The sequence below is a fragment of the Populus trichocarpa genome, chromosome 15 (assembly GCF_000002775.5).
Source record: "Populus trichocarpa isolate Nisqually-1 chromosome 15, P.trichocarpa_v4.1, whole genome shotgun sequence".
Taxonomy (NCBI): domain Eukaryota; kingdom Viridiplantae; phylum Streptophyta; class Magnoliopsida; order Malpighiales; family Salicaceae; genus Populus; species Populus trichocarpa.
In genome coordinates, this window is record NC_037299.2 from 3,114,439 (window position 1) to 3,221,341 (window position 106,903).

Here is a 106,903-nt window from a genome sequence, read left to right on the forward strand (position 1 = left end):
TAACAAGTCAGTCAATTTTTACAGGCTCTTCGTCAACCTCATTTAGCTGTTGTCTGAAGAATTCTTCGCTATCTTAAAAGCACATCTGGGCGAGGATTATTTTTTCCTGCTGATAATTCATTACAATTAACAGGTTATAGTGATGCAGATTGGGCAGGGTGCATGGATACACGTCGGTCTGTTACTGGGTGATGTATGTTTCTTGAAAATGCTTTCATTTCATGGAAAAGCAAAAAGCAAGACCAAATCTCAAAATCTTCCACAGAATCTGAGTATCGAGCTATGTCCTCCGCATGTTCTGAAATTGTGTGGTTCCAGGGTTTGCTACGTGAACTTGGTTTTTCTCAGCACACTCCTACACCTCTTCATGCTAATAACACAAGTGCTACTCAAATTGCTACTAATCCTGTGTTTCATGAACGCACCAAACATATTGAAGTTGATTATCACTATATTTGTGAAGCTCTTGATCATAATATTCTTACACTACCTTATATTTCCACCGAGCATCACACAGCTGATGTCTTTACGAAGGCCTTGTCTCGGCTTCGACATCAACTCATGATTGACAAATTGATGCTTCTTGATCGGCCAACATCAATTTGAGGGGGGATGTCAGTGTGTATTATGGCAAGAATATTAACAATATATGGAAACCAAATTGTAACATAATATCTTGTATTTATTGTATTTATTATAGACTACGAATCAGGGATTAGAGACGGTAAATTAGGGATTATTACATGTATTTAAAGGACTGAATTCTTCCTTCAGAGATCAATGAAAACAAAAAACAATTTTACATTGAAATTTGATATTTGTGACAATGAAACACTGCCATGTTACAAGAGATGACACAGACAGCAACAAACAGGATGATGCTATTAACGGGATGATGCTAGCAAACAGGCTGTTTAATTTTACTTTCAGCAGAGCAGAACTAGTGCTTCATGCTACTAACATATCTATTAGGAGAGCTAACAAACATATAGAGACAGAGAGCAGAGAGGAGAAAGCAGCAATAACAGGCAGTTCCTGGTCAAGGTATGGATCATCCTCTGCATTCGTCAGCATCAATTCCTACATCTGGGCCAGGGTCTTCTTCTGCAGGTTCTTCCTTGGCGGGGTGTATGAATTCACGGCCTACCTCCTCCTTGTTGTACCCTTGTAGACCGCCCTCCATGGTTCCTCTCTAGCCATAATGATCACGAACGTCAAGAATAATAGTAGTATTAGTTTCCAAGTTGACAATGAAGAGGTGATTATTCACAAGCATGCAAACCAGCAGAGATAAACATAAAAGCTGGGTGGAGAAAGGGTTACGTTCAGCTAGGAATTCCTGAGCTTCAAGGCACTTACCACCTCTCCTTCCTTTGCCTTGGCATCAAGTTCTGATCTTACTTGCTGTGTGGTCATCCCAAGTTTCATGAAGTAGTATAAAATCTGAGTATCATCCCCTTGCCGCTGATGTTGCCGAATCATCTTGGTTTCATTCTTTGCTTAGTGACTTATCTATTGCACCTCGTCTACGCTGATAATATTTCCACCACGTATCTCGTAGTCAATCCTATTAATCATGCTAGGACTAAGCATTTAAAGGTTGCTTTGCATTTTGTTCATGAACGAGTTGCGTCGAGAGATATCAGAGTCAAGTTTGTTTCCAGTAGTGATCATGTGGCCGATATTCTCACCAATATTTTCACCAAAGGGCTCTCATCTGCTCCATTTGCTTCGCCAATTTGAGCTTTCTCGCATCTCAAGCTCAAATTGGGGGGGGGGGGGGGGGGGGGGTGTAACAGACAATAGTGATTTGATATCCCTAATATCATGCTATCTATATATGATGGTCTTATATTTTAGGACATACAGTGTATTGTAATTAAGACAAGATTATATGTTAATTGTATAATGAGAATATATATACAAATCGCATTGGGATTATCGTACTAAATTTAGTTTGCAGGCAAAGTCACTTTGGTGATTGAAGCAAATGATTCAAAAACATTCTTTACTGTAAGAATGGAAGGGCGAAGAAGCATTGGAGGATTAACTTGCTTAGTCCATTTCCAATGGCCTTGCAATAAATCAAAGAGTAATTTATGAAGAAATGTTTTGAAAAAGTGAAAGGGAAGGGCATGGCGCATTTTATCATCAACAATTTTTGAACATTTTTAAGTCTAGGACTAGCAACAGTTGCTGGAAACAAATGTCCAGGCTAGAACATAAGACGTTTAAAGATATCACCATGTTAATGTTAAAAAGGATTCTTAGCATTGGGGTTGTCCGAGAATCGCTCAATCTGAATCCATTCAAACTTTAAAGTTTTTCCATTCAAAAGGGATGACAGTAATAAGAAGAATTTTTTTTTTTACCAGGATCTCAATCCACTTACTAAGAGCCATTGTCAAGCTTTTGTGATCCTTGCACATTTCAGCCCTTGGAGGAGGCAAGAGGTGAACTGCAACTAGCTAGTTTTGATTCAATATGCCACATTTTTTTTTGAATATAAAAGGAATGACCCAACAGTAACTTTGGACAATGAAGATCACCACTGTAAGATTTTGCAGTTGGAACATCACATTGTGACATATCGGTTGATACAACTGAGGTAAACCTCAGACTTTTAAAAATGGATATAACCTATGAATGTAGAGACCATACTTGATTATTTTACAGCAACTTTGTGGACAAAGGGTTTAGTAGAGGGTAATGGAGCTTTAGTTGATCTTCTCACCACTTGCTTGGCGTCTCTTCTCTTCTTCAACCTGTTCAAGCAACGCTTCTAACTCTGCTTCTGACAAGCCCTCTAACCGCTTCTGCAAAACCAGATTGAGGCCCGATTCCATGTCAGGAGCAAACAAAAGAGGAATTCAAAGTGGTTATTGGGTATTTTCCCAAACTTTTTCCATGTACTAAAAGAATCTAGAGTCCGGTTCTACACAAAAAGGTGTGAAGTGACTGACTATACATGTTGACAGATAAACGAAGATGCAAATAAAAGAGTAGATGCAAGAAAACTTTTGCAGCATATCAAACATCAAATTTTCAGCTTTTACCAAAACTCCTTTTCCACTAAATGAAATGAATGGCTACCCTTCACATTCTTTATGAAAATATATGAGAATTGTATGGAATATTTAAGTACTAATTTGTTAATAAGAGCAATTCAGGACTCAGAAAAAAGAAAGAAAGAAAAGAAATATGTAGTTTTATTTTGTTTTTTCAACCATTTACGAGATACTACAAGATATGCATCTAAGAACAAGCATACAAAATCGATCAAAAAGGAATCACTGTCGCAGTAAATAAAAGAATGTCATATATGCATCATGCATGACTTTTGGCAAATAAATACTTAACTTCTGCAGATTTGAGAAGAAAACTCTACAAAAAACAATACCTCCATGACTTTGTTTTCATAATCACGAAGTTGTTGGGCATATGTCATTTCCTTGTTTGAAACCCTAAAGATGTATGTTGAAATCCATCCAACTGTTAGACCCAAAACTAATACCAATTGAACAACATTCCCTGCTTGTAAAGGATCAACACCAGCATACTGCAGAATCCATCATAAAAGGACCATCAGATAATGCAAGTATACAGCGAACTATCTCAATGCATGATATCTATCCATGATTAAGAAAAACAAATTCCAGAAAACATCTTAATGTAACAAGCGAAACATTGCAGCACAATAAAAACTGCTAATGCATTACATAGCAGTTTACTCCATCGATCAGTGAGGCAGTGCAAATTGGTGTGTAAGTAAAGAGGAAACAGAAAAGAATGGAAATGGAAAAGGTTGGAATGATTTTAAGGATGAGAATGCCACGATACCTCCAATCCACTTTCCAAGCCAATGCCGAGAAGTGTGACTCCAAGTCCAATCAACAAGACATCTTTCCTGTTGTACCCAAAAGGAGTCTGTTCTAGGAACAAGTACAAGAAAGATATGAATACAACATCCAAGTCAACAAAATTAGAACACCAAAATGACTGACATTCATTTAAGAGGCACTGACATTTAGCAGCCAGCCACTTTTACACACACAAGGAAATCCTTTATTTTTTTAAGTTAAAGAAAAAAGGAATAATCATAACACTCAAATTCATCATGAATAGCTGCTCGTACATGCCTTGCCTTGATCGGAGGAACCATCTTCACTGCTACTACGGGTAGTAAAGGTCACTTTCTTTGACATCATGCTGCCAAGTCCTTTTCTTGGAAAACAGAATTTTTCCTTTCTATACAAGCTTTGTGGAATTAATCTTCCTGAATAGTTGATAATATCATAAGTAAGAGTAACACTACAGGCCTTGAAAACAAGAAGTGTCCTTGCAACAGTACTCATCAAGTCTGCTTGATAAATATTGTCAGAACAGGGATCCAAGAATAACTAATACTCAAATCATGAAGTTGCGTTGGGAATTGGTAATTGCATATAATTTATTGGAACTTAAGCTCAAGGTAAACTAATATCAGTGTCAACACAAACAACACATGAAGCAAGAAACATTTTGTGCATGCTGAATTCAGGACAGAATTTAAAATTGGGACAAAAAATTCTAATTTCATGTAATTAATTTGCAGTTAGAACTATAGGTTAACTAGCATCATTGTGAATGAAACACATGAAATCAAGAAACAGTGTACACATGCTGAATCCATAGCAGAAGTTGATGTCGGTGCATCTTGGCTGGGCTACACATTTTAATTGCTAAATTATAATAAAGAATCACATGCCTCATTAAGGACCAAAAGAAAATCTTGGGAGGAAATGAGGCAATCATAGTATCCAATCAGCTGCAAAAGGAAAGGGATAAAAGGGCATTTCCGTAGGGATCAACAACCTAAAGATACTCAACAAGTATTCATAGCTACCCTCATAGATTGGGAACAATTTAGATTATTAATTGCAGTTTCAAAAATCGGCTCAAATCTCAGGGCATTCTTCAATAGTGCAAAAACATGCCTAGATTTTATCTACTTTTATACCCAAAAGAGAACTTCTAGAGCTAATCTCACTAAGACCAATCAATCTTCCATCAGATAAGGAAACCCCAACTACAGTTACTCCTTGAGAATACATTTGAAGCAATTCAAAGTAAATGAGTCCAAAAAAGACTAAGAAAAACAACCACTTTTAGATTCAAAGAATTTTGAAACGAATTATATCATCTAAATAGCTTTCATCACATATGAGTAGTACAGAAACAAGACAAAATTCAAAATAATAAGAAAAAAAGAACCTGCTAACAGACCTCTCATGAAAGCTCCAGCTCGCAATTGCATGAATGGAAGAGCTGAGAACCCCACAAAGGAGGTAGCTCCATTATTTCGTAAGATGCTGCAGTTTGGGTTTCCATGCAGTAGAGAAGACATCCCTGTACTCATCTCTGAAGTCAAACACAACAAAACTTTAGTAAACTCATCCACCACTTCGTTTCTTGCTTTTAGATTAACTCATTGATCAAGAAAGGTCCTTTAAACTTGTTCTCTCTTTTCCTCTCAATATGTTCCATAAAAGAGGCAAAATCAGAAGAGAGAAAGGAAGAGAAATATGGTACTGTACCAGGATGAGGAAGCACTGGGTGGCTAGTGCTGCTCGGTGCAGTAAGGCCTCTTGATGAGGGAAATAAATATGGCCCACTCAAGGCTATATCTTTTTCAAGAAAAATTGAGATGACGAGTGTCAGGGACTTGCAAATAACTTAGAAGCTGTAGATTAGTAAAACTAATTAATTAATACAAAGCTGGTAGCCGTACTTCACTACGGTTAGTTTTTCAAGTTAATTTTTTTAATATACTGGTATTATTAATGTATTTTCAAGTATTATAATATTTTTTAATAGAAAAATAATATTTTTTATTTATATTTAATAATAAAAAAATACATTAGCCAATAAAAAAAAATTAACACTAATTAAAAATTAAACTCGAAAATAAAAAACAAATACTCATGCAAATATTTAACATAATTATTCTTTTTATTTCATATATTTTATTTTTTTAGAGGTTCATTTTAGTTGTTAAGGACAAACGATTTTTAATTTTATAAAAGCATTATACCAATAAAATTTATTTATATGAAATATCAAAAGAAAAAAAATTAAAGACAAAATACAACAATCTCTTTCTTTGAAGTGTTATAAAATTAAAAAAATAATTACTATTTTTGAAAAAGTGAACTAAACAATTTAAAAAAACATAAGAGAGGGTACTAATTAAATTTTAAATAAAAAGTGAAAAAATAAATAAAAAATAAAGGAGTATTAATTAAAATTTAAATAAAAAGTTTAATAAAAAAAAATAGAAGCCAAACATTGTTGGGTTTGATAGGTCAAACCCACGTGTCACGGTTTAAATTGTTGTATCAGAACACCACTTTTATTCTAGTATTACTGGTTAATAAAGAAAGATATTTTCGAGGGAAATGGAGTCCACACAGCAGGTAAGATCACAACTTGATGCCAAGGCAAAGAAGGAGAGGTGGTGAGAGCCTTGAAGCTCAGGAATTCCTAGCTGAACGTAACCCTTTCTCCACCCAGCTTTTACGTTTATCTCTGCTGGTTTAAATTTGCATGCTTGTGAATAATCACCTCTTCATTGTCCACTTGGAAACTAATACTACTATTTATGATTCTTGACGTTCGTGATCATTATGGCTAGAGAGGAGCCATGGAGGGCGGTCTACAAGGGACGTACGAGCTAGAAACTGAAGGGTACAACAAGGAGGAGGCAGGCCGTGAATTCATACACCCCGCCAAGGAAGAACCTGTAGAAGAAGACCCTGGCCCAGATGTAGGAATTGATGCTGACAAATGCAGAGGATGATCCATACCTTGACCAGGAACTGCCTGTTATGGCTGCTTTCTCCTTTGTTTCTATATGTTTGTCAGGTCTCCTAATAGATATGTTAGTAGCATGAAGCACCAGTTCTGCTCTGCTGCATGTAAAAATAAACAGCCTGTTTGCTAGCATCATCCCGTTGAAACTTGTTGCCGTCTGTGTCATCTCTTGTAACATGGCAGTGTTTCATTCTGTGTCATCTCTTGTAACATGGCAGTGTTTCATTCTGTGTCATCTCTTGTAACATGGCAGTGTTTCATGAGCTTCCACTAGGGTTGGAGAAATAGCACATGCAACAACTTTCTTGAAATTACAAGACAGAATCTATTTTTCTGAAACTTTAGAAGGAACAGTCAATGGCAAGGAAAATTAGTTGCCTTGGAACAACAGATCATACCTGCAGGAAACCACCTTTCACAAACAGGAAGAAAACTTGGAGCAAAACTTTCATTTCATTGATATAACATGTTGAAAAAGATCGATAACAACCTCAGCATAACTGCCTCCACACTTGAAGTTTAAACTCTTTGACTTTGGGTATCCTTAGCCCGTTCTTTCCCAGGTCTAAATGAGAGTTTATTCCTTCCTTTCTTCGGATGAACAGAGATAGGATCAGAATGATTCTTGCTGGGTATTCCTGAAACTATTAACGCGGAGTATGATGCCAGATGAATGATGAGTTGCAAGAAGAAACTGGCCAGAAGAAATTGGAAGGATATTTTTGGAAATCTTACAAATCCTTGAGATGTTACCTCTTTCCTTTTCTGAGAGAATTAAAGTCACCTAGAAAAAGAGCTGACAGAGATGCTTTAATTGTTATGTAAAAGATTTGGGAGAAAAAAAGAGAAAGTTAAGGATTTGTATTATGAACATAGTCCTTATGTTTTTTTTTATCAACCAAAAAAAGTGTTTTCCTTAGAATAAGAAAATAAAAACACTTTCCTACCATAAAGCATTACTTTTTTCTTTAACCGGAATTCAGTTTCCTTAACCAACTTTCTTTATGTTTACCGAACATAGAAAAGTGAAAAAAATGGTTTCTAGAAAAATAAATTTATAGAAACAAACAAGGCATAAGATAAATAAGACATTTGAGGAAAAAAAATCACATGGAAAAAGAGCTGAAAAAGAGCTGATAAAGATGCTTCAATTGTTCAGTAAGAGATTTGAGAGAGAGAGAGGAGCTGATAAAGATGCTTCAATTGTTCTGTAAGAGATTTGAGAGAGAGAGAGTTAGGAATTTGTATTCTGAACACAGTCGTTATGTTTTTTTATCAACAAAGAAAAGTGTTTTTCTTAGAATAAGAAAAAGAAAACACTTTCCTGCCATAAAGCATTACTTTTTTCTTTGACCAGAATTCAGTTTTTTTGACCAACTTTCTTTATGTTTACCAAACATAGAAAAGTAAGTAAAATGATTTCCAGGAAAATGAATTCTTAAAAATAAACAAGGCATTCCAGAACTTTTCTATGTTTGTTTCTAGGAAAATTAAATTCTTAACTCTCTCTCTCTCTCTCTCAAATCTCTTACAGAACAATTGAAGTATATTTATCAACTCTTTTTCTAGTGATTTTTTTCCTCAAATGTCTTATTTATCTTGAAGTTTTATTTGTTCAGTCTGTCTACAAATACTCTCAGAAATAAAATTGCATAATGATTGAATGATAAGCAAGCCAATTCTGAACCACTGCGCAGCTCCCCTTGATACTGGAGAAAACATGGGCAATCTAAAATGCAGAACGGAGGCATAGGCCGAGTACAATTTCTTAGCTGAGCTTTGTCATTACCTATTGATGAAAGACATGTTGGAGAGAGAGCCCTTTCTTTGCAAGATCCTCACCCCCATTTTTGGGTAATTGCATGTAGAACGTGTCGAGTTCCATTCTTAATTGCCTCTGCCATCTTCCATCACAACAAAAAGTCTGAAACCATCTAGATAGTGGTCCAGTGGTAAGAACTTGGGATCAAGAGGTTTGCTTCTTCTGTGGTCTCAGGTTCGAGCCTCGTGGTTGCTCATATGATAGCCACTGGAGGCTTACATGGTCGTTAACTTCAAGACCCGTAGAATTAGTCGAGGTGCGCGCAAGCTGGTCCGGACACCCAAGTTAAACTAAAAAAAAAAATTTCATTGTGAGCTTAAGCTTCAGAGCAATAACCATCCCCCGTCAAAGTACTCCTTTTATTCTACTCATCAACTGCTCATTCCAGAAATATCAAAATCTTTTAACCACGCAAAAGTCATATAACTATTTACCACCAATCGTGTCTCCATGGATCTACACCTCTACAATCATTAAGCTGACCTTTGGAAATAGAAACCCATCAGTTTGAAGGTAATATCAGATTGCAAGGGGATAACAAAAGATGACAGCAAACCACATGAGCAAATAATTATTCACAAAAAACTCATTTTTCTTGGTAGAACTGCCGCGTGGGTTGATTAACGCTTTTTTTAAGTTTAAACTCATAGCTTCCCGGCGATCACCATCAAGCTTCGAAAGAGAGTAATGCCATGGTAATTGATTGAGTATGCGAGGCAGTTCTCAAAAGAAAAACAATCTAAATTTGCTTTTTAATGGCAACCACTACATGATCGTCTTGACCACTACATGATTGGCATTGAGGATGCCGGATTTACAGTGAAAGTCTCTGTGTTGTTGTTTTGGATGGTAACCTTTATATTTCTGATTGTCTTACTGCTAATAATAAACCCAGAATGACTCTGTTTGCTCCCTCATTACCAAACAATGAAGAAGATAATGGTCACGTGATGACAAGAGGGTTTATAATGCTAGTTTTTCATTTGAAAATATATTTAAATATTTTTTTTATTTTTTAAAATTTATTTTTAATATAACACATTAAAACAAATTAAAAACATTAAAATAAATTAATTTTATATAAAAATAAATAAATAAATTTAAAATTTTAAAAAACTCTTATAAAATATAAAAACAAAGGAACTCAATACTATTTAGCTTTCAAAAATTAATAGCAATGAACAATTCTCAATCAAGTCCTTCTAATTAATTTTCATTAACTTCTCCATCAAATTGTCTTCAAAACCATAAAATATAATTAGACGAAATACATTAATAGAAATTTACAAAATGACCCAATTGAGAAATATGGGAAATCTTGGGATCTAATTTATAAACTTTACAAGTTTGGGATGTGATTAAGAATAGGTATATTGATTAAGGACTAAATTAAGAACAAAATAAAACATCAGTACTTTCTTTTATTAATAAAACCACGACCGAGTCTGTACGGTGCCGGTGATTAATAATCTGCTACGGCCTCAAAAACCCACCGAGTGTTTAGCACCGGAGATTTACCACTCTGCCACCAATTAGCAGACCATGAAGTTCCGGTACGCCATGGTATGTTCGTCCAATCAGAACAGAAGCATGGAGGCTCATTCTCTGCTTAAGAGGCACGGATTTGATGTCTCCTCTTATGGAACTGGAGCTCACGTTAAGCTGCCTGGACCTTCCCTCAGAGAACCAAACGTTTACGACTTTGGCACCCCTTATAAGCAAATGTTCGATGATCTCAGGCGCAAAGACCCTGAACTGTATCCTCCTCTCTCTCTCTCTCTCTCTCTACTCTTCTTTTTCTATAACCTTTGGTTGCTGAGAGAATCTCCTTTCCTTTCCTTTTTTTTTTGTTTTGGGTTGTTTAATTGGGCTTATGGTATCGTATTAATTGGTGCGAAGTTGGGTTTTTGTTATTTTGGGAATTACTTCAAAACCCAGAAAAGGGTTTGAAGAAAATAGCTAGATATGGTTGCATTTGTGATGGAACTGGCGTTTGTTTTATTGAAAAATTGTAAGGAATTTGAATTTTGATCATGGGGTTTCTTTTTTTATTTTATTGATTTAGCTTCTTAAATGTGAAAGGAAAAGCTTATGGTAACTACGTATGTGATTTTAAAGAAAAAAGTTGAAACCTTGACAAGAGTTTCAGTTACAAGCGAAATGGGATATTGCCCATGCTTAAAAGAAATTCAGGTGTGAAACTGGCACCTCAACGCTGGCAAGACAATGCTGCTGATGGTTCCTTTAGTGTGGTGTTCACTTTTGAAGAAAAGGTCTTTGATATGGTTCTTGAAGGTAAAGATGTATCTTTCGTTTTGCATTTTTTGTTCCTTTGGATATTTTGATAATAATGAGTTTTGCAGTTACTCTGTTCATATGCTTGTATAAAAAACTCACTTTTAGCCATTGATGAAAAGAGCCTTTAGACTGGGATTCTCCATTATTTAGTAATTAATGTCTGAATCTTTTTGTCCCCCAAAAAAAACGAAAAGAAAAGAAAGTAATGTCTGAATACTAATCTTGATGGTGAATGGTAGAGGTAACTTCTTTAGCTAAATCAAAAAAAGGTTGGCATCCTAAAAGTGATACTCTTTGAGGTTTTTAGCTCAGTCTTGTTACTTATAATGCTCAACAACTCTTGATAGAAAGTCTTTAGGGAATTATTTAATGCGGTCAAGAACAGTGAAGATGAGATTGAGCCTGTTCTTTATGGTGCACTGCTCCTTGCTGCTTTGTTTAAGAAGCTCCTCGTTAGTGGAAGTTCGATCTAAAGATTTCAATATAACTAAATGAATCTAATATGTGATGCGTTGTGTGTTGTATGTAGAAGAACATGGGAAGAATGGGTGGACAAAACTGTTTGCTATTGACAAGTTAATCAACTTGAAGGTGTTCTTCCTATCTATGTAGAGATGTTGGAACAAATACTGCTTTAAGTTTGGGGGTTTTAAGGTATCTAGGTTGTTTTGTTAATTTAAATTGAGATTACCTCTATGGCTAACATTAGATGAAACCAATCTGCGGCCTGATTACAATTAGGTTTTTGGGGGTCTAGTTGTCCTTTTGGATTTAAGATATCAGATTCTTACTAATTAAAACCTTTTCCCTTTTAAGTTTCTTTTAGAATTTTTAGGATTGCATGTTTTTGCATGATTAATATTTTAGTGCCTCTGTTCCCTTTATAAAGCACAAGGGAGAAATAGAATATAGCCAGCGTTTTCATGTTGTTTAGCTGTCATTTCTTACTTTCTATCTAGAAGTCATGCCATGGGGAACCTTTCAGGCTTTCTTATTTTTTGCACTGGCCTGTATGTTTTGAGCTACCAGAAAGGTAATGTTGGATTTTTCTGTGGGTACTTGGGAAGAACGATGGAAATAGGATGGCATTCGCTGTTCTTGGCATGTCTTCCCACACCCCTTGGTCCATAATGTAAAATATCTCTTTACATGGATGGTCTCTAAGCTATGTCAACTGTGAATGGCTGAGATTTCATAGAACTTTGTAGAAGGATGTTATGTTTATGGGTTTTATGGAAATCTCAATACGAGGCTAAAGGATAAAGAACGAATGATGATCACTCCCGAAGCTACAATAAAAGGGAAATAGTTCAAGCAAGCTCACCAGACTAGTTTAAAGAAATAGCTTATACTGTTAAAAATACCTGAATGAAGGTCCAGGGTGCTATAGCTCACTCACAAATGTTCAGCTTTCCCTTTTTCTTGTACTATAAGATTTATGAACTATTGCAATTGTTGTCCCAGTCCCGTTGTTTCAAAGTCTTGATAACATTTGTGTTAATTTGATCCATCTCATAACCATGTCTTTGATGTGAGTCTGAATACAAAATTATGAAGCTCTGCAATCAACTTAAAAAGCCAAATCTACATTTGTTCGCCTGGTTGTAAACTGATTTGGTGATTGGAATGCAATGCATTTATCATAAGTTCAAAGTGTATCCATTTAAATAAGTATGTTGATATGTATTACATATGGTATGGAAAGAGAAAACATATAGGAACTAATTGGGTGGGTGCTAGGCTGCTAGCTAGCTTAGCAGAAGGGTCTCTTGGTGTCATAACAAATAACCCGGGATCAAATCATGCTGACAATTGAGATGGGGAGATTAAGGGAAAAGGAAGGCCTACCCCTGTTATAAAGCCCAAGCTCCAATGGGTCTTCTGATAAACAAAGAAAGGAATTAGTTGGTGCAATGGAGTTTGGATGGATATATATATTGACGAGCTATCTAACACATGCTCAAATAGATACAATAGACTAGTTTGTGAGGGAATGAAGAGTCTCTTGAATATACAAGAACACTTGATCAGAAATGTTAAGGAAACTGAAACTGAAAAAGGAAAGTTTAGTCCATAAAGTTTCCAAGTAACTCCTAGATTGCCTTGTAGAATAGTCAAGTGTTTACAAGTACTTTCTATTGACTTGATTTGTTCAACATTTGAATTTACTTGAAGTGTGTGTTTATTCATGGAGTTAAGCTTCCATAAAAATCATTCACCTAAGTTGTGGAGTGCTGAATTATATTATAATCTGGTTTAATATCTGCACCCCCACCCAATAATGATGTAAGAAACCATGTGCCGTTCACTTCTCGAGTCTGAACATTTAGTTAAACATGTGATGAAAAGTTTGATGACCATGATGCCCTGAAGATCTCCCTGATGCACAACGTATGCAGATGCATTTGGTTTGTAATGCTGCGCATATAGATAGTGTTTTTCCTTATCAAAATCCCTTAATACAATTATTTGATCACTGCTTTGAAAATGTGCAGATCTCCATAACCGTGATCATGTTCTTTTGAAAAGTGTGCTGGTGATTAACTTAGAAGTAAAAGATAATCACGAGGAGGCAGCTGTAGGAGGTCAGCTCACTTTGGAACTCTGCCAAAAGGTAGAAATTCTATTTTGCATTGAATATACCATCTATTGTTCAGTTCTCTATGTGAATAGATTTTGAATGGATGATTGTTCTATATAGATTGAGGCAGTTGAATCATGGGAGGACTCCATTGATGAGATTATCACTGCATTTGAGGCAAAGCACCGGAGAAAGCTGGTGTATAGCATTTCCTTCTACTGACGATGCATCACCGACACTAACAAAATGATTCATCCTTTTTTTTTCCAGACGTGGAGGCTAGCAATGCTTGTGATTAACTACCTTTTTTGCTGTTTAATATGTAAATTTATTGTCCCAATTCCTGGGAATAAAACTGTCTCAGTTCACAAACAGAATTCATGGGATTTTAAGCTCAATGCATCTGCTCAACCATGGAGACTCGTTTTAAGTTCCAAAATTTAAATTATCTCAGCGAAAGAGATTAGTTCAAGAAATCGCTAGTAATGCCTGGCAGGATTCAAAACTAAGAGTTTGAATGAGTAAATTTTATTTATTTATTTATTTATTTTATCAAAGAAACAATCTCTTAAGACAATAAATGGCATTATTTTTTGGCAAAATACAACAAATCACACACACGCAGTGTATTAAATCAACTCCTTGTTTATTATATATAAAAAGTTGAATTTTTTTTACTTATTTGGATGAAACCCGACTAGAAAACAATATTGACAATGTTACAAATCCTGACTAGAAGACAATGTTGGCAATGTTATTATTATATATAAAAAAATTCCCTAGAGGAGCCCAGTCTTTCACAGTACATCTATATACAAAACAATGTGGATTAGGATAGCATAATGATGAATTTTTCCTTCATAACAATATTAATGGCCTGATTTGAGGTAATAAGATCTTGATTGATTAGGGATACGTCAGTTTTTTTTACATTTTGAATCATAGTAAAACAATAAAATTCTCTTAATTTTTTTTATTTAACTGGGAGCTAGGGTTTTTTCGAGTTTTTACTTTTTAAAGCAAAGTAGAATGACTAAATTATCTCTAGAAGCAATATTTTTTTAAATTGGTGTTCATGAGTGTTTTTGTATTTTTTTCATGGTTTTTTTAGTTATAATCACGTTGATCAATGAACAATTTGGTTTTTTAATAAATATAAAACATTATTTAAAAACCAATAGTGGTTGGCACATTCAACGCACACGTCAATGAGTAGTAGACACCACTTTCTTTGAACAGTTTTGGAAATGACCCGAAATCCTCTTCCAGGTGGTTAGACACGTGTACATGGTGGCGCAACAACCGAGCTCTGATGAGATTTTTTTTTTCTTCTCCTCCCTCTTTTCCCTCTCTTTGCCTTAAGTTTCACACCTGCCTTTCCAAAAATTAAATGTGTTTTATCAGTTTGCACTTGTATCAATTTTGGTCCTTATTTTGTATTGCTATTTGTTTTACTTTTAATGTTTTTTAAATTAATTTTGTTTTTTAATTTCTCCCTTAAAATTAGATTTCATTTAATTTTTTTATCCAATTTGGTCATCCTTCTTTTGATTTCTATTATTTTTTTTTTTATCATTTTCTTGATTTATTTTATTTTTCAATTTCATCCATATTTATTTTATTTTATTTAATATTTACGCCAGATTTGGTCCTCATTCTTTTGATTGCTATTTTTTTTGTTTTTTAATTATTTTTCTTGATTGATTTTATTTTTAATTGCATCCCTTGATATTTGAATGATTGAGAATTTTGCTTCATGAATTTTTGTGTTTGCTTTTGATAAGGTAATCCTGGTTTTATAACTCAGGTCATGGATTTTGAAAATTAGCCTGATTTAACTTCGGTTGTTTTTTTTTAAATTAATTTTTTTTATTTCATCATTCAACATTAGGTTATTGGACTTTGAGCTTCGTGATCTTTTCTGCTTTCCTTTCTATGAAGTTATTATGATCTCATGTCTCGGGTTGTAAGTTAGTCGAATTAACCCGGGTTGAATTGAGTTGTTTTAATATTTTTTTAATTGATTTTTTTTTTTCAGTTTCCGCGTTTCATCATTTAGTTTACTTTATGTCTGGCCTCCATTGTTCTATTCAATTTTTTTTTTTTAAACCCCGACCTAGAAATTTAAACCTCATGGTTAATAATGTATTTTTCCCAACCGAAAAATATTAAAAAATTAGTGAAAATTTAATTATGGGAGGTAGAAACCAGGAAGAATTAGTGAGCAATCTTAGACGAAACAATATACATTTGTACGTGAAAAGTACTGACAATCAAAGATTTGATGGAAACAACATGTGGGGCAATTTAAATGAGTGGTAATTTTGTAAATACAAGCAAAACTTTCTCCCCTCTTCTCCATTAAAGTCATCGGCCAAGAGAGTAAGGAGGATAGAAAAATTGCAAAGAATTTTTTCCTTCTCTTTTTCCAAGCTAAATGTATGAATTAATGTGGAAATCCATGTGATTCCCACCAAAGGAAGCCATCTTGAAAACCTAGAGAGAAATTGGTGATTTTTGTATTGTTAGAGAGAGAAAGCTTGTTAGGTGAAGGAATGAGAGATTTTGGGTCGTTTTCATCAACAACTTATTAGCTATTGTCGAATTAGCAAAAATAATGAGTTTAATTTTAATTGATTGCAATTCTTTTTTGAAATTGTGTGAGGGAATAGAACTATCCAAATTTTATAGGGTTTATGTTTTGATAATGAAATTGATAGTTTGACTAAACTTTGAGTTTATTGGTGTAGAGAATTATGTAATAGGATGTATTTTGAGGAAAATTAAAAACTAATTATGGTAATGGAAACATTTAAGTGGTCTACTGCTAGAGCTCTAAGCACGAGGATGCGCCAACGAATGCACACTACTTAGAATTCGAAAGTGATGGACAGCGGCAGCCTTGAATAGGCAACAATGAATTTGGCAAACAACGTGTAATGATTCGTGTGAGTCATTGAGCTTTTGACATGGATGTGGATCTTGGATCATTGACCTTCTAAGCTGGCAACAAACACAACAAAAACTGATAGTTGGGACTACCAAATAGGAAGTCCACAAGTCAAAAGGAAGTAAATAACAAAATTCATACAGCTTGTTCTAACCTATATCACAAGTCCTTTCTGAACTCCGATTCACCTGAAAATTTACCCCAACATAGACAAATACATCTGGAATCGTTTGGTAAATTTTCAACTCCAGCCAACGGTTGGATTTAGAGTTATGCTTAATAGTGTAAAACTGAACGGTAAAAAATTTTACGCCAAAATCCGAATCTGACCTTGTTTGGGTCGTATTATAAGGCTGAATCGTATCAGGTCTACTATGACAGCAATAAATACAAGTATTTATGGAAAATGCATATGGAAATAATGTATTTAAGTACTTAGGTTAAATTAATTTCTAAATGAATAAATATATGTGTTTGGTCAAACAAAAATGTTGATTTGTTATCATTGGAATTGTAAGAGGAACGTCTAGTATGGGACCCGACTTGTTAGGATCATATACAATAGGGCTCCAGATAGGGGTGAGCAAAAAAACCGGAAAACCGATTAAACCGAGAAAACCGAAAAAAAAAAACCGAAAAAAAATCGATTAAACCGATTAAACCGATTATATTTTTGAAAAAACTGGCCGGTTCGGTTCGTTTTCGGTTTTATAAGCAAAAAACCGAAAAAACCGAACCGAACCGAACCAAAACCGACAAAAAACCAGAAAAAAAACCGAGCCAAACCGAAAAAACCGAGCCAAAACCGGAAAAAACCGAGCCAAACCGGTTTGAACCGGTTTTTGCCCTAAAAAACCGAACCGAAACCGGTCGGTTTGACCCGGTTTCGGTTCGGTTTCGGTTTTTTTTTCAAAAAAAATAATTTCGGTTTGGTTTCTTTTTTTGATAAAAACCGAACCGAACCGAAAATGATCACCCCTAGCTCCAGATTAAGGTCACTCTCTTGCCTCTTTAATTATTTGAATTGTTCTTGTAATGTTCGAATGCAAGAAAAAAAATAAATTTATATGTGTTGTATACAATTGATATCATGAGAAATTATGCCTTTAAGTCGGAGAAAAATGATATCAAAGAATTGATATCTTTGGCAAAACAATGACATTAAGAAAGAATGTGCCTATAAGGTAGATAAATAACATAAAAAAGAGTGGGCCTTGTTGATGAGGGCTAAAAATGTTAACTTGAGTCAGCCGCATGGTTGGAGATTAGTTATGCGATGATAAACTATTAATAATGATAATATTAAAAAAATAAAAATAAAAAGAGAGAGGAGAAAAGATGGAATAGAATGGAAGATAATAGAGTTGTATTGTAATTATAGGATAGTAAAGCACATATGTATATGATATAATTTTATGCTTATTTATTGTTTATATTATTATGTTTTCAGATCCATCTCAGCCATGACCGCAACAATGATTTTCCTTTTAGGAGTTGTATAGTTTTATTTAGGTAAGACTTTTATATATGTTATATGTATTATGTAGATAAACTTTATATATTTACATTTAATTAAAATTAAATCTTTTAAGATGTATAAGGAAGAGAAGATTGATTATTAATTATCTTGTTTTTACTTTATAACGTGCCCATGTATTTCCTGAAATAATATACGCATGTCTACATATATATTATGATATACGAGTTATATTGGTAGAAATTGTTGGAGTGGTAGGCCTAAGACCACATGGTTGTGTTTATAATGATTATGAATGGATATTGATGACAGGTATGCCTGAGGCTACCAGTGTGTATCTGCGCATATTTGAAAATTTAGGGAAGGCTTATGGACAGAGGGAATTCTATTAAATTTTCATTAAATTGGATAAACTCATTAACTTGAACGGAAAATGCTTTGCATGTTAATATACATGTATAATGTACTTAAGTAATACAAGTTATGCTAATAAAAAAAAATAACCTAGTTTTTACTTATAAGTACATATCAAAAATCATGAAATTGTATTAAAATTATGGGATAGTAATCTAGTTTGATTTTTTTAAAAGAGAAAAATAGCAAAACCTATTGGTTTTTTAGTGAGCCTTTTTTTAGGCTTTTATGGGCCAGTTATTTAGCATTACGAGCTGCTTCTAATAACTCATGAACAATGCAAGTAACAACAGCACATCCACTAGATGAAAAAATATATTCAAAGATCATTAGGTAGAGTAACTATAACGTCCCATACTTTTATATGCATTTATAGTTATTTTCCTACAATTTCGTACGTAAAAATACAGGTAATTTTTTTTTATACAGTCTCATATAAAAGTCTACCGAAATTTCCACCAACATTTCGGCAAAGTCTCCCCTATACCAGGAGATCCCAAGTTATCGACATATACCCTATTTACACTTCTAGTATCTCATATCTCATAACTTAATCACGATCCAATCATCATGGGTTTCAATCCCACAAACATCATCATCATCACAACTATAATATTTATAACATACATTGTCAAATTGTATGTTAAAGAGGTTGTAAGGTTGCATGGGGTGCCAATATCTATTATATTTGACCGTGACCCAAGGTTCATATCTAGATTATGGCCAAGAATTCAAAATGCTATGGGGATGGAATTGAAGTTAAGCATTGCATTTCACCCACAAACAGACGGGCAGACTGAGAGGACCATTCAGACTTTAGAGGATTTGGTGACGACATGTATACTAGACGTCGGAGGGAGGTAGGAAGAATACTTATCTCTGGTTGAAGTCACGTATAACAATAGTTATTAGGCCACCATATGAATGACTCCTTTGGAAGCATTGTATGGAAATTTCCAGAAACATAGGTTTAACCGAACTGACCCAAAACTTGTAGACTTACTGTGCAACAAGTATAACTTCTGTTCGGAGTGGTTGGTTATGATCTCCACCATTCAAACTAGACAGCATCAGGACGAACAACATATCCAAATTATAGTCCAATCCAACAGTGGACGGTGGAGAAAATGGTTGGCGACTGAAACTATCCAGAAGTGTATTTTCCCAGAAACTTTTCTCATGTGATATCTCTCAAACAGGGACTTATATAGACGATCCCTCCTGTGACAATGTACATGATATGGAGGAGAACAACATATCCAAATATCATTCCAATCCAACTGTGGAAGGTGGAGTTACAGTAAAAGATATGAATTAAAGTCTTTTCGTTTATTTCCTTGTGTTACTAGATAATCATAGTAAACAATGATGAGTTCTTATATAGGTAAGGTAATGTTGGTATCATTGATCATCTTTAAAACTCAGAATCTAGCTAAGAAAATAGGATATAAAAAAAGGCAAGTCATGTAAACTGCAATGTAAATCAAATTTGAAAGAAATACTAGAAGATATATGTTGAGTGAAACACTTTAAACTAGCGAAAGTGTAGCTTTATACCAATTCGTAAATAATAGATCACTAAATCATTGATTTCATGTCGTTAGTTACTGATGGATAGAAAAGCTAGCCAATTGAGCTATATTTTACCAAAAAGATATTAAATTGAACAAACAACCATAGTTTTGTTTTTTTTTTTTTTTTTTGCCAAGAAATGGAAATTAACAAACAGTTCTCGATCAACACTTAATAATAAAGAAAGAGAAGGAGTTCTTCTCAATCAGATCCCAAGCAGATGGTTTTCATTTTCATATATGTTATAGACTTCATGATTGTAATTTATGACTGAAATAGGTTGAGTCACGGCAATGCTTTATATTTTCTTGAGAGTATATACTACTTTATTTATCTACAAAGGAAAAGTAGAGTTAAAACAAGGAAACATGAATAAAAAGAGTTAAATTACAAAAAAATCAAGCAACTCACAGTAAAAGATCTCTTTATATGATTAAGATATGTTATTTTCTTTTTTTATCCCAAGCAGTTTATCCCAAGATAGACAAGAGATGATAGAGAGACAAAAATCAGCAATAAAGGATGGTGAGTATGGGAACAACAAAAGACAAACGATAGATGATAGAGAGACAAATATCAATGATGGATGATGGTGAGTATGGGGACAATAAGAGACAAACAAGAGATAAAGAGAGCATGAGGATGGGGTGGCTAATTTGCTTTATGATTATTGATCTAAGGTTAGAAGAAAATTTCCTATTTATACTTGTATTAATACCTTCTTCTTGTTTCAAGTGTTGGTTGAACTAGTTCGATTCAATCGATTTCAAAGTTTTGAACTGAAATCGAACTGAATTCGAATATTTAAGTTTTCTAATTATTTAATTCAATTTTTTTCTCAGTTATTTTTTTTCTTGGTTTTTTTGCTCACCTTTACTTTTAAGAATTTTTAGAGAGTATCTTTAATAATGTAAATCCTCGGTCAAAACAAAAACAAATTTGGTGAATCAATGATAAATAGGGTATTGTTTAATTTAATAATGATAAATTAAGAGGAAGATTTCATAATGATTTAAGTAAGTAAAATAGTATGAGAAAAAATTCAAATATTTTGCATAAATTACCAACTGTCTAGTTTTACAGTATTAGACATATCTCTAAATTCAATTGTTGGATCGGGATAAATATTTATGAGGGGTTTCCTAACATATTATTTTATCTTATATTAAATTTTCATGGCAATCTGAGCTCGGGATGGTCTCTAAATAAAATTGCAATAAATAAACTTCTTTTTTTTTTTTAGGGGGGAGAACTAAACAAGTGTAAAATGGTAACAAACCAATATAATAACCCTCCGTTACAATACATTACTATTCACTCAAAATAATATCAAGAGAGAGAAGGTATGTTCCATTTTAAGTTTTCTTCAAACTTCCATGAAGAACTCTTTCTAAAAGTATGAGTTAGTTGCATGCAAAAGAATTTTAGTGGAGAAAAACACATAAAGGCTGAAAATGTGGAGAGAAACCTTAGTGGAGGAGTAGAGCTTGAGAGAGAAAGTGTAAAAAGATAAAAGGGTGATGAAAGAAGAAGAAAATAATTGTGAATTTGATTAGTTTTCCAAGGTAATTTCGAAGCTAATGATATCAATGTAATATCGACATTTACTTGAATTGATTAGCTATTCCAAGTTATAGAGGCTAATGATGTCAAGGGGTACATTGGCATCGACATTAGTAAACAGGACAATCTACAATATTAAGGAACTTGATTAGTCGTTTCCAGTTCGAGAGACTAATGATATCAATGAGTTTATTAATATTGGCATTTCTTAAATTTGATTAGTTGTTTCAGGTTTGAGAGACTAATAATACTAATAAGTTGTATTGGGATCAACACTCCTTAAACATGATTAGTCATTCTCGATTTAGAAAACTAATGATACTGATAAGGTTTATATAAAAGATATAAGTGGAAAATAAATTTGATTAACCATTTCCAGAAAATAAAAAGACTAGTGATATCAATAAGTTTATTGACATCAACATGTATTAGAAAATTAAATTGCAAGTCATTGGGATAAAAGCTAATGATACGAAATTGACATCGATATTGATTAATGACTCGAGTTACGTATCAATATTAATAACATGAAGTTTAGCTTGCAAAAGAAAAGAATATAACCTAATTACCTGTAGCTAAAGTATTAGTGTCATTTAAATTGTCATTTATTTATATTAGTTTATGGTAATTTTGTTTTCATAACCATCTTATACTTACTTGTCAGGAGTAAATCCTTCTTATCACTTTTGACCTCATAGGCAAGGTATATTATCGGACATTTTGACTTGTATTATAATCTCGTTTACGCATGTAAAATATATTAGCTTAACTTGTAAATATATAATTAGCGTGTCATATAAAATATTGCATGTGATGCTGTGTCGTTTAGATTGAATTGAAAAGTAAAATTGATAAGTCAATAACTTAAGATATTCAATTTTACAGAGAAAAACTCTGTTAAAATTTTGGTATAACATATTATAAAAAATAAAAATCCTAATAATTCAAAAATTTAAGTGTTTTATCTCTGATATTTGGGCTGTTACAAATAATATTAGCAAATATTTATTTTTTTTTGAATTCATTATTGTTATTTTTTTAATTATCGTTAGCTTTTTTTATATATAATTACATTATTAAATTAGTTAAGTTCATTAAACCTATTTAAATCAATAATCCGGTCCAAAAGTTTTCTTGCTCTTTAAACACTATCTTTGGCATTTTGTATATAACCCTAACAAAGGGTAGCAATGCAATTTATTTTTTTCTTGTGGTAAAATGGATAAAGCACGAGGCCTAACCCCTCAAGAAAACAACACCAGAAGCATCTCCTATCAAAGGGATCATTCACCCCAAGCTCCAATCTATAAAGGATTAGCCAAAGAAGCAAACCATCTTGGTTACATGACAGAACGCATCATAAGCCACAACCCATTCTACTGCACCAATAAATCTACAATAAGAGACGAGGTCCATTTCTGTCCTGATTTCGACTTATTTTATTACTGGACAAGCAGCAGAGAGGAAAAATAAGAAAAGGATGACAGCTGCAACTAAATTTGCACTACTTGATAGATCAATCGGTTGGAATATCGTCTCTTATGCATGCTGCTCTCTGATTGCATTAAATTTTAGTATCAACTTTGATATAATCCAAAAGCACAAAAGAGCAAGAAACCAAAAAACAATGTTCCATGCACCCTCATTAGCCAAGTGGTGTGTACCTAGACATTTCAGTGATTCTGAGTATCTTGGCATCAAAGAGCTGACACTCACACCAGATTAGTATCTTCAATCCTTAGAAGGGGTTTTCAAGACCGTGGACACTCACAGATTTACATGCTCTGTATTCCTGGTTGGCCGATTACAAGCAACTATTTTCCTGCAATAAACAAGCTCGGTTATGCATATTTCCAAATTCCAAAGGAATGGAGATGATAGGCCCAGCATGATAACACAACTAGAACTAGAACATGGCACCAAACTAATGACTCAAAGCAGTTCATGTCTATGTGCAACAAATTAAACGTGGGATATTCATAGTCCTTTAGTTATTAGCAGGTCAACTTCAGCTAAAAAAAGAAAACATTTTACAGTGTGCCATATTAAAAGCTAAAATAGTCAGGTTAAACCCCAAACAAAACAATTGATCATACAAGTCAGGTGAACCCATCGAGTTGATCATACATTTTCTCATCAAGAATTGCAGGAAAGTTAAAGACCAAGAATGTTCTATGACAGTTTTTTACGTGGACACTAGATATTTCTTAATGCTAAGCAAGAAGATGAAACCAGCAACTCCAAGATACACATACTGATGCAAAGATGCTACAACAAAGATATCCATAGTCCTTTAGTTATTAGCAGGTCATCTTCAGCTAAAAAAAGAAAAAAATTTACAGTGTACCATATTAAAAGCTAAAATGGTCAGGTTAAACCCAAAACAAAACAATCGATCATACAAGTCGGGTTAAACCCATCGAGTTGATCATACATTTTCTCATCAAGAATTGCAGGAGAGTTGAGGACCAAGAATGCTGGCAATCCATTCTATGACTGTTTTTTACGTGGACAATAGATGATATTTCTTAATGTTAAGCAAGATGATGAAACCAGCAACTCCAAGATGCACGTTCTGATGCAAAGATGCTACAACAAAAGAAAGGCACGCCATATAATAGCATATCCATATTACTTGAAATGAGGTTTCACTTTTCACTTTGTGAAAAGATATGCATACAAATTCACTTTGTAGAAAGACTTGAATACAAATGGTGTACAAGAACATAAATTTTTGATAAAGCAAGATTCTAATCCAAATCTTTTCATGATAAAAAAAAGAAAAAGTCAAGTTTCGACCAGCTAGTTGCAAATCAAACCTGATCCTCTCCCATGAAGAGACTATCTTTTCTTCTTCCCACCCTTCCCAGACTTGGATGTTGCAGCATTTGATGTGGATGCTGGCTCCTGCTTCTTGGTCCTCCCAGGATGTCTAGGTACCAATTCTGCAACATGGAGCATAAGCTGTTTTCCTGCAATAAAGTTGAAGTTTTTCAAATTTATCACATATGAAAAATTGGGCAGATACTCGTATACAAGTGACATCAGCCCATCCAACTTTGAGCTGATTTTTATTAGTTCTTTCCCCTGGTGCTTTACTTTCATGATAGATGCAACAAAAAAGCACCCTTTTTTTATTTTTCTTCTATGTTCCCCTTTCATTCCTCCAGGTCAAAGAAGTACAGTGCCATGGCATATCAGGCATGATGAGAAACAGCTCTCAAATTTCTCAACTAAACTAAAAGGCAACAATTATCAAACAATCCAGATCACCAAGTGAACCGCTGGTATTTCATGAAAATGCTGGTAACTACTGGTTAACATGCAAAAGGTATTCACCAAATCATCAATTAAGACAACACATATGAAAAGGCTGGTTCAGCTTACAAAGTAGTGGATCCCTAGTAGAAACTAGTCTTGTGCAATACTAAATGCTAATGACACCATACACACTAAACATACTAGCTTCGAACAGGTTATTTCCGTGTGTCAATATCCCTGCTTGAAAGGTTTATATGCAGACTAACAGGAACCAACACTCACGTCAATGATTACCGCCCCTTGGAAATTAGGGCCACTGAAATGATACCACCAAGTCACCTACATGTTATCCGCAATTGAATTAAATGCAAATATTTCACTTTAAGGATTATCAGGGAACAAAATAAACATGTGTCTGCAGGACAGGTGGAGGGGCCAATCAATGTCAAGTGGGAAGTATAAAAATAAACTGTCATACAGGAAACATTTTTTTAAAAAAAAAAAAAAAACCTCTTACAAGTGTTGTGGAATTCACCAGTATGTATGGGTTGAAGGAAGTGGAAGGAAAGTAGCAGAGTTAAAAGGTTAAAAGAAGCAAGTTTGAGTTCTTTTGGATGTTAAAATGAGAGAAGACAAGAAGGGGATTGAAGGAAAAAGGAAGTCAGTTAGATTTCCAAGTTCATCTCACTTACAGGAGGAAATCAGCTAAAAGATTTTCAAATATATATTATCATTTCAAAGATGCTTGATTCTTCTATATATTTTTGCAGGAGTTTAGCATTTGATAACTTGATAGAAGATTTCACACATTCCTTGTCAGAGTTTCCAACCAGAAGGCTGCTTCACTTAATAATAACTTGGGAGATGGACCTAGAATAGGAGCCATAAAAGAAAATACATATTAAACCGATTACAGGAATACTAGTTACAGTACCTAACTACCTCTTATCCTAAGAGGAGTCAACACAATACCAATCAAAGAGATAAAAGAAATAGGTTGTTGGATCATGTAATGTTCAGCATGACAAGGAATTATCGACAAGATAAAATATCCAACCAAACAGCTGCTTCACTTAATCATAACTATGGAAACGGTCCTAGCTTGTGAATCAATAGGAACAAAACACAAAACCGTGATGGCTCAGTTCCATAACAATTACGTTTGACCAATACCAATACAATTAAAATTTAAGCATAGAAAAAACTATATGTGTACATATCCATCAGTTTACGCATATTTAAGAAAGAATAAAAAGATAAAAGTAACTAATGAAAAGGAAATAAATAAAAAAAAAAAAGCAGGATCATATCATACAATAGACAGAAAAGAGGGTAAAGGATGCTTACTGGAAGGAATAGCAGGATTAGATAAACTCCCATCTTCTCTTTTCAGTAATACCCTCACTCTACCTACTTGCATGAAATCTCGAGGATATGCCTTATCAATCTATGATATCCAAAAACCATCATAAAACATAACAAAACAGCAATCACAAGCTCTAACTAAAAAAAAAATTGTGGATTCAAACAAACCTCAATTGCAAAAGGAAGTTTGAGATGGCTACAACAATCACCTATCTCAACACAAGTGGGATTCTCACACGCCTTTTCCACGCTAATCCGCCTTCCTTCAGCTATTGTTTTCTTTGAGTTAATGTAAACAGGATATAAGACTACCCATTTCTTTATATTTGGCACTCCTCCATCCATCATTAACTATCTCTCCCTACTAAAAAAACCCACTCTCCTTAAAAATAAATCATACAATTCAAGCAAGTAGCAATGCTGATCTCAATAATAATAATAATAAGCAATGATTTTATATACCCAGAAGTTAAAAATCAAAACTTCAACAAACTAAACATGGAGTTAATGAAAATTGTGAAATGGGGTTTCTAATGTTAAGGAACTGATTCATTATTTTCATTCAGATTCTACAATTGACACAAAAAATAAAAAAAATATCTTGACAAGGGGTGGAATTTCAATGATTGACAGCTAAAAAATAAAAACATCATGTGAATTCTAAAAGGGAAATCAGTGTTAGAAGAAAAGGAAACTGGATTTCGTAATTGCAAATGAAAGAGAAAGGAAGGGCTCACCAATTGAAACCCTGGCTTCGCGTCTTGTTGTGTGAGATCCCTGGTGCTGAGGAAAGAGGATGAGAAAAGTTAACTAGGATTTGGTTTCTACAGTTTTTTGTTTTATACTACTTATAAAATATTATTTTATCTCACAACATATAATAACCTACTAAATATGCCTGCGCGATATTGTGAGCTTATAACATAATTATACGTTGTCATGAATTTATAAAAAAATATATATATATAAAAAAAAACTGATCCAATTCATAATAATTTCAAAAAAAAAACTATAAAGTTATTAACCAGCTTAATATTAAAAAAATAAAATCAACGAAGAAAATTTTAGAAAAAATCATAAAAAAACAACAGGAAAACACTATAGCAATCTATAGTGTTTAATGAGGGAACCTACAGTTATAATTCTCAACCAACTTAATATTAAAAAAAAAAAATCAATAAAGATAATTTTGAAAAAAATCATAACAAAAAAAAATCATGTGTGGGAACACTGTAGCAATCCACAGTGTTTTAAAGACAAAAACTACAAAACTAAATTCTCAACCAGCTCAATATGAAAAAAATAAAATCAACAAAGACAATTCTGGAAAAAAACAAAAAAAATCATAAAAAAAGAAAAAAAATCATGTGGGGAACACTGTAGCAATCCACGGTATTTTAAAAAAATATATATAAAACTAAATTCTCAATCAACTACATATTAAAAAAATAAAATCAACAAAAACAATTCTAAAAAAAAGCAATTTTGAAAAAAAAAGCAAAAAAATAGAGAAAACAGAGAGAAAAAAACAAGTGGGGAAAGTTAAAGCTAAATTCTCAATCAGCTCAATATTAAAAAGAAATTCGACAAAGATAATTTTAAAAAAAAAACATGTGGAGAAACACTGTAGAAAAACAAAAATTATATGAAGAAACATTGTAACAATCCGTAGTGTTTTTTAAAAAAAACTACGAAGCAAAATTCTCAACCAACTCAATATGAAAAAAATAAAATAAAAAAAGATCATTTTGGGAAAAAAAAAAAAAGAAGAAACAAATTCATAAAAAAAACCATGTAGGGAAATATTGTAGTAATCCATAATGTTTTAAAGAAAAAAAACTACATAACTAAATTCTCAACCATTTCAATATTAAAACAAATCAACAAAGATAATTTTAAAAAAAAAATTCAAAAACAAAAAAGAATAAAAAATCAAAAAAAGAAGAAGAAGACCGTCCTGGGATAAAAAGAAAAAAAACATGCAAAATCCAAAAACAAAGGGAAAAAAAATGAAAAAAAAATATGAGGAAAAAATAAAGAAAGGGCAAAAAAGAAAGAAAAACAAAACATAAAAAACATGTAAGAAAAGCTACAGTGTTTTTTTTTTTTTATTCTATTGGAATATTTTTCTTCATTTATATTTAAGAGTAAAGTAGTAGATATTTTTTAAAATATTTTTTATTTAAAAATATATTAAAAAAAGTAGTAGTTATCTCATTAATTTAGGGTTGAGGAAGGAAGGGGAAATAAACACTTAATTGGCCAAGAATGTGTTTGGGAGTATAGGTGCGGTTGTTTTTCAAAGTGTTTTTCACTCGAAAATGCATTAAAATAATATTTTTTATTTTTTAAAAAATTATTTTTGATATTAGCGCATTAAAATGATCTGAAAATATTTTTAAAACATTTAAATTTAAATTTAAAATAAAAATTTAAATTTTTTAAAAATATTTTTAAAACATAAAAAACATATTAATTTAAAGTAAAAAAATAAAATAAAATAAAAATTTTAATTTTTAAAAAATATTTTTAAAACATAAAAATAAATCAGGACTAAAGCATAAAATGCATGGCAATAATTAAAGGTGGAATGAAAGCCCAAGGCACATGTATGCTTTGTTTATATATATATATATATATATATATATATATATATATATATATATATATATATATATATATATATCAGTCCCGCAGCGTCTAGAAATAGTTTGCTAGCTAAGCATATATATATCCTTTGTTGTATATAATAATAATCTACGAGGAATATATATATATATATATCAGTCCCGCAGCGTCTAGAAATAGTTTGCTAGCTAAGCATATATATCTCCTTTGTTGTATATAATAATAATCTACATCTTCCTCGTTGAATGTTTTTTACTTGATGAAAGATCCACAAGTAGTTCAGATAAATCACTAATTAATATATTGAAACAGGAGATGATCATTAATTTGCTCTTTTAATTCCCTCCATCTTTATGTCCAAGCTAGCATTATTTAGTACCCAAAATGGATGCTTTTCTTCTTCTTCTTCTTCTTCTTCTATCAATGAACTTATCCTTGGCTTATTTTACTTTTTAGTGAAACTCAAAAATGAGAAATAATAATATAAAAAAAACCCATTAATTCACTGCCTCAACCGGTTGTGATAATTTAAGTTCACTAACCACTCATTTGAACAGTTATAACAAGGGCGGTTGCATGTAAAAAACAAACTTGTTTTTTTTTTAATCTAAACCCTGATATCTAGAAGTTCATTGGACCCCAACTAATCCGGTCGAGCCAGATCAGCTCACTAAAAGGTAAAACTTTTCTGGTTATAGTATACTTCGTTCACAAGACTCGAATTCAAAACTTTATTTTAAAAAATAAGTGTTGAAGTACTTGAACCAACCACCATTGGGGTTAACATGTCATTTGCTAGTTAATAAACAAGTTTAGGTTATTGGGTTATGAGATCAACTCGTGGATCACCGAGTCATCTTGACTCAATCATTTTAGTATGAAATATATCATTTTATTTTTTAAAAATAAAAATTCTTTTCAATTGACATATTTTGAATTTAATACAAGTCGAGTCCTATAAATAACTTTTCTAATCCAACTTAAAAACCACCTGATTTACATTTTAAATCATAGCTTTTAACATAATCGAGCCAGGTTTGATAAGTGTATCAAAACACACTCATAAAACTCAACTTTGTGCTCGATTTTGGAGTTGAAATTGAAGAGTTGCCGGGCCAGGAAGTGGTCGTAAAAAATGAAAACGTACCTAAAGAGTCCCAATCTTGCCAGCTACGGCGATGATCATTAAATTGAACCATCTCCAGCTCTTAATTTGTTGCCGTCAAGCAATATCATTCTAAGTACCGACGCCCTAGCTAGCTAGCTAACAACCAAAGTTTAATTCTTCTTCAATGTTGTTTCAATTCTACAAAAAACTCACCGAACTATTTCATCATTAGTTGTTCTAATTAAGATTTCATCGATCTAATTAGGAATTAAATTATTATATCTTTCTTATTAATTAAACGCGTTTTCATGATCATTATGTAAAAAAGGTAAACAAATATTATAATTCAATATATTTTGGCATGAATTTGTATATTTGGACACACCAATTAATTATGTGAAAAGATGGGAACAAGTTTTTCTTTTTAAAAAAAAAAATCAAATTCGATATGATTATGCTCATCCAATATGCACTCCCATTGGACAGCTAATTTAGAACAAATATTCCATAATCTAACAACTAATTATTGTTAGATTATGGAATATTTTGCTACCTAACATATAGAGACCATATATATATATACAATATCGTGCAAAGATTTCTGAGATTGGAATTATTTCCTGTACATATATTCTTTCAAATCTGCCTGTATATATAATGATTCCTTCATACCTTGCCTTATATTGCAGTATACGTAATTAAATACATGTATATACTCTTTATAATATATGGGTTTTGTATTTATTAATTTGATATCTTCTCTTCCAGGCAGAATTGTAACCATGCATGTAGGTGGATGAAAAGCTAGAACAACTACAAATAAATAAGTATTTATATATCTATATGTTTATTTAAGGAGTTAGGTGGCCCGTAGGATGGAATCGTAACAAAGACTTTAAGCTTCTTACCATGCCCAATCATTAGTTTGGTGCTGTCCGTAAGTGAGCTCTGCTCCATTTGCCCCGCCTCCTTCTCCATGCCTAGCCATGTGCTCTCCTTCATAAACAAAAATGGAAACATTTCTTTAAACCCTAACAAAAGCAAATGGAAAAGGGAATCCATTACTGTGACTTTTCTGTGCTTTACAGGTTTGTCCATATTCATATTTTTCCATTTTCTAGCTGGAACGTGTCTCCTCTTCACGCCCTAACTCCTTCTGCTGCACAAATAACCCATGCACCTTCCTGCCTACCCTATGAGTGAAGTGTGTGATCTTGAATTGAATATTGAGACATCTTAACCAACAATGGACAGGGACCCTTCCTCTCTTCTCTTCAACCACCATTATGCATGATAAATTGGATCATTTTGAGAGACCCCATCAACCTCAAATCAACTTATTTCCATCTGTTTATATAACCTTTACAAATTTGATCTCTTCGTGTTAAAGAAATAGCTAGCCACTGATCTGATCTCTTTTTCTCTCCCTCTATCTTAGTTTGTGTCTAATGGGGAATGCAACATCGTGTGCTCCGTCAATCATCTCAAATGGGGTAGTGAAGGTCTTAACTAATGGTGGCAACTTGCAGATCTACACAAAGCCAGTTAAAGCAGCAGAATTAATGCTAGAGAACCCTGGACAGTTTGTTTGTGATTCTACAAGCCTAAAAGTTGGTCATCGAGTTCATGGTCTATTAGCTGATGATCAGCTAGAGAGGCGCCAATTCTACTTTGTTTTGCCCATGGAACTTCTCTACTCTGTGCTAACGCATGAGGAAATGAGCTCTCTCACTTACAAAGCTACCAAAGCATTGAAGTATAACAATTTTGGCAAGATTTTTCCAGTCCTTAGTGAGTTTTGCATTTTCCCTTCAGAAGGAAAAACAATGGACAGCATGGCCACAGAACCACAGCCTATGGAGAGGTATTCCAAGCAAAGATCATGGAAGCCCGCCTTGGAAACCATTGTTGAAACTCCTAATTGTAGGCGGCCTTGATGGTCAGCATATATGGTTTTTCTTTTTCTTTTTTCAATTTCCTTCTTTTGTTCTTTCTTTCTTTCTTTTTCTTCTTCTTTTTTCTTTTTTGGGGAGTTTTTGGCTGACATTTTGAGTAGATTATTAGCAATATGCGCCTGTCAAGTTCATTATAGTATAAGTTCTCCAGCTATTTATATTCAAAAATAGAGAAGTTTGTATTAGAATTACGACATTTCCTATGAAATTTAAATGATACTGTTGCTATACCTCAACCTCATTAATTGAGCTAGATACTTTTTAAGATATGATCACTTAATTTCTAAATTAATACTAAATTTCATTTAGAACTATATATGAAACAATTATAAATAGGAATATCATGTATTTTCCTACCAGAATTTTTAGATTTAACAAAAGAAATTTTTATCAATATTTATACTCGCAGTCTGTCAACATAAATTTTCCCAACGGGCTCACAGACAACAATAATTCATTGAAAAAACTCTCGTCGGTGATTTGTGATCTGTTGATGAGTCTATCGGTAATAATTTTATTGATGGATTTACTAACGGCAAAAATACGCTAAAAATAAAAATTTATCCGCTTCATTCCGTCATTATTTTCATAAATGAATATAACATATCACCGATAGAAAAACCGTATGTCAACCCATCAATGATTTCTTTTGTCCGTCAGTATTTTCCTTGGTGAATTTAACATATAACTGTCAAACAGGTCGTCTGTAATTTCATTAGTAAGTAAATAGTGACAATGATATTTGCAGTAATTATTTTTCAACTATCTGAAATATACCGACGGAATCCTTCAGTAATAATTTAAAAATATTTATAAAAAATCCATTAAACATAAATAGAAAATAAATTAAATTAAATTAATATCATTTTGATAATTAACTAGTGGGAGTGGTTAGGTCGGTATAGTGCTTATGTATCACAATGGAATGCACGAAGGAATGAAATATTTACAAAGATGCATCTTTTAATTACTGACAAGGAGTATATGATTTGGTACATGAGTATAGCACGACAAATCATTACTTCGGATCCCGAGCAGGTTCCTCCATCTGGATATATGCAGTGCGAGCAACATGCTTAGCGGATTCAACATCATATAAGTAATAAAGTCTTTTTATGATTAATATATGTTAACCATTGAGTTTTATGTAGTTATCTTTTAATTTAACATTAATGTTTTATTAATATTAGGTTTGCTTCTTGTTACGGGACAGTCGAGATGCCACGTTTTATTTTTGTAGTAATAATGAAGAAAACAAAGTTTACACCGTAGTATCCAAGTGGTTAAATTTTTGATGCTCTGGATTTGAAATCCTTGGAAAGAGATTAACTCTTGATGATGTGATGACAGAGAATAAGGTCACTCAAGTAGGAGTAGGAGCTGGATCCAGTCGTGCAATTGATAAGCCCGGATCATCTAATAGACGACATAGACGTAGATAGATAGATGAGTTATGCTTGTATATTTTGGGATTACTTGAATATTGTATTATTGTATTATTTTATATTCATTTTGCATGTACATGTTTTTTTTTAATATTTTTTAGGGCTATTTGTGATTATAGAATACGAGAATATATTGAGTTTAATTAAAATTTATTAAATACTGTTACTGTGATTTCTTACATATTTTTTAAGTAAAATAAAATTTTGAATTTAACTTCTATACCAAAAAAATTCTAACCAGATTTTGAGGTGTCACGATTTTAAAACACAATATTATTAAAATATTTTAAATCGCAATATTTTCAAAATATATTACTTCGTCAAAATATTTTTGTCATATATTATTTTAACATTTAATTATATTTTAGATGCTAATAGACAAATTTATCCTTTCAAAATTGCTTACAGCCAAAGGGGCCTGGGTAGAATTGACAGAAACCGTCAGCCGTATATTGTTGTTGAATACATTGGGGCCTGGATCAGAATACAATCATGTCATGATTGTTTGACGAACTGTCAATGTTAGTGGGTCATTTGTCATACTTAACAGCACATTCAGAAAGGCCAGTTCTTTCCACATTGACAGCTAGCCAATTAGCCATACCACGCTGCGGATGGAATTCTAATTTATTTTTTAATATAAGAATGTGTTGGTAATATGAATATATTTTTTAAAAATAGATATTTAAATCTATATTTAAAAAAATATTTATTTTAAGTTCATATAAAACTATTTGGAAAACAATAGAAAGGCGCTAAAATAATTTAAAAATAGTTGAATAATTATTTAAACATCATTTAAATAAATTTATTTATTTATGAACTGAATATGCGTGTTTAGTCTACATGAAATTTAGGTGTTTTTAAATCTAAAAACCTAGACCGGCACACTTAGTTTTTTTTAATGAAATAAATGATAAATCATTTATTTTATTTAAAAATAATAATAATTGGTGGGTGATCGTCATCTTTTCTAGTACTAAAAGTGTTTTTTATGATTGGAAAATCAAGGTCAAATCCTAGATTTTAACAATTATTTTACTTAAAAACATGAAAAAGAAAAACATAACAATAAACCTCCATAACTCCATTTCTAACAATAAAACATATTCTAATGAACTTAAAAATTTAAAATTAAATCAAATAAAAAATTACGAGTTTAATCTTTTTTTTTTTTGGCATTGATGAAGATAAAAACTACCTTCATTAAGTTTTTTTAATGCAAAATTACCATGTAATTAAATCTCTAAAACAATTATGGACACCTTGGACACACGCAGAAATGAAATATAAAGAGAAGGATAAAATCTTGAACAAAAACAAAAGAACTTTTAAAAACTAAATTGAAAGAATCTCCAGCTTGGAGATAAAAAAAAAAAAAAAAACTTGGAAGGATCGAGGAGTCTCATTAGGCAATGATGCAATGCTTATGAATAGTTAGTGGTAAATGTTAATCTTCTTTTTGCCCGTTTCGGTCGGAGACAACGTTGTAAGCTTTTAATAGAATTTGGTCCCATGCTAATGATAATATCATGGACAATGAAGAACAACACTAATGCCATACTATTTTTTTTTATTTATTAATGTGGATGTCTAAGTTAGCTTGTATATATTTTAATTAATACAGATTCTAAAATTAATGATCATGTAAATTTTTAGTAGTTATAAAAAGACTCGAACTTATGACTATTAGAAAATAAACTCAAAACCTAACTAATTATATTACCCTTTAGAATACACTAATGCCAATGACATTGGTTATGTGTGTTGTTTTAAGATAATTGATTGTAGTTCTCATAGAAACCAATCAAAGGAAATGTTTTGATTTTTTACTGTTTGTTCATGAGAACCATGTTTCGAGGATATTTAGAAGTGTGGTGGTCATAGTTTTTAGACCCGGCCTGGTTCAAGGCCCGGGTTCCAGGTTTTGACCGGGTCACCAGGTCGCCCGGGTCAATTCTTTTTTTTTTTAAATCAAAACAACGTCATTTTAGTAAAAAAAAAAAAAAACAAAAATCAACAGGTTGCAACCTGGTTTTTTACCGAATCAGCCAGGTCACACCGGTTTTTTCCTTCCCTTGTTTTTTCTTCAACCCGGCCCGGTTCTAGTACCTGGTCGACCCGCCGGGCTGGGTTGGGTTTTAAAACTATGGTGGTGACAGTTATTTTTCAAAGTTTTTTTATTTAAAAATATATCAAAATAATTTATTTATTTAACAACACATTAAAATGATACGAAAACAAAAAAAAAATATTTAAAATTTAAAAAAATATTTTTAAAATATAAAAGCAAAGCGGTTTTTTATTGGTTGCATTGCTAAATAAAGGCAACTTGTACATGATCCATGCACCTTGGCTGCCTCACATATCACGGAGCCATCATTACTCAGTCGAGGGAATTATGCCATTAGCAGCTCCGAACCATGTGATTCCTGTGAGAATCTGTCGAACTTTATTTTATTTTTTTATCATAAAGTTTATTTTTTTCTTTCTTTTTACCAAACTCAAGGTTTTTTTTAGGGAAAGCAATTCCAATTATGATCCATGATAATTTAAAAAACCCTCCTCTAAATTTTACTCTCTTTATACTTCCTGGATCAGATGAAATATATTGTTGAGGACGTATAAAGAATAGAAACTATAATTTAATCTAAATTTTATTTTCTCTCTATGATTTAAAACAAAATATATTGTTGAGACTGTCTAGGGAATAAATTATTATTGAATATATAAAATACACCATAAAAAATATAAGTTATAAACACATTAAGAATACCGTTGCAGTTATTTTTTAAAGTATTTTTCACTTAAAAATACATCAAAATAATAAAATTCAAGATTTTTATAATTATCCATGATCTCTGTGCAAATGGCAAGACCATCCATTTTAATGAACAGTTATTCAATTAAATAAAATAAATTAAACTGGGATTTTTCTCCAAATAAATAAGACAAATGGAATCCCCAGAAGGCCAAAGCTATGGTTTTTGTTTCTGTACAGAAATCGAATTGGACAAGGAGTTAAGTAAGTAAAATAAAACTAAATAGCATCGATGAAAAGAAAAGGGAAAACCAAGAAACAATTTTTAAGAAGTTATGTGTTATCCAGCACCACCACTACAGATCCCAGTTAGTGAAACCGGAAACCGCCAATGAGCACCGGCCGTTGATGATGACGATGAACTACCATCATCGACAACATCGGCAGGTGGCAAGACCCTTCCATCAGCAAACAACAACCGTCCATTCACTCCTCCGTTCCTCGGGTGCTCTGCCACCATCACGCCTTCAAGTTCCAACGCGGCATCCCCGAACCTCCTTTCCACCTCCAGAAACTCCCTCAAAGAAGCCGGCTTGGCCCCACCTCCATCTCGGCACAGGCTCCACCACCTCCGTCTCCTCCGCTCCGCCACAGCAGAAGCCGCCATGTTCCTTCTCTTCTTGGTGTTCCTCCTGGGGCTTCCGCCGTTCACGACGTTGTCGGTGGCGAAGGACGCGGCGGCGGGGTGGAGGTGCTGGGATGGTGCTCTGAAAGTGATGGCAGGGAACGTGACGCCCATTAGAGTGCCTAATGTTGTGCTTCTATCGTGGAAAAAAGAACCTGTAGACTGTATAACAACAGCACAACGAGAACAAAAACAAGAAGTGGAAACACTTGAACAAGAGCAAGAAAAGCAAAGAAAATCAAGAGATGGTAAATTAAAGAAATTCAAGAAACAAGTAAGTTTAAAGAAAAAAACAAGAAATGGGTCGATTGAAGAAACGAAAAACAAGAGCAAGAACGGTAACAATTAAAGAAAGGTTAAGCCTTGAAGACTGAGTGAATATCAAGAGAAAGTGGGTGCATACCTCAGTGTCAAGATCGGAGGAGGATACGGAGGAGTTGGTAGGGGAAGATGGAGGTGGAAGCATATCGCTTGTTGGATCTAACATCTTTCTTGACCCTCTCTCTGAATTTATTTTTTTTGGGACGTACGAGGAGAGACTAACTGCTGCAAGACAGGGGAGACTGATAGATGGGATTTAGGTTTGTGTTATTTTGAAATCATCTTAGTTATTTTGAAATCATTTAGGCGAGACTGATAATGTATGCCACCCCATGATCACAATTTTTTATATACCAATACTAACGTCTAATGTGGAATATCAGAGGCTGCTATTTTTTTTATATATTTTTTTTATAATCATAAATATCCAGACAGTATATATGTTTTTTAAAATTTTAAAATTAACGATTATAAAAAATTTTAAATTTTAAATTTGTGACACTCAAATTAATTATCTATAGTTACATTTTTAAAATTGAAACTGCTATTATTGTTTCTTTATTTCAATGATATTTTTTTGATTTTTAAAAAAATTATTTTTTATAACAGTTTATCAAACAATAAATAAAAAAAAAATTAATTTTAAATAAGAAAACATTCCAAATTTAAAAAAAAAATACTATTTAGAATGCAATTCAAAACAGTAACGAATATCTAAATCATTGATTATTACACAGATTAGTTGTCATTATTATCTTTAAATATGAGTGGATGATGTTCAATTTCGTAGCCAACTGACCCACCCAGTTTCTCTACGGGGTTGTGTGTCTTATTTGGCAACATTTGTCCAATTTGGAAAGCTACCTGTAATATAAGATCTTAGAGTTCTTAACATTTAGCCCTTTCAAGACACTGACTCCTTTTTTTTTAATGGAGATATTTTCGTATTCTATTCTGATTAATATTATGAACTTGGAAATGTGTTCTCACTTCAAGGGGAAAATAACTGGAAGTAAAAGGTATGATTTCGAGTTAATTTTTAATGTAAAAAAATAATTATGTTATGTGTATATTTTTGTGTATTATTATTTTTAAATTGAGAAACGAAAAGATATTGTTTATATTTTTATAAAAATAAAGTAAGAAATACATGAACTGATAAATTATACAAAAATTGTTATTGTTAATTAAATATTGAAGTTGGAATCTAATCTTCATGGTATAAATAAAAGATAAAAGATAGATGTATATATAAGTTTTATAAATTGACTATTCTTTTTTATTTTAAATATTTTCATTCATTTTAACTTTGTGGCTAAATATTGTTGCTACTATTACAAATGATTTTTTTATTTATAAAAACTCCATACAAATATAGCTAATTCATATAAAATATAAGAGGAAAAAAATTTGATATAAATCAAACTAATCTCTTTAAAGTATCACGCAACTAGAAAATATAAAAAGATCAATCAGTATTTAAAAAATAAAAGTAATTCAATTTATTAAAGAAATAAGAGAGAGAACATACATCAATATTTTAAAAGAAACAACTAATGAAAAAAAGTAAAAAGTAAAAACACATAAAAAATAGAGGTCAAACGCTAATTGGCTACACTCTCGCGCATGACCTTCATTAACAACCCAAGCGTCCTTAAATTTTTCCATTTTAATTTTTTCTCCTCCTCTTTGTCTGCTCCTACATTTTCTTCTTTTTTTTTTTTTTTGTTTAAGGTGGGCGACAAGTTACTTGCCGGTGATCGGGAAATCAGGGTCCATGCCTTTGGACCCTGAAAAATCAATTTTCAACTTGTTTTTGTGTGAAAACACCTCTAAAATACTATATAAACCTTAAAAACTATTTATCAAACCTAAAAAATCTCAAAATCACTCAAAACACACAAAAAAATCAAATTAAACTAAACTAAACAAACCTGATCTACTTTTCTTGCCATATTTAGAGGGAAAAAAACAACTTTCATTGAACTCCTCTCGGAAAGAGGAACTTAATTGACATATATATCCTCCTTTTTGGTGGATAAAATGTTTTTCAGGGCTATCTCCTTCATTGTTTTTCGGTGAATTTCTTTCTCCCCACTCAAACCAGAAATAAATAAATAAAAAATTTAGATAAAAAAAATTTAAAACTTTGAAATTGACCATGTATTCTTCTTTTATATTGTTGTCCTCTTTCTTTTAATTTATAGTTTTACTACAATTTAAAAATTCATCTAATTTAATTAGGTCACAAAAGAATTAAATTTAGAAAGAAAAGTATGAGGATGTAATATATATAAAAACAAAGGAAAAAAAAAACAGCAACTTCACAATCTATATGAGCAGTGATGTCATCTAAAAAAAACCCAGTTTTTTATAATTGATTACACGATATACAAATATAGCTCAGGCAGATTTTATCAAATTTTAGGCGGATTGATGACGAGTATTTTACAATCTTCACTGCACACTCAATCTGTAGATGTCAGAATTCAGGGTGCCAGGCAATACATTTCTAGAGTCTAGATCAATGAGTATCAGTAGGCGAAAGGGATGAGGATTTAATTATCAAAAACACACCATTCGACAGAACACTCTATTAGCTTCAAATAAAAGCAGTGGATTTTATCATTTTAATGCAATTTGATAAAAGTTTTGGGTAAAAAAGCACAAATTAAAAAAAAATTAGAAAAATAACATAGTTTTAACACAACAATTATTGAAAATAGTGGTTGTATATAACCGGAAATAACAATTATTTCAAAATTCATGTCTCATTCAAACTAAATTTTTATAAAGATCTAATGGCCAAGAAAGAGAGGAGATAAATTGGTGAGGAAAGAAAACAAAAATAAAAGAAAGAATGGGTCATCATGACATATTCGATACCGTTTGAAAAATCTTGATGAGACAATTCTAACCACGCCTTAAGAGACTACCAAGCATTGCAAGACTGTAATTGGTTAGAGATTTTGTTCAGTGTTAATTACAACCTCGTTTAAGTCTACGGTACTAGCTGTGTTGAATACGGAGTCCCGATATGTTCTTAATGACCTATTCTTTTTTTTTAAGTTTTTTCCTCATTTTTCTCTCATGCCGCATCATCTTATCTTATTATTATTTTCTTTTTTGTCTTGTCATTGAATTTTGAATATTATTGTAAAGTTAATGAGAATAACAATCATGTATAAGACTGATATTCAAGAACATAATTATATCAAACTGTAATATTGTCCAAATATGTTTTTAACCTATATCATTTTCTTAAAATTTTTACCCAACCGGGTAATTTTTCAAAAAATATTCATAGAAGAATAGGAGGCTGATTGGATTGTGCATTTGATCCGGGTTGCGGACTCCTCCTCGGAAAGCAAACTTTCGTTTTTTTCAAAAAAAATAATGATTCTGCATGGGCCTCCCCGTCATGCAACAAGACAAATGGGATGAAGTTAACACGGGCATTTCCAGATAACAAAATCAATGTTACAGATACATCACCCACAACAACCAAAAAACAAAATAAAACAAAAAAACGTTAAAGAGCAACCAGCCTAGAAAGCTTTCAGGTAAGACTGATTTTACCCCTTCTTTATTGGCACCTTTGTAAATATTATAATCAATCGACTAGAAAACCAACTGAACAGCGTCTGAGCATCAGCAGTTCGAATGCGGCAGGGGGCATGAAGAACCATGCATTGCCATAATTGTTACTCCAATTAACTACTGTATGCAACAAGGACTTGAAATATTTATGATCAACATATATATATATTTCTTTGTTATAAACAAAGCACTAATGTACAGCATCAAGATCAAGACCAAATTTTAAAAATTTACAAGCCAGTGATCTTGAAAAGAATCCAACCCTAGCCTGAAACTAAGAAAACACAATAAATCCATCTACATAGTTGATAAATCACTTATGTAGTCACCCCACATATCACCTGCAATTGAATCACGCAACTGAGAACTAAATTCTTGCTGTTCTGTATCAAAAGCAATGTCCAAAGCTGGGTTCTCAACTTGCATAATTGGCTGTTCCACCTCTAATGGGGGCAATGACTCCTCCATTTGCAGTACAGTATCATGTTCATACATTTTAAAAATCCAATCATCTGGTTTTTCCCTACGAATGTAATTGTGCAGCGCACATGCTGCTACAACCAACTTAACCTGTGTTTGTAAAGGGTATGGAGGAGCGGACAGCAGTATAGGGAAACGTGCCTTTAAAGCCCCAAAAATACGATCAGTGACGTTTCTTAGTAACAAGTGCCTTTGATTGAATAGTTCTCTTGAATCTCGAGATGGGTAACCACCCACAAACTCATTTAAATGACATAAAACCCCGTTGTATGGAGCTATAAATCCTGGCATATTGGCATATTTGCTGTCCACAAGGTAGTACTTGCCTACACCGTCAAAATTTTCAACCAGCAGCAGGAGCAAAAGAGAACTAAATTAGTTGAAGCAATAAGATTGATTACATAAATTGGCACCAGAAATCCTCAAAGGCAGTGTAAAATAAAGAAGGTAAAAGGTAGAAAAGAAAAAAACAATTCCTCAAAAGCTGCATAATTATGGCGTTCCGCTAGGGTGGTCAAATAAACTAATAGTGAGCTACAATGTGAAAGAAGCAAAATACCTTCAGGGACCTGAAACTTGTTCCGCCTTGTGAGTGCTGAGTTCAGAACTCGCAAATCTGATGCTGAGCCTTCCCATCCAGCTAGAACGTAATGGAACCTCAGATCAAAGGAGCATGCTACCAGAACATTTTGTGAAAGTTGTCCATTTTTATTACGGAAAGGTCCTTGCTCATCTATACCAACCATCACTGGAATGTGCATCCTATCTACTGCTCCAACACAATCCTAGCAGTAAATAATTTTTATTTAGATGCAAGTTACACAAAAGAAAGATACTGATTAACTCAAATTACATTAGGATTACCTTAAAATATGGATAAAATCGAGGATCTTCCAAGATTTCAGGTGGAATATCAGATCCAGGAGGCTGGAAAAAATCTAATGAAATTGCCATAATAGCATTCAAAACATTGTTAAAATGGCGACTTATGGTCTCTCCTGAATACCGGAACAATTCTTGGACAGCTCGAGTGCGTAGATTATGGCCAATAATGAACAAGAATATGGCTAATTGCTCCTCGATCTTGATTCTGTTTGTATGGCGTAGCAGGCCCTTGCCTTGCAAAATATCACATAACTTGTAAAATGCCTGCTTATCCATACGAAAATTTTCCAGACAGCGGTCACTTGGACCTCTTAGTACCTCATCTACAAATTTGGTACCATTAGCTAAACTTATACTTAGTTCTTTGGGCATACAGTTCCCAAAAACTCCGTCCTTTTCATCATCAGAGTTCTCCATGGAAAAGTCAACCTCTGCACTCAATAATATGTGCTGGTCAGACTCGCCAAACAAAAAGGACAAAACACACACTTAATTACTGTAAAAATTAGGACAAAACATAGTGAAAACAAGGTTTGACACAGAGCAATAGTGGAAATAGGAAACAGTGAAACCCCAGTTTAACATAGAGAACACTTGGTTGAGAAATAATAATAAAATAACAAAGAACATGGTGCAGGTGAGGCAATCATCTTGAATTATCCATGATAAGTAAAATTGGCAAACCCAGATGGACGGGGAGAGATTCAACAGGCCTGTTTTACCAGAAATTAAATGGAATGAAATAAAAAAAAAAAAATTATAACTGAATACATAAATGCCATGCTCAAATTGTACCATGCAAGTGCATTTTGCTTGTAAAACATCCTACTGTGAAGTTCCTCAGTTATTTGAATAAGTAATCTTACCATGGTTGTCCCATGCAACAAGAGGCATCCTAAGCAACCATTTGTAAGAAAAGAAAATTATTTGTCTCCACATTACAATCAATTCATTTTTCCTTTTTCTAAAAGTGATTACAATGAGGAAGTTTAGTCTTTCCAAAATCCAAAAGGTAACCTTACAGTAACCTTCTCATTCCTTAGCTCATCATGGATCAAATGGAAGCAACAACAGCCAATACAGAGATGACAAATAGAGGACTGGAGCAGACTATGTAGTTCTCACAATGCTAGAAAGGAGAACAAAAGAATTCTTCTTAACTTCGAATAAACTATTAAAAAAGGAATTGTTGTTCACATGTTTACTCACTATACTGCGTTCTTAATTTTTCCCCAGTTTTTGTTTCATTGCTGACAAATATAACCAACTACAACAAAACTCAATATTTTACTATCAAGTATTCTGACATCTCATTTGAGAAAGTCAAATAACAAGAGGATTCTGAAGGACTACAACTCTCAGCAAATGTAGTTGGCTCGGAAAGCAATGCTGACACTTTTTATACTTATCATGATGTATACATTTGGCATGAGGGAAGGAATGCATGGACCATAGAATGGTAGAGCTCCCATCTTCCCGTAACTATACATTAAGTAAGAACTTCTCAATGGCATAGATGGTGCTCATCTCAGATTTGTTAGCAGCTAATACAATAGGAAATAATCCCAGTGTTAGAGAAGTAGAAAAACGTGTTGTTAAGCAAAAGCATTAACAAAAGGTACAATTGAACATCAGGAGACATACCACGAAACATGAGGTGGATTAATGCCAAGCAAAAGGGAAAAGAAATTATATACTGGTGGAAGAAAATAAAATACAATTTTAAAGAGTTATGGAAGCTTTTTAGTGAGAAACAAAAACCTTTTATGAAAGCCAAAAATATTGAATCCGCAAGTTTTATAAACAATAAACAAATGCTTCATAGCTATGTTCATTGGACGTAGTTTAGATGTCCTTGAAGATGCAATGCTGAAGCACATGGTCTCAATACCAGCCTAGATATAGTATCCAATATAAACTATTTTACAGCAAGATGTAAATACAGCATTGTTATATGCTGTTCCAGCAGCTCAAAGCCACATTCCTATGCAACTCACTACTACAAAGTAAAATATATATATATAATTGGCATAAGAACTGCCATTAAATGGACTGGAACGACATGCAATGCATATCTCGATTATATCGATAAAATCAATGAAGAACAAGCATTATTCATGAGATCAATATCTAGCTCACCAGCCCCTTTCATCAGCTCATTCGCATTGGTCGTAAGAACATTACGGTTGATTCTAAATCAACTTTTCCCATTGCCATTAAAGCCTCGAAAACTTTAACAATGCTTCCTAATGAAAGCAGTAAGGAAAAAATGAAAAAAGAAGAAGCAAACAAATCAAAATAAAATGACCCTCATAAAATTAACTAAGATCATTGATATGGATAAAACTCATCAACACTAATTAATCGCCTGCATTATATAGTTAATCACATCAAATTCTTATTCAAACAACATAAAATTAAGAACCCAGATTTGAAAATCAATTTCGCATCTTTTCATTTGATCAGAAATTAAAGCGGCCCAGAAACAGTTTATTTACTCTTCAAACATCAATAAAACCTATGGCACACACCATACCTGGAATCGTACAGTTCAAGCCTTAAAACGACGAGTCGTGCCGTTCCGTTGGAGAATTGGTGAGGAGAGTATCTATGACTGATTGAAAGGGGGTTCGAAAATGACTAGTAACGCCCTCTCTTCTCTAGAGTTGAGGGCGAGAGCGAGATTTTTGAAGGGTTTGAAGGGTTTGTTTTCGGCTGTTACCGGTTGCCAGAGAGAGTTTTGGGCAGTGTGTGTTGGTGGGGTGTGGGAAATGTGACTCAAAAGAGGGTCCACAGTCTCGATTGAAATGCTTACCAATTTTGGATGAACACAAAATCAATACACTCTCGTGAATTATAAAAGGGATAACGAAGCCTCTCAACAATGTTTTTTAAAATAAATATATTAAAATAATATTTTTTATTTTTAAAATTTATTTTTAATATCAATATATTAAAATATCTAAAAACATAAAAAATATAATTAAAAATTAAAAAATTAAAAAAAAATTAAAAATATAATTGGCCCGCACAAACAAATAGTATCTTAGTTCATATTTGAGAACGTGATAGCTATTGAGTTTTCTCTGAACCACAAGACAAAAACATTCGGTTACACAATTAAAACTGTGTTTAGAAAGGTGGACCCCACCAATAACCGAGAATTAAATTCAGTTATGTTGAAGTATCTTTCTAATACTTTCTTTGAGATCTGATTTCAATTGTCTTTTTCACTTTCTCAATACAAATAAAGAGTTTAAACTGTTGTAAATCATCAGACCAAAATATCTTCTTCTCCTCAAATTTGTTTGCTTTGTTAAAAGCTAATTGTGCCTTTTTTTTAAAAACCTCAACGATACTCTGAAAACAAATATATCCTTTTGAACTGAAATTAATTTTTAAATCTTGGTAAGTAAAGTAGATCAAATTATTTGACACTTGACTTTTGATTATTTATGATGTTCAAATTATTTGGCACTTGAGTTTTGATTATCTTGTTTTGATTACTAAAACCATCATCTTATTTTCTTTTCTTATCTTTTCAAACTAAATGCAAAGATCAATTACATATTTTAGTTTCTCTAACATTTGCACTTATAAGGTTTTGTTTTTTATCTTGAAATTGTAGGGTATGTTTCTGGTACAAATGAAAGTAACTTCATTTCATTCGTTGTGATAAAGAAAGAAGAAGAGCATCCTGAAAATTACATTCTCAAAGTGAAGAAAGTGTTGATTAATTGGTAATTTGTTTATTTTATTAAAAAAATCCTTAACTTATAGTAAGAATTTATAAATTATTTTTTTGGATATGAGTACAGCATCAATGTTGAATTATTGTTTTTGGATCTGAGTGGCCTTGGAGTCGATGTCTAGCATAATATTGTTGTATAATTAGGTTTGTAAGGATTATTAATTGATACTTGTATCTGAAAATCAATTTTTTAAATTCATATTAGTTCTCATCAATTATTAAGGGTCTAGGGCTTTGATTAATTCAACTTTAGCTTAAGTTAAAATATCATGGCATATCAAATTCTTTTTAGTGCATGCAATTTTTTATAGGCAAGCATAATTAATGAAGGCTTTATCTTTTATTTCCATCTTCTGAGCCATTTTCATTGATTTTCTTTCTTCTTTTTCCTAGCTAGCGAACTAGTATTCAGTCCTTGAGCTCCAATTATTAACTCGAACACATTTATATAAATAAGAACAAATGTTGTGACATGGTGTATACTAGGTTGGCCATTCCTACAATATATACTACTTTTGGCATATACTCCAATTATTAACTTCAGCACATTTATATATGTTTTCATTAAATCTTAGCATCTACAGTTTTGGACAAAAGAGAGATATCATTGGATTTTCTAAGATGATTTGATTAAGTGAGAGCCAAAATTTGTTTAAATGTCATAATTGAATATAATCCTAATGTTTGTGCTTGTGTATGTTGAACAAGGTTGGCAAACAAAGTAATGAAAGGTCATCAAAGTCAATATAAAGCATATTGGATAAAAAGAAATGTTGCATACTTTTTATGCATATGTATCATAATAGTTGATAATGGTATGACATTAAACACATATTTTGATAAAAATAGATGGAAATATATGATGAATACATTCAAAAAAATGATTGATCCTTCTTTCACCAAATCACAATTAAAGAACAAATATGATGGTATAAAAAAGAATTGGAGATTTTGAAAAAAATTAGTTGTTAAAACCGATGTTGGATTGAAGAATGAAATTGAAACTATTGATGCAAACAATGAGCAAGGGATCTTAAAAACTCAAGTTAGTTTTAGAAACTTTATACTCTTAACTTTTAATTGTTACTATCAATAGCTGAGAAATCTATTATGTGTTATTAATTATATTGATTTTCTTTTATTTAGGAAATTAGATAAGCCAAAAATTTTAGGCATGCTAGTATTAAACCATTCCTTTGTAGCAAAATTGACAAAATATTTAGTATTACTATGGCTTTTGGAAAACTTGTTCGGACTTTATGTATAAGAGTTTTATTTTATGATGACAGTGGAGATGATGATGTAGGGAATGATAACGGTGATGATGAAGTGAATCTAGAAGAAGAAAATAGTGATTCAGAGGAGGATACCACTATTAATTTTGTTGATGATGTTAAAAACATGGTAAGTGATGTGGATATAGCAAATAGTAGCACCCACAATAGTATGGAGAGAAAGAAAATAACATATTTCATAAAGAAAGATGGAAGAAAAAGCAAAAAAGGTGGTTCTAGAGTCGAAGCTCAGTTAGTTGATCGTTTTGATCGACTACTAGATAATATCTTCACCAGGAGTGAATGCACATCTACCAGTAAGGATAAAAAAAGGATGTAAAATTACAGAGGTGATGGTTGAGCTTCATTTTATAGATGAAATTGTCATAGATGATTACTTTCATTGCTATGCTTTAAATTTCTTACTTTCAAAGAGTAAGAGAGAGATGTGGTCAACCATAGAAGACCTTATTACCAAGCTTAAATGAGTACAGAATATGTATCAATGAAGTTTAAGATCTTAATAATAAGAGTTATGTCTGCATCCATCACTCTTATAGATTTCATTCTCTTACTTGATATATGCCATAATATAATTCAAAATTATTGATGTGTCTAGGTTGTTGTAATGTGAAGGTCATTTGGCTATGTGTAATGTACTAAAATTTTTATTTTTAGAATAATTGTGTAATGTTTGGTATTTGAATTACTTAGATTGACATCTGTATTAAGACTATAATGAATTCTAATAATGTTGTAGTGTATTTCCATTAAAAATTTCAATCCTCCTCTTTGTTATCTAGAATGTCAAAGTCTTTTTATCAAGTTCTTTGGCCAATCCATCAACCTTCCTCTTTTGTTTTTGTTCTTCTCTTTGGTGATTCCTATCATGAAAGGTTACTAGCAATTGTGGCCTATTTAATATTTATTCTATAAAGAAGGACTAAATAATTTTCATTGTAACAGAATTTAACTTTTGGCAAAACAAACTTGGATAACCAACAACTAAGAGCTTCAATGCATGCCTTTTGTATAGATACATAAGCAATGAAACAAGAATGCCAATTGATATCGGGTTATCCAGGTTATTTGTTTCAGCACTTGATTTATCTATCAAATGGATTTTCTCTTCAACAATATCTTATCTTGTCAAATAAGAGCATTTTTATACATAGAGATTCTTGGTCTGCTCTCCAACTAGAGCATATTAATTCAGTGACATCAAAGAAACAAGTATATACCTGCAATATTATGGTCTACAATGCCATGCCAAAACCATCTAATCACTATAATGTTACTTTGTGATAATATATACATGAGGACATTTATACCATTGCATTGGACAAACTAATTTTCCTCAATGATAGTGTAAAACATGGAACAATGAGAAATTTTGTCTTTGGTTTTTTTTTTGGTCGGTAACTACCAAACTTTCAAGCCACAAATCTTATCAGTCCTATTCATTTTTATTTTTTTTGAAATAATAAAAAAAATTTCCAACCAACTTTTAAGTCTATAAAATTACTCGAATATTAGCAACAAAGAAGAGAAAACATTTAGCTTTCAATCAATATCCAATTAGCTTTGGTAACCAACAGTTAACTTTCAAGTCATAACCTTAAATAATATTACTAGGGTCCTTTTTAAAACATCTTATACTACAAAGCTTAGCCTAGTGTTAAGTCTAACAGGAGCGGTTCCATTCTCCTTGATCTAACCTTTGAATACATGTCTCACCCGACATAGCGGCGGCCTTAAAAATGATCAATGGAAAGAACATATTTCTGGCATCTTATTTTTTAATAGGGAATGATCTTGTTTAAGGAGTCGTCACCTAGTATTATGGTCACTAGGAACCCTAACTGATCAACAGAAATTTTATGGTTTGAGACTGGTTGCGTTAAAAGGAAGATATTATCACCCCTTAAACGTTCTGCATGAGGTAGACTGCATTGCTGGTTTTGTCTTAAATTGTTAAATGTTTATTAATTTTTGCTATGATGATTTGCTTATAATATTCCTGACTCTGACGCTAGTAAATATTCAACTACGGATACTTCTCACTCTAGCGTTGGTAAATATTACGTAATTATAAAATAAAATAAATTTAAATCCACATTTTTATTCCTGACTCTAGTATCAGTGAATAAAACAAAAATAAAATTTATTTCTATGCATACATATTTTTTTTATTTTTTTATATAGCTAAATAAAATAAAATAAATTTAAATCAGTATTTTTATTCCTGACTTTGGCGTCAGTGAATAAACCAATAAATCTGTATTATTATTTTTATTTATGTATACACATATTTTTTATTTTTTATTTTTTTAGACTGGACCCAGCTCAGCCAATGTGGGCTGGGCTCAACCCAGCCAACCCGAGCCACCCACTGGCCCAAGCCAGTGGCCCGGCTGGGCAAAGCAACACGCGTGCGCTAATTCACGCTGTTGCAATTATTTGGAGAATGAAGCAAAGCGGGAGGAGAAAGATTGCTTACCTGATCTGCTGGAGGCGATGAAGACGACGGTGAAGTTGATGCTGGTCTATGTGTTTTCTGCTTGCGTTTTTCCTTTTGCTTTCCTTGTCTTTCTGTCTGAGTTGATACCGGTTTTCTGTGAATTTGTTTTGACTGATTCTGGGTCTTTCTTTGTCTGCAGGGACGAAGGCAATGGCAGAGCCAATACTCGTCTCTGTGTTGCTCCTCTCCCTTTCTTTCCTTCTTTTCTCTGTATATTTGCTTTTCTTTTGCTCTATTTTTGCTCTGTTTTCTTCTCTTTCGGCTCGTGATCTGCCCCTTACTTCTCCCGCTCGTCCTCCTCCCTTTTTTTTTTTGCGAGGTTGCCTTTACCCGGCTTTTATAGAGCCAAAGATCGATCGGCGCTGGTAACGGCCGGCAGTAATGGCCGTGGGGCGCTGCATTCAATGGAGAAACGTCTCTGCCTTTAATGCTAGAGTCGTTGCCGGGGAAGAAGACGACGAACAGTCGCTTGCCAAAACGACTCCGTTTTCCAATTCCAAAGGCTGCTTTCAATTTGGTCCTTTGAATTCTTGTAATCTTGCAATCAAGCCCCTGGTTAAAATGTAATTGGATACTTGCATTTCGGTGCCTTTTACAAGCTAGTCCTTGGACTTCAATCTGTTGCAATTTTGACCCCAATTAACCTCAAACTTTGATATTTCTTCAATTAAGCCCTTGATTTCATTAATTAAATTAATTCCAAGCTCTTTTAAACCTCAAAACTTATCAATTCTCCAATTAAGCTCTTGATTTGATTAATTAAATTAATTCTCAACTCAATTAAATCTCAAAACTTATCAATTTTTCAATTAAGCTCTTAATTTGATTAATTAAATTAGTCAAGAGTTTAATTAATCTCTAAACTTCCAATCATGTTAACTAAACTTACAGTTTAATTCATTCTTCATTTATTTCACCTTTTATCACTATTTTTATGTATTTTTTTATCATCTTTTCTCAAAACTTTTCTTTTTGTTTTTTTAAATAAAATAAAATAAAATAGTTAAAAATTGGATTATAAACTCACCTTTCCTAAGAAGACTCTCAGGCCTAAAGTTTGTTGTTGCTAATTTAAGGTCATTAAATGTCAAATTTCATAGATGAAAAGCAAGATTCAATTCTTCTTTAAATGTTGGAAGTGAGGATGCAATCTCTGCATTGTTAGTCATTGTAGTAGAAAGATTGCTGGAATAATAGGTTGGTCTTTATTTCTTATATATATATATATATATATACATGGAAACTAAATTCAAAGTAATGAAAATTACATGCTGTTATTCATTTCTATTAAAAGTATTTGTCTTTTAATATTTTTATATAACAACTTACTAACAATGTTTTTTTAAAATAACTAATTGAAAATAATTAAAATTAATGAATTTAGATGCATTAAAGAACTAGTTTTTGTCATGTTATTTTATGCACTAAAAATATTGTAATTTATCATGATAGACGTGTTTATTAAGGAACATAATATGTTAATTTTTAGATTTCCCTATTTAATTTTACATCTATTAAAATTTCTTATTCTCTCTTTAACATTCCTTAGTTTGTTTTTTGTTCATAAAATATTAATTTTTCAATCAAACTAAAAAAAAAAATTATCTTTACTTTCTCATTTGTGATTGTAGATATGAAATTCAGATGGTTTAATGTTTTATTCAAAGAAATATTTTAGAAAGATTATGATAGTGATGATGGTAATAGTGGTAACAATGATGTTAGTAATGATGGGGATACAGATGATGATGAGGACTACAATGACAATCACAATAATGATGATGAGAATGTTGATTTATTTTGGAAGCAAAATTTTAATTATCATAAATTAGTAATATGCACATGCGGAGCTATAATGATGATATATTATGTTAATTATGTGCTTAAAAAACTTTATATGGTTTCATATAGTATAGATGTCATAACCCAAAATTTGAATTTTTTTTTAAAATAAAAAATAAATGAATGAAAAATAATTTAAGAATTGGATCAAGACAACACAAATTGAAAGTTTGAAGACTAATAATAATGATGAAATTATAAATTTTAGAGTCAATTTGATAAAAAATTGAAAGAATTCATAATTTTAGGAATTTAATTAAACTTTGAATTAGTTTTAATTAATGAAATTAGGGTCTTAATTAAAAACAAATCAAGTTCAAGGTTAATTTGGGTCAAAATTGTAAGAAACTAAAGTCCAATGACCCAAGTGGATAGACAGTGATATTATAGGGGATTAATTGATTTTTTCATGCGTAATTTTGAAAGAATTAAAAGTTAAAGAGTTGATTAAAGACTGAATTGATTAATTCGAAACCAATGACTGTTTTGTAAATGGCGTTGAAATGCAGGGGTCTAATTGCAATTGGTCTAGGGGCAAAATTTTAAAATTTTTTTTCCATGAATAAGGGTCCAATTGCTAAATGTTAGAACTTCAAGGGGGCAAATTGAAAATAACCGTTCCAGAGTATAAAATGGCGTCGTTTCTAAAACCACTGTTGATCACCTTCTTCCTCATCCCAGGGAAGACCGATTGATTAAGCGGGAAAATGCACCAAACCTGTTCCAAATCGTGGGTCACGTCTCTACTAGCTACCCAATATCCCTCGCCAACACGATGCATTACCAACAGTCCTGCAAGTCCCCAGTTTTTCCTCAAGCACGGACGAACGTGCCTCATTATCCTAGGGACGAACAGAGGGCATTCTTTGGCTCTATAAAAGCCAGAGAAAGGCCACATACGGAGAGAACAGAGACAAAAAAACACATGACAGAAACAAACAAAGAAATAAGATAGAAAGAAAAACAGAGAAGGCGAAAGAAAACAAAGAGAGATTGGAAGGAGGAAAAACCAGAGAGGAAGAACAAGAACGAAGAGATAGAGAGAACCCCGGAGAGCACAAAATAAACGAGAAAAAAAAAGATTTCTGGGCTTTCTTCCAGGACTCCAGCAAAGGAATGTTTGTTGTCCCCTAAACAACAGACCACCGAACCAACCAAAAACAGAGGAAATAGAGACAGACATAGACAGAGAGAATAAGATAAGCGAAAAGAAATCAATAAAAGAAAAGCAAGACCAGAAGAGAAGCGCACGAAACACATAAGCGGAGGGGAAGAAAGTATCTTTGGCCAGCCACTACACCTTCGCCATCGTCTTCGTCCCCAAGCACTCCGGCACCAGGTAAGCTGTGTTTTCCCTCCCCTTGCATTTTAATTACCCTGTGACTGTAGCAAGCGTTCGCGTTGTTTTTTTTTGTAATTTTCTATAAACCGGGGACATTTTAGTATTTTAATATTATTTTATTATTTTTAAATTCCAAAACATTTACTTGGGTTTAGCAAATTTAATTTATTTAGGTACTAGATCCAAATAATGTGGATCTAGTAAAGAATTAAATAAAGATTTAAAAATTAATGCAGGTTTAACAATATTATTAAAATATCTTTTATATTTTTAATATTATTTTTTTATTTTAAAAAATTAATATTTACCGTTACAAGCGCAGACAATAAACTACTCTAAAATAATTTGTGAATGCATGTTTTTTAATATTACTTTTTAATATTATATTATTTTAATTTGTTTATGTATTTTCTTTAATAAACATCAATCATGAAGAAAATTACAAGCAACTTTAATGGAGGCCCACCTCCACTTAAAGCGTAGTAAAAGGTTGAAAATCAGGTCAGATTGAAAATGAAAGTTATGAAACCTTCTATTTTAAATGGAGATGAAAAAACAATGAAATTTAAACGTGATCCCTATGGTGAGTCATGCTGGTCCCCTTCGGAATGATGAAACTTTAGTGTGTTTTTAGCACTATACTAGTTTCTGTGTTTACGATTTTTTTTTTAAAAAAACTATAAATTATAGCCTTTTATAACTAAGATTTCAAAAGAAATTCTTCAGCAGAATTCATACAAAATTATAATATATATATTAAGGAACCAAACAATTTTAAAATTATTAATAAAACAAAACATAATTCTATCCATAATTCACCATGCTTACAGGTACGAGTGATTATTTTTTGTTCGGTTCGGTTTTTATAAAAAAAAATAACCAAACTAGTTCTTTTTAAAAAACCAAAACTGAACAGTAACCGGTTCAAACCGGTTTGACTCGATTTTTCCGGTTTGACTTGGTTTTTTCCTGATTTTTTTGGTTTAGGTTCGGTTTGGTTCTGTTTTTTGGTTTTCAGGCTTATAAAACCGAAACCAAACTGGTCGGTTTTTTAAAAATTCTAATCGGTCTAATTGGTTTTTTTCATGGTTTGGTTTTTTCAGTTTTTATTTTCTAGTTTTCTCAATTTAATATAAATTAATGAACTTAAAATTATTAATAAAACAAAACATAATTCTATCCATAATTCACCATGCTTACTGGTAGGAGTGATCATTTTCGGTTCGGTTTTTATAAAAAAAGTAACAAAACTGATTTTTAAAAAAAACCAAAACCGAAGAGGAACCGGTTCAAACCGGTTTGGCTTGATTTTTCCAGTTTGGCTCGGTTTTTTCCGGTTTTTTTGGTTTATGTTCGGTTCGGTTCGGTTTTTCGGTTTCAGGCTTATAAAACCGAAACCAAACCGGTCGGTTTTTTTAAAATTCTAATCGGTTTAATTAATTTTTGTTATAGTTCGGTTTTTTCAGTTTTTATTTACTAATTTTCTTGATTTAATTGATTTTTCGGTTTTTTTCTCACCCATGCTTATTGGTGTTTTTCCTTAGGCTACTGTATATGTTTGTTTGTATTTGGTTTTGTGAAGTTTCCTAAGTTGTCCTATTGAACCAACGATTAATAAAACATGTTTCACATCTTTCCCTTTTTCTAGTGGTTGCTGACTTCAAATTTGCAGCATAGTTATCTTTACAATCGCCAAGAAGCTTCCTGTCTTGTTCTCATGTGGTGATAATTATTTTAATTGTTTTACATTAAATTAATTGTATTAAAATGGGAAGGATCCCGTTGCATCCAAGTTATTAGATTTGTTGAGATTCCATGTCAAAGCTGACAGCGTTACTATAATCGTTAATATTGGAGTTTATATAGTTATTAATTTTAAAATTAATAAAATTAATTAAGATATAAGAAAGTGGTTCGAATATCCACGTAAAAAAAAAAAAACCTGACACAGCTTCGGTGATAACGTGTAAAATAACAAGCCTATGGCTATGATGATGACTTGTACAGGATATTTACATGGTTTTTAATTTGGGAATTGAACCACCCTCGTCACTGCCACGGCCGCTGTGACAAGGTCTTATCTCTTCTTATATTACAATTTCCATTTACTTATTAGTTAGAGACGCTCTCTGTCAGACACTGTGGCTGTTAGATGGTGGAGCACGACTCTCGTGTAACAGAGAAGACGTATAATAATAATAATAATAATAATAATAATATTTCATGCTGTACGCTTATTGCGATATATTTATTTTACTAGTTTTTCTCCCTCTCCTCCTATTCTCTCTACTGGCATATGCAAATTATTTGATCTGAAAAAAGAGGATTCGGTGTAAGAGAGACGAATATACTGAGGAAGCGCATGGCGACTGACGGTGCTGCGGTTGTTGGATTCGTCGGATTGGATGATTTGAGCTTAGACATGGCCGCTGCGCTTCTTCGTGCTGGCTACAAAGTTCAAGCTTTCGAGGTGATCACTAGAAAAGTCTTTTCTCTTCCTTGCTTTTGAATTTTGCTTTTGAATTTTTGTTGTTTGGTTGCTGAGAACAACATGGAAGGACATTTCCATTTCGTTTGGGTTTCCTGGAAAAAAAGGGATATGATCGAGAAAATGCGTCTTGGAGAGCCGTGTGGGAATCTCGCAAAAGTTTAGGGAGAATTCAGTTTTTCTATTTTTTTGCCTTGATTTACTTAAGAAATATTTTTGTTTTACATAGAATTATGTAACCGGTATTTTAGAAAACAAATTCAAAAGAAAAAAAAAAGGAAACGAAGTCGTTTCTGAAATTTGTAACTGCCAAGAACGAATGAAGAAAAGTAATCCTTTTGTATTTACATTGCTTACCCTCATATTTACACTAGATATTTTGAATGAACTGATCTGGGATATTATATTAATAAAAAAATATCAAATATATTTTTCTTAAAAAAATAAAAAACCCAACCATACCTACCTAACAAGACAAATTTAGAAGTTATTCGGCATTATCGTCTCTTACAATCATTTTTGCAACTCAATGTATAAATTAACTAATTTTTAATAGGTTATTTGATTGGCAAATTAATTATTTTTTAATTGGAATTTTCTTGTTCTGCAGATAGATGAAACTTTGGTTGATAAATTTTTGAATCTAGGGGGAACGAGAAGTGCCAGCCTTATTGAGGCTGGGAAAGGTAAACAATGCTCGGATATGTGTCTACGTTTTACTGAAATGTTTTCAATAGCTACGCTATTTGGGGTGGGGTGCCACTTCTTTAAATGGCCATGTTTGGTTGGTGGAATGCATAGCATGATAATGCATGGAATGTTTGTGATACATGATGTTTATATTCCACGCAAAATTTCATTTTTAATTGGGTTTCCAGAACTCAGAGGAATGTGTATAGAACATGTTGTTTATATTCCATGTAACGTTTCTTTTTAAATGTGCCACTAGAACTCAAAGTCATGGGTTTTGAAATTTTGGGAGTAATAGCTGTGGAATTGGTGTAGGCATGAGCGGAGAAATTTTATGAAGTTTGTGAGTAATTAGTGATTTTTTATTAATTAATTTTTGGATTAATTTTTTTAAAAAATATAAAAAAATATCAGATAGAGATGTTTTTATTACGATCATAGATTTTATTTCCTCTTTCTTCTGTCTATTTCTATTTTTAACGTGGTTACAAAATAATTAATAAAATGCTAGTACCATAAATGTTTTTTGGCACTAGTGGATGTGTGTTTGAATTGGGACCCATAGAACCTAGTCCATAGACAGAACAGTTGTTTTCGCACCATACATGTTTTTTTGGCACTAGTGGATGTGTGTTTGAATTGGGATCCATTGGACCCTGCAGAACAGTTGATTTCCTGTCAACAGGCAACCAAGATTTAGATGTCATGTTGGTTTACCATCAGATGGTAGAATCCCTTGCCTTTACTCCTTTTGTAACTTAATTCGCATCCAACTATCTGAGAAGCAAAATATTCCTGTGGTTGTGTTGATTTTATCCCTGGTGCTCTATGCAATCAAATAGAGCAGGCCTTTGGTGTCCAACAGAAAGAGCTGAAGAAACGGCTTGGTAGACTGGACTAAATAGGCTTTAAGGGACCTTTCTCCAGGTATAATAGATGAAATGTGGTGCCTACTTGTGAAGGATTAGCAAAAAAATGGAAAATGTAAAAACGCGTGTTGATTAGTAAATCTTTGGAATAAGGTTTGTCAGGCATTCAAGCATAAACTCATACCAAAGTCTTACAATAGCAAGTGCATGTCTTCTGCTGCCGCCAGTAGCACAAAAGTCAAATCCATTCCTAGCTTCCCTTTAGCTGCCATTTAGACTTTGCTTCTTTGCGATCGGATGTTTTCGTGATACCAATGATGGCATGTGCTTTCCTTAGGTTATACTTGTACTCCATGGGATGACGCATATGATAACTCTCTAAGGATACCTGGTATAGCCTGATATCATAGAAACTGATTGATGCATACCTACTCTCTTCCCGCTTCTTGCTTTTGTGTGAGGGGATCCTTGGAAGTATAAACAACTGCCTATTGAATTCATGCTCTGAACTTAAAACTTTCACATTTAATTTCACTTTCGAAGTGTCATGATTGTGTTTTAATTTGATGTCTTGTAGTTTTATACATCATTCTTTCCCCAAAAATTGTCCTGCAGTGTTCTGATTTTGATAGATGCATGGAAACTTTATGTTATTTTCATTTTTAAACGTAAGAGCCTGGAAGTATAAACACTGTTTAAGTCAAATTTCTACATCTTCATCATTACTACTATTGATCCACAAAAGTGGAGCCTGAGCTAAGCGATGATTAATGTGGTGTTGGGCTTCATTCTTATTGATGTCTCGTGTCCTGTGAAATTGTGCCTTAACTCTGTTTTTTGTTTTTTTCTGCTTTTGGCATACAGAAGTTGCAGCTTTGATTGTTCTAATATCTCACGTGGATCAAATCAATGATGTATTTTTTGGCCAACAGGGTGTTTTGAAAGGTCTTTATGGAACTTATCAATTATACCTAAAGTTATCATTACTTTGTAGATATTCAGGATTCTTAACTCATTGGTATGCAGGATTGCAGAAAGGGGCACTTATCATCCTACGTTCAACCATTCTGCCATCATACATCCAGAATCTAGAGAAACGTCTCAGAGGTCATGTGTATTGTGAATTTATAATGTTGTCCTTTCAATTTAGTGGCACATTCTCCGGAAAGCATTTCTATTAGTAATGTGGTGTAAATCTTAACTTCATTGCTTAGATTACTTCTCCATGGCAAGGCAATGGAGGATACATTACCGCCCTTTTTCTTTTCTCCTCCCTCTTTTCTCACCTTTTTATTTTTGCCTGTGGATATGTGCATGGCTAAGTTTTCTCATTATTAGTGACTTGTAACTTAATTTAGGATTATCTTCTTCATTTTCTGTTAGTGATGCATGCATAACACTTGATCTGCCATTAGGAAACCTCATTGATAATCACAAACATATTATCCTGTTTTGGATTTCAAAGTATAAGGGAACAAGGTATTCATAATAGGTAAAAATATCATATTTCGTAAATCAACTGGTTAAATCTCAAACAGCCAACCATTAACATCAAATGCTAATTATGTATTTCTTCCCTGAGACGTTTTTTCTGTCTGTTATTTCACTCAAATGAGTGATATAAATATTAAGATTGGTGGCTAGGACTTGGCAAAATCGGTTGGATAAGTTATGGCGTGCAAGGTTATTTTGCTTTCATATGTAAAGGGAACATATGCATAAAAAAAATAAAATACGGACATGGGACTTGTGCATGTTCTTTTGCTCGTCCAACCTTTGTTGTAAAGCCACATGGCCGCAATCACAAATTGGCTCATCTACTTGAAATTATACTGAAAACCTATTATCAATTGAGCATTCTTCTTTCTTTTTGGCAATCATTCATGATCCTGTTAGTTGCTCTCTTTAGGAAATAACAACCCTCATGCATTGGTACTGAAATCAGTTTATTCTATTGATCTCACAGATGAAGATTCGATGGCTCATCTAATAGAAGCATATGTCTCCAGGGGATTTTCTGAAGTCTTAAAGGGAAGAACCATGGTAACACTGTTTTTTACACGAACAGCTGTGCCTTCTCTATCTGCTTATTATTTGTTGTAGCAGTCCAATTCCACATTGTTATCAGATAATTTGAATAGTGGAGAATGCTGATTACTTTGATTTATCTAGATTACATCCTCGGGAAGGTCTGAAGCTAATGCGAAGGCGCAGCCTATTCTTTCTGGTAAATTCATTTTATAATCTACGATCGTTCTATTGGAGCATATAGGCAATAGAATTGGAGAGGCAATTTGTCTATGTATTCTCTTATACAAATTATCATTATCTTTTACAGCAATGTCCGAAAAGCTTTTCACCTTCGAAGGTGAAGTAGGCACTGGAAGGTGTGATTTCTTCTTGGTCTTGTTTATCTTCCCATAATGTATTATAAACACTGTGTAATTGTATATTCTTGCTTTCATGTTTTAACTTGATTATTCTAGAAATAATGCAAGTATTAGAAAAAGGCAAAATGACATGGTAATTTAGACAAGTGACAAAGCGCTTCTTGGATTTGATTTCAGAATATAGGACTACTCAAATAATGATATGGTCTTTTGATTTTCTAGAATTTGATATTTAGTTCTGTTCTCCTTTGCTTCACAGTAAAATTAAAATGGTGAATGAGCTGCTTGAGGGCATTCATCTTGTTGCTGCACTGGAGGCGATTTCTCTTTGCACTCAAGCTGGAATTCATCCATGGATAGTCTATGATATTATTTCCAATGCTGCTGGAAACTCATGGTGAGTGTTTGTGACTAAATACTTCCTTTCTTTTTATTTATAAAAGAAGAAAGTTTTATTGGATAAAACTGCTTCAAGAAGCAGTTTGAAGATTCTAGCATTCTGCTGTAACCAAATACTCCAAATCGCAGCATGTACAAGATTCAAAAGTTTTTGCAATCCTATTCCTTCCCCATTCCAGTTTCCACCATGCATAGAAAAGAGTGAAAAGCTTAGTTTTACAAAGATAAAAAATTAAAATGTCAACTAGCTCCATCAATTTCTCTGTTAATCAACCTGCCTGCTCCACCATGCGAGCGTGCTCACACACAAAAAAGAGCAAATAAACATACAAGGATTTCTATGTGATTCGGTGATTGATAGAAATAAGTGTACCTGTTGATATTTGAGATGTATAGTTAACATGCAGGCTAGCAATTTTGTCTATTTTTATTTCCCTAACCAGTAAAACACACTTGCATGGATGTGGCAATTATGCATTTCCTGGAACATATACAACATGACTAGGACAAAGTTGCATGTATACAACATGACTAGGACAAAGTGACATGTTTGGGGCACGAATGCAGATCTCATCTGATAAACAGCTTTGAGTCATACTGTCTGTCTCCTCAGAGTCACAGTGATTTGACACTCTTTGTAGCCAACTGTGTTATTCACAAAACATCACACGGTAAATCTCTCATTTCTAAGTCAGGGGATAATTACCAAGATTAAGAATCCATTAGGTGGTGGTATTGGTTTTGCCTCCCATCACTTTTCCACGGTTTTTCACAGCTCATATTCAGACCATGCTCTTTGATATTTTGCGCTGTGTGCTTTGCTACCTTTATAATGATGTCTTTTTTTGCTCTTTCCAATCTGTTTTTTCCATTATTTGTTGGCGATGGGGTGATTCTTTTGTCACTGCAGGGTTTTCAAAAATCATATTCCCCAGTTTTTGAGAGGTGATACCAAGGTGCATTCCTACAGGACCGTGGTCCAAAATTTGGTAAGGGACGCTGTTATTATACATGTTTAAGTTTGGTTGCATTTGGAATAATGTGTACAAGTGTGTTTCTTCCAGCTATGGGCTGAATTGTTTAGTTTATTGGGTTCATCTCGAGTAGGTATAATTAGTTAGTTTTGACTTTTGAATGCTGAATTTCTATTAAATCGAAGGTTGAAACTTGGTTCCTTTGCTGATGGATCACATGCTAGACAAGTTAACTCATACATCCTGATTTATTCATATAATTCTCTGTAAAACTGTTTATAGATGCTAACAATCTAACACAACAAACTGAGGCAGGATGAGAATAACATAAATAAAATGAGATAGTGTTTAACTTATATTTAACAAGTCTTCTACAGGGAGCTGTTTATTGTTGTATGCAATCATGGAAAGCATGTGAAGGCAGGAAAAAAAAAACAAACAGGAGAACCACCTGTTGGCTGAGCAGTATAGCAGATTGGTAGTGATAATGTGAGAAGATATAGTAAATAAAGTTGTTTTCACAAATTAAGCCGCTATGGAGTTAGAGATGATAAAGAATTTGTTTGTTGAAAATAAAATTCACACTGACCTAGAGTTTATAGTTGGGGCCAGAGAGATGTGATTGCTTGTGAAGATGTTGTAGTTGAGGTACAGGCTCCTACTATTTTTGGACTGCTAGGAAACTTGAATTTTGGTGGAATAATAGTGGGGGTCTGGGCATTTGAAAATAGCACCTGTAAAAGTTTTCCATATGAATTTTGAAATATACCATCAGATATTTTTGGATCTTTTCTAAAACCGTTTGAGCATGTATGGATAGATTAGAGAATCCTGGGGAAGTTGTAATTCTAACAACTCAACTAGTTATTTTCAGCTAACTTTAAGTTCCAGATATTTAAATATTTGATAACATATTGTGTTGTACATGGAAGGTAAGTTCCATATGCTGATGCATCATGTAAAAATGCAAACTTAACACTCCTCTTGACTAAATGACTCAAGTTTTTGATGAGTACCTTAACCTTATATTCGCATTTACCAGATGATACTTGAGACTGATGGAATTTTCAAATTTTAGGGTATTGTTTTGGATACGGCCAAATCGCTTATATTTCCTCTTCCACTTTTGTCTGTTGCTCATCAACAACTTATTCTTGGTAAACTCACAATCTGATATACTCATTGCTTAATTTCTCTAATCAACTAGTTTCCTTCTCAAAAATCTCCCTCCTATCAGGATCTTCATATGGTCAGGGTGATGATAGTGATGTCACATTTGTCAAGGTTATTCCCCTGTACTTGTGTTATAAAATTTCATTTGCAGGTCATTATGACTTGCTTTTAGGCTATTATTATTGAAAAGAAATGGCTTGACATAATCTTTTTCCAGGTCTGGGGAAAGTTGCTTGGAGCAAATATTCAAGATGCAGCCAGTGCAGAACTCTACGAACCTGAGCAACTGGCTAGACAAATTGTTGCCAAATCTGTTGTCGTAAAGAGAATTGGTTTCATTGGTCTTGGAGCAATGGGATTTGGCATGGCAACTCACCTGTTGAAATCAAATTTCTGTGTTGTTGGTTATGATGTAAATCCTTACCTTTTTTTCCCATTATATTTTGATTGAAAGAGTCAGTTCCTGCTTGGAGCTGGATAAGGATTGATTGCTGCCATTTCTGGCCTGAGTATCTTTCATGCAGTACACATTAGAATGGAACTTTGATAACTATGCATCACATATCCTGGTGAAATTTGTTTAACAATTGGAAAATTGAATTGAAATGACCCTGGAATTCTTATCTTACCGTTTACTGTCTAATAGTTTATGCTGATTGTCAATGGAAGTAGAATTATTAATTTTTTCAAACCTCCCGGTTATTTAATTTTTTAATGTATGCATATAACTTCTCTTTGTGTACTTGCCTGCTTGTGAATTTGTTTATGCTTTGCATGTATGTATATTTTGCTTGTGGTGCTTCTATAAGACTTTTTCTGGGGGCTTGTCTAGTTCATACATATTTTGTAGATTGATATTATTGTGTTTGAATTACCATTGCAAATTTATATGGTTGCATCTTTTCTTGGGTGGCAGGTGTATAAACCAACTCTCACTCGATTTGCAAATGCTGGTGGTTTGATTGGCAACTCTCCAGCAGAAACATCTAAAGGTTATTTTGAGCCACAAGTATAAGTTTGATTTGCCTTTTCAAATATTCTATACAACATTTATAGTCCTTTTATGGAGCTAAAATTATTGGTTTCTTTAACATTTCTTGTTCAGATGTTGATGTACTAGTAGTTATGGTCACAAATGAAACTCAAGCGGAGAGTGTTTTGTATGGAGATCTAGGAGCAGTTGCAGGTACCTTTCTAAAGCAAAATGTGTACATTAAGGTGAAGATGCTAACTTTATTTTTGTTTTTTTATAGCCTTACCATCAGGAGCATCTATCATCCTATCTTCTACAGTATCCCCTGCATTTGTGAGCCAACTGGAGCGACGCTTACAAGGTATGTCCTATATAAAAGTATAAACATTTATACTTTCAGCTATGCAAACTCCTAATGTGAAGATCTGTTGTGTTCTTATTCAAATACATAGTTGTTTGTGTGTGTGTGTGTATATTTAACTTACAAAAACTGTAGGTTCTAGCATCATTTTGAGTTTTGTAAAATTGACAATTCTCCGATATTAAATCTGTTCTACTATAATTCAAGAATGCTTAAAAATGACAATAAAAAGTTTATGTATCAGTGGGCAATTAAATCCATTAACCAGTTATTGTGAGGAGGAATTTGGAAGCAGTCCCTACCCTTCAACATTTTTTTCACTTTTCAAAAAACATTTCCTTTTTCTTCTTGACATCAGTCATTCCTGCACTACAAATCCATACCAGAGCACTATTAAAGCCTGTAGAAATTATTCTTTCCTCTCTTTAGCCCAAATAATGGGTTTCAGAGAGCCTGACCCAAACAACAACTAGAATCATGAATGGATTCTTACTTGCTCGACCTTTCCTGGTATGGCGTGAACTAAAGAACTGTTCATTCAACTAATGTCTTGTTAGCCAATCTGTTACTATAAATACATAGGAAAGACTTAAAGATATTGAAAACTAATATTCATAGATCTTGGGAATGCAAATAGATATTATAAAAGGGAAATGCATAGTTTAATTTTCATTCTTGCACATCTAAGATCTTGGAGTTGAATAATGCCATTTCTTTTTAATGATGTAAAAGCAAGACATGACAGTTCAATATTGTCTTCTTGGAAAGTTAAAACTTCTTGAATATGGCATTAAGCTAGAATGATGATGGAGAATTGATGTGTGGAAAAAAGCATAAGAAAATGTAACAGAAAATGAGCTAGCTGAGTTTACACATGGATGAAGATTACAAGTCCATTCACTTTTACCATTTTTGATTTTACTTATTGTTTTTTATTTTAAATCTGTTTCACTTTCTTTGCATCTTCTCTTCTTTGTAGGGGGCTTTTTTTCTCTCTTTGTATTTGTCATGTGTAGAGTTTTTGGCCCTGTTTTTTAATGAGTTTGCTTGTCTTGATTCTCAACAGAAGACAGTGGTTATTTTTGGTTTAAATATTGTGTGTAATTCTTTAAATGCATGCAATGAAATAGCAGTGCCACTGCTAATTGAAGGAACAACTTATGGTTTAAGCTTGTTTGGGATGCTCTATTTTGTTTTTTGTGATTATGACCCCTATCATGCCATGTTTCTATGCTTCATTTTTCCCAATATTTTCTTACTCAAAAAAGGCAAATATCATAGGTGAAGGCAAGGGCTTGAAATTGGTGGATGCTCCTGTTTCTGGTGGTGTCAAGAGGGCCTCAGAAGGAACACTTACGGTCTAACAAAAAATTCTAAATTGGTTCATTTTGAAAGCAGCTATGTATATTTTGATAACTGTTTCTCAAAGTAATTTTATTTTGCTGTCAGATAATGGCTTCTGGTACTGATGAAGCTCTTACATGTACCGGCTCAGTTCTCTCAGGTAATTATCTCATTAAATATTCTTAATTTTGAATGGAGGAGTTTCTGATATCTAGATTACAACTTACCCATGGTTGTTAATTATGAGCAGCATTAAGTGAGAAGCTTTATGTGATTAGAGGAGGTTGTGGGGCTGGAAGGTATTTCAGCATTAATTTTTCTCTCACCATGCATTATATCATCATTTTGTAGGTTCATTGATCAATTGAATTATGCATTAGTGTACAGACATGCAAAAATTGTCTTAGATAATCATATCATGCACTGTCATAGAATTTTCCAGGGAACTGAATTCTTACTCTCTGTTCTTTTCAATTATTGCCTTTAGTGGTGTAAAGATGATTAATCAGTTGCTCGCTGGAGTTCATATAGCATCAGGGGCTGAGGCAATGGCGCTTGGAGCTCGATTAGGTCTCAATACAAGGATGCTGTTTGATTTCGTCAAGAACAGTGGAGGAACATCCTGGTTTGTTTCATGGAAAAATGCACTGCTCTTTTAGTTTCTTTTCTTTTACTGAGCTGAATTTGATAATTTTTGTTATTGTCTTAGCCTTTAATACTTAATTTTATTTGAAATTAACATGTGATTTTTACCCATTTAAGCGATTATTTAAAAAAGGATGGTTCTTGCATCCCTTTTCATTAGGATTCAGCTACTTCAATTCTTAAGTTCATAGATTAATCCCGGGAAAAAAAATTGTATCCATTTGCAGGATGTTTGAGAATCGTGTTCCGCACATGTTGGACAACGATTATACACCGTATTCTGCACTCGATATCTTTGTGAAGGATCTGGTCTGACTGACATTTATCCTGCATTATGTTTGAACGAAGCAATTGTTTTGATTCCTGGTTGATAGTTTTTTAAAACTGCTCTATAATCATCTACAGGGAATTGTTTGCCGTGAATCGTCATCCCTTAAAGTTCCACTTCATATTGCAACTGTTGCACACCAACTATTCCTGGCAGGTGTTGTGATCTTCTGATTTCCAGTTGTTATGTTTTCCCTTGTCCTTCTTTTGATATTTGATCTATAAGACAATAATTTTTAATTTAAAAAGTTTTAGCTAGCTAAAGATAAGATTTATCTTATGTTTATGGTGAGATATGTGAGAACGATGTGTTTCAAGGTAAGTTGGATTTAATAAGAAATTCTTAGTTTTTTCTGTTCTGTTTCACAAGATATGACAATGCAGGATGGAAAATTGGGACCTGCTTTGCTTTTTCTTATATGGATCAATCATCCACAGGGAGGTAGGGATTGACTGGATAGTCAAGAAAAGGACAGAAAATGTATGAATTATTACCAGTAGTAGTGTCTTCTTTGGCATAGAAAAGAGCTACTTGCACAGAAGGTCCGAAAGGCAGGACAGGAGATTGAGGCCTGTCATTATTGTTGATTGCTCTATAGTGTGTAGAATGGAGCAAAGGGATTTTTTTCACTGACCTCATGTTGTTGGAGAAAGGTTATCTAAGCTGTCAAAACCTGGACAATCTAGAAGGAGAATGAAGCATTTGAATAATGGCCCCCGATTCAACCTATATATAAGTGGGAACTGAGCTGAAAGTCAAGCAACATTTAGCTTATTAACTTTCGATAGCTTTAGACTTTGAAAGAGACAAAATGGTGACAAAAGACTTCAAATTATTTTTTTCTGTCAAATTCCAAAGATAAGGAAATGAAAACAATTAGACTGGATGCCTTGGACATGCAGGTTGTAGCGAAAATTTTTCTGCAGGATATGTGATGGAAAACTGGCAACATATGCCTTTAATAATCATCTATGTTTTGAAAATGTTTCTCATGCTAGTGCATATACGGATTCTCCTTTACACTTACTTTAGTTACCTTTGCTTATACATACTAGTTGAATTTCATGAATGAGCAGGCTCTATATGTGTACTAGTTGAATTTCAACTTTAATAATAATCTATGTTTTGAAAATGTTTCTCATGATAGTGCATATACGCATTCTCCTTTACACTCACTTAAGTTACCTATGCTTATACATACTAGTTGAATTTCATTATTGAGCAGGCTCTGCTGCTGGCTGGGGTCGGCAAGATGATGCAGGTGTCGTGAAGGTATAGCGATTACTTTTGAAATGTAAAACATTTGGAAGTTATTATATATGAATGAAGTCAGATGGTCACAGGGTTAACTGCATTTTTTTCTTGTATCAGGTTTATGAGACCCTCACAGGTGTTAAAGTTGAAGGAACACTTCCTGTACTTAAGAAAGAAGTTGTCCTGCAGTCTCTTCCACCTGAGTGGCCCCTGGACCCCATTGATGATATTCATAGACTGAACCAGAGCAATTCAAAAACGTTGGTGGTTCTAGATGATGATCCAACTGGAACTCAAACTGTTCATGATATTGAAGTATTAACAGAATGGTGATCTCTTGCCTCTATAATGTATAATGTTTTGCAAACCTGACCATCAGACTAAAATATAAAAAATTTCAATATAAATATATGTTTTCATTTCTTTCTGAAGTTTAGTTGTTTCATCCTTTTGTCTTAAATCCAGTTCTTTCTTCTGTCAATTCCATTATGCAGATAGAAAGCCTTGATACTCTATATCTGTAAAACAAACAGGCCCTTTTGAAGGTGCCTTTGCAAATTTTAAATAACCGTGCCTGCTCTCTTTGCAGGAGTGTTGGGTCAATAGTTGAGCAATTTAGGAAAAAGCCTAAATGCTTTTTTATCTTGACCAACTCCAGGTCATTGAGTTCTGAAAAGGTAAACAACTTTCTTCACATCTGATGTTATTTCTATTCATAAAGCATGTATCTTATTACAAAAGAAAAGAAAAGCAAGTACTTATTCATCTTACAATATCTACTCAAAGGAAAACAATTTACTTGTTTGAGACTTGTATTTCTGATTATCCAATTAACTGTTTACAGGCGAGTGCACTGATTAAAGATATCTGTGGAAACCTAAGCATAGCCGCTAAGTCAGTTGAGAATATTGATTATACAGTAGTTTTGAGAGGCGATTCAACACTACGTGGTCATTTTCCAGAGGCAAGGATGAAGGCCCTTGAGTGTCGTATTATCATATTGTCAACACCTTCATAGCTTACCTTATAAAACCACATTATGATGTACTTGATTTATTTAGGAAGCAGATGCAGCAGTTTCACTACTTGGTGAGATGGACGCATGGATCATTTGCCCATTTTTTCTTCAAGGAGGGCGTTATACAATCAAAGATATACACTATGTTGCAGATTCTGATTGGTACTGGGCTCCTCTTGTTAGATCATAGTGATTCTTCGTTGGCATTTTGCATAAGAAAACTCCTTTGTTTGCAGGCTTGTCCCTGCAGGGGACACAGAGTTCGCCAGAGATGCTTCTTTTGGCTACAAATCTTCAAACCTCCGTGAGGTCTATCTTGTTCATCCTTGTCTTGTACTTAAAAGGATGTTAGATATGGTAGTGACTTTGTGACTGTCTGGATTTTCAGTGGGTTGAGGAGAAAACTAGAGGCCGTATTCCTGCTAGCAGTGTTTCATCTATATCTATCAATCTTTTGAGGAAAGGTGGGCCAGATGCTGTTTGTGATACTCTTTGCAACTTGCAGAAGGTATGGATAATCAGCACTTGGTGCATGTCTGAGTGATGTATCCATGCATTAATTGGATGGGAAATAGTTTTGCCATGCCTTTGTGATTAAAACAAGTCATCTCTCTTCCCATTGAAGTATTGTTTATTGATGGTTTACTTTTTATGAACTGCAATAGGGTTCAACTTGCATAGTTAATGCAGCAAGTGATCGAGACATGGCTGTATTTTCAGCTGGAATGATTCAGGCAAATTTCTTGCTATTATATGTTTTAAATATTCTTTGTTGTGCCTAGCTAAAAACTTATGAAGCTTTTACATGCTTTTGCGTATTGAGCAGGCAGAATTAAGGGGGAAATCCTTTTTATGCCGCACTGCTGCTAGTTTTGTTTCTACCCGAATTGGAATTATTCCAAAAGCTCCAATACTGCCAAAGGATCTAGGAATAACCAAAGAAAGAAAGGGCGGGCTTATAGTTGTGGGATCGTATGTTCCCAAAACAACAAAACAGGTTGAAAAATGGGGGACTTTTGTTTTCTTTTTATTTTATGCCCACGGGGCTGTGATTTTCTGCAATGTTAACATTCATGTTTTTCATTAACTCACAGGTTGAAGAACTTAAATTACAATGTGGCCAGTTTTTAAAGAAACTAGAGGTAATACAGATGCATGTGTTTTTGTATTTTCTCAATCATGGTGTTAATTTTGATTCTCTTCTTTAAGGAATGTGAGATATTATCTATCAGTAACTGGACATCCATAAGTTGTCATTTGTTCATGTACATGCACTCAAATATAACTGCCAATGCAAGGGACTATCAATTATTTTTTCTTTTGTTATGAATAGGTTTCTGTTGATAAAATTGCCATGAAGTCATTAGAAGAGAGGGAGGAGGAAATCAATAGAGTGGCTGAGATGGCAAATTTGCTCCTTGGGGCTTGTAAAGACACTTTAATCATGACCAGTCGAGAACTCATTACTGGAAAAAGTCAGTAATCTTTTCTTTTCTCTCTTGTTGTTAGTGCATATACATCTCATGGTGGTCTATAGAACTGTAAATAATCCAGACCCTTTTCATGCTGGGAATGTATCACCTGAACAACGCAATTTTTACAAGATGAATCTATAAAGATCATACATTCTCAATACAAATAGAGCTTAGTTTTTTTTTTTTTTGAAGAATCTGATATTCTAAAGATAAAGATAAAAATATACAATTCAATGTTTAACAATGACCCAAATAGATGTTCTTATACGTACCGTGAACCGAATTAACATGCCTACTAAGCCTACCCCCCTACATACCCTGATCCCGAATCTTGTACAACAACCTGAACGTTCCTTATTTGTGGTAAATATGAGATCAACTGCTGATTGTCTTCATTTTTTTTTCCTTATTTTTGGATAAGGGTTTTCACTATTGAAAATAGGTGCAAAGATAGTAACAGATGTTCTTGAAAGAAAAGAAAAATTTTCAACTCTGTCAGTTATTCTTGCTATACAAATCAAGAAGGCCTTTTCTTATTATCTACTTTCTTAAATTGCCAGCTGCTTCTGAGAGCTTGGAAATCAACTTTAAGGTGAGCTCTGCTTTGGTGGAAATTGTGAGGCGGATATCAACAAGACCACGATACATTCTTGCAAAGGTATTTCAATTTGTATAAACAAAAAAAGTTCTATTTCTTGCAGCATCAAGTTTTCCTTCTCTATTGTGCTAATAGGCTTTTTAATTGAAAGGTTCTAAGCCTTTCCTGCCCTAGTTTTAACCATACGGATTTGGGATCATTAAGTACAACCCAGAATCTTACCAGAAATCTTATTTATATTTCATTCCAAAAGTTGAATTTTGATTGGAGAGTTCTGCTTGAGACTACTTATACCTACCTAGGTGGATTTTGCCTTTCAGCTTCCTTGAGTTCTGCTTTCCTTCTTTGTAGCACTAAGAGTGCTGGTAATTAGATTTAATTTTAGATATCTGATATTTTCAGCATTGCCTCTCTGTCATTTAACTTGAAATTGCAATAGACATGTATATTTTGTCTAATAATAAGTGATATCTCTCTTTCTCTCCAAATTTTCTCCAAAGCCATGAAATTATAATAATAGTAAGTCCACTTTATTTTGGTAATAAGCAAGTCCACTTTTGTTTTTCACTTGCTTACCCTTCAGCATTGTTTTCATAATCCATACAGTGACTGATCTCAGAACTTTTAACTAATACAATGTAACCATTTAAGAAAATTAACCTTCAAAGGCACATTTCCACTTGGCCAATATACCTTCTCCTTCAGCTGAGATATGATTCTGGATGCAAGTGGGATTTGACCCCAAGCCCCAGCTCCAATGCTAAGAGACTTTGTACCAGCTTACCCACGAATTTAGATGATTCTAATATGTCTTGTTCTAGGGTGGAATCACGTCATCCGACCTAGCTACAAAAGCTCTAGAAGCAAAATGTGCCAAAGTAGTTGGACAAGCCCTAGCTGGCATTCCATTGTGGCAGCTTGGTCCAGAAAGTAGGCATCCAGGAGTTCCATACATTGTTTTCCCAGGTAAAAAAAAATTGTAATTTTATTTAGCTGGTATCTTTCCATAAAATAAAAATTGAACTTTTTTTTTTTTTTCTTTTGCAGGTAATGTTGGTGACAGTAAAGCACTAGCTGATGTTGTGAAATCTTGGGCGCTTCCTTCCCGACTTTCATCAACAAAAGAACTTCTTCTTGTAAGGACTACAAATTTATTGTTTAAATTCTGGATTTATTTGGATATTGAAATGTGTAGATATTGATATTATCCTTATAAAGAACGCAGAGAGAGGTGGATATGCTGTTGGAGCATTTAATGTCTATAATATGGAAGGGGCTGAGGCTGTTGTAGCTGCAGCAGAGGAAGAAAATAGTCCTGCGATTCTACAGGTCAGAATGACATTTTATAAGTTAGACGAGTAATTTAGGAGACAAGATATGGAATTAAGCTTGTCTTTTGGGACATGGATGTGAGCTTCAGCCTTTTTCACAAGTATGGCTCCTTACTAAATAACCAAAAGCTGTGTTCTTTGAACAGATTCATCCTAGTGCACTGAAGCAAGGAGGAATTCCATTGGTTGCTTGTTGTGTCTCTGCTGCTGAACAGGCCAATGTAAGTTTGTTTTTCATATCTTAAAATATATTTTTTTAGGGAATTTGAAAGGGTAAGAGAGGAAGACGAGCGTTATGGTGTGGATTTTGTGGTTTTAGCACCATCATTTTATTTTCTGACAATTTTCCAGATGAACCAAAATATGTGCCAATTTTCAAAATATAATAAGCAAGTTAAAGTTCCCTGGAAAGATCACTAAAAATTTAATCCCCATCGGACCCATTATTTTTCATCTAGGATCAAAATCACTTAAATGATTGGGTACTCTAGATAAAGAAGACAAATGCATCAAATAGATGAAAAATACTTTTTTTGGTCTTTTTTAGACAGGATAATAAATTATAATCTACATGCATGTTTTGCAGGTTCCAATCACTGTTCATTTTGATCATGGAACTTCGAAGCAAGAGCTAGTTGAAGCTCTTGATTTGGTGAGTGCTGCTTGTTGTCCACGAAAATAAAAATAAAAATACATGGTTCAACAAACTATGTAATTTTTTAATATTGGCAACTCCTTCCATTTATCTATACCGAGGAATAATTTATTACTGAATTTGCATTTTCTTGAATCCAAAATCATGCCAGGGATTTGATTCATTAATGGTAGACGGTTCACATCTTTCTCTCAAGGATAATATAGCATACACGAAGTATATATCACTTTTGGCCCACTCCAAAAACATGCTGGTGGAGGCTGAACTAGGGAGATTGTCAGGGACAGAGGATGATTTGACTGTTGAAGATTACGAAGCAAGGCTGACTGATGTTAATCAGGTCAGTAGACTTCTTAATTCATTAAAAAAATAACTATACCCATATTTTTGATACATCCAAAATCACAATTGTCTTCATTTAAATTTCAGGCTGAAGAGTTCATTGATGAGACTGGTATAGATGCTTTGGCAGTGTGTATTGGGAATGTACATGGAAAGTACCCTGCAAGTGGTCCAAATCTCAGACTTGATTTGCTTAAGGTGAAGTATAAACAATCAAATGTTAGCTATTTTTCTATTGTCATTGATTATGTTAAATTGAGAACTGAGATCTATCTATTAGATTTCACCTTCTCAGTGTGAGAAGGTCAATGATTCTGTGCTGTCATGCTTTAGTTCTATTGATTATATGTTTTATGCAGTCTATGTTTGACCTTTTCATGCATACTATATTGCTGATTGATGTTTTATAAGTATGAGAACGATGTTTGCACAGAGGGAAAATGAGGAAGAAAGACTATTTTACATGGATTCTTGAGCTGCCAGTCAGTTTCTTAGATCTTTGATTTGGCATCATCATCTAAGTTTTTAAGATGGAGGTTAAAAAGCGATTTTAGACCCTCAAAAAGCAAAAAAGTATATTGCAACCTTGTAAATGTTCCTCTGCAGCATATTCCTGATGTAATGCAGAAATCAACTTATTGAACTTGTACATCTCAGTGAAACTATAAACCCCTTCAAGTGCATCACCATTTTCCTGTAAATCTAATAGGCTGTTCGAAAATTTTGGTTTAAGATGTAAAGATCATCCACTTCTAATTTGCAAACTCAACTATTTCCGCTTTACTTATTCTTAACGCTTCCATCCTTAGGATTTGCATGCCTTGAGTTCTAAGAAAGGTGTATTTCTGGTGCTGCATGGAGCATCTGGCTTGTCCGAGGAACTTATCAAGGTACTCCTCCCTCCCTCCCTCCCTCCCGGTGTGCGCACACATGTAAAACTGTGATACATATATATCATGCAAAGGCATTAGTTTTGTTGGAGCTATCTGTTATAAGGACATATATACTTATCAGATTCAACAAAGCCTAAATCAACATTGCTTAATGAATCTGCCACTGATTAACATAATCAACATCCTTGACTGCATCAAACAGGCTAGTATTCAGCGGGGTGTGACGAAGTTCAATGTTAACACTGAGGTGCGCAACGCTTACATGAACTCACTAAGCAACCCCAAGAAAGATCTGGTCCATGTGATGGCTTCAGCAAAAGAAGCCATGAAAGCTGTGGTAGCAGAGAAGATGCGCTTGTTTGGTTCATCTGGAAAAGCATGAATTTTTTTTTTCCCGTTTGCTTGCAACATTGTAAGAAGAAGCAAGTAATGAGCTAAACATAAGGACTAGTCCCACATTCATTGTTCCATCTAAAATATTCAAGCTGTAATAATTTGTCGTCCTTCTCTATATGTTAAGCTCCCATGGTAACTAATCGTTTTTGCTTCCATTTTGGAGTCCTTGCAGAACTGATTTGATGTATGGATTGACAGTGAGGAGGAGCCTTTGATTGATAAGGCCTTGGTTGATTTAAAGAAGGCTGATCTTCAGCTCAAGGTGAAGTATTTAGGGGATCTAGATCAAGGCATATAGCTATTCTTAATAATATGTTGGCATAAAAATAGAAACATGGTGTAGTTCCCTTCATAATCCACATTGCTTTGATAGGTCTAGGAAGTGTGTTACTCTTGATGAACAAATTATACCTGTAGTGTCACTGTGTGAGCTGGTGTTTGAAGGGTGTTTTTTTTTTTTAAAAAAAAAAACTTAGGGCTTTTTGTATAGATCAATACTTGAACCATCTTTGTCAAGACTTTGTTTTTGAGATCCAAGAAGCTCTTCAAATTCATTTTTTCCTTGAATCTTTGAGCCTTTCTAACAAATCAGTCCTTCTGAAGCAATTCAAAATCTGTTTCTAAGCAAGAAACACTCGCAAATCAACTCTTAAGATTAGTTCTTCTTTATCAATTTAAGATAGAATCAATTTCAGATTTTAAAGAACTATTTTTCTGAACTAGTTATTTTTCTTTTATTGTTTTTCTAAAAATGCTTAGTTTTTGATACATAGAAGTAACTTTTTTTTTTTTTTGTAAAGGTAAAAATATATTAAAAAATAAAGAAGGAATATACAAATAACATGGGGCATACCCCCCAAAAAAAGAGGGCCTCCATGACCAAGGAAATCCTAGCTGCCTGGTTGGGGCAACATGCCCCAGAACAAAGCAATAGGAGAAAAAGACTAAGCTCATAGAAGTAACTTGTTTGTTAGAACTACATCTTTTTTAATAGGCTGTTTGAAATGCTCTAAATTAAATTTAATTAAAATATTTAATAAAATTTTATGTTTGCAACCATATTAAGTATCAAAAATTAAATTTTAAATGGTACAAAAATAAATTAGAGACTAACCTATCTAATTTACTACATTAAAGAAAAAAAAATTAATGTTAAATCTAGCTTTTTAAAATATTCAGCTACCTCAATATTTTTAGAGAAATTTGAAATAATAAAATGAAGATAATAAGGATAATATAAAAATAAAATAAAATAAATTTTATCTTTTTAAAAAAATATAAATTCAATCTGTTTATATATCCAAACAATATATGTAAAAATTTGATATTTACGTTCTTAAAATAAAAAATTTAGAATTATACTTTTTTCCAATTTTATATTCATAACTAAATTTGTATTTTTTTTTAAAAGTTTACAATAATGGTAATATAAGAAAATTTGACTGCAACAATAAAATAATTTACAAGTGAAAAAATAATTGTTTAAAAATTTCTACAAAAAGTGTTTTAAGCAAAAAAAAAAAATGAGAGTACAAACCACTTAAATGATATTTTTTTAACTATATGGAGAATAATATAGGTATCATAATTAAATATGAACTTAGAAGATAAATTATTAAAGTGATCCTATTGTTTCTAAAAAAAATAAAATCATAGAACTTATTTATTTTTTAAAAGTGAATTTATCGGTACTTTTTTCAAGAAAGTTTAACTCAAATCCCTAGTATAATATTAAGACAAAGTTTGTATACACTTTGTCAACCTATCTCTTTGAAATCCATGACAAACAACCTGTCTTGCTCTACTCCTCCTTCAGCAAAATCCTCTGGACATTCTTAACAAGATTCAAAAACTCTTGCTAGCACCATCCCTCACCTCCACCATGCTAATCAATGCCATCAAGCTATTGCCACCATCTACTCCACCTTCAAGAAAGAAAGAAATAGGTTGATAAAGTGGTGGCACAGTGGTAAGAGCTTGGGACCAAGAGGTTTGCTCCCTTTGTGGTCTCAGGTTCGAGCTCTATGGTTGCTCATATGATGACCACTGGAAGCTTACATGGTCATTAACTTCAGGACCCGTGGGATTAGTCGAGGTGCGCGCAAGCTGGCCTGGACACCCACGTTAAACTAAAAAAAAAAAAAAAGAAAGAAAGAAAGAAAGAAAAAAAAATCCAAGGCTTATATCAATATACAAAACCACCATTAACCCATTGAGAAAATCACCAAGATCTTAATCCATCATCTTAATCTACTACCAACCAACCACCAAATTCACTATAAGCTAAGATATTGCCCACTCAAATATCAATCCATTTGGCCTATTTGTACCCAAAATTTAATAAAATCCAATTCCCCCCTCTTTCACTTAAAATAGTGTTGGCATACATATGAGTGGTAAATATTCTATATTGAAAAAATAATAATAATAAAAATACTTATATATAAGATGAATCCATAACCTATTAGTTTAGGTTTTTGGATTAACGTCGTGCTCATATTCTTGTGTGCAAGCCCAACATAGATCTCCCCAATAATAGTATTAATGCAAATAATTTAGCTAAGTACGTGTTGGTAAATTAGGTTTTTCCATAACTAATGGTACAATATCGGCTAATATGAGTATGAAGATATTATGAATTGAGTTTAATAAAAGTGAAGAACTAGTTGGATTTTTTTAAAAAATACGATATAAAATAGTAAAACATGAATTTTAGGTTAGAGAATAATATAGGTGCAAGCTTCTAAATGAACAGATTTTTGTAAAAGTGGTGAATTCTTAATGACACTAGTAGAAAGATCTCTTTTTTTTTTATTATTAAATATTGTCACATTATAGGAGATGATGTTATAAATAATGTTTCAAGGATTTTAAATGGTGGTATTGGTTATGATTTCATAAATAAAATCATCTTAGTACTAGTGCCATCAAGAATTTACCCTTGGACCCAATAACTCTCCAAAGAAGATCTCCCTGATAAATAACCATCAAAATCAAACATGTGAACCTCTCCCTTTATAACAACCATGAGAAAACCAAGAAACAATAGTCTACCAACATATTAGACTAATAATCAACCAACCTCATCACTATTGAACATTGTTGCTGAAGGCATAAATATAGCTATTATAAGAAAAATACTTTCACTAACCAACAACAAAACCCCTCAACAACAAGGCAACATTATTATCGTTAACAATGTATTTTTTACTCACCATCTCCTTATCTTATTGACTATCATCTATAAACAATTAAACACTAGAACCATAACACTCAAACAAGCAAAAATCAAATCCTCCAAAGAGAAAAATATTTAAACTAAAGGAATTAAAAGAAAAGAATAAGAGAAAAACCAATAGGAATTATAAAAGAAGATAATTTAATAAGAAAAAAAAGAAAAGAAAAAATGAGACAAAAAAGGAGATGAGAGATGTAAACAATGTATTATTGGCATTTAATTTGTTGCTCAAATCAAAAACATCCTAGTTCACTTGCATTAGAGGCAAACTATTTCACATATATTCTCTTTGCAAGACTTATATTGTTTTTCCTTTTAGTTTTGATAATAATGGTAGTTTTGGGTCAATTTATACGTATTAAGTCTAATTTTTATTTTTAATTGTAGTTTTAAACAAGTCATTCATAAGAAGACTAATACATTTATAGGAAAATGCTTTTTTAAGATATCTTTTAAAACTTAAATCATAAATGATAATATAAGAACAAATCCCGCTTACCAACTAAAATAAACCTCTAAATATGTAAACATTATATTTTAAGAGTTGGTTTAGCATTACGGTGACAATATGAAAAAAAAGCTTGAATATATAATGACATTATTGGTGGAGTGAGGTGGCTAAATCTCAAAACTGACATATTTGAATTTTATTATTTAAAGAATTTGCAATTTAATGATCAACAAGATGAATTGCTCTCGAAACTAGGGAATTCATGGATTTTAAAGATGGGATCTTTAAGTTCTGTCATCAATACTGGGTTGCTGAATGTTTGTGGGCTTTATGCTCTTAATTGAGATATCTCTTTCCAGAATAAAACCGATTTTGAATTATTTATACAAGGAATAAAATATTACAAAAGATTATATACTTTCCTTAAATACAAATTTCAAATATAATGAAATAATAGAAACTAGATTGAATTCCTGCGAGATGTAGCAGAAAGTTTGTTTTTTTTTTTTCAATTGCAAAGGGAGATCAAACTGCCAGGTATATGATGGAAAACTAGCAAATAACAGTATTGGTTGGATTATGTGCTGAAACCCTTTTCCATGGTAATTCTTCTGTGTGTGATTTCCTTCATATGTATTTTGAGTTCGCTTGCATGTCCACACATCCAATTCTACTGATGAGCAGGTTCTGCTGCTGCTGTGGTTAAGGTTCAGAGAGTTATAATTACATAAGAAATGTACAATATGTAAAGCTATAATAAGTGATTTAAATTCAGTCTGCTTAGCAGCTAGGGTTTTTTCTTGGTTTTCTGCAGCGATTTAAATTCATGCTTGTTAGAGTTGGTGAAATGAAACTAAATACCTGCCATTGTTAGAGCAATTGATTTTCTTGACAACCATTTTCAATTCTATATGGTTCTAGTAAATCTAAAAGTTAAAGCAGGAAATTAATTTAGGATCAGACAACATAATATTACAACAAAAGCACAATCTGTCTAAGCAGAAACAAATTGATATCTTGTACAACAGAGAGAAACAAAAATAAACGCAGAATTTAGGAACAGAGTTACATAATTTACTCTGAGAATTTCCTCCCTGAGAGAGATTTATTTAGCGAGCTGGGCCCATCTTCTTCTCCTTGCTGGTACCTTCTTTTTCGAGCATTTTTGGCCCTAAATTGATCGGAAAGTGACCTGTCATTTCCTTTCTCAGACTTCAACTTGTGAATCCTTTCCATGAGCACACGTTTGTTCTTGAAAACATTTCCTTTCACCTTCATGTACATCTCATTGTACATGTGCTTATCAATTTTTTCAAATTCTCTATATTTTCGAAGCAAACGTCTCAACACTCTCATTCTCCTCATCCACAGAACCTTAGATGGTAGCCTTGCTTCTCTCGTTCCCTTCCTCTTTCCATAGCCCGAGTACCTCCCTTTTGTCCTGGCTTCTTTCACTTTCCTAATCCTTGATCTTGAGTGGGTTATCATTGGTTTTCGGATGATAAAACCATCCTTTATGAGCTTCCTTATGTTCATCCCTGCAACAGGCCATTACGCCCTTGTTAATTACTCATGCTTCCAAGAAAGAATTATAATAATCTTACGAAGATTCTTTCCCAGATTACTTTTCAATTGAGCTCATCCATCCTACCAGTAAATCCCAGAAGTTCCATGAAACCGTTTTGATAGAATTAGCATTACTACAGTAAAACAAAAGAAATTGAAGGTGATAGAATACAAGACTTACTGGAATTGGCCATGGAGATTTCAGTGGTCTCATTAGGATCAAGCCACAATTTTCCCTTCCCACAATCGAGTAAACTAGCAGCTAGCCGCTTCTGCAGCCTCAGTGACACCATTGTTATAGATTGGATGAATTGACAACAGAAATTGATCTTAACTTCTCCTATGAAGAGACAATGGTTCAGTTTCTCATGTATATACGAGGGAGGAGACGTGTGGGCTATCTGTCACGCGTTACTTGGGGAGCAAGTATATGTGCTGAGTTGAATGAATTTATTATTAGCTTATTAATTATAACTTAAACAGGCATTTTTTTTCTTGGGGACAAAGTAATTAAGGAACAGAGAATTGTTGTGCAGAAAAAAATGGTGTTAGGGCACTAAACCTTTTCTTACCAGGTTTTGCTTAGCGTTTATTACAAGAAATGAGTTTCAAATCATTAATTATAATTATGAAATTTTAATTAAACACACACACACACACACACACACACACACACACACACACACATATATATATATATATATATATATATATATATATATATATATATATATATATACTGACGAATAACTATTCTTTGGCAATAAGTTTTATCGCCATGCAATCAAAGCTTATTTATATGTTTTTGACAATTAACAAATTGATTTAATTATAAATTAACAAGCTTTACATAAAATTATTCAAGAATTAAAAATCACACATTTTTATTTAAAAATATTTATATATAAATAATTTATTAAAGATTATAAAAAAACATATTTAATAATATATGATATGGTGCAATAAAAAACAAAGTAAAATCAATAGATAAAAACAATGTTATTAAAATCACGATTTAACTTTTAAAATTATATAATTTTATAAGTTAAAATCATGATTTAAATTTTAAAATTATATAATTTTATAAGTTAAAATATATGTTAAATCGGCTTGAAAACTTGAAAAGCCATAAAAACATAGAAAAATATAATATTTCAGTAATGATTAGAGTAGAGATTATATATATATATATTATTTGAAAAAACTTTCAAACTCTAATTACAATACTATTTAGACTATAAAAAATATTTTGATGATATAAATGAGGAACATCAATAATAATTAGAATGTGTTATCCTATTTGTCAAAAACAACGAATGACACATTTATTTTTTTGGTAATTAATAACTTTTTTTTTTAGTATTGTGAAATTTATTTTATTAAAAATATTTATTTTATAATAATGATAGTGTTATAATAAAAATTTGGATATATATTTAATTTTTCTCTCCCTCAACATTGTAATTTATAAAAAAAATAAAACTAAAAGCACACCAAAAATTTAATTAAAATATCACCAATATCATTTAAAATATATCAATAAAACAAATACAACCACATTAAAAAAGAAGAAAAAAAAACACCATCAATAGTGATCGTTTTCAGACAGCAAGTATGATTCACTCCATTGGTGTCTTCGGATTCGTTTTCGATGTTTTTTCATGATACTGGTGGTAACGTGATAAAAGTGGAGCGTGCCTTCAGAATTTCTTTTCCTTCTCAAGTTTGAATGTAGTGTTTTATATGTATGTATGTAATTTTCACCAATTATTTTTCAAACTGAATTATTTTGCCAATTTTTATTTTTAAAAAACCTTGCTCATAAGCAGAAATAGCCCTTTATCTGGTCGTTTCGATCAGGAACGGTTTGCTTTCCGATTAATCAAACCTCGAGATCTCCATCCACTCTTAAACCCTAGCGCCACCACAACCACCGCCACCATGAAACGCTCATTCGACGACATTGGCGTCTCCAAAACCCAAAGCAAACCTGTCTTCTTGACCAAAGCTCAACGCGAGCAATTAGCCCTTCAACGCCGCCAAGAAGAAATCGAACAACAAAAGAAACGCCAACAACTCCTCCTCTCCCAAACCCGCCCTTCCAACTCGGAGTCCGACAAACCCCCATCCAATTCTGACCGCCGTGACCAGCGTGACAGAGACAGAGAGCGCGAGATGGAGAGAGATAGGGAAAGGGAAAGGGAAAGGGAAAGGGAAAGGGAGCGGGAACGGGAACGCGAACGCTCCTCGCGGCGCAACAGAGAACGCGAACGTGAAGAGGAAGCAAAGGCGCGTGAGCAAGCCAGGCTGGATAAATTAGCGGAGAGAGAGCGAGAGAAGGAGCTGGATGCGATTAAAGAGCAATATCTAGGGTCGAAAAAGCCTAAGAAGAGAGTAATAAAACCTAGTGAGAAGTTTCGCTTCTCTTTTGATTGGGAAAACACGGAAGACACTTCTAGAGACATGAATATTTTGTATCAAAACCCTCATGAGGCACAACTTTTGTTCGGTCGAGGGTTTAGGGCTGGAATGGACCGGAGAGAGCAGAAAAAACTTGCTGCAAAGAATGAGAAGGATTTTAGAGACGAACTTCGAAAGAAAGAAGGTGTAGAGAAGAATCCAGAAGAGGCGGCTGCCCAAAAATTGAAGGAAGAAGCTGCTGATAGGTATGACACTTTTGATATGCGTGTTGATAGGCATTGGTCCGAGAAGAAGCTTGAAGAAATGACTGAGAGAGATTGGAGGATATTTAGGGAAGATTTTAATATTTCTTATAAGGGTTCCAAGATTCCGCGGCCCATGAGGAGTTGGGCAGAGAGTAAGTTGACTAGCGAGTTGTTGAAGGCAGTGGAGAGGGTAGTGTATAAGAAGCCGTCGCCTATTCAAATGGCAGCGATTCCACTGGGATTGCAACAACGGGATGTTATCGGGATTGCTGAGACTGGTTCAGGTAAGACTTGTGCTTTTGTTTTGCCTATGTTGACTTATATTTCTAGGTTGCCTCCAATGAGTGAGGATAATGAGGCCGAAGGGCCTTATGCAGTTGTTATGGCACCTACTCGTGAGTTGGCGCAACAAATTGAGGACGAAACTGTCAAGTTTGCACATTATTTGGGTATTAAAGTAGTTTCTATTGTTGGTGGGCAGTCTATTGAAGAGCAAGGGTTTAGGATTAGGCAAGGTTGTGAGGTGGTTATTGCTACTCCAGGTCGTTTGCTTGATTGTTTGGAGAGGCGTTATGCTGTGTTGAATCAGTGTAATTATGTTGTGCTTGATGAGGCTGATAGGATGATTGATATGGGTTTTGAACCCCAGGTTATGGGAGTGTTGGATGCAATGCCATCGAGCAATTTGAAGCCAGAAAATGAAGATGAAGAGCTTGATGAGAAAAAGATTTATCGCACCACTTATATGTTTAGTGCTACTATGCCACCTGCAGTGGAGCGGCTTGCAAGGAAGTACTTGAGAAACCCTGTTGTGGTCACTATTGGCACTGCTGGGAAGGCCACTGACTTGATATCCCAACATGTGATAATGACGAAGGAATCGGAGAAGTCCAGCAGGTTGCATAGATTGCTTGATGAACTTGGAGATAAGACTGCAATTGTTTTTGTTAACACTAAAAAGAATGCAGATATGGTGGCCAAGAATTTGGACAAGCATGGCTATCGTGTGACGACTTTGCATGGTGGGAAGTCCCAGGAGCAGAGGGAAATTAGCCTTGAAGGTTTTAGGACCAAAAGATACAATGTTCTTGTGGCAACAGATGTTGCAGGTCGTGGTATTGATATACCTGATGTGGCCCATGTCATTAATTATGATATGCCTGGAAATATTGAAATGTATACTCACCGTATTGGACGAACAGGCCGTGCTGGAAAGACAGGTGTGGCTTCAACATTCTTAACTCTTGGGGACACAGATGTTTTTTATGATCTCAAGCAAATGCTTATCCAGAGTAACAGTTCTGTGCCTCCTGAGTTGGCTAGGCACGAGGCTTCAAAATTCAAGCCAGGAACAATTCCTGATAGACCTCCTAGACGAAATGACACTGTTTTTGCTCACTGAGAAACTTGGATATTCAGAACACTCTGGAACATGATCTATGTGCAATGTAGTGGTATCTGAAACTTCTTTGCTTACTGCTGCACCAATGGGACTGAGTTTACCACTGTCGGGTATTCAACAATCTAGATTTTAATCATGAAACTCCTGCTGCTTATATTTTCTTGACAGAGTTTCAGCCATTATTCAGTAATAGAAGATTTCATGTTGATATTAGTGGAGAATGTCATATTTGTTCTCTCTCTTTTTTTTTCTTCCTGAATAACGGTGTACCTGACTTGATGTTCTTGAAATATCAAACTTTTTTCTGTCTACGTATTTTTTTTTTCCCATCTTACATTAAATTTTGGCTGCTGCAGTTCTTTGTGATTTGCATTTGTTTTCATCAATTGAAGTTAACAAAAGAATGGGTTGAAATAGATTTATAACTTGATATGTAAAGTTTTTGTGACTCCGAGTTCAAATTCTATCAGTGGAGCTTATGGTTACCTTTATCAAAAAAGGAGGTGTTGGTTGAGACTGGGCCTCTGAATAGAAGCGCAAACGCATGTTTTACCGAGTCTTAGTTCCAAATGTTCTGGGAAGAGTAAAGGGCTTTCCCTTCCCTCTTTCTCCCCAGATATTTCAATCTTTTGTAAGATTTCTTCAGAGTAGTTTGTCATCTGTTAGTTTTCCCATCCATGTGGCCAGGCCTATTACTCTTTTATAAATTCTGTGCTTACTTTATATATTGACATCTTAATCTTGCATTTGTTTTAGTGGGCTGTGGCAGTTTGGGGTGATTTTTCCTTGGTTGCAGGGTCTTCGAGACTTACGTACACAGTTTCCGAGAGGTGATACCAAAGCTCATTTCCATGGTACTTTGGTCCAAAATCTGGTAAGTTACACTAAGATGATACATATCTAATGCTTGATTGAATTTGGTTCCTTTAGTTATCCTTTTATAGTGTTTGGATATGATGTTCTTTCTAGCAATTGGTAGTTCTTTCATTCAACTGATCTGTTCGTTGTTATAGGAAATATAATTATGTTTGTTGCACTAGCTTTGTGTTATGTGCCACATTAATTAAGCTCGTATTGAAGCTCAAGTGATCTGAATTAATCTAAGGGATTATTAAGCATTTGTTCACATCTATTTGCAATACTTCAATTTTCAGATTTTAGGATATGGTTTTGGATGTAGCCAAATCACTTGCATTTCCCCATCCACTTTTGGATTTAGCTCATCAACAGCTTAGTTTTGGTAAAATTACCTTGATGTCAGATGTGCGGTTTTTTCTTGCTCAAATAACATTTCCCTTTCCATGCACTTCACTTTACAGCACCTAAATCATTAAGGATTACAAATGGAAGCAAATTTGACTGTTTAGAACTAAGGGAATAGGTTATATATGAATGTTGTGGTATGTTTAAGCTCGTAAGGTGATTAAAAAAGTGAAAAGAGCAAAGGATATTATGAAGTTTATAATTTGAAGCGAAGATGAATATAAAAGCATCGCCTCATATTTTCCTGAATCTAATTAATCAGCCCCGGGTGGTGATGGAGATTTATTGCGGCCTTCTCCTGTTCATCAACTTGAACCTCGTTCTTCTGCAGCTGATGTTATGATCAGTCATGCTCTTCAGGCCAGTATCTTCTGTTATACATTTGTTCTTTTCTTATATCCTTAATTTTGGCAGAATGTCAAGAGTGCTTTGTCTCCTCGATTTTTTCTTATTGTTGAATTTGGTTTGTTTGGGCACAGGAAATACCAGTCTCCTTAGCAGTTGGGAGTTTGATTTTCTTTTCTTTTCTATTTTTAAATTTTAATAATGCCAGCTATAGTTGAAATTTAATTTCCTAACATTTCATTCAAGGAACGTTTAATCAGAGCAATTGATGCACGCAACGACCATCTGCAATTTTACTGTTCTAAATCTATAATGATTCTTGACAATTTTTAGATTTTCTGTTTGTGGAAGAATAATTTAAAATTTGCGGTAAGAAATTAATTTAGGAGACAAGCATGACCCAACTTTAAGGTCGGCTAACTTTATTACGACACAAGCCCAATCTGCCATTAGCCGAACAAATTGATATCTTGCAGAGCAGGCACTAGTAAATGCAAAAATATATGAACACATACCCATAATTTGCACTAAAATGTTCTTCCTGGTGAGAATCTTTATTTTGACGCTTATTTAATATTGTCTTCTTCTCCAGGTTGATGCTTTTTTTAGCTTTCTTGGCCCTAAATTGATCCAAAAGTGGCTTCTCCCTTCCTTTCTTAACCTGAGTGCCTCCCTCTGGTCTTGGCTTCTTTCACTTTCCTAGTCCTTGATCTTGAATGGGTTATGATTGATTTTTTTGATAACAAAACCATCCTCTATGAACTTTCTTATGTTCATCCCTGCAAATTTCATCTTCCATTACTAGTCATCGTCTCATAGGACATCAAATCTTTTGCATGATGAAATTTATTTATGCAGTCAATATTTTGTTCAGCATCAAAAAGAGAGCTAGCAAATTGAGAAAGAGATGTAATAGTAGGATATAAGACATACTAGAGTTACCATGGAGTTGTCAATGGTCTCATTGGGATCAAGCCACAATTTTCCATTACCACAATTAAGAATACTAGCAGCTAGCCTCTTCTGTATCCTTAGTGACACCATACTGATTGTTTGTACTTTCTCTAATGTTTTGTCCTCTGTTGCGACGAGAAAAAGATTGAAATGCAATCCTTAAAATCTCCCTAACTTGTCCTAAGAAGATCTTGAGGAAGTGTTGGAACCATGTGTGCTCATGCTCTACTGGTGTTACTTGGGGAGCAAGTATGTTGAGTGGGGTGATTATTGCCAATGCACTTTTCTGTATCAGAAGAAACGTAGGGAGTAAAGAGGTGGAACTAAAATTGACGTGAAGGACTGAAATTGCAAAACTACTATTTGGTCCCTCACATTTTAATTTTGTTGATAACCAATCCTTGTTATTTTGGCTTATTGCGCTTCGGTGCTAAACTTTATTTTTATCATGATTTAGTCTTTAAAGGTTGACAAAGAAAAAACAAGTTGTAATAAAAAAAAAAAAGAGTTTTAGGAGAGAGAAAGCTCTTTAGTTGTTTGGTCAAAAATAACTTTAATTTTTATGTTTATAAATTTGTCTTTGAAAGAGAAACACAATGAAGGTGGTTTCAAACTTCGGTGACACTGGAAGAAATAAATCGAGACTATGAAGTTTTAGAAGCCTATAAGAGCCTTGAGCTCCTGGATTTGGTTTTGATTTTTTAAATCGATTAAAGGAAGTTTTGTATTTGAAAATGGAGTTTTAGAAGCATATGGGATCCCCCCCCCCCCCCATGTTTTTAGGTGTAAAAGTGTTTAAATCATGGTTTTTGAGGTAAAAAAAAACTTAAATCTTGAATTTTTGACTACCAAAACAATTTTTAATGATAAAAAAATGGATGTTGTGGAATGATACGGTGTCCTCTAACTGTAAAAACATGCCCTATGTTCTAGAGCTTAAGCAACATGGGCGAGGCTTTTAGGCTCAGTCAAGTAAGGACGTATAGTCTAGGTACTCTTTTTTTTTTTTTTTTAAAAAAAAAAAATTCTCTAAACAAAATATATATTTTTTTATAATAAATTACAAAAAATATATTCAATTATTTCATGTTTTTTATTAAAACATAGTTGAGTTGTTTTCTCTCATACTAACAAAATCTAAATGGCCTTGAAAAATTACTATAACTCTACATGCATTGGCAATGTTTATTAGAACAGTATAATAATGATTTTGTCTTTCCATAAAAAAACTTTGCAATGACTTCTAAGAGCATTAAATTTTTTTAACATGGTTTGCTTATCATTTTAAATTGACCGAGGATAAATAAATATTTTCTCATATTAATTGCATAGTGAACCGACTATAATACCTTTAAAAGCAAAAAATTAAAACTTGGCATCAAGGAGTATTTTTGTATTTTTCATAATGGTTTTTTTATTATTAGAATTTAAGTTGAGGAGCAATTTGATAATTGATCAAATATAAAAACTAATAAACAATTAAATGCACAGTAAAATGATGAGAATATCCTTAAGATAAAAAACAATTAAGCCTGAGATCATAAGGTATTTTTGGTTTTTCATAATGACTTTTTTTTTGTAATTAGAAAGTCATTTCAAAGTCATTTTTGTATTTAGCTAAATAAAAAGCAAAAATAAAAAAAGACGTGCGTGTGTGGCTCACCAAGGGATGCGGGGGAGGCCCCACGCCCTTGGAGCAACACTTGCGGCACCTCCCAGCATCTAAAAATGCCCTTCTGCATGTTTTTGATGATGGTTTGGTTTGTCGCCAATGAATATTTTTCTTTTCTCTCCCTTCTCTCTCTCCTCCATTAAAAATTATGGCTTGACCATCTTGATTGTTAGTATTTCAACTTTAATCTCTATTCTTTTAATTTCTCATTTTTTGTCTTACTCCTTTTATAGAACTTTCTTGTTTTTTTAATTTTATCATTGAATCTCAATTTACCAAATATTGTATTCTCCAATTTGGTCCTCATTTTTTGGATTTATAATTTTTTTCTTTGGTCATTTTGTAAAAGTTTTATTGGTTTTTAATTTAATCATTTAATTCAAATTGATAGTTTTAAGTTTTTCAATTTGGTCCTTATTGTTTTGATTTCTATTTTTTTTACCTTTTTATAAAATTTATTATTCTTTTTAAATTCGCCCTTTAATTAAAATATATTTTTTAATTTTTTATGTCAATTTTGAACCTCATTCTTTTATTTTTTTGGTCCCTGTACTAAATTGATTTTTTTTCAATTTCACCTTTCAATTATATATGAAATTTATTTTATATTTAATTTTGATCCTCATTCTTTTTATTTTTATTTTTATTTTTTTTGTATAATTAATTTTATTTTTCAATTTCATGCTTCAATATAATTAATTTTGATCCTCATTGATTAAGAATTGAACTTCATAATGTTTTCAGATTAGGTATTTTGAGTCTAATGACTCGAGTTATGAGTTTGAAAATGGTTTTTTATTTTTGTTTTTATAAAAAAAAACCTTATAATTCTCTTTAGTTTTTTTTATTGGGCTATTCCAATCATATAATCTTTACCATGGGTTTGATGAGATATATATATAAAATTAATTAATTAATTAATTAATTTTCATTTTCTGCTAAGGGAGGTTCAAAATTCTAAAGAAACCTTGGTTTTCTTTCTTTTTCCCGTACAGATATTTTGGACATGCCAGTTTTATAAAAGAGCTAGCCATTTAAATCCTAATCTTTTTTTAGATGGAAAGTTTTATTTTGTCTTACGCTAAAAAGATGGAGTTATTTCTTTAGAAGCTTTAGTTTTTAAACTCGTTCTATCCTGGTGGGGTGACCTGAAAAACTGAGATTGAGAGCTTGACCTGGGCAGGTTTTTTGTTGAACCAAATGAGATATTGGTTTGGTAATAATAATTTAATTTAATTTAATTTAATTGATCCAGTTAAATCCGGTCCAAATTAGGTTAGGTAAACAACAAATAAATAAATAAAATAAAATAACATAGTTTTAGCATATGCGCTGCATATTTATCAAATAACAGTGATATAAAATATTAAAACTAATTTTAAAAAAATAACATTCAAGAGATTAAATCCAATCAAATGAAATTTAGGAATATTAAATTTGATGAAAACCACCTATATTCTAATACACACTAAATACAATTACTGATAATAAACTCTAAAAAAAAAAACTTCACCATATTGTTATATACCTTGTATTTTTATTATTAAAAATTATCAACAAGTTCATAACAAAACCATAAAGTTTTATTATATTTTTTATAAACTGATAAGTTTATATTTGATATTTAAAAAAAATTAAATTCTTTAAATAGTTTTTATTATTAATTTTCTTATCACATGTTTCGTATGTGTATTAATCAATTATGTATTTAATATTTTTGTTAATATATCACGAATTGTTTCAATAGTTAACAACTAGGAAATACAAATTCTATCACGAGAAATTTTAAGAAATAATCCTTAAATCTTCAAAAAATTCTCATATAAGCATATTTAAAAACTAAGACTATATTTTTTATACCATGTCCTTTTTTTTTTTCAAAACAAAGAGAAACAAAACTTTATTCTTTTTTTTCCAAGCATGTAAAGAATTGTTTTAATTAAAAAAATATAAATATAAATATTTTCAACTAAAGAAGTACTCTTTTTTCCCACACATATGATTACTACACCCAGAATCAAGAAACAACAAGTGATCTCTTCCAGCCTCGTTGCCATCCATATATGTTATTAACAACATCTCTTCACTGGTTTCAACAAAGTTGACCCTTGTATCTCTTGCTCTTTTGGGACATTCCCATTGAAAATGACCCAACTCATGTAAGTTATAACACTTTAGGGTAGTTTTATCAAACCTAAATTTGCCCCTACCTCGATAAGAACCTTTATCACCATTTCCTCTTAGTTGAGGTTCGTAAATGATCTGAAAGGTTTATTCATCCACAATGTGATGGTTGATCAATTGTTCATGCACCAACAGACTACTTTGAAGCTCATCTATGGTAAAGTATCCAAATCAATTGATTCCTTGATCGAGCATACAACATAGTTGTACTTTGGAGTCATGGATCTCAAGATTTTCTCGATGATTACCATATCCTCCATTCTTTCACTGTGAATTCTCATCTTATTGGTTGTGGTAAAAATTCTTCCAAAGTAGTCATTTACTGATTCCCCAACTTTTATGTGCAACACTTCAAACTCCCTATAAAGAGCCTAGAGTTGAGCACATTTAACTCGTGTTATCCCTTAGTACTTATGCTTCAAAGAGTCCCATATATCTTTTGTTGTGTCCTTTTTCAATATTGTCTCCAAAATAGATCGATCAATGGCTTGGAACAAATAATTCTTAGCATTCAGGTCCTTTAACTTTTGATCCTTAATCACTTTCTTCTGTCCCTTAGTGAGATCTGTCTTTTTCGCTTCTGTAGAGATCCCAATTTCCACCAAACTCCAATACTCTTGGAACTTAGAAAATTCTCTGTAAGTATACTCTAATGATCGTATCTGATAGCAAAAGAGTAAAGCGGTGTCCATCGAACCATGGGATAACAGGCTGCACAAAGTTGCTCTCGCTTATCATGTTAGTCTTTCACGTTTGATGTCTGTGTTGTTGGTCAGGCCCCGTGATGGTGCTCTAATACTAAATGTTAGAACCAAGTACAATTGACAAAGAACTTTACATAAACAAAAGCATTATAACTCATAAATGTAGGAAGAACTCTTTTTTAGTTAAACTTGGCTATTAAATAGCTTTTCATCAAAATAGAAAAGGAAATAACAACCCACGACTTTACAGTCCTAGAATTGTGGTATATAACTAATTGCAAAATAGAGAATTACTTGTTCCTTAAGATTAGGGATTTTTATATGTGACTTTAAACCACTAAAATCTTAAAAATAATGAAACCCGAACCTTATCAATCTAAGAGATCCCAACAACTTTAACAAAGAGCTAGTAGTAAAAATAGGGCTGAAGCAAGGGCTTATTTCATCAATTAACTTCCAAGCATTGTGTTTTTTAAGGAATAATCTGTACTAAATGCAATTGTTGCCGCATTGCTTACAAGGTGTTCTTTGTTAAATTTTGTAATTATAAGTTGCATATATAATTCATTTGCCTTAAGTGTTGATGTGATGATTTTAAGACAGTCACTACCTCTAAAAAAATAAAAATAAATTCCAATGATTAACATTATAATGTGTTGTTACTTCGCTTCGATGATCTGGTTTCTAAAAATCAATATTTATAAGAAAAATAAACTTATATTATTTGTTTACTAAAAATAGACTTGAACATATAGATTAAGAAAAATATCAATCATCTAGCCTTAAAAAAAAATTATTTCATGCTCTCTAGTGCTAATAGTGCGATTATAATATTATTTCTTTAGCTTACTTAGTTTCTTATTCTCATTAGCTCAAATGAGAATAAATAGCAGACCAAATTCTTTGCGTTCCTCTTTGTAAAAAGTTTTAGAAATAAAAGAGTTTTTATCTCTCTCTCTCTCTCTCTCTCTCATAATTGTCTTTCTATATATATACAAACAATTTTGATAGCTAAAACATACAAACACATCTTTTAAAAAAACATAACTCTATTTAAAAAGACATAGCTCAATTTTAACTAGAGTTTTAACAAACGCAGCTCTTGATTTAAGGCCCTGTTTGTTTGCTGGAAAGTACTCTCTCTCTCTCTCTCTCATAATTATCTTTCTATATATATATATATATATATATATATATATATATATATATATATACAATTTTGATTGCTAAAACATACAAACACAACTTTTTTAAAAAACATAACTCTATTTAAAAAGACATAGCTCAATTTTAACTAGAGTTTTAACAAACACAGCTCTTGATTTAAGGCCCCGTTTGTTTGTTGGAAAGTAGTTTTCTTTTGGAAAGTGAATTCCGGGAAAGTGAATTATTTTTCGATGTTTGATAGTGTAATGAAAAATAAATTGAAAAACACTTTCTGGTGTTTGGTTATGTCATAGAAAATGAGCTGAAAAATAACTTATTAATGTTTTATTTTTTTCAAGTTTATTAAAATAATGAGGAACAAATCTTACAAATTAAAAAGTTGAATGGGAATGAAATTGAAAAAAAAAATAATTTCATAAATTATCTCAAATAAAATAAATAATAATCAAAATAATAAAGATCAAATCTAAAAAATAAAATAAGTAATAATTAAAAGAATGAGGACCAAATTTGATAGATAAAAAATTTCAATTAAAAAATGACAAGGGAAAAGCAAATAAAAATTATAAAAATAAGGACCAAAATTAATATAAAAATTAAATTCTAAGGGATGAAATTGAAAAACAAATATTCAAAAACAAAATATATATAGCAATCAAAAGTTTGAGGACCAAATTTGATATAATCAGTAAATAATATGACATTTCTAAATTTTTCACAACTTCCGGAAAGTGTTTTCCACCCAAAATAAAAGGAAAACACTTTCCTAGAAACCAAAAAAAAAAATTTCTTTGACTGGAAAGTGTTTTCCGTCAAACATAGAAAAGTTTGGAAAGTAATTTTCCGGAAACCAGTTTTTGAAAAACAAACACAGCCTAAGAGTTTTAACAAACACAATTTTCCATTCATCAGACATAACTTTTCGTTCATCCTAACAATCTTCAACGCAAATTAAAATTGTTTGGCTAAAATAAAATACAAACTAGACACATGAAATCATGTAACAATAGAAAGTATGTACATCGGGTAAGGTAATTTTGGTCTTGAACCTTCTTTAATGGAAAACTATCAGATTCACTCGGCTAACTAGTGAACATCACTTCTTGAATTGTTCAACCTTTTGTGCAAACCCCAATAATAAAAATTATACAGTTTCTTTTTAAAAATTTTTGGTTCTCAAGATTATATTTGTTTTGGTCCAAAACACATCATGGTTTCAAAGAGTGTTCTAAAGAATCTAACATTTTAAATTCTTATAGAAGTGATCTCTTTTCACACTCATATATATGATTCTTATCAAGAGTATCCTCCAATACCCCCCTATTCACCATAAACAATAAGAAATGTGTCAAGTTTAAAACTGTTTTCTATAAAAAATCAAAAGAATAATTTATAATGATCATCTTGATATTTTGAACTAGTATAATCTAATTAACAAAAAAATAATTTTATTTTATTCAAATTAAAAATTATCATGAAAAGTTATACTTTTTAACTCAAGAAAATCTTTTATATTAGATTTATAATAAAAAATAAATTTATGATAATAACTAAATGTGAAAATTATATATAAAAAATAATTTTAATGTTTTATAATTGATAAAAAAATTGTTTGTATATAAAAATTGTATTATTGATGTCATTTTTCATTTGAAAAAGAGTTTGAAACATGTAAATAAAAATTATGAAAAACCTCTAAAATATGTTTTTCAAACTCAAAACAAATTTGAAAAATTTTAAAACTAGTTTTTCAATTTTATAAGTGTAGAAATATTGCATTGCAACATAAAGTTCCAGTTTTACTTGTTTTGACTCTAGTTTTTAAAACAATTAGAGTATTATTCTGTTTTTAAATAGTGCATTAATATTGTGTTCACAATAATACAAGAGATTAGTAGAAGTAATAATAACAACAATAATAAATTATCATTAAAATTCATTTATATAAGATAATATCTTAATAAATTATTTTATTAATTATATTTTATTCTACATAAAACACATAATCAAAACAAAATTTTAAACTAAGTAATATCATTTTATAATACTATGGCTAACTAAATCCACTAATCATATATCATTAATCAAATACACTTGTTTTCTACTTACAAGTACGACAACAATCACAACCACAATTGCAGCTAAAATCTCATTATAATATTTAAGTTAAACATATATTAAATTTTTAAATATAAAAATCCAAAAAATATAATATTTGAGTCTAGCCATATTATGATTCTAAAAGCTCTAAAGAATTTAATTTGATTTTGTTTTTCATTGTTAAGGTGAAATTACATATGTATATCAAATAATGTTTGACCACTTTACAATTTTTATATATTTGTATATAAAATCCCTAGGCTTTGTTTTTTTTTTTTTGTATATAATTATTTTTTTATTTTGAGCACATGGTTACAATTTTATATCCTTTCATTTTGCAGTACCCGAAAAATATTTTATTGCAATTGTATTTGCATGATCTTAGTCTTGGGAAACATGATTTTGTATTACTTCTAAAAAAATAAAAATAAAAACCTTTTGTTTAGAAAGATATTTATGATAGTTTCTTTTTGAAAAACAAAATCAATAAATCTTCCATATGCGATTTTAAACATTTTTGAATATCCTCAATTTGCATAAAAAAAATGTATGATATAGCAGAAGTAAACTATCATTAATTTTTTTAAAACAACATTTTAGTTTTCACAATAAGAAATTCTTAATTAAGTTGATAGTATAAAACATGTAAACCTTAAAGAGCAGCTCAACAACCTCAACTGGTCAGGTCTAAAATTTGCTTTTTAATAATCATGAGTTCGAGTCCCCTCAAGGTCACTGGAGACTTATATAATCATTAACTTTAGAACCCGTAGAATTAGTCGAAATGCAGATAAATTAGGCTGAACATCCATATTAATAAAAAAAAAAACCATGTAACATACCTTCAAATATGAAACTATAAATAAACTTCTATGTGCAAGAGCAAAAGATATTAAGTTGAAAGATCTCTGATCTCTCTTCACATGTTGTCATTCATTTCATCTAGAGAACATAAAGGGTAAGAGAATCAAAAACACCCTGCACCAGTTAGGCCGCCCCCACCGCCATAACTATCTACGCGTGGAATAATGCTCCATCACTATTGGGTGGAGTGTTTTTTGGTGGAAAAACATTAGCTTCTCCACCTATCCCTTTCTATGACAGTCGTGTAGGTCACCATCATGAAGTTTCGGGCTGGTGTTGGAGCTGTCATGCCTTGGAGGGTCTGATCAGCGAGAAAGCATGACTTCCATGTGAATGGAAGAACGGGTTCTTAAAGGGGTGGAGAGAGATGGAAATAGGCTTAAGATGTTTGAGTCTTTCTCTCTCTTCCCTTCGTGTTTCCTTTTTAACTCTCTTTAATTTGTTTTCATTTCAACCCCTCATTCTTCTTTTCTTTGACAATTTAACCACCATTCTTTCCGATTTTCATTTGATACACCATCCAATTAATATGTCAAATCTTTATTCTTATATTATAACATATATTAATGATATATGATAAATAGACAGAATAATATCACCTTTTTTGTTTTTATGAGGTGTGGAAAAGTATATTTTAGTCTTCATTTTTTATCCCTGATATGTAAAGAGGAAAATTCATGAAAAAATTCTTCTTGTGAGATTTGAACCCTGATATGTAAAGAGGAAAATTCATGTTAATCAATGGCAAACCCCCTTGATTTGTCTTGCCGTAGTACAATTTTTTTTTTCCAGCAAGAAAAAAAACATGAAGATGACTATTAATAGTACAAGCATCTTCGCACAGTAAAATCAATGGCCCCATACATTTGTAGATTTGAATGTTATAGGGTTGATTGTCATGGGTAATGGATTGTTAAGTTGATTTTGAGAGATTTGTAGGTAAAGATGATGATTTTGAGTTATGATTTGTGTAAATGGTGAATTTTGAGTTAGAAATCTGGAAAGAACAGTAGGTAATCTGTGAAAATTTTGGGTTTGAGGTTGAAGATGATGAAAATTCAATTTGGTCCCTCAATTTGTAAAAATTACAGTTTAGTCCCCAAACTTTGAAAAATTACAGATTGGTCTCTGGAGCATATTCCGAGATTCTGAACAGAATAAAAGATGAATTATGTGCAGAATTCCTGTATAGTTATGAAATTTTAACACTTTCAATTTGGTCTTTCAATTTGACAAAAATTACAATTTGATCCTAAAAATTTGGAAAAATTCCAGAATGGTCCCTGGAGCATAATGAGATATTATGGATAGAATTGAGGATTAATTATGGTCAGAATTTTAGTATAGTCATGGATTTATGATATTTTTAGTTTGGTCCTTCAATTTGACAAAAGTTACAATTTGACCTTTAAAAATAAGATAAATTCCAGATTGGACCCTAGCTGTAATATTAGTTTTTTCAGATTGGTTTGATGAATAATTGAGGGTTATTTAGTGAATTATTATCAATTTTATTATTTGTTTTATTATGGATTAGATTTCGGGAAAACCGTTTAATTTTGGGATTTTGAGAAAATTAACTAGTTAGTTCAAAAACATATAGGGTTATGGAATATAACCTTAGTTAGGTATATTAAATAGGTTATATGTTCTTTCAAGTCGTTCTTGAATATGTCTCTTTTGTATTCAGATAATTCTGATATTCTACCGGCGGGACGTCAGTATGATTTTCTTCGGTATCTGCTTTTGACTTCTGTTTGCTTTCGAGTCAGGTGAATGGATAATTTTCCATATGCATGAGAAATATTATAAATATTTGATTTGTTAATATGAATTGAATCATGCTTCTTGATAATATATATGTTGATCATTATCCTTGTTATGATAAAGCATGATCAATTGTTGAATCTGAATTCTTGATGTGAACCAGTATATATTTTGAATTGGCTTCTGAATTGATAGCTCCTCATTTGATTGATGTCATGAGTTGAGCATTAAGATATGAATATGTCTGTTTGATTATGATTATGAACATATGGTATGCCAGTCAGAATACCCATGTTAACAGGGTAGTGTTAGTCTTTGTGCACATCGTATCTGAACCCTAGTTGGTCGGGGGAGTCACCAACCTGTGTGGACTGATCATCCCACAGTACGAAGCCTCATGCTCATTGTATTTTGATTTTCTGACGAGCTTTACCTTATGATATTCTTGTTATGACCTATTTGATAAACCTTCCTATAAGAATCTAAAGCCATACTTGTATATATATTTCTCATTGTTGTATTACCTCGTGTGTGTATATTGAACGTTATCTACTCACTGAGTTGTTGAACTCACCCTCTCATTATTTATCTTTTTAGGCTTATAGCTTGTTAGCGGGTTATTTTTGTTGAACCTTCCGAACCTGCTTTTTGGTTGTAATTTGTACCTTCCTTTTATGTTTAGTTAGTGCTCCAGGACTATAAACTCTTGTACTAAGACAATTAAATTACATTATGAAGTTTATTTTGTTATCAGTGCTGCGTTGAACTCTGATTGACTTATTTAAATGATAAGTTTGTATGTAAGTTTGGGTTCGCATAGGTATAGAACCTTGGAGGGGAACCTTATCTATGTGCCGGTCATGGATCCGGGAATCGGGTCGTGACAAACTTGGTATCAGAGCTTTAGGTTAAAGAAATAATAATATAATTAATTTCATAATAAGTGGAGCATTAGGATCTGTATCGTTTTATTTGCCTATATGCTGGTCATGGATCCAAAAATCAAATCGTGACAATTTTAATATATTTTTAAATAAAAAATATTTTAAAAACAATCACAACCACACTTTCAAAATGCTAAATTCCACTTTGATTTCACACCGGTGTCTCTTCTCTTTTCCAAGCAGATGTTATCGCTAAGCTAGCTTTTGCGCGTGAAGACTAAATTCTTCTCTTCAATACTGTGGAAACTGTACCATCAACACTGCTTACTTTTGTTTTTTTTTTTTCTTTTTTTCTACTTTTTGAAGATGACTGTTAATTGTACAAGCATCTTCACGTAGTCAAGTCGATGGCTCCTGTATGCATTCGTAGATTCGTGTTGGTTTCCACTTAGATTCCAATCCTCTAACTATAAAATGGAGGATCTTGGCTTCTTATTGACTTGCTTAAGCTCATCCTGGCTTCATCAGGCACAAACACGGAAAAAAAATCAGAAAAGAAAAATGCTTTCAGGGCTACTGAACTCATCTCTTTGGTTCTTGGGCATTCTTTTGTTCATCAACTACATAGAAGCCACCACTGTAACTGCCACTTTTGGCTTCACAAATCAGACAGACCAGCAAGCTTTGCTTGCCATTAAGGATTTTATATCAGAGGATCCTTTCAATAGTTTAAGCTCATGGAACAACTCACTGCAGTTCTGCAGTTGGCAAGGAGTTACATGCGGTCGCAGACATCGAAGAGTGACTTCCCTGAATCTGTCTTCACTTAAACTGGCAGGTTCACTATCTCCCCATTTTGGGAATCTTACATTCCTCAGGGTGATTGATCTCAGTAGAAACAGATTCCATCATATTTTTCCACCAGAAGTTGGTCAATTGTTTCGATTGAGATATCTTTCTCTAGCAAATAACTCCTTCCAAGGTGAACTTCCTTCCACCTTGGGTATTTGTTCAAACCTCATATTCCTGAATCTATATGGAAACAATTTTAGAGGGAAAATTCCTAGTGCACTTGGCTCTTTGTCCAGGCTCCGCAGGTTGAGCCTCGCCAGCAATAATTTCACAGGCGCAATCCCACCTTCATTTGGGAACCTCTCCAGTATGCAGCGTGCAAGTCTACAATTGAACAATCTGGAAGGAATCATTCCTGCTGAACTTGGACGACTCTCAGCCTTAGAAGTTCTAAGTTTGTATTCCAACAAATTGTCTGGTATGGTTCCTGAACAGCTTTACAATATCTCATCCATCAATTTGCTTACCGTTGCGGACAACCAATTAACAGGTCGCCTCCCGCATGATATAGGCTTAACCCTACCCAAGATGCAAACTCTTTATCTTGGAACAAACCAATTCTTTGGTCATATTCCAAAATCTATAGTCAATTTCTCAAGCCTCATAGATATTGATTTAGCATATAATTCCTTAACGGGGCCTGTTCCAAATAATTTGGGAAACCTGCAAAATCTTGAAACAATAAACTTTGGCGGCAATCCGCTTGGGGATGAGAATACGAGTGATTTAACCTTTCTTACCTCCTTAACCAATTGCACCAATTTAAGAGAGGTGTGGTTTTTTGAAAATCACCTTAGAGGCGTATTGCCAATCTCTATTGCAAATCTCTCTACCAACCTCTATTGGTTAACACTGGGGACTAACTACATAACTGGAGACATTCCTGTAGAGATTGAAAATCTTAAGAACCTGGAGTATCTTGCATTTCATGGAAACATGCTTACAGGAAGATTACCTGATTCTATTGGAAAACTTTCCAAGTTGCAAGAGCTTCATATTTACACCAACAAAATCTCAGGAAATATTCCATCCTCCTTCGGAAACCTTTCTGGAATACTTCGTCTCAGTCTAGCAGACAATTTTCTTGAGGGAACTATACCGGTTTCTCTGGCAAATTACAGTCAACTAGAAGTGTTGGACCTTTCATACAATCATCTTAGTGGTGTGATACCTGAGAAACTTGCTGGTATTGATTCTCTATTTGGCCTCTTCTTAGCTTTAAATAATTTAACAGGTCCATTACCATCTCAACTGGGTAATGCAAGAAATCTTAATGAATTGGATATTTCAGAAAACAAATTATCTGGAGAAATTCCACGTTCTATCGAGAATTGTGTCATGTTGGAAAACCTCAACATGGAGGGCAACTTCTTTGAAGGAACTATTCCTTCTTCTTTCAAGAAGCTAAGAAGTATTCGAGTCCTCAACCTTGCCCGCAACAATTTGTCTGGGCAAATTCCCAAGTTTCTTGGTGAATTACCTCTTCTTGGTTATCTCAACCTTTCCGTTAACAGTTTTGATGGTGAAGTGCCAACTGGAGGAGTTTTCAACAATGCTAGTGCATTTTCAGTTGCCGGAAATGACAAGCTATGTGGAGGAATCAAGGCACTGCAATTGCATGAATGCCCAAAACAGAGACAAGAGAATGGTTTTCCTCGGAAGGTAGTAATTCTTATAAGTAGTGTTGCACTTTTCCTTCTCCTGTTGTTGGCATCTGTCTGTGCTGTTATACACAGCAAAAAAACAAACAAAATTGGACCTTCTTTGGTCTCACCATTAGAGAAGAAATACCAAAGAGTTTCCTATTCGGAACTTGCACGTGCTACTGGTGGGTTCTCTTCGACCAACATAATTGGGGACGGAAAATATGGTACCGTCTACAAAGGTATACTTGGATCTGATGATCAAGTAGCTGTAAAGGTATTCAAGCTTCAACAAAGAGGAGCCAACAATACTTTCATGGCTGAAATCAACGCGTTGAGGAATATCAGACACCGAAATCTTGTTAGAATTGTAAATTCTTGCTCAACCATTGATTTCAAAGGCGATGACTTCAAAGCTTTGATCATGGAGTTTATGTCAAATGGGAGTTTGGAGAGCTGGTTACATGCAAGTTCAACGGAATCAGAAGATTTCAAAAATTTGAGTCTGCTGCAAAGGATAAACATAGCGACTGATGTGGCCCTAGCATTAGATTATCTTCACAACCAATGTGAAACAACAGTAGTTCATTGTGATCTAAAACCGAGCAACATCCTTCTTGACAATGACCTTACTGCTCATGTGGGTGATTTTGGCCTGGCAAAAATTCTTTTAGCTGCTCTTGGGGAGTCATTTTCTACTGAGTCCAGCTCAATTTGCATACGAGGAACCATTGGTTATGTAGCACCAGGTAAAATATTAAGCAATTACTCTTCCTCGTATTCATTTAGAAATCAACTTGCTACATATCCAATAAATATGTTTGTATTTTCTGCTATACATGTGACGTGTTGCTTTATAATTCCAATTTGAAGACGATATATAACATCATTTCGAACATGATGTCTATGCTATCTAGGAAATCTTAGTAAAAGACTTTCTTAGTTTTTGCTTAAATTGCAGAATACGGAATGGGAGGAGAGGCTTCAACACATGGTGATGTGTATAGCTATGGAATTCTCTTACTGGAGATGTTCACAGGAAAAAGGCCCATCGACAGCATGTTTACAGGGGAATTTAACTTGCATAGTTTTGTTAAAGCAGCCCTTCCTGATCAGGTAATGGAGATTATTGATCCTCTACTCTCAAATGATATCCAAGAGGAAGCTCAGACAAGGAGAAATGGTCCAAGAGGCAGCAGAAGCATCAACATTGGAAAGGTGAAGGAGTGCTTGGCATCAATCCTGCAAGTTGGACTTCGATGTTCTGCTGATTTGCCAAGTGAAAGAATGGATATAGGAGATGTTCCCTCGGAACTGCATAAAATTACCAAGATTCTCTCTAACAGCTAGAGAGATCTCAAGTGCTGTAATTTATGATAAGTGGCATACTTTGTTTTTGTTTTATTGTTTTGGTCAGAATACTTGAATGTTGAATGCAGCAGCTCATTTTCTTCTAGCAAAATGAATGTACTAGACTCTTTTAAGGTTATGGACCTAGCCTGCCAGTACATTATAATAAAGATTCATTAGTAGAAATCAAACCTTCTTGTCAAGAATATCCCACAGAAATGATTCCATCTGCAAGTTGCAAATAGCCTATTCTCCACTCTCTGAAGCCTGAACCATTTTAACCCTTCACGACTTTCTCAGGTTTTTTCTCTCACAAAATCCCACAATAGTGTTACAGGAACTTTGTGTTTCTCAGCTAAACAAATCACTTTCTTAACTCGAGAAATTTTAATTTGTTTTGTTCCTTGGTGTTTTATCTAGTTATACATGTTTCTATTGTTAAAGCAATCCAAACTAACATAAAAGAAATACTAATACAAGAGAGAAGGAGGCTAAGGTTTTAACCTAAATACAAAGAGATTATATATACGCTAAACTAAAAATATTATTCCACCCTTAATAAATAAAACAAAATAAATATTATTTCTTAACATCTCTCCTCAAACTCCCAATACGGCAGCTACAAGCATCGAGAGTTTGCCAACTAGAAAACGAAAATAAGAAATGGAATGCGACTTAGTAAAGAAATCTACAATGTGCAAAGAAGAAGAAATAAAAGGTATAGTAATGGTGTCATGCTTGAGATGATGACGAGTAAGATAATAATCGATCTCAATGTGCTTAGTTCGTTTATGAAAAACCGAGTTGTGAGCAATCTGAACAGAACTCTGGTTATCACAAAACATAGAAGTAGGATGAGAAAGTGAAACTCTTATATCCACAAGTAACCAGTGTAACCAAACAATCTCTTTGGTAGTAGATGTCAGCATTATATTCTGCTTCAGTTGAAGATTGAGAAATAATAGATTGCTTCTTACTCTTCCAAGAAATAAGAGAATCACCTAAAAAGATACAGAAACCAGTAACAAACTTGTGATCTATGAATCACTGTCATGATTAGCATTAGAGTATACTCGCAGCTCCAAGGAAGAGGTGGATGGAAGTAAAAGACTCTGAAAGATTGTACCTCGAAGATATTGTAAAATACAAAGAATAGTTGCCTAGTGAATGGTAGTAGGAGAAATAACAAACAGACTAACAACATAAACAGTATATGCAATATCTGGATGAGTAATAGTGAGATATACCAAGCTTCCAACAATAGTATGGTATAAAGTAGGATCTGTCAAAGGTAAACCATCAGAAGAAGAATTCTTTGTGTTAACCTCAATAGGAGTATCTACAATCTTGTTATCAATAAATCTGGCCCGCTCAAGAATATCTGCAATATATTTTGACTAAGAAAGTAGGTAATCTTTAGGTGAGTGAGCTACCTCAATACCCAGGAAATATCAAAGATGACCCAAATCTTTCATTTCAAATTATCTAGTTAACTTTGTCTTCAAAACTGAAATATCATCAATGTCATCACCAGTAATAATCATGTCATCAACATATAAAGACAGAATGATACGATCTGCATCAGTGCACTTTATAAAAAAAGTGGAATCATGACTACTAGAAACAAATCCAAGAGACGAGATGACAATGAAGAATTTCTCAAACCAAGAATGAGGTGCTTGTTTGAGTCCATATAACGCTTTCTTAAGCTTACAAACATACCCAGAGTCACGTGAAACACCAGGAGGAGGCATCATATAAACTTCTTCTTGAAGATCTCAATTCAAAAAGATATTTTTAACATCAAGTTGAGAGATATGCCACTAACGAATCAAAGTTATGGCAATAAGAGTATGAATAATAGTAATTTTTGCAACAAGGGCAAATATCTCCTCATAATCCATGCCAAACTATTGATAGTATCCTTTTACAATTAACCTAGCCTTGTACCGCTCAATAGACCCATAAGAATTACTCTTGATCTTATACACCTAACGACAACCAATAACACTTTTACAAGGAGGTAGAGAAATCAAATCTCAAGTATCTGTCTTATGCAAAGTAGAAAGTTCCTCATCCATAACTTGTTATCAAATAGGATCAGAATTACCTTTTTATAGGAAGAGGGCCCAAAGAGACAATGAATAGAAGTTAAAAAGAAAGTAAATGACGAAGAATAACAAGAATAAGTAAAATTTGGTAGCTTTGTGGATTTACAAATGCATATGGATTGACATAAAGGTGGATCCACAATCTCATACGAAGTTTGAGGGACTATAGATGAGAATGAAACTTCAGGTGTGCTAGAGAGTAAAGTGTCAGCACCTGCTGAATGATGAGTACAAATTGGTCGAACATGGGGAGAAGAATCTAAGGTACTAGGAACCTGAGATGATAAACTATCAGAATCCTCAGAAAAAAAATTCTATATGAATAAGATCAGATCTAGTCAAGCTATAAGTAGTGGGTGAAATAGAAAAGAAAACTATATGCTCGAGAAAGACAATATGATGAGACATATAAAGTTTCTGAATTATTAGATAAAAACAACGATACCCTTTTTACCTTCACCATAATGAAGAAAGACACAAATAGTAGATTGAGAGGACAACGTACTACAATCTACATGAGGACGAAGAAAAAACAAGTACAACAAAAAACTTTAAAGGAGGAATAATTAGGGGCATATCTGTACAACTTTTCAAAAGAAGAAAAGCCTGAAATATGAGAAGATATAATTGTATTAATCAAACTTATAATAGTATGGCCATTTTCTTCCCAAAACTCACTAAGAACAAAAGTAGATAACAAGAGAGAACGAGTAGTTTCGACAATGTGCCTATGTTTTCTTTCAGTAACTCTATTTTGCTCAAAAGTATATGTACATGAAGTTTGGTGAATGGTTTCATTTAAGACAAGCAACTCACAAAATTTATTAGAGGTGTATTCCCCATAAAAATCACACCTAAAACATTTAATAATAGCAGAATATTGAGTTTTTACAAGAGCTTGAAAGGTTGTATATATCTCAAAGAATTCAAAACGATGTTTCATTAAATAAACTCAACAATAACGAGTATGATCATCAATAAAATAAAATAAAATATCGAGACCCTTCTTTTGTGTTAACAGGAGAAGGTCCCCATACATCAGAATAAATCAAGTCAAATAGGGAAGAAAAAACAAAAATACTTCGATTAAAAGGTAAAACTGAAAATTTTGCCAGTTTACATCCACTACAATCAGAAATATCACAAGTTTGCAAATTTTCTAAAGCTCATGTGGATGCTAAAAATCTCAAACGAGAAGATGAAACATGACCTAGACGAGAATGCTATAAATAAAAGCTAAAAGGGGAAGGACTTAAACGAAAAGAAGACAAAACAACACTAATAGTAGTAGCAGCAACAACTGACACTTTTAACTCATCTAAAATATATAGTTCATTCTCCTTTTGACCTATCTCATTCAACTTCTAAGATTGCAAATCATGTACACAAGAAAAAAAAGAGGAAAAAGTGATTAAATAATAATTAGAATCACATAATTGACCAATAAAAGCAAGATTCAATCTGAGTTTTAGAATAAGATAAACATTAGGGAGAGACAAGTGAGGTGTGATAATAGAACCAACACTTTGCTAAGGGCACGAAAGTGTCATCAGCAGTCATAACAAAAATAGAGGACGAAGAGGACACATAAGTAAAAGATGAAGAATCTGGAGACATATGATGTGAAGCACCAGAATCCAAGAACCATTCAAAATGTAACATACCAAAGGAATTATGAGACAATTAACCTTCGGAAGAGGAAGCGAACAATACTTGTGAATGTAAAGAGACAAACTTCTGAAATTACTCAGTCAGAGTACTAGGATCGATGATAGAGCTTGATAAAAGTACTGCTGCAGTATTATGATGTGGTGGTTTATAACCTTGAGGTGGCCTATAAGCATTAGATTGTGACTGACTGTCAGGCTTTTAAGCTAGATTCTATTGTCTCAACTTGGGACACTAAGCCTTACAATAACCTTTTTACTTAGAGAAACTGCACTCGTTGAAGGCAACCCTTGTGTAAGGTTTCTTCTGCTAATTAGAGAATGGCTTAGAGGATATTATTAGTATATAAAGGTTTGAAGCAAAAAGAATTTCCTTTTCAGAATAAGACTAAAGACGTATTTTTTTAGCCAATAATACACTGACTATAGAGTCAACAGAAAGCAGTGAGGAATGATGCAAAATTGAACATCTAAGTCCTTCAAAATCATTGTGAAGTGCTGTTAAAAATTGTATTAGTCATTGCTACTCTCTACGATCAATATAGGCACCACATGCCTTTAATTCTACCGATTCTATAAGAGTCAATTGATCCTAAAGATCTGTCATAGCAAAATAAAACTTCTAAATACTTATTCTTTTGGTGAAGAGCTCGTATGTCATTCTATAATTGATACTGCTTTGTAAAATTTAATTGCATGAATAACTTTTGCAGATGATCTCAAACCTCATTTGATATCTTATACTTCGCCAACTGTGTTCCTATAAAATGCTCAACAGAATTGTTAATCCAAATAACAATCTTTGCACTGTTTGTTTCTCATGCATCTATCAAAACAACATCCACATCCTTAGTATTCTTAGGTATCACATAAGTTCCACTAACATATTCCCACATCTTTTTACCCTTAAGGAAACTTTTCATTACATAACTTCAATACGAATAGCTCTTCTCATCCAACCTCACACTCACAGACTAAAGTGAATCATCTCTTTCAGTAGCTATAAATCAACAATCAAAGAGAACCAGAATGCAAAAGCAGCAAAAAACAAAATACTAAATTGCAGAAACTGAACAGATATCCCAGAAGCTAAACAAATATCTTCTTGAAGTTATATGATTACTCCAAAACAAACAAAAATTGCAGAAACAGAATGCAAATACTAAATTAAAGAAATTGAAGGGAACACAAAATTTCATCTACAAAATCTATTTCTTGATATAGCAACCCGACTCATTGTTCAAATCTGAGAGACTTGAATCTACATTGAAATAATTCCAAGAGAAATTCTTAGAGAGCTAGGCATTTTATTGAAGCTCTATAGAATGTCTTCAAAAACTTATCTGCAATGATTCCTAAATAGATTTACAAAATCTCTTCAATACATCTATTTTTCACATTAGACAACTAAATAAGTGAAAAGGGCTTGCACAAAACTTGATTTAGGTATTGACCTTTTGAAAGAGCCTACAGAGAATTTGGTAAACTTCCAAAATCTAGAAGCGATAAATTTTAGCAACAACCTTCTTAAGAATGAGAATACTTCCGATTTAACGTTCCTCACTTCCTTAACCAATGGTATTAATTTGAATTTGATGTGGTTTAACCAAATTAGCTCGAAGGTGTATTGTCAAATTAATATAGGGGATTTTGGTCGAGCCTTATAGTAACAAATATAAATTTTAATTTGACTGTTGAATCAGACTAAAATTTTATTAATAGATTATCTTTCCCCTATATAATCTAGTTTTTGTAGCCATTCGAGGTCTTTAAGACTCTCAAATTAGTCTTATATTTTATTGTTTAGGATTTGCTATATTTTCCTAGTTGATTTAGAATTTCTTTTCCTATTTAGTTTAGGACTTATTTATTATTTTTCTAACTTTATTTAGGATATTTTCACTAGCATATAAGCAACCTAAAAGAGCTTTAATATCCAATTTTGATTAAAGAAAATATTGAGTAATAAAAATTCAAATTAAGGTTCTTGTAGTTGAGACCTTTTTCTAATAAAATTTTGCTTTTCTTTGTACTAATTGTCTTTCTTGTATTATTTTTTTCTACATCATTTGGTATTAGAGATCAACAATCAACAATTCTTGGTGTCATAACCCATTTTGACTCCATTTTCCAATGTATTTTCAAGATTATAAAATTTTTTAAAAGGATGTCTTTTATGTGATTTAATCAATTTAAGGTCATTTCATTATTTTTAGCACTTCTGTGTTTATTTTGTATAAATATTTATATATAAAAAAAAGACCAAAGAAGAAATAGAAAAAAACGATTAAGGTATGAAATGATGAACAAGAAAGAAAAAGGGGGCTAAAATGATAAAGGATCAAACATTATAATGGAAAATCATACAAATAAGGAAAAGAAAATAAATAGAGATTTAAACAAATTGGAAAAAAAAAATATAGAGATTGATCCTTATCCAAGGAGAAAATAATGTAAAAATCTTCATGTTTTGATTTTTCTTGATATGATAAGAAGCCTAACAATACTAAAATAAAAGATAGACATTAGCCAAAATGAGTCAACCCAAAAAACACACCTAGAAAAAGAAAAGAAAAAAACCTTAATCTCATCTTCCTCCCTCTCCCTGCCCAAGAAATTTGCTTGTATAAAACATATTGGAAGTCACCAATTATCAACCCCCTTTTCTTTCTCACCATAATAGCGTCGTGACCCGTCTTATCCA

The 106,903-nt window shown here is 32.8% G+C and overlaps 10 protein-coding genes and 1 long non-coding RNA gene across 19 annotated transcripts; 6 read left to right on the forward strand and 5 right to left on the reverse strand.

The window, feature by feature from the left end:
* Positions 1–2,530: 2,530 nt before the first annotated feature.
* Positions 2,531–5,729, reverse strand: LOC18105563 (uncharacterized). Of its 4 annotated transcripts, none has more exons than XM_006374139.3 (6): positions 5,577–5,729; positions 5,266–5,400; positions 4,140–4,276; positions 3,841–3,927; positions 3,401–3,559; positions 2,531–2,816 (listed from the first exon to the last, which is right to left on the reverse strand). In XM_006374139.3, the coding sequence occupies exons 2-6, from the start codon at positions 5,396–5,398 to the stop codon at positions 2,718–2,720; spliced, it is 615 nt and encodes a 204-aa protein (XP_006374201.1). In that variant the 5' UTR covers positions 5,399–5,400; positions 5,577–5,729; the 3' UTR covers positions 2,531–2,717. The 4 variants fall into 4 exon arrangements, with proteins under 4 accessions (XP_006374201.1, XP_052303356.1, XP_052303357.1 ...); XM_052447396.1 differs by having other exon boundaries at positions 5,254–5,400; XM_052447397.1 differs by lacking the exon at positions 5,577–5,729 and having other exon boundaries at positions 5,254–5,553.
* A 4,385-nt stretch (positions 5,730–10,114) lies between these two features.
* Positions 10,115–14,029, forward strand: LOC7474830 (uncharacterized). The gene is made up of 4 exons (XM_002322080.4): positions 10,115–10,431; positions 10,824–10,969; positions 13,468–13,586; positions 13,674–14,029. Exons 1-4 carry the CDS (start codon positions 10,217–10,219, stop codon positions 13,773–13,775), a joined length of 582 nt encoding a protein of 193 aa, XP_002322116.1. The 5' UTR covers positions 10,115–10,216; the 3' UTR covers positions 13,776–14,029.
* Positions 14,030–23,010: 8,981 nt separating this feature from the next.
* On the reverse strand, positions 23,011–27,038 carry LOC7462510 (signal recognition particle 19 kDa protein). 2 transcript variants are annotated; one of them, XM_024586106.2, is made up of 5 exons: positions 26,893–27,038; positions 26,324–26,516; positions 26,138–26,237; positions 24,349–24,501; positions 23,011–23,351 (listed from the first exon to the last, which is right to left on the reverse strand). In XM_024586106.2, exons 2-4 carry the CDS (start codon positions 26,501–26,503, stop codon positions 24,371–24,373), a joined length of 411 nt encoding a protein of 136 aa, XP_024441874.1. In that variant the 5' UTR covers positions 26,504–26,516; positions 26,893–27,038; the 3' UTR covers positions 23,011–23,351; positions 24,349–24,370. The 2 variants fall into 2 exon arrangements, with proteins under 2 accessions (XP_024441874.1, XP_024441873.1); XM_024586105.2 differs by having other exon boundaries at positions 26,324–26,519.
* A 3,993-nt stretch (positions 27,039–31,031) lies between these two features.
* LOC7474829 (uncharacterized) lies at positions 31,032–32,076 on the forward strand. Its single transcript, XM_002322079.4, has one exon. It carries the CDS (start codon positions 31,340–31,342, stop codon positions 31,826–31,828), a length of 489 nt encoding a protein of 162 aa, XP_002322115.2. The 5' UTR covers positions 31,032–31,339; the 3' UTR covers positions 31,829–32,076.
* Positions 32,077–36,263: 4,187 nt separating this feature from the next.
* LOC7462509 (uncharacterized protein At3g17950) lies at positions 36,264–37,413 on the reverse strand. Its single transcript, XM_002321484.4, has 2 exons — positions 37,141–37,413; positions 36,264–36,899 (listed from the first exon to the last, which is right to left on the reverse strand). Exons 1-2 carry the CDS (start codon positions 37,222–37,224, stop codon positions 36,393–36,395), a joined length of 591 nt encoding a protein of 196 aa, XP_002321520.2. The 5' UTR covers positions 37,225–37,413; the 3' UTR covers positions 36,264–36,392.
* A 3,382-nt stretch (positions 37,414–40,795) lies between these two features.
* LOC18105562 (uncharacterized) lies at positions 40,796–44,849 on the reverse strand. 2 transcript variants are annotated; one of them, XM_024586128.2, is made up of 5 exons: positions 44,560–44,849; positions 44,163–44,269; positions 42,003–42,454; positions 41,698–41,923; positions 40,796–41,464 (listed from the first exon to the last, which is right to left on the reverse strand). In XM_024586128.2, the coding sequence occupies exons 2-5, from the start codon at positions 44,173–44,175 to the stop codon at positions 40,956–40,958; spliced, it is 1,200 nt and encodes a 399-aa protein (XP_024441896.1). In that variant the 5' UTR covers positions 44,176–44,269; positions 44,560–44,849; the 3' UTR covers positions 40,796–40,955. The 2 variants fall into 2 exon arrangements, with proteins under 2 accessions (XP_024441896.1, XP_006374200.1); XM_006374138.3 differs by lacking the exon at positions 44,163–44,269 and having other exon boundaries at positions 44,560–44,848.
* Positions 44,850–49,508: 4,659 nt separating this feature from the next.
* Positions 49,509–50,186, forward strand: LOC112324280 (uncharacterized). The gene is made up of 2 exons (XR_002978042.2): positions 49,509–49,592; positions 49,709–50,186. It is a non-coding gene; the product is annotated as an uncharacterized LOC112324280 (long non-coding RNA).
* Positions 50,187–54,867: 4,681 nt separating this feature from the next.
* On the forward strand, positions 54,868–73,916 carry LOC7474828 (uncharacterized). Of its 4 annotated transcripts, none has more exons than XM_024586186.2 (43): positions 54,868–55,223; positions 55,852–55,927; positions 57,665–57,745; positions 57,827–57,907; positions 58,767–58,843; positions 58,973–59,027; positions 59,139–59,187; positions 59,450–59,587; positions 60,500–60,578; positions 61,642–61,720; positions 61,801–61,847; positions 61,954–62,148; positions 62,653–62,728; positions 62,842–62,922; positions 62,990–63,070; positions 64,352–64,428; positions 64,520–64,574; positions 64,665–64,713; positions 64,902–65,039; positions 65,287–65,368; positions 65,465–65,543; positions 66,613–66,659; positions 66,759–66,970; positions 67,231–67,318; positions 67,486–67,605; positions 67,703–67,821; positions 67,896–67,968; positions 68,048–68,167; positions 68,325–68,393; positions 68,486–68,656; positions 68,754–68,801; positions 68,993–69,134; positions 69,695–69,792; positions 70,554–70,698; positions 70,780–70,868; positions 70,951–71,061; positions 71,210–71,284; positions 71,650–71,715; positions 71,870–72,058; positions 72,148–72,258; positions 72,870–72,950; positions 73,156–73,379; positions 73,513–73,916. In XM_024586186.2, the coding sequence occupies exons 1-42, from the start codon at positions 55,116–55,118 to the stop codon at positions 73,333–73,335; spliced, it is 4,137 nt and encodes a 1,378-aa protein (XP_024441954.1). In that variant the 5' UTR covers positions 54,868–55,115; the 3' UTR covers positions 73,336–73,379; positions 73,513–73,916. The 4 variants fall into 4 exon arrangements, with proteins under 4 accessions (XP_024441954.1, XP_002322112.3, XP_052303381.1 ...); XM_002322076.4 differs by having other exon boundaries at positions 73,522–73,916; XM_052447421.1 differs by lacking the exons at positions 61,642–61,720; positions 61,801–61,847; positions 73,513–73,916 and having other exon boundaries at positions 54,869–55,223; positions 73,156–73,504.
* Positions 73,917–77,965: 4,049 nt separating this feature from the next.
* LOC7462506 (60S ribosomal protein L19-1) lies at positions 77,966–78,961 on the reverse strand. The gene is made up of 2 exons (XM_002321483.4): positions 78,786–78,961; positions 77,966–78,576 (listed from the first exon to the last, which is right to left on the reverse strand). Exons 1-2 carry the CDS (start codon positions 78,895–78,897, stop codon positions 78,113–78,115), a joined length of 576 nt encoding a protein of 191 aa, XP_002321519.1. The 5' UTR covers positions 78,898–78,961; the 3' UTR covers positions 77,966–78,112.
* Positions 78,962–80,202: 1,241 nt separating this feature from the next.
* Positions 80,203–82,983, forward strand: LOC7474827 (DEAD-box ATP-dependent RNA helicase 21). The gene has a single exon (XM_024586761.2). The coding sequence runs from the start codon at positions 80,546–80,548 to the stop codon at positions 82,670–82,672; it is 2,127 nt and encodes a 708-aa protein (XP_024442529.1). The 5' UTR covers positions 80,203–80,545; the 3' UTR covers positions 82,673–82,983.
* Positions 82,984–96,693: 13,710 nt separating this feature from the next.
* Positions 96,694–100,612, forward strand: LOC7474826 (probable LRR receptor-like serine/threonine-protein kinase At3g47570). The gene is made up of 2 exons (XM_002322074.4): positions 96,694–99,820; positions 100,033–100,612. The coding sequence occupies exons 1-2, from the start codon at positions 97,051–97,053 to the stop codon at positions 100,419–100,421; spliced, it is 3,159 nt and encodes a 1,052-aa protein (XP_002322110.2). The 5' UTR covers positions 96,694–97,050; the 3' UTR covers positions 100,422–100,612.
* Positions 100,613–106,903: the final 6,291 nt, after the last annotated feature.

What these genes read in the sequence shown, in the direction of transcription:
- LOC18105563 (XM_052447396.1), bottom strand. Translation starts at nt 5,398, where the DNA reads ATGAGTACAGGGATGTCTTCTCTACTGCATGGAAACCCAAACTGCAGC. An exon ending in CATGAGAGGTCTGTTAGCAG is followed by an intron (nt 4,277 to 5,253) that starts GTTCTTTTTTTC and finishes TCAACTATTCAG; the next exon opens with GAAGATTAATTCCACAAAGC. An exon ending in GTTCCTCCGATCAAGGCAAG is followed by an intron (nt 3,928 to 4,139) that starts GCATGTACGAGC and finishes TTCCTAGAACAG; the next exon opens with ACTCCTTTTGGGTACAACAG.
- LOC7474830 (XM_002322080.4), top strand. Translation starts at nt 10,217, where the DNA reads ATGAAGTTCCGGTACGCCATGGTATGTTCGTCCAATCAGAACAGAAGC. An exon ending in CTTTGATATGGTTCTTGAAG is followed by an intron (nt 10,970 to 13,467) that starts GTAAAGATGTAT and finishes GAAAATGTGCAG; the next exon opens with ATCTCCATAACCGTGATCAT. An exon ending in CTTTGGAACTCTGCCAAAAG is followed by an intron (nt 13,587 to 13,673) that starts GTAGAAATTCTA and finishes TGTTCTATATAG; the next exon opens with ATTGAGGCAGTTGAATCATG.
- LOC7462510 (XM_024586106.2), bottom strand. Translation starts at nt 26,503, where the DNA reads ATGATGGATGGAGGAGTGCCAAATATAAAGAAATGGGTAGTCTTATAT. An exon ending in AACTTCCTTTTGCAATTGAG is followed by an intron (nt 26,238 to 26,323) that starts GTTTGTTTGAAT and finishes TGGATATCATAG; the next exon opens with ATTGATAAGGCATATCCTCG. An exon ending in TAATCCTGCTATTCCTTCCA is followed by an intron (nt 24,502 to 26,137) that starts GTAAGCATCCTT and finishes ACTTTATTGCAG; the next exon opens with GAAAACAGCTTATGCTCCAT.
- LOC7474829 (XM_002322079.4), top strand. Translation starts at nt 31,340, where the DNA reads ATGGGGAATGCAACATCGTGTGCTCCGTCAATCATCTCAAATGGGGTA.
- LOC7462509 (XM_002321484.4), bottom strand. Translation starts at nt 37,224, where the DNA reads ATGTTAGATCCAACAAGCGATATGCTTCCACCTCCATCTTCCCCTACC. An exon ending in CCTCCGATCTTGACACTGAG is followed by an intron (nt 36,900 to 37,140) that starts GTATGCACCCAC and finishes GTTGTTATACAG; the next exon opens with TCTACAGGTTCTTTTTTCCA.
- LOC18105562 (XM_024586128.2), bottom strand. An exon ending in GATTTTATCCATATTTTAAG is followed by an intron (nt 41,924 to 42,002) that starts GTAATCCTAATG and finishes ATTTACTGCTAG; the next exon opens with GATTGTGTTGGAGCAGTAGA. An exon ending in CAAGTTTCAGGTCCCTGAAG is followed by an intron (nt 41,465 to 41,697) that starts GTATTTTGCTTC and finishes TTGACGGTGTAG; the next exon opens with GCAAGTACTACCTTGTGGAC.
- LOC7474828 (XM_024586186.2), top strand. Translation starts at nt 55,116, where the DNA reads ATGGCGACTGACGGTGCTGCGGTTGTTGGATTCGTCGGATTGGATGAT. An exon ending in CCAACAGGGTGTTTTGAAAG is followed by an intron (nt 57,746 to 57,826) that starts GTCTTTATGGAA and finishes ATTGGTATGCAG; the next exon opens with GATTGCAGAAAGGGGCACTT. An exon ending in TCTTAAAGGGAAGAACCATG is followed by an intron (nt 58,844 to 58,972) that starts GTAACACTGTTT and finishes TGATTTATCTAG; the next exon opens with ATTACATCCTCGGGAAGGTC.
- LOC7462506 (XM_002321483.4), bottom strand. Translation starts at nt 78,897, where the DNA reads ATGGTGTCACTGAGGCTGCAGAAGCGGCTAGCTGCTAGTTTACTCGAT. An exon ending in AATCTCCATGGCCAATTCCA is followed by an intron (nt 78,577 to 78,785) that starts GTAAGTCTTGTA and finishes GGCCTGTTGCAG; the next exon opens with GGATGAACATAAGGAAGCTC.
- LOC7474827 (XM_024586761.2), top strand. Translation starts at nt 80,546, where the DNA reads ATGAAACGCTCATTCGACGACATTGGCGTCTCCAAAACCCAAAGCAAA.
- LOC7474826 (XM_002322074.4), top strand. Translation starts at nt 97,051, where the DNA reads ATGGAGGATCTTGGCTTCTTATTGACTTGCTTAAGCTCATCCTGGCTT. An exon ending in CATTGGTTATGTAGCACCAG is followed by an intron (nt 99,821 to 100,032) that starts GTAAAATATTAA and finishes CTTAAATTGCAG; the next exon opens with AATACGGAATGGGAGGAGAG.